Below are 144,179 nucleotides of genomic sequence, written 5' to 3' on the forward strand. Positions count from 1 at the left end.
GGTATGCCAGAAGGTTTTGAATTAATGTGATGACCACAGGGAGCCACTGAAGATTCTTAAGCAGAGGAGGGGGCAGGCCTAGATCTATGTGTGAGAAATATTATTCTGGAAATATTTCAAACAATAAATTGGAGTTGGAGTAGGAGTAGGAGAAAAGAGGAAAGAAGAGGCTGAAAAAGTAGAAATAATTCAGGGGAAAGATAATGAGAGTCTGTATATAGTATAGCATGGGAACAGCAGGGCATCAGGAAAGGGATGGATTAGAAATGCTTGCCTTTCCTGAGGGCTCAATGGTTGGCAAAATACTTTCTCCCACTGCCCCTTAAGATAAGTCATACATAAGTTTTTATACCCTTTTTTATGGACAAAGTAACAGAGAAGCAGAAAGGGGAGAGAGGAATTGAAATTCTCCCCCACAATTAAGGTTGTTGCTAATAAGTACTAAAGCTAAGAGCCTAACTCAGGTTGTGAGATTTATATCTGGGGTCCTCTTTACCACTTTGTGCCTCTCAACAATGTCAAATGTAGTTCTACCATTTTATTTTATTTTTTAATTAAAACTTTTTAATTTTCAAAAGATATGCATTTTTCAACATCCACCCTTGCAAAACCTTGTATTCCAATTCCCCCCCTTTCTCCCACCCTTTCCCCTAGATAGCAAGCAATCCGATGTATGTTAAACATGGCAAAAATGTATGTCAAATCCAATATGTACATACATATTTACACAATTATCTTGATGCACAAGAAAAATCAAATCAAAAAGGAAATAAATGAGAAAGAAAATAAAATGCAAGCAAACAACAACAAAAAGAGTGAGAATGCTATGTTGTGATCCACACTCAGTTCCCACAGTCCTCTCTCTCTGGGTGTGAATGGCTCTCTTCATCTGAATTGTCTCATTACTGAGAAGTGCCACAAGCCATCAGAATTGATCATCGTATAATCTTGCTGTTGTGGTGTACAATGAAATCCTGGTTCTTCTCACTTCACTCAGCATCAGTTCCTGTAAGTCTCTCCAAGATTCTCTGAAATCATCCTGCTGATCATTTCTTAAAGAACAATAATATCCCATAACATTCATATCCGATAACTTACTCAGCCATTCTCCAACTGATGGGCATCCACTCAGTTTCCAGTTTCTGGCCATTACAAAGAGGGCTGCCCAAACATTTTTGCACATGTGGGTCCCTTTCCCTCCTTTAAGCTCTCTTTGGGATATAAGCCCAGTAGTAACACTGCTGGGTCAAAGGGACACACAGTTTGATAGACCTTTGGGAATAGTTCCAGATTGCTTTCCACAATAGTCGGATCCTTTCATCACCAACAATGCATCAGTGTCCCAGTTTTCCCACATCCCCTCCAACATTCATCATTATCTTTTCTTGTCATCTTAGCCAATCTCACAGGTGTGTAGTGGTACCTCAGAGTTTTCTTAATTTGTGCATTTCTCTGATCAGTAGTGATTTAGACCTTTCCATATGACTAGAAATGGTTTTAATGTCTTCATTGGAAAATTATCTATTTATATCCATTAACCATTTATCAATTGGAGAATGGCTTGAATTCTTATCAATTTGAGTCAATTCTCTATATATTTTAGAAATAAGAACCTTTGAAATCTTGTCTGCATTAGTTTTGTTTGTACAAACTTAATACAATCAAAATTATCTGTTTTTTGTTTAGTAATGATTTCCAACTCTTCTTTGACCACAAATTCCTACCTTCTTCATAGATCTGAGATAAATTATACTTTGTTCTTTTACTTTGCTTATAATATCAATCTTTATGTCTAAATCATGAACCCATATTGACCTTAGCTTAGTATATGGTATAAGATGTGGGTCAATGCCTAGTTTGTCATATTAGTTTCCAATTTTCCCAGAAGTTTTTGTCAAATAGTGAGTTTTTATCTCAAAGGCTGGGGTCTTTGGGTTTGTCAAACACTAAATTACAATAGTCGTTGATAATTTTGTCCTGTGAACCTAACCTATTCCACTGATCGACTTACTCTATTTCTTAGGCAGTATCAAATGGCTAAGATGACTGCTGCTTTGTAATATAGTTTTCAGTCTGGCACAACTAGGCCAATTTCATTTGCATTTTTTTCATTAATTCCCTTGAAACTTTTGACCTTTTGTTCTTCCAGATGAACTTTGTTGTTGTTTTCTTCTAGATCTATAAAATAATTTCTTGATAATTTGATTGACATTTGATTTAGATATTGTCATTTTTATTATGTTAACTCAGCCTACCCATGAGCACTTGATATTTTCCAACTTATTAGAGCTGACTTTATTTGTGTGGAAAGTGTTTTATAATTGTGTTCATATAGTTCCTGACTTTGCCTTGGCAGGTAGACTCCCAAATATTTTATATCATGTTAATTATTTTAAATGGAATTTCTCTTTGTATCTCTTGTTGTTGGACTTTATTGGTAATATATAAAAAATGTTGATGATTTACATGGATTTATTTTGTATCCTGAAACTTTACTTTTGAAGTTTTGAATTGTTTCTAATAGTTTTTTTTAGTTGATTCTCTAGAGTTCTCTAAGTATACCATCATATTATCTGCAAAGAGTAATAATTTGGTTTCCTCATTACCTACTTTAATTCCTTTAATCTCTTTTTTCTTCCCTAATTACCAAAGCTAACATTTCTAATACAATATTGAATAGTAATGGTGATAGTGAGTAACCTTGTTTCACCTTTGATCTTATTGGGAATGGTTCTAGTTTGTTCCTATTACATATGATGCTTGCTGATGATTTTAAATAGATGCTACTGACTCCATTTATTCCTATACTCTAGTGTTTTTAATAGGAATGGATGTTGGATTTTATCAAATGCTTTTTCTGCATCTATTGAGATGATCATATGATTTTTGTTAGTTTGATTATTGATATAGTCAGTTATGCTAAGAGTTTTTCTAATATTGAACAAGCCCTGAATTCTTGGTATAAATCCTACTCAGTCATAGTGTATTATCCTGGAGATGACTTTCTGTAATCTCTTTGCTAATATTTTATTTAAGATTTTAACATTAATATTCATTAGGGAAATTGGTCTATAATTTTCTTTCTCTGTTTTCATCCTACCTGATTTAGATACCAGCACCATATCTGTGTCATAAAAGGAATTTGGTAGGACTTCTTTCCCTATTTTTTTTTCAAATAGTCTGTATAGTCTTGGAATTAATTGTTCTTTAAATGTTTGGTAGAATTCACATGTAAATGCATCTGGCCCCAGAGATTTTTTCTTAGGAAACTGATTAATAGCTTGTTCTATTTCTTTTTCTTAAATGGGACTAAGTAATTTATTTCCTCCTCTGTTCATCTGGGAAATTCATATTTTTGTGGGTATTCTTCTATTTCACTTAGATTATCATATTTATTGACATATAGTTGGGCAAAATAACTCCTAATTATTGTTCTCATTTCCTCTTCATTGGTGGAAAGTTCTCTTTCATTTTTGTGACTAACAATTTGATTTTCTTCTTTCCTTTTTCTAATCATATTAACTAAAGCTTTATCTGTTTTGTTGGTTTTTTCATAAAACCAACTCTTAGTTTTATTTATTAATTCAATAGTTTTCTTATTTTCAATAGTTCTACCATTTTAAATTTCTCTTGTCAATATGAGTAATCAATGTGATCCCAAGAACACAAAGTTGGAAGAGATTTTCTAGATCCAGAGTTCTTAATGGGGAGAGGGGAAGTTATTTCAATATAATTGGTTTCCTTTGTAATCTCGTGGGTTTTATTCTATGCATTAAAAATATTCTGAGGAGTCCATAGACTTTTCCAGATTGCACAAAGGATCCATTACACATAAAAGTTAAGAACCTCTGCTATAGGAAAGATGAAGGAAATCGAATAAGCATTTATAGAACACCTTCTATGTGCTAGGCACTATTCTAAGCACTTTAGGAACATTATCTCATTTAAGCCTCACAGCAACCCTGAGAGGAAGATGTTGTTATTATCCTCATTTTAAATGAAGAAAACTAAGGTGAAGTGACTTGACTTAATCAATTTAGTTAGTTGACTTAAATCATCTGCTCTAATTCTCTCAGTTTTATAGGAAGGGCCCACAGAGGCCCACAATCAAATAGGTAATATCTCTGGTAGATAATCCAAACACCATTTTCAGGAGCAACCAGAAGGAAACATGGTTATCATCCTAAGAATATTTCCAAATGTTTTCTTGATATCCAAATTCAACATATTTGGGCAATTCTGAGGTTAAGAAGACTTACTCTTGAAGTTCTGCTGTCTGAGTTTTGTTCATATGTAAATCCAAATATACATAACTTCCATTTCTGCACAGCCCCCATCCTTTTAGTCTGGATTGAGATCTTGAAAGGTAATATATCCCATAGATTAAAACTCTAATTTGCTTGTCAAATGGGAATAAGGGAATTTTAGTTAAATTAATTTTAAGAAATTAATTTTAAATCTCTTAAAATTTAAGAATTAAATGTAAGACAAATAAAAGGTGTTACTTCAAATAGCAAATAGATTGAATCATGACTCAGTAGATAGAGTGTGAGACCTGAAGCCAGGAAGTCAAATCCAAGTTTCCAACCCTTAAGTATTATTTGCCTCAGTTTCCTCATCTAAAAAAATGGGGATAATAATAATAACAGCCTCTCCCTTCTATAGTTGTTGTGAGAATAAAATGAGATACTTGTAAAAATGATTTGCAAATCTGAAAAATGCTATATAAATGCTGGCTTTTATTATGATGATTATTGTCATTCTCCTATTCAATTAATTCCTGCAGTCTCTAGGATAAAATATAAACTCTTCTATTTAGCATTTAAAGGCTATCTCAATCTGGCTCCATTCAATCTTTCCATTCTCTTTGAATCTTATTCCCCTTTCCCAAACTCCAAAATCCAAACAGACTGACTTCCCTCGGTTCCTCACACACTACATTGCATTTACATCTGCATCTGCAACTCTTCATACCTAAAATGTCCTTCTTTCCTTCCTTCAGGATGGAGCCTCAGCACCATCAGCTGCATGAAGCCTTTCCTGATTCCCAGCTGCTTATTTTCTATCCCCATCCCCAGCTTGCAATGAAACTGGTTTGCATTTATCACACACACACACACACACACACACACACACACACACACACACACACACACACACATCCCTCCATTAGAAAGTAAGCTAATTAAGAGTAGGAATCATTCATTCATTGTATATGGATCCCTAGCATCTAGGTAGCACAGATCTTGGTACATAGTATACAATATATGCTTATCAATTGATAAATATGAAATATGAATAAGTTTAGAAATGATTCAGAGAAAATAATCAACAGAATCACAGCTTACTTAGAGAATTAAGATATTTTGAAGCACTCATCTAAGATTTTAGGGAAAATGATAAACAGATGGTTCTTTCATAATCTACCAAGATAGAAAAACTTCATTCTTGGACCCACAGGTCTTAGTGTTTTGATTTGTTAATTGGACAGAATTTGGAAAATTGTATGATCTCATTCTGGCCCTTGCATAAAAACCCATCTTTAAAAAAAATTTTTTTGAAAATTAAACAAATATTTCCCTGGCAATGTTCTATTACATAATGTGTGTGTGTGTGTGTGTGTCTCTGTGTGTGTGTGTATTTGTGTATATGTATATATAAATGTGGTTGGAAGGAGCAAAATTGTGAGTGACCCTAAAGGTGATGTGAAAATTCATGGAAGGCACGAGTAGGTCATAAAATATTCTCAATGATGATTAATACATAAGAAGATCCTAAGGGATAATTTCACAGAAGTGTTTGATTAAGAAGGGAAATGAACTAATTATATAGCAATGATGAGGAATCATAAATAATAATATAAATAATATAATATTGTATATCATAAAAACATTCTTACCTATTACATATAATAATAGATAGCCCAGATGTTGAGATATAAAAAATATAAAAAGATCTTAAAGAATCCCTCAAGCACATGGACAGATGCTCTCTGAAAGACCTGATGAAATCATAGATCCACTAAAGCAAAGATGTACTATTTATTTATTCAAGTATTTGTCTTAAAAAAGTCTTTGACTTTGGTTGCCCCTAACAGTAATTTGATTGATTTCACTTGTGGTTTTATGTTCAGAAATATACATTTATTTAAAATATGATTTTTAAAACTTGATAACTACAATGAATAAAAATAATCTCTCTATTACAGGGGTTCTTAACTTTTTGTATGTTTGTATCATGCACCCTTCCAGCATTCCAGTGAAGCCTGTGAACCCTTTTTCAAAATCATGTTTTAAATAACTGGGGAAAAATGCTAGAAGTTAGGAAAAAAAAGATGTGATTATTTTCCCATTCACATTTACAAGTCCCAATTTAAGAACTCCCATTCTAGAGAACGATGATTTGTTGTTGTTTTTAAAAATGACAAACAGGATCTTTTGTGCTTCAAGGAAAAAAATAAGTTTGGCACTCAGTCTCTCCAGTTTTCTGGCCAGGGAGGGATTTTTGTCCCAACTACATGGGTGATTGTTTCAATGCTATCTCTTCTTGGTGTGTGATGACCTTGTCTTTCATCACCTTATCAATCTGTATTTCTACCGGTTAAGGCCGTGATTGACACCTGCCACACTTTCGGGTGAGGAAGATGATCCTTGAAAGGGATGGTTCAGGGACACAGGATAAATTTCCAAACCTTTAATGGCAGGCATGATTCATGTCCCCTTGTCAGGAATTTCGTTAGGTTCTTCTGGCAGAATGCACAGAGATCATTCATCAGTGTTAATATTAACATGTCCTAAAGACAGCAAGCTCCTGCATTAGTAGGAGTTTCGTAGATCTAGAAATGAAAGGGACCCTAAAAGCTGAACCTAATCCCATCATTTTATAGAAGGGAAAACAGGTAAAGAGCAATTTAAGTGACTTACTCAGGGTCACAAACTAGAGAAAGAGAATTATAGGAGATGGCTCTAGGTGCATTTAAAGACAGTAATGATAAGAAGAATGACTTAAAAGGTGGTTTGAGGGAGAGGAGACATGCACTTGATCTGGGCTAAAAAAAAAAGGAATTTTGATTAAATACTTTGAAGAAAAACTACATTAAATAAAATGATTTGTGTTTCCATTTAGTTGTAGAAGACCCTGAATGTGAGGTTACATTTGATGCAAAAGGAACCCAGGGAAGTAGCCAAGAAAGTAAGAGAGAAAATGCCCGGAATGGAGGCAGGATTTTTCCTAGAACACTTTTTATGAGGATCTGGATGTCCTTATTGAATTTAATTCAACCAGAGCCGTCCATGTGCAGAGTGACGGATGCCGTGGATGGATTTTAGAGAAAAGAAAGAAAAAGCAGGAAAGGAAATGCTAAATCATCATCACCACCATCATCACCATCATCATCACCACCACCATCAGCATCCTTATCCACATCTATCTATTGCCCCAACATCTGCAGAGTGCTTTGCGGCTTTAGCTCCATTTTACAGAGAAGGAAACTGAGGCTGAGTGATAATGGCGAGTCAGAAGCAGGATTCAAACTCGGTTTCCTCCTCTGTAAAAGGAGGATAATCGCAGGCACTAACTCCAAATCCAAGGCTCACAGATACCGAGGGGCAAGGGAGCGTGGCCTGTTGGGACACCTCGTGAGATAACCATGGCCAGAGCCAGCCCACAGGCCGCGTCATCCAGAGACAAAGAAGCCCAGGAGACCCACCTGGGCAGCAAAGCTGAGGGGCCCCCACAATGGGGGGGGGGGCGGCCCCATGAGGCTACGGCATCGCCTGTCAGGCTCAGTGATCGTCCTACCTCCCTGATCTTTGTCAGGAAGCGCACAGGCTTCCCAGGGCAGAACCGAACTCCCGGCCATGGTTGAGCAGCTCCAGGGACCCAAAAATAGTAGCTGCCTGAAGTCCTATGATATTAGAAGGGAATTCAACACGACTCTGCCCAGCGCATCACAGCAAAGCTTAAGGCGATTTTTAGCCTATTATTTTACACCAACACTCAGCTGGACTGCTGTGAGTCAGAACGACTCAATAATTTATTAACTTCAAATAAACCCCTGTTGTAGGAAATTTACTTCGAGTTTTCCTTCTCATAAAGTCCGCAGAGCCAGAAAAATTCAAACTTCCTTTAAAAGCTGCAAAGCTCATTGCTCATATGAAAATATTCTTAACAGATTTCTGCTATACTTCCTTCCCTCACGGAGAATATGCACTTCTTCATAGCCTTCTGGGGTTTGATCCTTCATGGTGGGGGAGGGGGCAGAGCAGACCATGGTTGCTGATTGCTCTATGACAGGCCTGCTCCCTCTCCCCAGCCTCCATTCCAGGTGTGAAGCCCTTATGACACTCCTTTGTGCAAAGGCAGATCACTGCTGGAAAGGGCTTCAGTTTACTGACATCCACTTTGTATTTTATCTCATCTTTGCCAGTGGAATCCCTCATGATTCTGCATCCTTGGGAGACAAACCTGTGGCGTCCCCAGTAGAAAGGAGCCTTATTGCTGGAACCCCCCATTTCCTTCTATCTTGGCGTAGCCAGCCTGACCGATACAGTTCCAGCACATAGTAGGCATCACATAGTTATTAGTTGGATGAACTGTCCGTTGTAGGAAATGTCTTAGTTTGCCTATTTTCTTCTCATGTTCAAATGCCTTTGCTCTCTGTGAAGACCCTTTAAGAAACAAGAACTTGGTGGCGTGCATTGCTAGTGGTGTGAAGTTTTTCTTAGGTGTCTTTTTTTCATTCTCCTAATTATCTTTGTCCCTTGAGAGATCCAGAAAACGGATTCCTCAGAAGGTTTTAAATTGTGTCACCAAGGGGTTTTTTCTATTTGTTTTGGGTCTGGTCTCGTCACCTTTTCCAGTTTTATTCTCCTGGGGGCCATTTCTGCTTCTTCAGAGCACAAATGTGGCGATTCTAATATTACAAATAGGGAGAATAGATCAAGAGAGAAATGTCACCAAATCAATTCCATTTTAAATTTCAAATGCTCCTGGGACAAGCCGACTTGGATGGTCAGCTTTTGTCAGGCTTGTTTTTGCTTCCACTGCTTAAAGCTAATAATTGTCAATAATCTTCCTTCTCAGTATCTTATAGATAAGCCGCAACTATAAACCACTATTGTTCTTGACTTTAAGACTGTTTGGTGAGACTGAGGATTTGTTGACAAAGATAGTTCGGGGCTTGTTTTGGACTCCTTATTGTGGTGATTGTTTTAACACTGCATTAAATTATCTCAGAATTTGTAATAATTTTCAGCGCTAGTAACTTACATAGGTTGCTTTTAGAGCTGTTTTAAAATTAAAGTACTATTTTCTAATTATTATCTGTTCCTTAATTCAATATTTTGACCTTTGTCCTAATTAGCCAATTATCTGACAGTAAAAATCAGCTTATTCTGAAGTGACACTCATGCTGATAACTAGCTGTTTCCCTCTGAGACAGCCAATTTCATTGATATGTGTCTGTCTGTGTGTGTGAGAGAGAAATAGAGACAGAGATAGAGAGACATACACAGAGACAGAGATGGAGAGACAGAGAGAGGGGGAGGGAGAAAGAGAGGAAGGGAGAGACAGAGAGACAGACAGATAGACAGAGACTGAGAAAGAAAGTTTGAGATTCTGTGTCCACCAGGTCCAGAAGCTTTTGATTCTCTTCTTTCATAAAGTATTCATGACAAATAGATGATAAAGTTTCTGAGTAATATATAATTTTAGTTTGGGCCTCCCTTATTTTTTAATCTTGAACCATTCTTTTTCAATTTGTTCTTTGCCATCCTCCCATGTGCCTACTTTCTTACTCGAATCAATAGATCCATTTGTACTACAGCTGAGGATTCTGCCCAGTCTTTGGAGGATTTTTCTGTACGGCACCGATTACAACAGGTGTTGATATATATCCTGAAGATGTCTTCATGTTGGTCTTTTTAAGATCAGCCTGAACCATACCACAAAGCGATAGTGCTGCTTTAGGGTGTATGAAGCAAACAGCTCATTCCCTCTTGGAGAACCTATGAACTATCCTTCCATTTCGCTTTAGCTTCTTTATGCCCTTTCATTTAATTTAGACAGACCATAAAGCTAGTGCTGAAGGGAACCTGGTGCTGATGGAGTCCAGCCTCATGGTGTTACAGATGAGGAAGCAGAGGCCCCTGGGTGCTAATTAACCTGCCCAAGGCCACTTAGAAAGTATCAGAGAAAAGATTTGGAGCCACGGCATCCAGAGCCAACACTATTTCTGTTCTACCACAGTGCCTTCCAATGTTATTACTGATAGTCTTCATTCTCCCATAGGACTAGTAATAGTTAAATTCATGCTTAGTGATGATCTAGATTCTTAGTCCCCCTTTTCCACAGCTCTACTACTGACTCTAAAGAAACAAAAGGGCGCTTCATCTGAGGTGTCATTTTGTATTTTTCTTGTCCAGTAGTCAAAGAATTCATCATCTAGGAAGTGGTTTGTTGGGGATAGTTTCTGAGTATTTAGCTTGGCTAGTCCTTGGGAAATAGGACTGCCACATAGGTCTGTCTGTCCAGATACACATTTCTCTCTTTAGCTTGGTAGAAGTTACTAGAATTTGCACTACCAGAAAAACCTCCTGGAATTTATGATCATTTCTGGGTCATGATGATTAGGCAAGAGAGTTAAGACCTCTAATGCAGTTTAAAAATATAATTTCTGTTTTTATAGCTCCTACCACATTTCTAAAGTAGAACTACTTAATGGAAGATAAATAATTTTTATTCTGAGTGAAATCTAGTCGAGCTAGTTAGAAAGGGAAGGAAAAGACACAGCTCCCTTCCCTACCTCTTTCCATTGCTTTTGTTGGAAAAATGATATGTGGTTTGCATATATTGATATTTAAAGGTTGATATGTTTGGATGTTGAGGACAGATTAATTAATCAGGTGATTTCCTCTAGTTAAAGCTCTTACAAGAAATATTTCAGCTGACTAGTATGACCCTTACTAAATAAGTTATACTTGGGAGTTATTTCCAGAATGAATACATTAGTTATAAAAACGCTTCTAATTCTTTGGATAAAAGGTAATTTTTAAAAATACAGTTTTGCCATATTATTAACAAAGTACTGTTATGGTACCTAGTTAGAAGTTTCCAGTTGTTTCCAGATATACCCATTCTTTTCTACATAAGAATAATACCGTTAGTAGCATACAAGACCCAGGTCCAAAGATGACATTCTAAAAGAATTTCAATTCCCAATAAACTACAAAATACTGGCTCACACGTCTGCTTGCAACCACCCAAAAAGAATGCATGGAGTCCCTGTAATTTGTAAAACACCGTGTGTGCCAAGTAAAAAATGAGAATATAAATCATAAATTATGGTCCCTGCCCTCTAAGAATTTACAGTACTCTTAGGGGAAAAAGATCCTTGCATCAGAATTAAGACAAGACAGAAAGCACAGTTACTCTACATATGTTTTTCTAATACAACTTGTCAAGCTTTTAATATTGTCAAGTACTAACAAATGTCCCAGGGGTCATTCAGTTCACTTCCTTTTTCTGAATCAAGGCCCTGACTGACATATTAAGTATGACTCCTTACAGTACATGTCTCCTAGGGTGGAATATCAGTTCAGCCATCTGTCTTATCCCAAAGACCATCCAAAGAATGGCTTATCCTGGGAACTAATTCTCCACATTAACTCAACTCATCTAGATTCCCTTCCTTTCTTTCCCCTTTCCTTAAATTCTACTACGTTTCAATGATGGAGATTTTCATAATGAATACATGATCTGGAAGCAAGATTTTAGTTCAACTTTTATTTCATTAAAACCTATTTATTTGCAGCAACATTCTGGTATAGAAAGGACTATGGATGGAAAACATACAATATACAAAACTTCAAAAAACTAAACTCCAGTTTCTTTTCATTGCCATAAAAAGGTAAGTAGCACATAAAAAGTATTTAAATTTGTGATTGATTCTTCAGGAATGTAAACTCTAGATATACAATTGAAAACAAAATCTTTACTAAGAAAAGGTTAGTATCACTACACAATCAGAAGAAGAGGTAACAAGGGAAGTGGTGCACAACAAAAACTATATATGAGTAAGCAGTTTTAAGAAATAAGATCTTAGATCTGACATTAAAAAACAACTTCACATCAATGTATATATATATACTCTTGCACTAACTGGTCCTCTACTATTTAAAAAAGTAACAATACATTTTCCACTTTGTCCAATATGTATTCTCTGTAGATATGGAGTCGGTATAAAATACAAGAGAGGTACATAGTACAAAAAGACAAAATATACTTTATATCTCTAATGGGGAATTCCGATGTACTTATAACACTGATATGAATAATGACAGTACTGAGAGTAATTTTACTAAGCAAACCTGGAAAAAAAAATCCATCCCAATCAAAAGTCACCTTCCTTTTTCCCATGACTGGGAAGGTTCCATCATACAGTCTTTATAATCTACGATCTTTAGTAAGAGTATCTAAAGGGCAACAAATTATTTTTTCTTCAGAATCAAAGGACCACAGAATAAAACACCTATCTATACATAGAGATTTTTAAGTCACAAAAAAAAAGGTTGAACAATTTAAAAGATACAGATTTTTTGCGGACTCTCAGTGGTAACATATCTCTCAAAGTCTTGCCCTGCCACAAAGTGGAACTTAGGGTCAGCTTCTAAGTTTGAGTGTCAGATGCCATCACTTTCTCAAGCCTTCACAACTGCACCACACCATGCCTTCTGCTCCAGATTACTAATAAAACTGACCACAGTGCTACTGCTCTCATTTTGATTTTCCAGAGAGTCTGTAATCCCTTAAAATTGGATGGATTCCAACTGTTTGGGTTCAAATACATATTTCCTTTTACTTAAAACATTTCAAATAATATTTAAGAAATGAGTACTATCTGATGAAAGTTTCAAATTAAAAGGATAAAGAAAACATTCCTTCTCCAAAAGGTCCTTCAGCCAGGCTTCCAAGGTGAGGGGTCCCTAGGAATCAGCTCTCTTCCTTAAGCCTTGGCTTAAACTCTGATTGATAGCAAGCTCCTATTTCCTTCTGCCCTGAGAGTTCCTGTTTCTCTGGGATGGTGAATAGATCCTGTTCTTCCTAGCACCTCAGCAAACCTGCATGATGCTCTTGAATCTCCCACAAGAGAGAACTGCTTTATTCTCATAGTCCAAGATGAAGTGGAAGGAGGGATATTCCTGGAGCCCCTATACACAGGAACCAGAAATGTCCTTAAGTCCCTCTGGGTGACGGGGTGCAAGATCAGAATCTTGACCAGTATCTTTGCTAGTTGTTAGAGACCACTCCTATAGGATGGAGATCACCATAGCCCAGCTGTCATGTTTTATGTCAACTTGCCAAGAATGAGATCTGGGCTACTATTATCCGTTATTTTACTGCTGTAGTTGTATCATTATATGCTACAAGTTAATGTCAAACAAATGTAACGTATATAAAACTACTCTAAAATTTTCCTATGTTTTACTCTCAATTTTTCCATGATAGAGCATGAGAATAATGGGATGAAAATACTGAGAATTCTAAGGTGAAAGAGCTCTACTCATTAGCCTACTGACTGATCTGCATTATTATTCCCCAATACCAAAATAAGGCTTCCTGAGAAGGATGTCAGGCCTACAATTTGCACCTCCTCAATATCAATGCTTTCTGAGAGTTTGCAGCCTGGGGCACCAACCACCAAAATGTCCTTAATCTGAATTTCCCTTATGAGACTCCAGCAAAGTAATAAACTGCTTGAGATTAAGACTAAAGCTATGAGATCATTAAGGAGAGGAACACCCGGTGACAATTATGGAAAAACCCCTGCAACTCTTTGTTTTCCTTACAGAGGAGGAATAGGGAGGGAATCCCCAGTGATCTTGGCCTCCAGCCCTCTTTGCTGAGGGATACAAATGCCTCCTTGGCCCCAAGAGCTTTCCCTCCCTGGACCTCTTCTGTTCATTAGCTGCTTTATAGGCCTAAGAGCTCACCCCAAGTTTAACACCTGAACCTAAAGGATTCCCTTAATATTCCCAACTCCATGGTGTTCAGGGCTGAAAGTCACAGGTTTGTGCTTTGGTTTTTACAAATTTACTTCTGACCTAGACTTTATTAAATCAATACTCCCCCATTCCACAACATGTTGTTCTCATGCTTTTGACCCATGCCTAAAGAAAGACTGATACAGGAAATATCTGAAGTCATCATTATTTTTCTTTGTAAGTGACATTTTACTTTTTAGTAGAAGAGGCTCCAGAGAGGAGCAGGTAAAAAGCTAGAGGGGGAAGCTCATCATTTTGGTCATTTTTTCCAATAAATATAAGGACTATTTAAACTATAAACAATCCATAAAACAGGAACAAACAAAAAGCCACCACTTGTCCCTATGTGGTGATTTTAAATTTATGGGCCCAAAGCAGGAAAATGATAAAAGCTCAGTTACAGTCACCTGTAAATACCTCATGTTCTTTTATAGTTTTTTTTTTGTTCTTTATTCTTTTCATGACACTGTGCAATTGTAAAATTTTTTAACATCTAAATTCCCTTATTTGCATAGAAACTTCACACCGTACAAGAGTAAAAATGGACAGTTATCTTTGCCATTTAAAAATCTTTTTTTTTTTTCTTTTCTTTTCTTTCTTTCTTTTTTTAATGTTTTTTTGTTTTTGTTTTTGTTTTTGCTTTTCTTGCTGGAATGATATTCAGAGATTTACAGTGATTTTCCAGCCATCTGCAGAAGGGCATTTTCCTAACTAGAGGATCAAACTAACAGGAATTTCCAAAGTAGAAGAGCTGGACAAATGTGCTCAGCTCCAGGGCCTACTACAACATGAAGGAAACCAGGAAAAGAAGGTTGACCTGCTCAGGTGCAGCAGCAAACACAACAAAGCAATGGGCCCTCAGGCCCTCATGCTCTCAGGCTCCAGCTGGTGCCCACTAAAGCTACAGCCTTCCTTCACCTTCTGGGGCCCCGACATCCAACAGTACAGCCAGTCCCTAGGCTTCTGATCAAACTCTGGTCCCAACTGAGAGAGAAAGACTTTCCTTGGAGGCCCGACGCCCCTTGCGCAGCAGGCTTGCTCCTAGGCCTGATGGCTCTGCCCAACAGACGCACTAAGAGGGAGGTAGGATTCCTGGCGTTTCACTACTGCCTCCCCCTTTCATCACCAGTAAAAAGCATGGGGAGAAGCTGACCCTCCTCACTGAAGGTCACAATCCAACTAACAAACAGTCAGTCTCAGCCAGGCTGTGGCCAAAGTCATCAGACAACCCGCCAGAACTGCTCCCCGACTTCCTTCCTCAAGCTGGGGGGCCAGGGAGAAAGGGGCGCAGTCCAGGAAAGACTAAATAAACTAGGCTGTAACACACACAGTGGAGACACCGCTTGCCATTCCAGCTGACTTCCAGAATTTTCGACAGCTGTGACTTCTTGTCAGAAATAGGGATGAAGGACATAGGCGGGAAGGAAACCTCCCAATTCGCTGCTTGGCGGGCACGTGTCCCAGACACTAATCACTTGACAGGGTGATGCTGATGCTGGGAGGTCTCGGCTGACTGGGCGGGTGTTTGAGTGGAGCTTGAGGCTCGGCTCTTTCCGAGATGTAAATCAGCTTTTCCTCTTGCAGACTGCAAGCAGAAAACCTATTGGCATCTGTCCCCGACCCTCCACTGCCCACGGCACCCGGGTGGGGGGCAGTGCCCCCACTGACTTGTTCAAAGGACTTGCTGAAGACGGTGGCGGCGGTCCTGGCCAGGCTGTGGCTGCCAGGCTTGGGCAGAGACTGGCTGGTGGTCAGAGTGAGCCTCTTCAGAGACAGCAGCTCGAGGTTCTCACTCAGGGCTCTTGGGTTTTGTTTCCGAGCTGAGTGCTCTCTGCCCGATTCCCCGGAGACCTCCTTTTCTTTTCCTCCAGTTCTGCTTCCTCCGGACCTCCGTGGATTCTTTCCTAAACTGGTCTTGCTGGTGGTGGTGGTGTTTGATAAGGCAGCCTGGCTGGTGCTAGATGCAGCCCTGGAATAAAATCCTTCATCTACTTCAGATATTTCCATTAGCTCCTCTTGGCCTGTTAAATCTGTATTACCTAAACAAAGAAACAACATTAAAAAAAAAAAAACCATTAGCATTCAGTAATTCACATAAGATGATTGGTTTTTTGAAATCATTGTAGATTTGAGGATTTTTAGTGAAAATCCCTAAAGCAACAGACTACAACAGAGCAAATTTCAGAGAATGAATCAAAACAAGCACTATTCTACTACAGTGTGGAAATGCTCCTAGGTGATTCAAATGGTAGTGATTAAAGCTGTATTTAACACAGAAGCAAAAAAGGCATGCTATTATCACACTCCATGGTATTTTGAGAACAATTTCTCCTACGATTCATGCAAAAGATTAGAAAAGATTAGAAAAATATCATGAGTAAAACTAGGGGCAAAAACCCTACTAATACATATACTCTGATAAGCAAATCTTCAAAATACCCAATCTCCCTTCTTAAACTCTTAGGAAATACTTTAATGAAAGACTAAAAAAAAAATGGAAAAGTCTCTTTCTCGGTTAGGCTTGGCTGTGTCAATAGATTGGTATTTCAAATATAGTCTGGCCTATGAAAATCAGAATCTTATTTATTTGTTTTTGGTTTTGGTTTTGGTTTTTTTATTTCCCTCCATTAGTGAAGGTAGACCCTACCTTAAAAAGTACTTTGAAGTTTTATCTGTCATAATTTGAAATAGACAGCCTTCATAGCAATGGTGATCAGTAATATTCTCAAAATCTGAAAGCAGAAAATACCCGCTTCCCTGTCACTTTCTGCCCGTGATTTTCCAGATCGGACCCTTCCAAGCACTGTGCAGAATCAGGGGAAGGTGCTGCCTCTAACCCATGCAATTCGTGTTTAGTGGACGACATGCAAGGTGTCTGTGCCTGTGCCAACGCTCTCCAGCATGCAGCAGTGCCCTCGCCACCGGGCGGGTACCTGGGAGGGCAGCTACACAGAGTTCTGCTAAAGCGGCCCTCTGCCGGGTGGGGTCAGTCCATCCTCCATCACTCTCCTCACAGACTTTTGCCTCCTGAGCTCTGGCAAGCCTTTGCTCTCGGCTCTAGGGTCTGGGGCTGGGTCCTGCACCCCCTGCACATGTTGGGCATCATTCTCTCCCAGGGTTTTGCTTTTTTCCCCATTCCCTGGTCTCTCTCCGGCCACCTTTGTGACACTAAGCTCAGGTATGACCAGGATGGCTGGGTCAGCAGAGTCCTGACTGTTGTCATCTTGCTCTAGAATTGAAGATGATAAGACAAAATGATGGCTGCAAACAAACAAAACAAAAATGTAGAACGAGGAAAACAAAAGGGACCAAACAGAAGCCGGATGCCTGCAGACGGACAAACTGAGCCCCCATGATTTATGGACTTTGTCACCATCCAACCCAATGGGGGAGTTCGGACACAGGGTCACACTCGCGCAGCTGTCAGACACACTCAAGGAAGAAACCCACATTGCACATGTAGGAGAGTTCTTAAGTGAAAGCCCCTGGATGGTCCTGGTCTACTCTAGGAAACATGCCTTCGTGCACCAGCCTTGAAAAACAGAACCACGGGGATGTGAGAAACAGATCTTGGAGGTCATCCTATTCAGGGCACTCCCTCTGACACAGGAGGAACCTGGGGCCCTGGCCCAAGCCTCTCCCAGGCTTCCCAGGCAGCCTCCCTTGGAAGGTTTCCTGTCATCAGTGATGATTACAGCTCACAGTACGGCCCAGCTCTTGCTGCCTCACTTCTCAGATTTTCTGCTAGCCCACAGAAACATTCTATTTACCCCATATGTAGATTAAGCGCTTTTGAAAAAAAGACAAAGCAGGTTAGAGAGTCTGTTCCCTATTTTAATCTATTTTAATAATCACTGTAAATAGTTAAGAAGAATGCCAAGTAGGTTCAGAGTTCTAAGAGATTCACTGATCACTGGAGCGAAAGTCCACAAAATTAAGTTTCATAATGGAACAGCTTCACTGCTACATGTTTCAGTTCAACTCAATGTACAAACTCTTTTGCCTTAAAATCATCCCTCCAAGATGCTGGCAAACCTCCCCATCAGCTTGTTTAGCATAAGCCCAAAGCTTCTTTCTTCCATCCCCCATGTTTGCCAGCACCTTGGGTCTGTTACAGTTTTTCTTTAACATATGGATTCTAAAACCATCTCAACATAAATTCATTTTGTTTGTTTTCCAACATAAATCCTTTGCTCAGGAACTATGTTAAAAGCCCCACTAACTGCCTCTGCCATGCTCCCTGTTAAGGGGTTCATTGCATTGTCTTTAAAAGAATATAAACATGTCTGCTGAGAGCCACACAGCTGCCCCCTAAGAGTGTGTATAGGAATGAGGAAGGCCCTATAGTCCACGATCTGATGAGTAATGATGAGAAAGTCTACTCCCACTGGACCAGCACTGTCAAGTCCATAGTACTTTCCACTGACCTTTATGCTGACCCCCAGAGCCACATCAGGTCACAGTCAGAGCTGTCTATTGGCACATGCCCTCCCACCTAAGTTACCATAGCAAATTAACTAAACATAATGAACTTAAAGTGGAAATGAGGTGAGTTAAGATCAAGACTACATTGTAGAAATACTAATAACATCAAATCATATCATTAAAAACAGTTAAACATTTACATTCTCTTTCCACTGTATATAAATCAGATTGTTTAGATAGTTTTCAATAGTATTGTTCAGCTATTTATTTATTTGAAACAGATAATTTAGGTATTATATTTATTCTTGTAGATTATAATAGAAGAAATTTTATTTTATTTCTAGCAAGGCAATTGGGGTTAAATGACTTGCCCAGGATCACATACTTAGTACATGTCAACAGTCTAAGGCTGGATTTAAACTCAGGTTCTGGTGACTCTAGGGGTAGGGCTCTATCCACTGTTCTATCTAGCTTCCCTCTTAGAGATTTCTTAAAAAAACAACTAAGGCAGTTGATTAACTAGGTTGTGAGATCAAATAAAGTTTCTTTAAGGCACAGAGATGAGTATTATTTAAAAATTGATCCAAAAACTATTTCTGCAAAATATAGGTTATGGATGATATTTTGAAAATGAGCTTAGAGGTGACAATGTTCAATTTTTAACAAATTCTAATGAGAGATGGACAAGAGTATTACAAAATGATTTAATTTTAACTACAGTTATCTATATAGCGATAAAAAAGATCAGGAAAAATAAGAGAGAAGCATTATTATTAAAAATGAAGTTAATTTGTAAGTAGAAACATAAGAATCCCTATGTTTTTCTATAAATGTATACACTAAATTAAATGAAAAAAATATATGGGAATTAGTGAAGTAGGGGGACACAAAATAGGCACTTAATGTTTTTTGGAAATGGTAGTGCCTTTTTAAAAATATTTTTCAATTTATTTTTAATATGCTTTTCTTTTTTAGATTTTGAATTCCAAATTCTCTTCCTTCCTCTCATCCTCTGCGCTATCCACTGAAAAGGCAAACAATATGATCTCTATTATACCTGTGAAATCATGCAAAAAAAATGCCTATTAACCATTTTTTTTAAAAGCAAGAAAAACAAAGATAATTATACTTTAATTTATATTTAGACTTCATCAGTTTTTTTTTTTTTCCCTCTGAAGGTAAATAACATTTTTTCATCATGGGTTCTTTGGAATTGTCTTGGATCATTGAACTGATCAGAGTGGCCAAGTCTTTCACAGTTGAACATCATTACAACATGGCTGTTACTGTGCAGAATGATCTCCTGGTTCTTATTTTGCTTCAATTCATATAGGTCTTGCCATTATTTTTTTGAAACCACCTTCCCCACAGCAAAAGAATACTCTATTGCAATCATACACCACAACTTGTTCAGCTATTCCTCAACTGATGAACTTTCTCTCAATTTCCAATTCTTTGTCACCACAAAAAAAAAAAAAAAAAAAAAAAAAAAAAAAAAAAAAAAAAAAAAACTTCCATAAATGTTTTTGTACAATTAGGTCTTTTTCTTTTTCTTTATTTCTTTTTTTTTCCTTTGTTCTCTTTGGGATATAGACCTAATAGTGGTCTATACTACACCAAAATAATATGAATTGTTTTATAGCCCTTTGGACACAGTTCCAAATTGTTTTCCAGAATGGTGGGACCAGTTTACTATTCCACTAACAATTTATTAGTGTACCTATTTTTTCCTCATCTCCATCTATCATTTGTCATTTCTGATAGTTATAAAGTGGTACCTGAGAATTGTTTTAATTTGCCTTTCTATAATTAATACTTAGAACATTTTTTCACATGATTATAGATATCTAGCTTTAATTTCTTCATTTTATATCATTTGACCACAGTTGAGGAATGGTTATTTTTATAAATTTGACTTAGTTCTATACTCTGTATATATTTGAAAAATACGATCTTTAGTCAGAAAGACTAACTTTTTTTTTATAACATTGTCTATAGTATCTTTTAGCAAAGTGTAATTTCCCTGATTATCCCTTTTAATTAGTTCTATTTTTACTTTTGCTTTATCTAAGATCATAATTTCTAACCCTGCCCTTTTTTAAAAAACTTTAACTGAAACATAAGAGACTCTGCTCAGGCCCTTCATTTTAACTCTATGTGTGCCTTTTTTTTTTTTGTTTCCAGTATGTCTCTTATAAACAGCATGCTTTTCTAATCCATATACTATCCACTTCCATTTTATGGGTAAGTTAAACTCATTCTCATGCATAGTTGTGATTACTAGCTGTATATTTCCCTATGTCCAATTTACTTTTGTTACTTCTCTTTTTATGCTTTCTTCAAAAGTCTATTTTTCTTCTAACTACTGTCTCCCTTAATCTGTTATTTTTATTGTTACCACCAATCCTCTTTCTCTTACCTTCTTCTCCGCCCCTCCCCATTTCCCTATTAGGTAAATTACATTTTTATACAAAACTGAGTGTGTGTATATATATATATATATATATACATATATATATATATATATATATATTCTATCGTCTTTAAACTAATTCATATATGAGTTTCAAGCATACCTCATCCCCCATTTTTCCCTTCACTGTAAAAGGTCTTCCTTGTGCACCTCCATTATGTGAAAAAAATTTTTCCTCCTTAGACTTCTCTTTCCCTTTTTCCTAGTACTATTTCTTTCTCATCCCTTCATTTTTGGAGAGGGGAGAGGGAAGAAATCATTCCAGTATAATCAACTTAAACCCATGTCCCCTGTCTATGTAAATTCCTTTTAACTGCTCTAAAGATGATGATATTCTTGGAGGAGTTACATGTATCATCTTCCCATCTTCCCTAGTACTCCTTTCTGCCCTGGAAATGAGACTCAGAACTGCATATAGCTACAGAGTTACCAGTCAGTGTCAGCTGTACCTAGTTCCAGTGCAATCTCTTTCTGACCAGTTGTCCAACCTCCTTGCTGTTGCCATGTAGGAATGTCAATAGTTTAATTTGATCGAGATCCTTAAAATTATTCTTTTGTTTATCTTTTCTATTTTTTCTATATTTATCTTTTTATGTTTCTCCTGAGTCATGTGTTTATATGTCAAAATTTCTATTTAGCTCAGGTCTTTTCATCAGAAATGCTTGAAAGTCCTCTATTTGATTAAATATTCATTTTTGCCCTGAAAGATTACACTCAATTCTGTGGGATAGGGTATTCTTTGTTGTAATTCTAGCTTCTCTGCCTTCTGGAATATTACATTTCAAGCTCTCTGCTCCTTTAATGTAGAAGCTGTTAAATCCTGTGTGATCCTGGCTACAATATTTCCACAATATTTGAACTGCATTTTTCAGGCTCCTTGAAATATTTTTCTCTATGTCCTGGAAGTTCTAGAATTGGGTTTAATACTCCCAGGAGTTTGCATTTAGGGATCTTTTTCAGAAGATAATAAGTAGATTCTTTCAAGTTTACCCTCTAGAACTAAGGTATCAATGATAATTTGTGAAAATATGTCTTGGATCTTTCTTTGATGATAATTACTGAATTATTAGCTTCTATTTGTCCATTCTAATTTTTAAGGAATTATTTTCTTCAGTAAATGTTTCTTTTTATTATTAGGCTAATTCTGCTTTTTAAGGTCCTCTTTTCTATACCAAGATGGGTTTTTTTTTATTTTTATTTTTTTGTATTATTCTCATCCCCCCCCCCCCAATTTTTTCCAGTCTTATCTTTTTCTATAATTCTATAGGAATTCTTGTTGGGCTTGAGTTCAATTAGCATATTTCTTTGAGGCTTTGTTTATAACTGCTTTCACAGTTGTCTTTCTGAGTTTATGTCTTGGTCTTCCCTGTTACTGTAGCAATGTTTTTATGCTCAAATTATTTGGTCATTTGCTCATTTTTTCAACCTAATTTTTTTTTTTTTAATTTGAACTGCATGTGAAAGTTGAGCTCTGTCCCTTTGGGATATCTCAAGCTTTAGGCTTTTTCATGCTGCTGTTTTCAGAAGCACTTCAAAGGGCTACAAGTTTTTGGTGCTTCCTTACTTGCACTCTGGCCTTTACTCAGGAAGGGTCCCTGGTCTTCTGCAGTCACAAGCATTAATGCTCTCCTTGCCTTGGAACTGTGAACAGTACTCCTGCTTCCTTGTGATCAAACCCAGCCAGTACTCCTTTCTGTACTGAAAAATGAGACTCAGAACTGCATATGGCTACAGAGTTACCGATCAGTGTCCACTGTACTTAGTTCCAGTGTAATCTCTTTCTGACCAGTTGTCCAACCCCCTTGCTATCTCTGGGTTGAGATCTCCCAAAGGTGTTGCGGCTGCTTTTACTGATGTTATGTGTGTAGGTTCTGTACAGGCTTTTACCCTGATCTCACAAACTTCTCCTGCCCCTCTTAGGTTTTCTTTGGACTGGAAAAATATCTCACTCTAACCCTCTGTTGGTTCTGCTGCTCTTAAATCTGGTGTGAAGTCTTATGTTAAAATTGTTTGGAGGGGAATGATGAGAGAGGTCAGCTAGATTGCCTCTATTCTGCCATCTTTGCTCCACACTCCCTCCCAAATAGGTATTTAATAAATGCTTAGTGAGTTGAATCAGAAAAAAAAATATATCTTTCTTCAAGGAAAAGAGGCACTGATCTTAGCTATGAAAAGGGAACAGAAATAGATCCAAGAACTTTCATAATAGCACTTTTTATTATAGCAAAGAATTGGAACCAAAGTAAGTTCCCATTAGTTGAAGAACAGCTAAAGTGTCAGTTGACAAGCATTTATTAAGTACCTACTGTATACCAGGCTATGTTCAAAGTGCTAGGGATACAAACAGAAGCAAAAGAGAGTTTTCAGGGAATTCAGAGACTAATGAGAGAGACAACAAGCAAACTGAAGTATAAACCAGCTACAGAGAGAATAAACAGGAAATAATCAACAAAGACAGGCACGAGAATTAAAAAGGATTGGGGAAGATTTCCTGTAGATTAAATTGTGGCATATGAATGGCATATAGAAATCACTTAACAAATACTCATTGACTTATCTTTCTGCAGCATAAGAAATAATAAAATTGATAGACTTAGAAATAATGGAAAGACCCGGTTTGACATGTGTGAACTAATAGAGAGTGGACTAAGCTGAACCAAACAACAAATTAAGCAATGATCACAATATAATGTGAAGAAAAATAACTGCGAAGGATTTTAGAACTCAGATCACAATGGTGACCCATCTTAATTTCCAAAGAGCAAGTCAATACAGAGGTAGATAAGGGAAGATCTGAAGGAATGCCATAAGACATATTTTTTCAGACATGGCCAATGTGTTGATTTGCTTTGCTTGCTCTACATGTCTGTTATAATAGAAAGCTTTTATTTGGTGGAGGGAAAGAGAAGATGTTATGTTAGTGGGTAGTGATAGGAGAAAAGAACATCAATAATTTTTAAAACCACTAAAGAATGTAAAAAGTATAGAAGAGGACACAGAGTAATTCTGTTACTATCTTGTTAACTTACTACATATTATATATATATATACATATATATACACATATATGTATATATATATAAACTATATATGTATATATAAAGTTTTTTTAAATTTTATTAGTATTTTATTTTTCCCAAATACAGATCAAGATGATTTTTAGCTTCACTTTTATAAGATTTTTCATTCTAAATTTTTCTCCCTCCCCTCCCTTCTCCCTAAAATGGTAGGCAATTTGATATAGGTTATACATGTGCTATTATTATGTAAAACATAATTCTGTATTAGTAAAATTGTAAAAGAAGAAACAGATCAAAAAGGGGGGGGGGAAGCACAAAAAAAAAAGAATAAAGGAAAAAATATATGCTTCAATTTGCATTCAGAGTCCATCATTCTTTATTTGGACATGGATAACATTTTCCTTCATGAACTCTTTGTATTTTTCTTGGATCATTTTGTTGCTGAGAAAATCCAAGTCATTCTTACTGATTATTACACAATATTGCTGATACTGTCTACAATGTTTTCCTGGCTCTGTCATTTCACTTTGCATCAGTTCATACAAGTCTTTCTGGTTTTTCTAAAATTTCCCAATTCATCATTTCTTATTACACAATAGTATTCCATTACTTACATATATACTACAGTTTGTTCAGCCATTCATTAATTAATGAGCATCCCCTCAATGTTCAATATTTTCCCACCATGAAAAAGTTTGCTACAAATATTTTTGCAAACATATGTTTTTCCCCCTTTTTATAATCTCTTTGGGATCCAGACATAGCATGTGCAGTTTGGTTGCCCTTTGGGCATAGTTTCATACATAGTTTCATAATGGTTGGTTTAGTTCACAACTCTACTAATAGTCCATTAGTGTCCCAATTTTTCCACATCCTCTCCAACATTTATCATTTTCTATTTTTGTCATATCGGGCAATTTGATAGGTATGAAGTGGTTCCTAAGAGTTTTTTTTTTTTTTTTCATTTTTCACTTCTCTAATCAAAAGTGACTTAGCCTACTTCTTCATATGGCTATAGATAGCTTTGATTTCTTCATCTGAAAATTGTCTTTTCATATCCTTTGGACATTTTTCAACTGGGGAATGGTTTGTATTCTTATAAATTTGACTGTTTTCTATATATGTGAGAAATGAGGTCTTTGTCAGAGATCCTTACTGTAAAGGCCATTTCCCAGATTTCTGTGTTCCACCTAATCTTGGTTGCATTTGTTTATGCAAAAACCTTTCAATTTAATCAGAATTATCTATTTTACATTTTGTAATACTCTCTATCTCTTGTTTAGACATGAACCTGTAATTCTATACCACTTAGTGCATGTATGTTTATTTAGTACTGGTATTTCATTCTCTTTGGTACCCTTTAGCAAGATGTAATTTTCCTTCCTCACCTGGTTTAATTAGGCCTATTTTTGCTTTTGCTTTGTCTGAGATAAGGATTGCTACCCTTGCACTTTTTTTTAACTTCAGCTGAAGCACAATAGATTCTGCTTCAGCCCCTTACCTTTATTCTATTTGGTGGGTATGTGTGTGGAGGGGAGGGGATGCTTCAAGTATATTGCTTGTAAACAGCATATTGTAGGATTCTGATTTTTGACCCATTTTGCTATCTGCTTCCATTTTATGGGAGAGTTCATCCTATTCCCATTCACAGTTATGATTACTGTATATTTCCCATCATCCTCTTTTTCCACCTGTTTGTCCTCTCTCTCCTTTCACCCTTTCTCTCCTTTTATCCTTTCCTTCCTCAACAGTGTTTTGCTTCTGTCTACCACCTTCTTGGTCTCTCCCACTCTCCACCCCTTATGCAATCTCCTCTCTTCCTACTTTCCTGTTGAATAAGATAGATTTCTATATTCAACTGATTATATATATTATTCCCTCTTTGGGCCAATTCTGATGTTTAAGTGATGCCCATCCAACCACCTTTCCTTCTACTGTAACAGGTTTTTGTACTTCTTCATAAGAAACAATTTACCCCATTCTCCCTTTCCCTTCCTTCTACACACAGTGTACTCCTCTTTCTCATCCCTTAATTATTTTTATGTCATTCCCTCAAATTTACCACATACCCATATCCTCTATGTATTATAATCCGTCTAGCTATACTATAAGTGGTAAAATTTTTAAGAATTACAAGTATCATTTTCCCATGTAGGGATGTAAGCAGTTTAGCTCCTCTGAATCACTTGTTTTCTTTTCCCTTTTTCCCTTCTTAGGTTTCTCATAGGTCTTGATACTGGAGATCAATTATTTTTTTCCACAGTGTATCAAGCTCTTTATTATAATGTACAGCCAGTGAATATGTTCATTTGGAGACAGAGGATAGAAATGGTTATGTCCAGTAGTTCTCCTGCCCACCCACATCCTTTCTCCACAGTCCCTTTCAACTCTAGTCCTCAGAGCCCAATAGACCCAATAGAATTCCCAAGATGTATACCTAGAAGTTGGAGGAAGCCAAAGATCAATGAGATTTCCAAGACTGTTAGCAAGAAATCCATTCATACTCTACATAATATTCTGGTTAAGACCTATGTTCTTTCTTTTCTTTAGGTTTATATAAGTACAGTTATGTAGTCATGCAAAACATTTCTATTTCCATCATACTTATAATCTATCTATCTATCTACACATATATATGTATATAATAAGGACCAAAAATAGAAGAAGAAAAAAAACAAGAAAAAAAGAAAAATTTAAAAAAGATATGCTTCAATCTGTATTAAGATTCCACCAGTTCTTTTTTCTGGGGATGGATAGCATTCCTAATCATAAATCTTTCAAGTAATCCTGGATCACTGATTACTAAGAATAGACAAGTTGTTCATAGCTGGTCATCTTACAATATTGCTGTTATTTTGCATATCACCTCATGGAAGTCTTCCCAGATTTTTCTGAGAGCATCCTGCTCATCATTTCTCATAACCCAATAATAGCATTCTGTCATAATCACATACCTCAATTTGTTCAGCTATTCCCCAATTGATAGGCAAGATTTGCTATGAATATTTTTGTACATAGAAGTTCTTTACCTTTTTTTAATCTATAATCTTTAATCATTACTTAGCAGTGGTATTGCTAGGTCAAAGGATATTCATGGTTTTATAGCCCTTTGGGCATAGTTCTAAATTGCTCTACAGAATGGTTAAACTAATTCACAACTCCACAACCAATATAATAAATATCTCATTTTCCTCTTGTAAAGGGCTAGAACTGAGCAATGCACTTGGATAATGAAGCACGTGAGACTAATTGCCAATTGGACAGTTCCCTATTAACTTGTTTGAAGGTTGACCCTCCCCAGCTGTTCTGTGATGACTTGATTGGTGGGACAAAGAGGGGAAAGTGACGTGTGTAGGAGGAGTAGGCGGAGGAAGAGGAATTGAGACGCAGAAGCTGACTCAGTCTCTTCGGGGGGTTGAGGGAGGAAGGTGTGTGTGAGGTTGCTAGCCCTAACCCCCTGACCTTGACTGTAAAAGATCAAGAATAAAGACGTTTAGTGATCCTGACTCCAGCTGATTTCTGGGAAGACAGAGTTCCAGCATCCTCTCACACACCCTGTCCATCATTTATCATTTCCCTTTTCTGGCTTATTTACTAATCTAATAGGTATAAGATAGTATCTCAGAATTGTTTTAATTTGCATTTCCCCAATCAATAATGAGTTAGGGCATTTTTTTTCATGACAATAGATAGCTTTGATTACTTCATCTGAAAACTTCATATCTTTTGATCATTTATCAAATTGGCCATGGCTCTTATTTTTATAAATTTGACTCTCTACATGTTTGAGAAAGGAGGTATTTATCAGAGAAACTTCAATTTTTTTCACTATTACTTTGCTAATTATATTTTTCCTCCTATTTATTCAATTCTCTTCCCCTTTCCCAATCCTCCTTCCTTTCGGAGAACTAGAGACCATTATTGATCACAAAATAGAAAATTTTGATTACACCAAATTAAAAAGTTTCTGCACAAACAAAACTAATGCAAACAAGATTAGAAGGGAAGTAACAAATTGGGAAAACATTTTTACAGTTAAAGGTTCTGATAAAGGCCTCATCTCCAAAATATACAGAGAATTGACTTTAATTTATAAGAAATCAAGCCATTTTCCAATTGATAAATGGTCAAAGGATATGAACAGACAATTCTCAGAGGAAGAAATTGAAACTATATCCACTCACATGAAAGAGTGTTCCAAATCACTACTGATCAGAGAAATGCAAATTAAGACCACTCTGAGATACCACTACACACCTGTCAGATTGGCTAAGATGAGAGGAACAAATAACGATGAATGTTGGAGGGGCTGTGGGAAAACTGGGACACTGATGCATTGTTGGTGGAGTTGTGAAAGAATCCAGCCATTCTGGAGAGCAATCTGGAATTATGCCCAAAAAGTTATCAAAATGTGCATACCCTTTGACCCAGCATTGCTGTTATTGGGATTATATCCCAAAGAAATACTAAAGAGCAGAAAGGGACCTGTATGTGCCAAAATGTTTGTGGCAGCCCTTTTCGTAGTGGCTAGAAGCTGGAAGATGAACGGATGTCCATCAATTGGAGAATGGTTGGGTAAATTATGGTATCCAATCCTTCCTTTGCAACAACAACAACAACAAAATTCGGTTCTGCAATATATATTGTACTTAAGATATACTATAAGATATTTAATATGTATGGGAATGCCTGCCATCCAGGGGAGGGGGTGGAAGGAAGGAGGGGAAAAACTCGGAACAGAAGGGAGTACAAGGGATAATGTTGTAAAAAAAAATTACCTATGCATATGTACTGCCAAAGAGAATGTTATAATTATAAAAATTAATTAAAAAATGCTTAATAAAAAAAAACTGAAAAAAAATCTGCCTTCCTTTCTATGACACCCCCATACCCGACTCTTATCCCTTCGCCCTATATATTTCTATAGGGTAAGATAGATTTCTATATACAATTGAATGTGTACGTTATTTTCTCTTTTGAGTCAATTCTGATGAGAATAAGGTTTACTCACTTCCCCTTAAATTTTCCCTCTGCCCCTCCACTGTAAAATCTTTCCTGCCTCTTTTATGTGAAATAATTTATCCATTCTACCTCTCCCATTATATTCATCTCACCCCTTAATTTTATGTTTTTTAGATATTATACTTTTCTATTCAACTCACATCTGTGCCCTCTGTCTATATATACACATCGTCTAATTCTCCTAATAATGAGACAGTTCTTATGAGTGGCATCTTTCCAAGTAACCTTATTAAGCTCCTTATGATTTCCCTTTCTTATTTAACTTTTTATGCTTCTCTTGAGTCTTATTTGAAAGTCAAATTTTCTATTTAGCTCTGATCTTTTCATCAAGAATTTTTCATTGAATATCTATTTGTCTCCTGAAAGACTATATTGAGTTGTTGGGTAGGTCATTCTTGGTTGTAATTCCAGCCCTTTTGCCTTCCAGAATATCACATTGTAAGCACTCCAGTCCTTAATGTAGAAGCTGCTAAATTTTGTATTATCCTAACTATGGTGCCAATAAACTTGAATTATTTTCTTCTGGATGTTTGCAATATTTTCTCCTTGATCTGAGATCTCTGGAATTTGGCTATGATATTCCTGGGATTTTCATTTTAAACTCTTTCAAGAAATGATTAGTCTAGTCTTTCAATTTCTATTTTATCATCTGGTTCTAGAATATCAGGACAGTTTTCCTCAACAATTTCTTGAAAGATGATATCTAGGCTCTTTCTTTTTTTCCCTTTTTTAAAAAAAAAAGTCATGATTTTCACAGGAAGTCCAAAAAATTTTAAATTATCTCTCCAGATCTGTTTTCGAGGTCAGTTGTTTTTCCAATGAGACATTGTCTTCTATTTTTCCCCATTCTTTTCATTTGTTTTACTGTTTCTTGAGTTCTCATAAAGTCATTAACTTCCATTTACTCAACTCTAACTTTTGAGGAATTATTTTCTTCATTGACCTTTTCTACTTTCAGTGAATTTTTGTGCTTCTCTTTCCATTTGGCCAATTCTGTTTTTTAAAGCATTTTTCTTCTTATTGGATTTTTGTACTTCCTTTACCATTTGGTCCCCATTCCCCAGAACTTGACTACAAGTTCTGGCATGCTAGTACTCTTCTTCACCCCAGGACTGTCACCCAGGACTGCGATCTGGATCTGAACACAAGAAAGGCAACAGAATCCTAACTCATTGCTAATAAGAGGCCCCTGTAATCTCCTTCTGACTAGCTGTTCAATCTCCTTGCCAACTGTGGGTTGAGAGCTCCAGAACAGTCACTGCTACAGTTAATTCAGTGGCTGCCAAGATCTGCTCCTAGTATACTAGGGCAGGAGCTGTGGTAACATAGTCTGTGCTGGACTATGCTCCACTCTTACCTAGGCGTGACAGACCTTTCCTACTGAACTTCTAAGTTGTCCTTGGAGACTGTGCCTGAAAGGTCTGCCACTGTTTAGGTCACCCCAAGGCCTGCTCCCAGTCTGCAAGATTCTGGTCTGTATAGATGCAGTCTGTGCTAGATTATGCTCCTTTCTCCCCTGATACAAAAGAGCTTTCCTGCTGCCCTTCTAAGTTGTCTCAGCCTAGAAAATTCACTGCATCTTTTTCTGGAGTTCTGCCAGTGAAGAATTTATCCAGAGTCTTTACTTAATGGTATTTGGAGGGGTTTGGATGGATCATCCATCAGAAATGGATTTTATTTTTATTTTTTTGTTTAATTCTGTTCTCTTTATGAAAGCTTGAGATCTTTCTATTTCATCAAGTGACCATTTTTTCCCTCGGAGTATGATGCTTAATTTTGCTAGGTAGGTGATTCTTGGTTCTAGTCCTAGCTCCTTTGCCTTCTGGAATATCATGTTCCATGGTCTCTGATTGTTTAAAGTTGCAGCTACTGAGTCTTGTTTAGTGCCCTGATATTTGAATTGTGTCTTTGGCTGCTTTCAGTATTTTTTCTTTGGTTTATATAGTTCTGTAACTTGGTTATAGAGATCTGACCTACTAGGAGCAAAAGTTGTGAGTCCAGTAGAATAATGAAGATGAGAAAATGAATGAAGGGGCTGAACAAGGGCAATGGGTGGAAGATGTTTGCAAGCAAAAACTTAAGATAATTTTTAGTTTTTAGAGCAGTTCTAAATTCATTTCAGCTGCCTGGAAAATCTGAGGTACCAGAGCATAGGTGTCTGTAACATAGAAAATATTCTCTAAAGTTATCAACTAACTAGAAAAAAATGGGTACAAAACTTGAAACAAAAAAAAAAATTGTGTTGCACCAATTTAACTTCAAATTCCCATCCATACTTAAAAAGACTGCCTATATTAGGACTATGGTCACTATCTGCCTAAACAAAGCCAAGTCTAGTAGTGGCTTTGCAGCACGTAGGGCAATTCTGGGACTAAGGGACCAATGGATTCAGGGACTAGGGCTGACAGAGAGTCTAACAGAAATGGATCCAATGTGCTCCTCTTGCTGCTTTATTCTTTAGTTCCATCATCCAATTAACATTTAAGTACAGGTAGGGTGTTTGTGTTATGTATGCATATATACATGTGTATACTTATTTGTGTGTATATATATATGTAATATGCATGTACATGTATGTGAATGGAAATTAAAGTATTTTATGTTAATTCTATTCTTGTTCCTAACTAAAACTAAAAATAATTTTCTGATAATAACTTATTGCCTAGGTAAAGTGGTCAAATAGCAAGTCATCACTAATTATAGTTTGTAAATGGGGAAACTGAAGTACTGAAAGCAAAATTTTTTTTTTTTAAATCACATAAATACCAGTCAAAATAAATTACGCCTGATATGTCTTTATTCACTAGAATAAACTTGTATTTGTTAATTAATATTTTAAATAATGTTTCTAAGCCTGTTTTAGAATATATTTATAATTCTATTTGATTTTATAAATAAATCGCAGCAGTCATTATAGCTTCATATAACAAAAACAAAACAAATACAAAAGAGATTCAAATTTTCCCAGAATAATAACTTTATATAAGTGCCCAGTTTGACTAGAGCTTATTAATTAGCATGAGAATTTTAATTTTGTGCACATTCATTTTTTTCTATAAAATGTTAAGGAAATTTAAAAAAAAATTAAGAGTAATAGTGGTCCACATCAACTCCCTGAACAGTACTGTCCTATAAAAAGAGCTGTCAGATGTGGAAAGCATCTCCACCAAGATCCGGAGGTTGTCGAAGCCTAAACATCACCAAGTAGGAGTCTCTTAGGGAGCTTCAGGGTCTTAGCCTTTGTTCCTAGGAGGCAGAGGTGGAAATGGACTAAGCAGCCTTTTTCATTTGCTGTTTGAAGTTCTAATTCAAATGTTTTCCTCCAATAACATTTCTTCCTACCACCAAGGCCTACTTTTAAAACCCAAGATCCTGTCTTTTTCAGGATTTTTTCTCATTTCTTCACTCTTCCAAGTCTGTGCATTTTCACATTTAGAAGTGTTCACTTCTTTAATAAAGATGCTTTCTGTTCATTATTAGTTCTTTTTTATTTTTTAGTTTTGTTTTTTTGTTTTTGCAGGCAATTGGGGTTAAGTGACTCGTGCAGGGTTATACAGCTAGTGAGTGTGAAGTATCTGAGGTCACATTTGAACTCAGGTCCTCCTGACATCTGCCATCGATGCCCCCTTATTAGTTCTTGTGACTGTAAACAGCTGGCTATCTACTGATCATTATGCAGGAGGCAGAGACTTGGAACTGTCTTTAGATCCTGCAGCTCTTTTGACCTGATTGGAATGGTTTTGGTTGTTTCTCTGAACTTCCAACATTTCCTGGGATGTTAAGCATCAAACTCTCAGAGAGCTTAGACTGAACTGTCAAATTGGAACACACCAAAAGAGTAGATTTCTTACCTTTGGATTGCTCTTCCCTACCTGCAGCAATGACAATGGATTCCACAGCTGTGATTCGGGCTCCTGAGGTTGTCTAAGCCTAAACATCCTCCTCCTCTCTCTTCAAAACAACTCAGTTGCATTGAGTTCAACCATAGAAGAACAGGATAAGATTCCATATCCAATCATTGAAAAAAAAAGGGCCTCTTTTCCATCTAACTCTGCTGCTACAGTGACTCCTGCTCCCAGATCCACACTTCATTTCCTATACATAAGTCCTGTGTAGGCTTATGTTCTTATGCAAACATGTCACTCACTTCCAAAAAAATGAATAGATAGGAAAGGATTCTGCAAAGTCATGTGCAGAATGCTTCGCATTATAATAAATATTAGATAATCAAAATAATAGAACAATCTCCTCTACAGCTGCAAACATACTTCCTACCTAAAAGATCACTACTATTAAATGACAATCCTAGTCTCATGCATGGTACTGGGGAGATGATCCTTTAAGCAAATTCAACATATACACATCCAAAATTACAGAGTGGGTGCATTAATTTTTTTGGTCTTAAAAAAGAATTTACGATAAAATCACTTTGAAAAGTAAATTCCCCCAATGATTTCAAAACCTAATTCATAGACCATCTCACAAAAACAACTATACTGTGAAAAACAAAAACAAAAACAAGGCAAACCTAAGCAAAACCATGAAACACAGTCTATACCCTAATGCAAGGGTGAGGAACCTTTTTTCTTGCCATTGGCCATTTGGATATTTATAACATCATTTGCAGACCATACAAAATTATCAACTTATAGAACTCAAGCAGTGAGAGGTTTTTGTACTGAGTTTTCAGTTCATCATTTCCTGCAGTTGCCTTAGCAAATGATTTCATGGGCCTTATACTGCTCACAGGCCAGATGGTCCCACCCCTGCCCTAGAGGGACTGATACACCACAACCACAATACAGATATTAGCATCCACATTACAAAAAAGACTGAATAATAATCAAAACTTGGGGTCCCATTTATTTCCTATGTGAATCTTTTGGCTGGAGAATAAGCTGGTAAACAAACGTATACCAATCATTTCTAAATATACCTTAATTAAGGCAAACCATAATTTTGACACTCAAATATTTCTTGAAAATACTTTAAAAACCACAAAGGAAGATATTTAGAACATTAGAGGCATAGAGAGCAGGATTAGGAAAGAAAAATGATTGAACAGGAAAGTTAGACAAAGAGCACAAAAATGAGCAATACAGGTTTAGGAGTATGAGGGAGCAGAAGATGAATGAGGATGACTTTATCTAGATAGTGCTCAAATTGTGAGGTATTTAGGATTAATGCTTCTTTTCTTCTATTTTTAGCCTTCTCTCAACCCTTTTGTACCTTCATAATTTGTCTTTCCTGCTACTAGCCTCCCTTCCATCTAGAGCTGCCTTGAAAAGCTAGTCTGGGTATTTCTCTCTCTCAGAAAAGTTTTTTTTTTTCCTCCCCCAATCCCTCTTCCCCACCCTTGAAGAAATAAAATAAACAGAAAAGTGTTAATAATAAAGATAATTCTTAAACTGTCATTTAGAGGTAAAAAAAAAAAATTGACCATTCCATGTTCTAATGCTATTCTGCAAACATCTGCACTGAAAGAGAATTGTTTCATTTTAAATAACTTCTCAAATTTTCAAATTAAGTAAAGCTTTAAAAATCAAGATTGAATAGTTATATCTAAACAACATTGTTTGAAAAGTGAAAAACTCTGATGATGAGTTCAATTTTCTGACACATAGCCCCCACAACCCCCAAAAAACTGCTAGTCTGGGTATTTTCCTCTTTCAGAAAAGTTTTTTTCCCTCCCCCAATCCCTCTTCCCCACCCTTGAAGAAATAAAATAAACAGAAAAGTGTTAATAATAAAGATAATTCTTAAACTGTCATTTAGAGGTAAAAAAAAAAAATGACCATTCCATATTCTAATGCTATTCTGCAAACATCTGCACTGAAAGAGAATTATTTCAGTTTAAATAACTTCTCAAATCTTCAAATTAAGAAAAGCTTTAAAAATCAAGATTGAATAGTTATATCTAAACGACATTGTTTGAAAAGTGAAAAACTCTGATGATGAGTTCAATTTCCTGACACATGGCCTCCAACCCCGCAAAAACTATCTCGCTGAAATAAATACATGAATACACCCTCATACATATGCACATATACCCGCACACGTGCACACACACACAATGCAGCAGCAAGCTTCAGTTAATGCTGAGAAGACCTATGAGAACATCGGACACACAAATATATGTCAGGCCAGATGGTGCCCATTGCATCTAATGCCACTTGCCAGGCAGTCAGGACTAGAAAGGGAGAGGTAAGACATACATGGTCAGAAAATGGAGTAAGACAAAATGTAATATGAAGGGAGTGAAAAGCAGAGACGTGACAATGATAAAAACTACGCCAAGAAGTAGGAACTATAAAACAGCATGAGCACTCCAACACTTCTTGAAATCTGCTATAAAAAAGGCTATTTGGGAGTGATAGAAGTGCTTTCCTCTCAGAGACACAATTTAAATGGTTAAATTCCTAAAGATGCTTGGGTCTTCACTGAGTTCCAGAATACATTTTTAAACAGTCATGAATTAAAATAATTCATAAGAATATAGTTTAGAAGGTTAAGACTAAATTTAATTTTCAGAAGCCACAATAATAAATGGCTTTTCAGTCCCTGAAAGTCACATGTCCTCTAATTCATGGACCCAAGTATATGACAATCTTTTGTGGTCCTGCAATCTCGGACAGCAGGGCCAAGGCCTCTTTTCAGAGGAAAATCACCTTTTCTCCCTCCTTTCTTTCCCCTTGCTTTCTTCTGGCTAGAATTTTTGTCCTGGCCATCTCCCTATCTCTTTCATCTAATTCTCACTTTATATCAGCAAAAGTACAGCAATGGGTAGAGTCTGTGAAAGGAGGGAGGATGGTGGAGAGGGGAAGGGGAAGAAGGAGAAGAAATGAAAAGTGGAAAAAGTAGCAGAAGGGTTTGAAGAAGAAGGGAAAGATGGAAGGAAGTGAGGAGAGGAAATCCTTTAACTTCTTGAATAGTCATCACAGTTCCCCAGCCTGGAGCTTAGTGGCCCTATCCTTCAGACCACAGAGATAAAGACCATAGTAGGGTCAGCAAAACTTGAGGACCAAAAGGGACAAAGGAAGCTCAAAAAAGGGAAATAAAGTTAAAATTCTACCTAAAAAAGGAATAGCACAAGTTGCCTAGGGAATCAGGGGAAAGGATCCTGAATACAAAGCAGCAGAGGCTCCAAGAGAAGGAACTGGACCTCAAGGCCAAGCAGGTCCTCACTGCTGAAGGGCTTCCTGTGCCCCAAAGGCTAAGCTAGCCTGGACACTGGACATATTCTGTGGGACCGAAGTCCCCTTAACTGTATACAAGATGAACCCTCATAGGTCTTTACCAGTAGGACTGTTACGCTTTAGAAGACCAGCCTCTGTGCTTCGGCTGGAGGGAGTGACCAATTAAAAGCAAGAGAGATATGGGAGAAAACTTAGGCCACACAACAAGAAAAGAGCCCCACAAGAACTGGCAATGATGACAAGGCACTTAATGCCCTAAAACGGGATCTGTAAAAATCTGATGATAGACAAAAACAAACAAACAAACAAAAATACATGGAAAAAGTGATTGACAGAGCAATCTTTTCTCTTTTGAAAAATTTTAGGACTGTGCTTGCAAATAATACATTTGGTGAACTATAATTCTCATTTACATTGAATAAATGTTTTCACATATTTGGCTGGGTTTAAATTCTCCATTTTGGGGGGGGGTGTTTTTTTTTTTTTTTAAATGAAGGAGATGTTTAGCCTAGAGAAGATTCCCCTTAGCAGGGAAATAGAATGATAACTCAGAAATGCCTGAAGGGATGACATGTGGGAAAAAAGAACCAGTCTTATTTTACTTGATCCCAGAAAAGAAGAGCAGAACCAAAAGGAGCAAGCTTCAGTGAGGTCAGCTGCTCCCACAATGGCACCGGGCTGTCTCGAAAGGTAGGGAGGGAGCTCCCTGTCACCAGGGGAACCCAGACATGGGCTTGCTGAGCACAGGTCAGGAAAGTTAAACCTTCTGGGTACCTTCTGGGTCTCTTTTAATACTGAGGTTCCAGGCACTGGTTTCTAGCACCTGGGAAAATTTCACTTGCAATATGATTTCTCTCTGTTCATCTTGGCAAGATGATAAAGCAGAAAGGAAAGGCAACGCTCCTCTTGCGGGTTTCTTTGGTAGAATTTCCAGTTAATCTCCTGGAAAATGAGGCACTTGTGGATCCTGGGGTGGGCAGCTCACCATGGCTGATTCAGACTAGATGGAATCCACAGCTATACTTGCCAATGATTACATCAACATGCAAGCCAATCTGCAATTTGTTAACCTGAATAATCAAATGGGTTTCCATCTTTTATTCTGCTTCCTGGGTTTAAGACAATAGCATAGTTTTCTAAAATGACAAATGCTTGCAAGAAAGTATCAAAGTTATCTCTAAGAGTATCTGCTCTGTTTTAGAACCAAGAGTCTCATTTGGCTTGGGTGGTTTAAATTGCCAAATGATGTCTTACTAATGGGATATATTACCATTTTTATACCTTTCTTGAAGTGCTTTCAAAAATCTGGGGCACTATTTTAAATTGTGGAAGAATTCATTTAAAAGAGAAAACTTCTTTACTTCAATAGTCATTTAATCAAGCTACACAGTTTTATCCATTGATCACTGTCCACCTCCTCACTCACACTCCCCCCCTCCCAGGAGCAGCCCTTATTTTCCATTTACCAGCACACTCTCATTTGTCTTCTTTGCTTATTTTCCTTCAGCCCCAAAGAGCAAGACAGCAGATTCACCACCAAGAAGAGGAGTAGCTACTATTACCATCTTGGTCAATTAGGAAGAGGATTGGAAATAGATTATTTCATTTTTTTTCTGTCTCCAAATAAGCCCTTTCATATTGCAATCTGGTCCCTAGGAAGGTCTTGCTCTTTCCTCTAATCTGGGATCATTCTTTGAAGAAGGGGGAGGGGTATAATGATGAAGAGGACGAGGAGGAAGAGGATGATGGGATGAGAAAGAGAAAGAGGAAGCAGAGAAGGAGGAGACCCACTAAGGAAAAAGAAGAAAGGTAGAGAAGAGAGCCCTAAGAAAGACTGCGGCAAACACCAAAATATAAAATAAAACTTATGAACTATTGAAACAATGATAGATTTTACAAAGAAAAATCTCATTCCAAAGAAATAGAAAGGCTCAAAGGTGCTGTTATACTGTGATATTCTTTAACTGCAAAAAGGGAAAAAAAATCTCAAAACCGCTGCTATTTGTTCTGTAACAACCTCTATGTCTACCTGCAGGTGTGGCTATTTAGCAATCAAAATCATTATTAAGCAACATTGAGTGCATCGTCATTCACAGAAGCACAAAAGCCAAAATATAAAATGAGAGCAATTACATTTTTCCATTTGAATTACATCTCGTCCATTTGAAGTAAAAATATTTGTAAAATAAATCGAAGCTAATTTTCCTTCCCTAACATGTTATGTGGAACACACTTATGCACGAGGCGTGTGAATTCTCCCTGGTGCCTCAGGCATGTTTTGGTCAGAAAGTAAGTAGATACTCAGAGCATCATTAACACTTTCCAGGTCCCTAAGGTGCCATTTATTTACATAGTAACAATATAAGGAAAAGCTAACCAGGCTTATGAATATTTTGCAATTAATAATACTCCTGTTAGAGCACATGTTTCTCACCATGTCTTTTCCATCTATGCCCTCTTATTGACATGCTGGTTACGGCATTTCTGGATATTCTCGATGAAGTTTGTGTAATTTCAACCTGAATGCTTCTTTTACCCTCCTTACTAGACTTCATGGCAACTGCAGGCAACGAAGTCTTGATTGCATTAGCAACCTGAGGAGGAAAAAGATGACTTCAAATTATCAATATCAAATCAATAAACAAACATGTATACAATTTTAAGCCCATTACACTATTAAGGAAATGCACATGTGGATAAATAGGTACTCTCCAGAAAACATGAGCATTCAAAGATGATGCTAAAATTTCTGTATGTTAAATTAGCTGTCAGTACTTGTCAGTACTTGTGGACATCACACACATACACACAGATGAGCACGTAGAAAATGTAATAACTTATTAGTCAGGAGGGCCCTCAGTGACAGGCTCGGGACACTTTTAATAGTGATAGAGTTTCTTTTCATGAATAACAATGCATTGCCCTCTAAGCCAAGGTGCTAAATATCTGAGAATTAACAGTGTATTTCATATTTTGTGAACACTGGCCCCACTGCTTATAATAATTCAAAGTGAAAAAGAGCCTGTGTCCAGTTAGACTCGACCGAGTCATGAAGCACATACCAGCAGTGGTTCAGGATACAACTCCAACTGGGCTCTGTACAGGACATCTTCCAGGGCCGTCTGAGCCATATCCCATTCTCCATTATAACTACAAAAATTAAATCCAAAGAATATAACTTTCTCTATATACCAACAAAATCACAATTAGCCATTATAGTGTTAATCTTCCGTGAGAGTGATGGATAGCCTCTCCCTGAAAGTTTTAAATCTCCGAATTCCTTTCTAATGCAGTAAGAGGCCTGATGTTCTCTTTTTTCTCCAAACAATGTTTTTCTATTTATAGAAGGAAAGTTAAATAAACAAGGTACAACTTCCAATGGTCCAAAATGTGTGGATTACATATCTTTTGAATGAACATTCAGAATACTGTGTGGTTAACTGCCATCATTTCCCACAGCCTTTAGGAGGATATGGCCTGTAAAATTTTGACTTTTTGTCCCTATTTTGATAAAATCCTTAGGAAGTGTACAAGTATACCTTTTCACTGATATGCTAATTATTCCAACTAAATATAAACTGCAAGTTTTACAAAGATATAAGGAAAAGTCCACTGACAATAGACATGAGAGGACCATCTTGTGTACCTGAATCCAGGGCAATGCAGGAGCAGGCTGGCCTGGCAGCTGGCCTGGGAGCAGCATCCATTTTCTATGGCCATGTACTGTTCAGAGGCAGCACTGGTAAAGGGAACTATTAGTCACCCACTTAGATGCAAGCATTCACTAGGCAGTCCCTGGGTGCCATGCACTGGGTGAGCTCATAGGGACAGAAAGACAAAGGTAAAAGAATCCTCCCCTCATGAATCTTCCATTCTGTTGGAGATAAAAATGGTCTATACACAGAAAAGTAAAACCTAATTTTGGAGGGCAGGAGGAGCCAGCAGAGATATCCTGGAAGGCATCAATGCAGAAAGGCCTCCTGGAGGAGAGGGTGCTTAGGGAGGGGGGAAGGCAAACCTTGGACCAGGATGGGAGGCTAGAAAGAAGGCTACACATGGAGCAGGGCAAGGGGACCAGCTGAACCAGAAAGCAGATCTTGTGAAGGGCAGGAATGGGCCCTAAGCCTGGAAGCAGAGACTGGAAGCAGGATGGAGAGGGCTTTAAACACCCAACTTAAGAAATGAGATTGGATCCCAGAGGGAGCCAATTAAGCCTCTGAGTGGGAAGATGAGATGGCTGGCCTGGGCTTTAGGGCTGGCAAATTAGCAACCATGTAAAGGATAAAGTTTTAACAAAAAAAAAAAAAAATTTCTCCAATCCTCAGGAGGGGATTGGAAGTGCTCTAGGTGGCAAGTGGAGGGAGAGGGGGGAGGACCAGGAGAAAACCTGGAGGATGATACGGCTCCAGGTGAAGAAACGTTTCAGAATTTGTCTGTGAGTCTGGCCCAGGAGCATCAACCATTTCTACAGCAGGGTTTTCCCAAACTTTTCTGAGAATCGAGTTAAGGTGAGGGTCTGTGAGAGAATGTTGACCCTTAGTGTGCTTTTCCTGCTAAACAGTGAAGCACACCTCTGCCTTCCCTGGCTTCCTGTCAGGCTCAGGCCAAATCCCACGTGCTCTGGGAAGCCTTTCCCCAACCGCCTTTATGCTAGTGCCTTCCTCCATGGGACTCATTCTCCATTTATGCCATGTATGGCTTCTTTCGTGTTGTCTCCCCCATTGTCGGTGCCTGTCTAATTAGGCTCCCTGAAATCAGGGCCTGGTTTTTTATTTTCCTTGAGACCCCGGGTGCCTAGCACAGTGCCTGGCACTTAATAAACCCTTTACAAATACTTAGTGACTGACAAATTATGTACCAAAAGTACTACAAACACCCAACAATCTGGGGATACAAAACAGGTTTAATTTCCTCTGTTTGACTTTAAAATTTCTGACTTTCCTTTATGCTCAGGTTATTATGTAGCAAGATCCCCTGGGTAGGCATTTTTGGATGTGAAATACACTGGACTGGCAGAACTCCACGTGCTTGGTGGTCAGGTTTGTTTGTAGCTGGAAGGGAAACTAGGGACAGTAAGAAGGGGGGCAGGGCCCAAGAAGGTTACTTCAGTTGTGACAATGGTAAAAATAGTCTAGGGTATTCAGGCTTTGGGTCCCTCATGGCTTTATGAGAAGAGGAGTAGACAACCCTTTCATACTTTTCATCAGCATCTCTCAATCAGAAAGCCCAAGGTTTGTGCCCATTATTGCAGTGAGTCAGGGCAGACAAGATTTAGGAAGGATGGGAGAGGTCCTTCTGAGGGTCTGAAACCCCATCAGGTAGCTCGGGATGAGACTTACTCTACCTAAGGTAGGGAGGGAGGGAGTACTTAAGGAAGCGGGTCCTCTTTTCCCAGAGGTCTTTGAGCTGAAATTGTTGGGGAGGCTGCCAGAATGCATCCTTATTCAGATGCGGGCTTGACCATCTCTGGTCCTGAGAGGCCAGACAAGACCCTGTGTCTTGGAGGCCTTCACTTCTAAGAACCCAAGAGACAGAACTGATGGAAATCTAAGAAGGACCCTGTGGGTAGGAGTGCTGGAAGCAGGAATAGACAAGACAGGGGACCACCTAGGTTGTATACTCCTATAGCAGGAGGGTCACTTTGGAAGACAATTCTTAAAATAATTGCATGTCCTATAATACCAGAAAATTCTCCTCTATGTTATGTATAGACCTCATAGATAATTAATAAATACTGGATTGAGGGACAACTAGGTAGCGCAGTGGATAGAGCACCAGCCCTGAAGTCAGGAGGACCTGAGTTCAAATTTGACCTCAGGCACTTAATACTGCCTAGCTGTGTGACCCTGGGCAAGTCATTTAATCCCAATTGCCTCAGGAAAAAAAAATACTGGATTGACTGCTATTGGTTATGTTTATATATATGTTACAATAAAAGCTCAAAACTCCAAGTGGACAGTAACACAAATGAGGTATAAGTTTTTAAAATCTCATCTAGGCCAAACAAAGGCCTCATCTTGGTTCCGATGGCTAAGTGTTCTAAATACACAGCTCTCAGGGAAGGTAAGAATTATTATAAATGACATCTGTCATATCTTGGGGAAGATCAGAAGATGCTTCTACAAATCACATGAAATATGTAAATTGTAATATTCCCCAATTGCAGAAATATGAAGCAAGTGCTCATTAACCCAAGTAAATATGATTGCTCTCAGTAAATCAATGAAGACTTTTTTGCAGACCTAACAGCAATACTTTTTTTTTTTCTAAAGCTCTGTCCAGACTTAATTGTGATTCTAATGACAGATCTTCCTAGATATAGCAGGATGAAAGGCATAAAGAGACAAAAGAATAAGATTTTTCACTTTCACTGCCATACTAATGGTACATATCTCATTTCCTCCTGCTGACCAAAAATCCCTTTGTTCAACAAACATTTATGAAGCATTTCTAAGTGGGATAAATTCCAACCAACTAGAAATTTACTTATGTTATATAATCATGACAAACAATGGTCTATAAGCATACTGAACTATTTATGTTCTTAATTTGTTACATAATCAAGACAGGCTTTGGAAAGCTATAGAAAAGACCATGAAGAGATCTTTGTAAAAAGCAATGCACTTTTGTGAAAAACTTGTAAAATAAATGAGAGATAAAAAAGAAGAAGAGTTGGATGGGTATTTAACTGATCCTTAATAAGACTTAAGTTATCTCTGAATGATGTAAGATTTACACAACTTCACTTAAAATTCACATCACAAAATATATTAATATTGCTATAATCTATTTCTTGGTGACATATAATCTTTCAAACATTCTAAAAAACTTCACTGAAGCAAGCTTTGTCAAGAGCTCAATTCTATATCCTTCTATACAAAAATACTTAAAATATAAATTAAAGAAGACTAATTGAGTCCTTCAATCTTACTAGTGTAATCTAATTTAATAAAGATTATATTACCTGAGAACATTTTTTTCTAAAAGATCAAAAGTTGTATAATTCGTACATGGGATAAACTTACAAGGCAAAATAAACTCCCGTTAACAGTTGCACCATGAATTCTGAAGAAACTGGAATCCTGCTGTTTATACCTTTGTATTTTCTTACATGTTGTCGAGGGTATCCACAAATGCAGATTCTAGAAAAAATAAAATATCATGTTCACAAAATTGACCAATTAGTTCATGCATACTTTAACATGTATAAGGTAATACACTTAGTATCTATCAGAAATTTAAAATTTATAACCTTTTCCAAAAAAGTTTATTTCTTAAATGAATTCAATTGTATACATACCCACATATGTGCGTATCTACATATGTGTGTATGTGTGTGTAACCATATACTTTTATAGATGTACCAACCATCTTTACATGTTGGAGGGGACCCAGCCTTTGGCATGACTGATCATTTTGATGGACTTAAATAATCAATACTCCTGACTGCAAATAAATCAACTGAATGGGGATCAATAATTAATAGATCAATTGAGCCATGACTCACTTCCCATGACTAAGCAGAAAAGTGACTTCTGATGGGAAACTCAACATCTTCTGTTCCCCACTAGGTCCTGCTCTCAGAAGAAAACTAGACAAAGGAGGTTATCATGATGTCTAACATGCAGGCCTTCTCCAAAATAAGATTCTTTCCTAACAAGCTCCTGCCGAAGGAGGAGGAGGAAGAGGAGAAGAAGAAAGGTAATGGATGTATTCTCCATTCTCAGGATCACTTTGTGTTCCTAGGACACATTAAGGGAATCATTAAGTCTTCATTTATTTCCATTTTCTTAGCTTTTGGCACTCATTAAATATGAATAAAAATGTGCAGACTATCTAAAATCTTTCTTCAGAAATGCAGTCATGAATTTTGTTTAGATGACCTATAACATTATATATGCTAAGCAAACTACAAGAGATAACACTTGGAAGTTTTTGTTTCTCCAAAAAAAACCTCAAAAAAACCTTTAAAATCAATGTTAATTTATTTCTTTAAATGATCCTATCTTGCTTCCTAGAGGCACTATTAAACAAATCCTAAGCTTCCTCTTTCTGTACTTCTCCTTTCTAGTTCTTAAGAATTCTAGAATCTCTTCCTTGTATCCCATTTGCATCTTTCTTGGGGATTTTCCTAGGAATCCGTCCAGCCCCTCTGGCTCTGGAGTCTCCATTTCTTCAATGTTTTCACAAAGTATCACAGCCACTTGATTTCTGTGTTAAATTCTAATATGAAGTTCCCAAAATAAAGCCTGAAATCATGGAGTGAAATAAGGCTTTTGGAAAAAGATTTCAGTGGCCCTGCCAGCAAACTCCAAAAAGGAACTTTGGGGGGAATTTGTGCCTCCACAGAAGAAGGGATTCTTCTGGTAATCACTGTCAGCAACTTACCAGCTCTTGGAGCAAGCTAGCAAAGACTGGCTAACTGAGTTTTCTATTTGTATATTTGATAAACTCATTTAGAATTAAGATACATTTCATTCATTTGTGACACAGATAAGAGAAATAGAGCTCATTGAGATAGCAAGATGATGCATTTTCAAAGCAAAAACTGCCTATCTCTTTCTTTTTTTGCTTCCCTGGTCTTTATTCTCTCCCCCTCTCCAAAAGAGCTCCTATCCAAACTACCCCATGGGAGTTAGTAAGACTTCCTCTTTCTATTTCTCGACTTCCTCTTTTTATTTCTCCACTTTCTTCATTAAGTGAGCAGTTTTCAATCAATTCCACTCTACAAGACATTTCTCAAAGAGACAGATACAGCCATAGGCCTTAGGCACATAAAGATGCTGCCAAGCCAAGCCTGAAACCCAATGTCATCTCCCTGGGATTTGCCAGATATAAACGATTGGGCTGCTGTGTGCAAAAAAAACAGCAATACCCACCAAAAAGGTCTCCTTTATTGTGGGTTCATGTGAAAGTGGCCTGATTCTGAAGCAGAGACCAAAAAGCCATTCCAAAGGAGTCAGTCCTGCCTGCACCTCTTTGGAGATCTCAGATGCCCAAAGCAGAATCCAGGCTCTTTTCTCTGAACAAACCAGAAGATCAGCACATCCAGGCCCAAGCCAGACCTCATACAGGAATGGGCTGAGCTTGCCAGATTCACGGAGAGCAAAGAGGCCTCAAGCTATGACTTCAGGGAAGCCTTTCAGGCAGGAGGCTGGCAAAGGTACTGGGGCAACAGTCAGGACACACTTTGGGAGCAGAGAGGGAAACTGCTGAGGGTTTGGGCCAAGACTGGACCACCTACATCCTTAACAGTGGAAGAAGCAGACGATGACAGACTCATTCTTTGTGGCCTACTTTATCTTATAAGCATAGCATCTACCCGGGGGACACAGTAAAGCATCTGGAGGCAAGGGAGCTGAATTCAAATCCTGTCCTGTGACCACAGACAAGGACTCTATTTAGCTATTGGGTTAAAGGTGATGATGAGAGAGAAAGTTCAAGCTGATGGAACCATGGGTCCTGGAAAAACTGGCATCCACATATTTGGTAAAGGAAGACAAAGTATGTAACTTCATATCATTTGAAGAAAAGGAAATATTATTATATTCTATTAAGGAATTATAAAAGTTAAGACATGAATCTAAAAACATGGTGGAGTTTTCCCAAGAGTTTTCAGTTGTTCTTGGCCTGCTCTGCCTTCTCCTCTGATCCTCCCATTCTTGTCCGCTTTCTCTGGATTTTAGTGCTGGCCAACACTTTCTCCCTCTGGCTAGCGCCCAATGCTCTACAGCCTCCACAAGAATTCCCAAGATCCAAATTATCCACTAACTCCTTAAACTGACTTTCACCACTGCCAGGTTAAGACAAATCAACAAGCTTTTGTGAAGGGCCTATTAGGACACTGTGCTAAGCAGAGCTGCCAGTGTCCTCCCCACTCTCACCCCTACAGCTCTCTAATTGGCAGGAGAGTTTAAAAAACAAAACAAATACCAGTCATCACCCATCTTCTCACTTCTATCAAGGTTCCTAACAAGCACAAATTGGATCCAAAAACATTACTAAGGGAATACAGCAATTACTCAACTGAATCAACATTTGTTAAGAGCCTACTCTGTGCTAGGCACAATGCTAAGCACTACCAACTGTATATATTTGGTATGTTTTCTTTATTTAGCTAAATTTATGATTTTTTTTTGGAATTTTTAATTTTTAAAATGTTGGGGAAAGTTTAGCAAGGAACTTATCATTGCAAAATCATAAGCATAACATGTAAAAACTGATATTTAGTTTTTAGTTTACCTTGAACAAATTTGACACAGCGATTGAAGAGAAACACTGGGCATATAGGTTAAGGCAGCATTGTAACACAATAAAAGGAATGTCAACACTTCAAATCTAAAGAGAAAATAAAAAAGATTTCACAAAATGTCAATAATTCCACTGTAATAATAAGAATAGTTAGCATTTATACAGTGTTTTACATCTGTGTTCAAAACTAAAAGGAAAGAGCAGAATAGTATACAAATACTACATTGAAACTCTTCAAAATTCATGCTAACTTTCTGAAGAGAATGAACAATATGACCATTTTTTAAATTAATTTTTTCCAGTTGAATTCTGAAACAAAAGCCACAATGATTTAAGATGAATTTTCCCTTACAATTAATGTTCACATTTAAATTCATCAAATTAATAGCATGACAAATTGTAAGTGCGACATAAAATAATTTTTTGATTTTTATACAACAAATTCTATTGCTTAATCTTACTTATTCTGAGCTGTTAACATCTCTCTTTGAGGATGAGGTCCACTGTAAACAACTTTTGATAAACCATGCTGGCATAAAGCACTCTCTGTCAGAGCCATGGAACCAATGCTGGAAGGCTAAAGAAAAAAATAAATCTGAATAAAGCAATCATAACAAGTGTCATTAAAGAAAAAGAATGTAATAGGCATATCGGTATTGAAAATAAGCACATAGTTTAATAATCAGTCTTTTACTTTTAAATCTTCTTTGATATTGACTAATAAAAAAACAAACTATAAGATAAAAATTCCAGGTTGATAAAATTTGATTGCTTCAAAATATAAAACTATCAACTTGACAAAAGGTGAGAGAAGATCAAAAAAGGCATATAGAGTGTGAGCTATTCTTAAGCTTTGGCTCATCTGTGGGACGGTATGACACCTTTGTGACAAACATGCCATCCATGCCTGAGGCATTCTCCTAAAGGCCAGAAGACTCATTGGTGCTATACTAAGGACTCTCCTTAGCTTCCAGCCATTCAAAACTCTTCCAATCTGTCTCAATGCACTATCATCTCACCCATATTCACTCATGTTTTCTGAAAGGTGAGTATCATAAAGACAGATTTTATAAAATATTCCACTAAAAATATGGGGCAGCTCTCCCAGTCTCCTGACTCACCCCCAACATAGGTTATTCTGCTGTGACCTGTTCAGAAAATCTTGCTAGCCCTTTATTGCAACTCCTTTGCTTTGATGTTCCCTATCTCTGAATAGTTTGTTATAGAATTTGGCAAGGAATTAAAGTCAGTCTCCCTGTGCTTATCTGTGACTCATGGGAAAGAAGAGGATGTTCCCAAATTGGAAGGCCAATGTTCCAACCAAAGGGACAATGTCTGCCTTTTTCTCAGTCTGCAGTCTCTCTCCAGTTGCCTATGATCTTTCCTATATCCCATTTATATCACATTTAAATATATAAATTAAATATATCACATTTGCCAGTACTGGGTAAGCTAAGGTGGGCTAGCTGATTTGAACTCAATAAGGGAAAACTCTTGGCTGTCGGCTCCCTCCCAGTCACTTTGCCCATCTTTTCCAGTGACAGAGTCTCCTCTCTGGCATTGGTCAGCACTGTTTCATTCACACTCTCTCTTTCCAATGAGGGATGGCGGCTATGGTTGCTGCTGCTGCTGCTGTTTTGGATGTTTAGCTTTCCTCCCCTCCCTCAGATCATCCTGATCTTTGTACTCCTCATGATGTTCATGATTATTATGTACAGCTTTTTAAAATCTAAATTGGTTGTGTTCAATTCATATTAATCTCTTTAGATAAGTAACAATCTTTTTTTTCTGAGTGGAACTGTTTCCTTTTTTTTAAGGTCTTCAGAATTTAATTCTTAAGAACTTCCCATTCACTCTACACTGACTTTCCCCATAGAATTTTGACCCTAGCATTCTATGTATCCTAATCACTTTGAGATCTACTTTACTAAAATTCAGGGGGTACGTCACCCTGTTTTCAAATTTCTTTTCCTACTCTATTAAAAGTTCTAAGAAGGAGTAGTCACTTTCCTCCAGGATTTCCATCATTTCTACCTCCAACAGGTAATCCCTCCTGACTGATAAGAATCAGATCCAAAATAGAATTTCACTTGGCTGGTTCCTCAAATTTCTGAAAGAGATGACTTCCAGTTGGAGGCTTTCTGAAGACAACATTTCTCTCAATAGGTAGACTTTTAATAGTAACGATGACAATTCTAAGCATAAAACATAAAGAATTGCTAGAGCAAAGGCACAGAGGCCAAATAAACACATGGCCCATTCATAAACTGATAAGTAATTTGGTTTCTTTGAGGTGGAGAATATGTTTGAGGGAGATGTAGAATAGAGTTGGAAGGACAATTGGAACGATATCACATAGAGCCTTCAGTACCAGGCTAAATCAAGAACTCTGGGCAGAAGCCATCATACATCTGTGAGCAAGAGATGACAGAAGCATGTCTGGGTACAGAAAGAGGTGATCAGTGAGCAGACACACAGAAGAGATTGGGAGAAGGAGACACCTACACTTGGAAAGCATTTAACTCTGGGCAAAGCCCAAACATCAGGGCCCTTCCTAGCGTGCCAACCCTGGTGAGTCCCTCTTTTCTGCCCTATCCTGGTCATAACAATGGAATGGAAAACTTCAAAGGCCAGAAGCACTATATTAACTTGAATCAAAGTCACTTACTTCATGATAAATTGATGGCTTAGATAAAGATGGGATTGTAAAACTCAACACTTTGTTATGTCCCTGTTTGTCAACTATTTCCTATAGAAAAGAAGAGAAAAAAAAGATATGTAAATTAAAGTCTATAAGACAAATATACAGATACAGATACATATAATTTCTACTTTCTTAGTCTAAATAATTAAAATTATCTAAAAACGTAAAATGCCTTTCCACTCATTGAACCAGAAAAATAAAGCTGTTAAGAACTTGCATGTATATACATGCTTTCTTTAAGCATCAGAAATAATCACTTGATTTGTTTAAATTTTCCTGATTTAATACATGTAACATGTTTAGTTGTTTTCCCCCCTTAAATTGGTTAAAATAAAGTAGCTAATAAACAAATTAGAGAAACCTGACAAGCTAATCACCTGCCTTGAAAAGTAACCTACATTCCTTTAAAGGAAGGCAATAGATTGGAAGCCTTCTTAATTTCCTTACAAATAACATAACTGTAGAAAACCAAAACCGCAAAATTTAATCTGCTCAAATAATTCATGCAAAATTCAGAAGTAATCCAGAGTTTAAGGAATCTGGGAAAGTGTGCTACAATATGTAAAGAATTCGTAAATATTCACTTCCCTAGAAAGAATCTCAAATACCCACAACTCATGGATATTTTATTTGTGAACAAAAAAGGGGAAAGACAAAAATCACAATAGAAAGTCAAAGGCTTCACAGATGGAAATATCCAGTTACCCTCTAACCCTTTAACACCTGATGTGCTTTTTTCTTCTAATGATGCACACTTGTATAGCTTCCCATCATAGGCAGTTTTCATCCATTTTGTTTAATACATCTTCACAAAGGATGTCTCCAATGTGCAGGAATCACAGATTGTGAGGGGTAGAAGGGACTTCCAAGAGCTTTCAAGGCTCCCAACATGTTGCTTGAAGAGTCCAGTGAGGACACATAGCCCAAACATCGAGAGGAGGTGTCCAGGAGTCTCAGTTCTTAGCAGGCCTCTGCAGCCAGATTGCTTAGCGTGCTACTGCCAGAGGACAAGCAGAACAAGTTGAAGGCTTCTTCTAAGTGATAAACCAGACTTTCCTGGGTCAAGCATCCCCAGCTCCTTCAAAAGATCTTCATTTGGCAAAAAAAAAATCAAGGTTCATTTCCATCTTCTGGTCTCTTTCTAGTTTATCAATGATATTTCTCAAATGCGACGTGCAGCTAGGGCAGGGCAGGGCAGGGCACAGCAGCTGCTCTCTGGCCAGTGCTCTCCTTAGTCCAGTCTCTGAAGGGAAGCTTCTCAAGGCAACCTGGAATCACCTTTGCTTTTTTGGCTTCCCAACACACAACTGATTCATACTGAGTTTAAGTCCACCAAAGTCCAGGCTCATTGTCTTCCTTTAGGGCCCAGCTCCTGCTAAGATATTGATGCTGATATTAAACATCCTGAAGCCCACAACCTCCTCTTCTATTCTACTAGAGTCACAAACAGGGACAGTCACCCCTTACACCTGCCTATTACCTACAAGTGTTTTACTTCCATAGCCAAAAGTTCTGACATTTCTCAAACTGATCACAACCTCTGATCATCCGTTTCTCCCTACATCTTACCTCTCTGCAGCCTCATCATGACCCCACTCATTTGACCCCACTCATTTCACAACCTCAGAGTTTTTCTGGAGGTTATCCCCCCTGCCAATCTTGACCCTAGAGTTATTCCTATGTCTTATATTTTCAAATACCTTGTCCCCTTATTCTATCATCACTCATACTTTGCCAAAACCCAAACTTGGGTTTCTTCCACCAGTTGTCTCCTTTATGCTACTTCCATGCTACTGAACTAAAGATGCTATAAAGGAGATGACTGGATCTAATCCTAACTTTGCTAGACATTCTTAACTAGATCCTCCTCAAAAAGCAAAGCTATCCTTTTACTCCTAACTGATTCTCCATCCCATCGCTCCAACAGGCCATTCCAAACCTTTTATTCCTTCTCAAACCTCTCATACATCCAATTTTTTGACCCTATAATCTGACAACCTTGATTATACTGAGAAAATAAAGATCATTCATAGTGAGCTACTTTCTTCTGCCTTTTTTATCTTACAATCTCCTGACATCATCCCTCATTCTCTGTACTTCACTATAATACCCTTCTTGACAAAGCCAATATCTATAAGTGCCCTCAATGCCCTCTCCTTCATTTTTCCAATAGTTTGTCTTTTCCCTCTCTCACCATATGCTAGATTATTTCCTGCTGCGTACAAATAAATATATCTAAATTTTCATCTTTAAAAAAAGATCTTGATTGAATTCTCCCATTCCCCTCAAGCTATCATTCTGTATTTCTCAACCAAGATCCTAGAGGAAAAAACAAAACTGCCTCCACTCTTGCCACCACTTCCATTCTTCTCACTACCTCCTGGTACTTTTCAATCTGATTTCTGTATTACTTATATATTATATACTTATATATTACTTGGTAGCCAGAATGGCCTTTTCTCAGTTCATCCTTCTTGATTGCTTTGCTGGTCACTCCTCTTGCATCATCTCTCCTCTACACCTTTCCTGTCTATTCCTCTTGCTAGAAGATTCTCCCTATTTACCTCTACCTTCTGGCTCCAATCCTGCATCTTATAAGAAGCTCTTCCTGGTCTCCACCAAGGCGAGTACTTTCTTCTAATGTTACTTCCAAATGATTCCATACATCATATATACCCCACATTAGAGTGTGAATTCTTTTGGATGCTCATCAGTTGGAGAATGGCTGACTACGTTATGGGATATTATTGTCCTGTAAGAAACGACCAGGAAGATGATTTCAAAGAGACCTGGAAAGATTTACATGAACTGATGCTAAGTGAAATGAGCAGAACCAGGAGATCATTGTACATGGCAACAACAAGATTACACAATGATCAATTCTGATCTCTTCTCAAAAATGAGATGACTCAGGTCAGTTCCAATGATCTTATGATGAAGAGAGACAAGAGAGAGGACTATGGGAACTGAGTGTGGATCACACAGAATTCTTTTTATTGTTGTTTGCTTGCATTTTGTTTTCTTTCTCATTTTTTTTCCTTTTTGATCTGATTTTTCATGTGCAGCATGAAACTGTGGAAATATATATAGAAGAATTGCACATGTTTAACATATATTGAATTACTTGCCATTTAGGGGAGTGGGCAGGGAGAAGGGAGGGGAAAATTTTGGAACACAATGTTTTGCAAAGGTGAATGTTAAAACTTATCCATGCATATGGTTTGAAAATAAAAGCTTTAATAAATTTTTTTTTTTTAAAAGAATGAGAACTTTTTGAGGTTATGGATAATTTTTGTTTTTCTTTTCACACATTTAGTCTTCCATTTCATGCAGGGCCATAATCTTATCTCTATCTAGCCATTGGACTCTAAAGGAGAAAGGGGACAGGAGACCTAACACAGCCTCCCTGACTTCAGTCCAATTTACTTGCATATCATGGCATCACTTCCCTGATGTCCTGGTCCACTTTAAGAATGAAAGACAAACAACAGTCTTACACTTAGTAGAGAGCTCCTAGGATATAGTAAACACTAAATAAACACTTGTTGATTTTGCAACTCTATTTCCTGCTCAGCTATAACTTTAGTGTCTTTTGTACCAGCTCTTGCTCATAGCAAACATGCTAAGGGTGGGTGCTGTCCAAGGCTCTATTCTGGGCCTTTTGTTGCTCATTTCCTTAGTACCAGGAGTTGCATGATCAGCTCAAGGGCAATGACTCCCAGCTATGTCGAACTGCTGCCAGTCTCCCTCCAAAGCTTGAGTCCCACATTACCATCTGCCTTTAGCACCTTTCGAACATCTCCAACTCGGCACGTCCAAAACAAAGTTATTCTTTCTCCCTAGAACTTAGTCTTTTGGAAATGTCTTCAGTTCCATCAAGGGCTCTGATCTCCTAGGCTCAGGGTTATCCCATCACCTCAGCTATCTAATCAGTTGTTAACATCTCCTCATCTCTCTTTGGCAGCTAGCCTTTCTCTCTCTTCTCGGCCGAAACCCTGGAAAAGGTTCTCTACAGCTGCGACACCCACTCTCTTTCACTCACTTTGCTTCTGCCTTCTGACTGAGTCACCCCAGCTAGAGATGCTCTTGTCAAAGGTAATTCTGACTTCTTAGTGACCAGGCTTGGGGTTCTTTCTTGAGCCTCATCCTTCTTGACCGTCTGAAGCATGTGATGCTGAGCTTCTCATCCCCTCCTTCCTCCTCACTGTCCCACCACCACAGTGGTGCCCTCTCAGTTTCCTCCGATGTGGGGCTCTGTCTAAGGCACACTTTCCTTCTTGACTCTGCTCCTTCTTTTGGTTGAACCACCAGAAGACTCCTAGATCTTGATCTCCATTTCTCTCTTCCCTGATGCCTGCTGAGTCCCAAAAGAAGCTAAGGAGAAGAAGCAGAAACCAGCTGGGCCCAGAGCCCCATGACTGAGGAAGAGCAAGGGCAGACGGGTGGCACAGACTCCCATTCAGTATAACTGCAATTAGGTTCATGTTTTGAGACTATCAGCCAATGGAAATTCATGGAAGTCTATGGACAATTTACCACCACTGCACTTCTCCCTGCGGAAGCAAAGGGGACTGAGGGCCTTCCAAATACCAATAGCTTACAATTTGCATTAGAACATTAAGTTTCAATGTGCACAGAAAGGAAAAAGCAAAAGATGAGTGGAAACTAATTCTTGCATGTAATAGAAAGTGAAACAAAAGAAAGTCTTTGATATGTTCATGTAAATAAAGCTGCTCTCAAAACAAGAAGGAAAAGATGGACACCAAACTCAGAGAAAAAGGGAGCCGTAGGGAGCAGGAATGGCCACAGACTTTGCAGGTGGGCTGTCCCCATCATACAAACCAAGTTGTAAACGCCTAAAAGGAGAGCTTCGACACAGCCCGTGCTCTGCCGCTTCCAGGCAGTGGACATGGTCAGGTAGCACCACATCAGCTCCGGGAGAAACTGCAGAGTGAAGAGGAGGAGCTTCTTCTCTCCGCTTCTGTAGAACTCAAAGAGCTGGTGACACACAGGTTCGAGTAACTGAGGAGAAAGAGGAGCGTGGTCAGGGACAGTCAAAGCTAACAGATTGAGTGACAGAACAAAGAACTTTCCCCACTGGAGTAAGATCCCACAAGAAAAAGGGGGACACCTAGAAGCAGACCCTGGAGAATTTTCATGACAAAAGCAAAGACCAGACCGCCAGGACTTTTCCCTTTTTTCTGTAGAAAAGTATCCAGCACTCCCCTTCGAAAATAAAACAAAACAAAATGAGACCACAAAGTCCATAATTACTCTCTTAAGCCACTGAAACACCCAAGTCCTCAGTGAATGCAGGCTGAAGGGGAGCACCCCCACCTATGGGCTGGGCCCCCCAGGTCTTGGATACTCTGTGGGTTGGTGACCCTAAACTTCGCCAGCCCTTAACACAGTACTTACCTGTCAGATAGACCAGCACAGAATAAAGACACTGCTAATGGTGGGTCAACAAACCCAGTTAGTCCATTCCAAGTCAGTCAGATACAACATAAGTGTATTAAGCACTTATTGTATGCTCAGCACAGTGCTAACCATGGAGGATATAAAAAGGATCAAAAATGATCTGCCCTCAAAAAGCTTCACATTCAGATAAGGAACTATCATGTAAATAGGCACATTCAAGATACCTAGAGAGTAGTTGAAAGGAAATCTGAGAAGAGAAGGTCCCAGCAACTAGGGGAAGGCCTACAACCAAAGGGCAGATTTGAACTGAGTATCAAAAGAAGCCAGAGTAACTATGATACAGCATAGAAACCAAGAACAGATAGGGAGTGACAGCAAGAACAAGGAAGAACATCTATAAACGTTAATTTAACTATTTGTACTTGATATATGCAATCATTGCCTAACGACTTCATATCCTACTCTAAACTAGACATGTTGATGTTCATCTTAGAAAATAAATCCAAATTGACTAAGAAGACAAGAAAAGGTAATGATACATGTTGGAGAGAAAACTGGTTCTTTAATACACTGCTGGTGGAGTTGTGAATTCATCCAGCTCTTCTGGAAAGCAACTTGGAATTATGTCCAAAGGGCTATCAAAATGTACATACTTTTTGATCCAGCAGTCTCTCTTCTGGGCCTGTATCCCAAAGAGATCATAAAAGAAGGAAAAGGTACCTGTGCAAAAATGTTTGTAAGCAACCCTTTTTATACTGTAAAAAAACTGGAAATTGAGTGTTTGACCATCAGCTGGAGAATAGCTGAATAAGTTATGGCATATCAAAGTTATGAAATATTATTGTTTTATAAGAAATGATCAGCAGGACAATTTCAGATAGGCCTGGAAAAACTTACACGAACTAATGCTAAATGAAGTGAGTAGAACCAGGAGAACATTGTACACAGTGACAACAAGATTATGTGATGATCAGTTCTGTACATGTCATAGACTTGTCATGAACAGTCACGAGCTGTTTATATAACAGTTTATACTGTTTATCATTACTTGAATGGAAAATAGGTAAGATGATCAAGGACTCTATTAAGTGTTTTTTATTGCCTTTGGTCATATGTGCCTCTGTGACCTTTTTGTTTCCAGTCAAAAGCTGTTTCAATTCCAGTCATTTAGTTTGGACTTTACTTCTCACCTAAGTGATTATTTATAAACCTGAAAATTATTTGCATATGTGCTAGACTCTTTACAATTATCTCATTTGATCATCATAGTAACCCTGGGAAGTAGTACTGTTTTTATCTCCATTTTACAGATTTTCCTAAACTGAGGCTTACAGGGGTTAAGTGATTTGCCCAGAGTCCCACATCTGGGAAACATCTGAGGCTACACTGGAACTCAGGATTTCCTTGTTAGGTTCTTACTCATTATCTCATTAGCACTTAGTAAGAACCTAACATTTCCTGACCCCAGGCTCAGCTCTATCCACTGAACCACCCAGATGATCTCTAGACAGTTTCATTAAAAGTACATTTTTCCTCATTTTAACATCATTGATCAAAAGCTGAATGAAAATTAGGAGGCCATTTCCTTCTCCCTTTTCATTTTATAGATGAGGAAGTAGAGACCCACTGTTTTCAACAGTGAGATTGTTCAGGCCAATTACAATGGACTTGAGATGGAGAGAAACATTTGCTTTCAGAGACAGAAAACTATGGGAATTGAATGTGGATCAAAGCACAGTATTTTTACCTTTGTTGTTGTTGTTTATTTGCTTATTTTTTTTCTTTCTCATTTTTTTCTCTTTGATCTGATTTTTCTTGCATGTTTAACCTATATTGGATTACTTGCTATCTAGAGGAGGGGAGAACTGGGGAAGATGGGAGAAAAATTTGGAGCACAAAGTTTTACAAGGGTGGATGTTGAAAACTATCTTTGCATATATTTAGAAAAATAAAAAGCTATTATTATTTTAGAAAAGAAAAGAAATCCCAAAATATAAGGAAATTATGGATAAAGAAAAGGATGACTACCAGAAGAACTAAGAACAGTATGAGTCTCTTAGGGAGAGAAAAGGATTCTCAGGTTAGATATTTAGAGCTTTCAGGGTCAAGGCTAGCCCAGAGCTCCTCTTGTCCAATCCCTTCAGTTTTAAATGAAGCAAGGCCCTGGGAGGCCAAGTGATTTGCCCAAGTCCTTTCCACTGTTGTAATCTCCCAAAGCTTTTGACTAGAGACAAAAAGGTCACAGAGGCACATATGACCAAAGGCAATAAAAAACACTTAATAGAGTTCTTGATCATCTTACCTATTTTCCATTCAAGTAACGATAAACAGAATAAACTGTTATATAAACCGTTCATGACTGTTCATGACAAGTCTATGACATGTACTAACAATGGTTGCAGGGAATGAAATTCTACAAAGAATTTAACAAGATTCTAAGTCCCCATACATATACCCTGATACTCAGGGAGACTTTAATTCTAAGTACAAGTGATGATGTCTAAAAAGATGCTGAAAAATAATCAGGGGCATCTAATCGCAAAAAGCTCAGAGTCTGTCCTTCCAGATAGCTCCTGTTGAATGTTTTCAGGAGAGTCTGGGCAGCACAACAGATGAGAAAAGTGGGAAAGCAGCAAAAGCCTAAACAACCCCCACAAAAGAATCTCAGAGAGGGGGAGGGGTTCTGAGTACCAAATAAGAAAACACCAGTCATGGTCAATGCATCAGTCTGGTTTGATTCATTGTATTGTCACAAAGGAATGTTACAGTGCCCTGTCAGCATGGAGTATGACAATGACATTTTTAAAAATGAGGCAGCATGGTAAAGTGGAGGTTCTTGGCTCTCTGCTCTAGAGCCTGGGTTCCAATCTCTCTCTAGGAACTTTGGGTAAGCCACTCCCTATGAGTGAGTCTCTACTTCCTCATCTATAAAATGAAAAGGGAGAAGGAAATGGCCTCCAAATTTTCATCCACCTTTTGATCAATGATGTTAAAATGAGGAAAAAAATGTACTTTTAATGAAACTGTCTAGATACCAACTGGGTGGTTCAATGGATAGAGCTGAGCCTGGGGTCAGGAAATTCTGAGTTCCAATGTAGCCTCAGATGTTTCCCAGATGTGGGACTCTGGGCAAATGACTTAACCCCTATAAGCCTCACTTTAGGAAAATCTGTAAAATGGAGATAAAAACAGTACCTACTTCCCAGGGTTACTATGATGATCAAATGAGATAATAATTGTAAAGGGTCTAGCATATATGCAAATAATTTTCAGGTTTATAAATAATCACTTAGGCGAGAAGTAAAGTCCAAATTAAATGACTGGAATTGAAACAGAAAGAAGAGAATGGAGGGGCTTTGTCCCTGCCTCTGATGTGGCCAAATGCAGCTGGGGCTGGCTGCAGCCTCGGAAAAGAACACACAGTCAGAGCCACACTCAGTCACAGGATTGTCAAGCATTCCTTAAGCACCTACTATGGAACAGGAACATGCTAGGGGCTAAGAAGGCAGACAAAGATGAGCCAATCCTTGCCTGAAAGGAGTCTTTGGATGAGAGAAAAAGCCAGCAAAGGGAATCAAGTAAGATTCTCTTCAAAAGTTAAATTTTATCAGCTTCTAAACAAAGTCAGTTTAAAAACTGACCCCAATGCACAACATTATGGACACAACTTGCTAAAGAAATCCAATTACCTACCTCACTTTGTGGTTCTTGGATAACTTTATATAAAGATGAAACCAAAGCACTCTTATCTTTCAAATTTCTGGCATAGTCTGATATAGATGTTTCTGGTAGTGTCTAGAAACAAAACAAAAGCACATTTGAATCGATGATATCACCCTGTTATTTCCATGGTCAGTATTGATGTAAATCAACTGAGTGATAAAAATAATCTAAATGCCACCAGCAGTCAACTTTTATGTTCACTTAGGCAACTAAAGTGAGAAGAGAAGATTAATAATAGTATACAACATGGAAAGCTGCAAGTTCTATTATTTTTATTTTTATTGAAGTTTATTTTCAAAACATATTCAAGGAGAATTTTTCAACATTGGTCCTTGAAAAACCTTATGTTCCAATTTCCCCTCCTTCCTCCCACCTTTTTCCCTGGATGGTATATAATCCAATATATGTTAAACATGGTAAAATATATATGTTAAATCCAATATAGGCATACATATTTATATAATATTCTTGCTGCACAAGAAAAATCAGATCAAAAGGTTAAAAAAAAAAGAGAGAGAAAAAGAAAATAAAATTCAAGCAAACCACAACAAAAAGAGTGAAAATGTTATGTTGTGATCCACCCTCATTTCCCACAGTCTTCTCTCCGGGTGTAGATGGCTCTCATCATTATGAGATCATTGGGACTGGCTTGAATTATCTCATTAGTTCTATTATTTTAAACTAAAGAGATTCAACTGCTATAATTCGTGGTATTCAATTTCGGATAATTTTATAAACATAAAAGTTAAAACTTCAGTTTATCGATACAACTAATATACTTAGATTGTCATATATAAGAAAACTTAAGCTTAAATTCAACGAAAATATCAGATTCTATTTTAGAGAGAATAAACATTACAATACTTATGTCAATTACTCTTCTACTATCAAATATACAGACTGCTTAATAAATCAGATTGTTCATTTCAGTTGTGCACAGATCTTTGTGATCTCATTTGAGCTTTTCTTGGCAAAAATACTGGAATGGTTTCTTACTTCCTCCTGCAGATCATTTTACAAATGCAGAAATTGAGTCAAGCAGGGTTAAGTGACTTGCTCAGGGTCACACAGCTAGGAAGTATCAGAATCCCTCTGAATCTAGTCCTGGCATTCTATCCACTTTGCCATCTAGTCTCAAGGCAACTTCAAAGCAGGAAAACGTCCTTCTGTCACTAGCACATCTTTGATAGAGCTATGAAATGGCATAACCAAGTGGCTAAAATTTCACTCAAAGAGGCTATCAATAAGAAAAAAGTCCTCATATAATCTAAAATATTTATAGCAGCATTTTTTGTGATAGTGAAGAACCGGAAACAAAGTTTGATTATCCCTAGAATGGAGAATGACTAGCTAAATTGTGTTAGATGAATGAAATGGAAGATGATTGTACTATAAAAATGTATGTGATGAATACAAAGAATCCCGGAAAGAACTCTATGAACTGATGCAGAGGTGATCAGAACAAACAAACAAACAAACAAACAAAAACCAATCTACAACAATGTAAATGGAAAGAAAAAAAATCACAAGTAAATGGAATACAATTATGTTCCTTCAGGGAAGACTAAACTAGAATATTCTTTATTTTTCTAAATTTTAATAATATTTTATTTTTTCAATTATATGTTTAAGATAGTTTTCAACATTCATTTCTGTAAGATATTGAGTTCTAAATTCTTTTTTCTCCTTCCTTTCCTCACCTCCTCCTTCTCCAGACAGCAAGCAGTATGATATATATACAATCATTTTAAACATATTTACATATGAATCATGTTGGGGGGGAAAATCAAGACTAAAAGGAAAAACCACAAGAATAAAACATCCCCCCCCAAAAAAAAGTGAAAATAGTATCTGCATTAATTCTCCTAAGTTCTTTTTTTTTTACAGGTAGATGGTATTTTCTGTAAAGGACCATGCCTAAGTGAAAGGACAAGTCAATTCTCTGAGAGCCTCCACAGCTGTGAATTATTAAAACTTGAAGGAGTTAGAAAGCAGCCTTTGCAGATGTTCCTTGTGGATTGGGAATGAAATAAATTGTAGGTAAGAGGAGAGAGGTCAGAGAACGCAAGTGCCTCTCAGTCTCTTTGTATCATCATCATCATCCTCTCACATGAAGAGGTTCATTAAACAGGTCTGAATTAGACCTTCAGCAGCCACTGGCAGGTGGCTTCTGTAACACAACAATTTTCCATTCAAGGACTATTGGAATTATCTTGTATCACTGTATTACTGAGAAGAGCTCATTCTATCATAGTTGATCACCACACAATCTTGATGTTACCGTTTATAATGTTCTCTTGATTCTGCTCACTTCAAGCAGCATCAGTTCATGTAAGTTCATGATGTTCAGTCTCTTCATTATCTCTTACAGAACAACAGTATTCCATTAACATTATTTGATGGAAAACCACTCAATTTCTAATTCCTTGTCACAACAACAACAACAAAAAAGCTGTTACAAACATTTATGGGTCCTTTCCCCTTTTTTATGATTTCTTTGGTATACAGTCCCAGGAACAACACTGCTGCATCAAAGGCTATGCACAATTTGATAGCCTTTTGGGCACTGTTCCATATTGCTCTGCAGAATGGCTGGATCAGTTCACAACTCTACTAACAATGATTAGTGTCCCAGTTTTCCCACATCCCCTCCAAATTATTATCATCTTAGCCAATCTGTGAGATGTGTGATAGTAACTCAGAGTTGGTTTATTTGCATTTCTGTAATTAATAGTGATTTAGAACATTTTTTCATGACTAGAGATGGCTTTAATTTCTTCATCTGAAAATTGTTCATATCCTTTGACCATTATTATTTGAGGAATGACTTTTCTTATAAATTTGACTCAGCTCTTTATATATTTTAGAAATGAGGCCTTTATCAGAAACACCCAAGTTAGAAATATTTTTAATAGTTATTCTGAAACACTACCTGTAGCATATCCCCTTTCTTGATACTGCATTGACGGGTTTAATCTAATTGAGAAATTAAATGTCCACACAGAGATAGATGAAATGACACAGCTGGGAATTTTGTTATAAAGATATCCAATTCATTTCTCATTAAAGGTAAATAGAACAAGAACTTGGTCAAGGAAACTATAAGTATCTACTTTCAAAAGATGATTTAGAAATCCTTTTTTTCACATAACAAAATCAATTCCTGTCTCCCATTCCTAAGACAGGCATTTCTTTACCTGAATGCTAAGTAAATGTGAATTAGTTAAGGACCTTCTGCCTTTCTCCAAAGAAAAGAAAATTGTTTGTTCTGATACCATTTACATAAAGACAAATTAGGACATTCGTCAATATTTCAAAAGCATGTAACAAAAGATCTCTAGGCAACATTCCATTTAAGTCATTTGATCAACGGTAACCTAATAAAGGAGGAATTTATATAAAAGGAAATGGTTATCAAAAAACAAAACCAGAATGGTTGGATCAGTTCAACCAAAGTTGGAAGCCTCAGTTTTTGATCCTTGAGCCTAAAAATGTATCTAATTTAAAACTACCGAGAAAAAAAAAAAAAACCTGTTACCAATCATAATCAGATTTAAAAAAAAAACTATAAAACTAATTAAGAGTAAACCAAACAAGGGTTACACAAAAATTCAAAAAATTCTGTTTGTAAAAAACAGAAAAGATCTTGAAATTAAATTACTTTCTGAAAAAAGTCAAAGTTATAATTTCTGGGAAATATTTTTAGCCCAGAATTTATTATCATTAATAACAGGAAAAGTACTCTAAAACAGATAAATGAATACAGTCAATACTTCCAGATTTCTTTCCTAATTCTGTTATTAATTGACTTTATGAATATGGAAAAAAGATGCTATGAAAAATGAGAAAAGATGCCTGCCCTGATTATATGGTTTTCAGAATAATGAAAATCTTAAAATGTCATTACATTTAAACATTATAATAATGATATTATAAAACTTTAAAGCAATAAAGCATACCAAAATTTGTTTCACCAAGTAATCATTATCAACTATCTAATAGGAGCAAAGCTCTACCCAGAGATAGTGGCCTTTCATACGAAAGAGGTACTTATCAAGATTCAGAAAGCCCAATCAGAAACCTAAAAGTAATGATGGAAAACCATGCTGTAGAAATTATTGCTTGGCAAGATCTGAAAAAGAAGCCAGATGCTCCACAGAAGCATCATTTGGCAGATGGTTAAGAAGCAGACTTAGAATTAATTGCAAGGATGGGGGGGGAGGTGGTAGGGGGCATGGTGCAAAGGGTATAGAAAAGAGGCATATGGTAAAGACTGAACAACAACCAAAAAAAAAAAAAAATCCTTGTCAATCAATCACATATATGATAGGGCAAGATTGTTGAGTCTTGCCATATCATCAGCCACCAAGAAACAAGGACAAATTAGAGGGACGAAAACAAGTTAGATGAAATTATACAGTGCATTCAAAAAAGCACAAGCTAATCTGAAAGACAATAATTTAAAAATAGATTTTCAAAAAGCAATCACTTTACAAGCTGGAAATGAAATACAAAAACAAATTATGAAGCCCTATTTATATAAAAATTTCACTCGCTCATGCTGTGAATGCTTAATGGTTTTCCCATTAAGATAATCTATACTTTTTGAGCTGTTTTCATGAAATGGAAATGTTTCGGTAGTGATCCATCTACTCTAGCCCTTCAGAGATCCTCCTTGAAACTAAAGGCATGCCTTACCAAAACAGCGACTGACACAAGTCTCGTGGTACTGAACAGGAAAATGGAATCCTTTACACTTATTAGCACCAGAACTCCATGGCTCATTAGCACTACACTTGTCCCAACTAAGCTACCCAGTTCAAGATGTCCCTATCATAGGACCCTGGAGGGTAAATGCTCCAATCAAAGGCTATGTTTTTTTTTTTTGTTTTGTTTTGTTTTTGTTTTTTGTTCTAAGGCTAACAAACGGTCTTTCTTGACAGCCATGGGCAAAATCCTTTTTTTTTGCCCCACCCTCTTTCCCATATCCTTCCCTCTGGCACCTGATTCTGTTCTACATATTCTTTTTCATCTTAGACTTCTTCCTATTAAAGTTTTGCCATTTTCTTACAAACATGGCCTATCTGGAAACTAACTGTATCCTTTGCTACCATCTCCTGAACTGGGAACATCTGCTCTTGTGCTCCCCAAGATACTTGACCAGGAGGAATAAACTTATTCCTTGCTCCCCATCGCTATTAACAGACTTCTCCCCGTACTATGATCATTAGCAACTTCTCTTGTAAGACTCGCTCCATCTCACTCAGAGTCAATCAATATGAAGTGCCTACTAAGTGCCAGGCACCATATTAAATGCTAAGAATATAAAAAGAGACAAAGATTGTCCCTCATTTGGAGAAGAGGATCCATCCATCTGTCCATATCACCCCATCCAATCAACAAGGGTCCCCATCACTCTCCCTCCTTTGTCCAGAAGCTCAGTCTTCTCCCTTGACTTCTGCCCACTTTAAACAAGAAGTAAGTCCTCGTTATGTGTCAAGTACTGGACCTGTCCTAGAGGAATTCATAGTTTATCACGGGAAAATCAAGGACACCGTCTATACACAAGATACCCAAAGTACAGACAAGGTAACTGGGCGAGGAGAGGTTCTAGAGCTATGCTTTTGAGGAGGGGAGAAGGGGGGAGGCCAGGAAAAGGCACAGGCTGGGAGGGGAACAGAGAAGATTCGAGCAGTGTTGAAGAAAGCCTGGGACCCGGCTGTTAGGGTGAGAGGCAGCCAGAGTAAAGCCTGAGGTGGGGGAAAGGAGGAGGAGAAGGAGGAGGAGGGAGGAGGGAGGAGAGGAAGAAGAGAGGAAGGGGGTGGAGGGAAGAACAAAGGAGGGGGAAGGTCAGAGGCTAGGTTTTGCCTCAAATTTGTATCCCCAGTGTTCACAGCTAAGTGCCCCAAAATGATGACCAATTGATTGATGTCGATTAATAACTGAAGAACTACTCAATATATTTGATCGAATTTTTCTCTTAGAACTTTGGGATTCTCACAAACATCCTTAATAAGATAAAATCTATTAAAAAAATACTAGAGCAAAGCAGTAGTTCATGACCCCATGTGGGGTCACATACCAATGTGGGGGCTGCAAAATTATGATTTATTATCAGTAAATGTTTGATTTGTTTACCTTGTACATGTACTATATACCCAAGGTGGCGTAAAATTTCTCTGACAAAAAAAGATTGAAAGAGGAACAAATTTAAGAAGCCCTATACTGATTATTACCAGTGGCCAGCAACTAATGGCATCACTGCCAAGGCCCACAAGATTCTGGGGGCCATTTACTATGCAAGTCCAATTTCTCTTGTCCTGACAAAATGGAATTAAAGTATAATTTATATGTGTAATCCTTTCTGACAAACCATGATGAAATTAAAGTCTGATTTTAACATTTTGCAGCACTGATAATGAAGTGAATTTAATTTTCATGACTCTCTTCTTAAAATTATCAAAAAATGAATGGCTTTTTACTTTCCTTAAAGCATCAGTAAGAATTTCTTCCTCTCCCCCTTTCTTTTACCTCAGTTTCTTCTGAGGAAAAAATAAACTGCTAGGTCTAAGGAGAGAAAGAAGAGCTGAAAAAGTAATTCACATCCCCCAGAAGTGTTCACCACAAAATGACCTCAACCTAGAGATAATTGTAGGAACAGCCCTACTGGGCTCCTGGGGCAGAAGAATATTGACATCCATGACCATTTAACTGTCCAAGATTAGGACAGGGCCAGCTCCCTGGAGAAATGAGGTCATGTTGTACAACTGTAGTCAGAGCATATCACAGCCCAAAGTATCCATGAGTATCCATCAAACATAAGTAAGCTCAATAAGAAAAAAGAAAGGATAAAGACTAAAGTAAACCATACTTCAATTTTATATGAGACTTCCATTTTTAACAGCTTATTAATATGCAACAAAAGTCTGGTGTCTATAAAGAGAGAACTTCTAAACTAAAAATGACTGCAAATGCAAAACTTCAAATTCAAATTTATAAAAAAGATGATATATGACTTCTGAAAGGGTATAAATCATCATCATCCATTTGAGTGTGGTTTTAGGTACTCATTATTCACTAGAAAATACCCTGATTCTTTTCCTTGAAACCTTCAAGCCTCCTTATGCCATTCCAGGAAAAGGACATAGCCTGAAGGATGTGAAAGCAGTCCAACTGTGTGCCCTGCAGAATGGAGGGAATTCTGCTTCCTGAGATAAATGAGTACATAATCTTGCTCATTCTGATGATTACAGGCAGATGGGTAGAATCGAAGAAATGAATTATTCCTAGTTTTCAATTATTTGCATTAATGGTTGCTTCTGTTATTATGAAAATAGATGACCGTATTTAAGTTTCTAAGTTTCACCATTGCAATAAACAGGAAAATAGTCTAACTAGGAAGATTCCATTGAGCAGACATAACACTTGCAGGCAATCTGCATCACTTCAGTTACTGCCAAGAACTCATGATTCTGTTACAAATGAAGCATTCCCGAAGTAGAAAATAAATACTAATCATACCTCTAACGCAGAATGCAAATATGTAGACACACATACACATAATATAAAAATAAAGGGAAGGCACATATATGATTTTGCTGAGCAATTAAAAATAGACAAACTTCACTCCAGGATAGTGTATGATGTACTAGACTACCCAACCTAAGCAGGAGCACAGCTCGGGAACTGGAATGAGTCTGTGGTCTTAGCCAAAGACTCAGAGGGTCACCTGCCCAGCCCTGGGGCATGTCTTCCCAGAAATCCTCCAAAGGAGCACCATCCAATGTTGCAGATCCTTGCTCTAGATCTGCAGAACCAAACTCAAATAGAAACAGGGGGATACTAACTCATTAAGATAGATCCCTTCAGATACATTGACTTAGGAAGCCACATATTAGCATATATATGTTTTATTGTATTTTTTATATTGGGGGTCATTGATAGATTACATGTGGGTACCAACAGAAACATGGGCTGCCCATCAATCATCTGTCTGGTAATGACATGTTCGGCCCATTTTCTCCTCTCTCAAATGAGATCCTTCTCCTGTTTTCCATGTGCAGAGTGCTCATGCCTACCATGTACCTCTCCACTGCTCCTTGAGAAACCCTCAATTTTAATTCTTGGGAGACTATAACTTCATGCTTCAAAGACATGTGTCCCTGGAAGATGGAAGCCCAAGATGACCAAACAACTCAGTTTTCTGAAGACAATCCAGCCCAGTCTCTTCCTGCCTCTCAATTCTGGTCCCAGCTCTTTTTCCGACTGCACTATTCATGCAAGATACACAAAGCACTGGATAAATGTTCTAAAGAATATTTATCATGGACTAGACAACAAGACCTCTGCATGCACTGGTGCTTTTCTCTGTGGCTAGAAGTGAGCCAGCCTAATCCCCATAATATGACTTTGCAAACTTTTAGAGCTTCATGCAAACAACACAATGAGTCTGCAAACAGGAGGAAATGGAAAACCTCCCACTTTAGAGGAAATCTCACTTCTGAATACTGTTTGGTTATCCATCATGAAAATGGAAAACATTTCCAAACTGTGTCTCACTTAATATTACTAATTGGAAGATGAACAGTTACTTTTGTTGATATATCTTCCAAGGATTCTTATTTTGGCCCATGCACAAGCTAGAAAAGAACTTAAAAGCTAGAAAAGAGCCTGTTTTGATTTGAATTAGATGGACTTTTTTTTAAAAAATAAGCATAATACTTTAAATTATGTGACTATAAAATTGAAGTTTGCTGTACAAATGAATGAAAAAAGCATTGAATAAATGCTTATTAAATAGTAAGCAATAGAGATATAAATATGAAAGATAGTCCCTGTTCAGAAGGACAGTCCCCAGATATAGCAGAGTGACAGTCCAGAACAGTTTTTGGATCTCAGAAGTTACAAAGGTGGTGATCAAAACAGAGCAACCTAGGCAACGATCATATTGGTTTGATTATAGTTCTCAGAGCAAGAGTATACAGGGGAGGTACAGTAACAGTAAAGAAATGGCAGGCTCTAGATGAGGATGTCTGGTCCCATAGAGGGCACCACAGGGTAGCTTGTGTTTGAAGTCCAATTGATCTCTGAAGGTCCAATTTAGAGCAGATGAAGCAGTGAGGTGGGAGAAAAAACATTTAGAACATTTGCAAAAGCCTACCTGTTCTCTTTTTATGTCTTCATCAACTTTTTTTTTTTTTAAGATGGTAAAAGTGGGCATATGAATTTGTAGTAATTGACATTTTCTTCATTGTCTTTTTGTATAATATTGCATAATATTTGTATAATATTAATATTATATAATTTTGTATGATGTTACGACCTAATATTTTGGGGAATCTTTCACCTCTTTCAAATACCTTAAGAATCAAATTTTTCATAATCTTAACATTATCTTTTCCTGCAGTGAGCTCCTCTGTAAATTTTGAATCTGGCCAGCTGTTCTTCCTAAATTTATTTTCTTCAGGGACATTTTTTGTCCCCTTATATAAGACAGCCAGGATTATGATATAGCATGCACAGTTTTTAATACTAGAGTCACTTATAAATTTATAGGAATCATTCATTTTTCACCTGTTAATCTTCTTTTAGTTTTATCCATAAATGTTCTTGGAACAGCAGCTTAGTTGGAAGTCTATCCCCTGACTTTTCTCCACTGTTTCATCTTATTCTTCTAGTTTTTATTGAGATTTTGTTACTTATATCACTATAGTTATCCTAAATATCCACCCCCCTCCATGAGAGCCATCCTATATGACAAATTGTATTTTTAAGAGAGAAAAATCAGCACAATTGATCAATTCATTTAAAAAGTCTGAAAACATGGGTTCATGTGAAATTCCCTACACAAAAGTGTAGGCTTTTCTCTTCATCGGAGTCCTTGTGATTTTTTAGTAGGTCAGTATTCTCTTCATTTACATTATTGTGGTCACTGTGCAGATTGCTTTTGTAGCTTGGATCACCTCTACATCAGTTCACAGAGATTTTTTTAGGCTTCTTTGTATTCATCACACATTTTTTAAATTAATTTTATAATTATAATTTTTTGACAGTACATATGCATGAGTAATTTTTTTTTTACAACATTATCTCTTGTAGTCATTTTTCCAAATTTTCCCCTCCCTCCCTCTACTTAGCCCTTCCCTAGATGACAGGCAATCCCATACATATTAAATGTGTTACAGGATAACCTAGATACAATATATGTCATCACACATATTTGTTCTTATAGCATAATCATCTTCCTTTCTATCACATGTTATCACAATTTTTCCAGTCATTGTCCCAATCAAGAGTATCAAACTTTGTTTCCAATTCTTCACTATCACAAAAAGTGCTGCTATATATCTTTTGGATGATATAGGGACTTTTTTCTTATTTCCCATCTCTTTGAGATATAAGCCCAGTCAAAGGACATGGATATTTTAGTTACTTTATTTGCATAATTCTAAACTGCTTTCCAAAATGGTTGCACCATTTCACAGCTCCACCAAAGATGCATTAGTGTGCCTATCCTTTGAAAACCTTCGTAATTTGATAGTTTTTTTAAAGTATAAATCAAGTCCAGCATTATTGTCATTTTTATTAAATTGCCACAGCCTACCCATAAATAGTGAATATTCCTCCACCTATTTAGGATGTTCTTTATTTAAGAAGTACTTTGTAACTGAATCTACACCAGTCTTCTAGGTGCTATGGGAGGTGGATCCCCATATAGTTTATGCATTTTGTAGATATTTGTATTACATAGATATTTGGAGCTTCTTGTATGTTCTTATAATTACATAGAAATACTATTGATTTTTGAGGATTTAATTTTTAGCCTGAAACTTTGTTGAATATGGGAGTGGATTATGTGTGTGTTGTGTCCTTTGGTCTGCTAGTACAGCCACAATGCCAGTAGCCTGGAAGGTGATGAGTAAGCATCAGTTCATAAGTTTGATGGGGTATTTTAAAATATGAGTTCTGCATATCCTAGACCACAAAGATAGCTGAAGTTGCTTCAACTTTGGTGCATAATTTCTTTTTTTTGCAAGGCAATTATGGTTAAGTGAGTTGCTCAGGGTCACACAGCTAGTATGTGTTAAGTGTCTGAGCCTAGATTTGAATTCAGGTCCTTCTGACTTCAGGGCCAGTGCTCTATCCACTGTGCCTTCTAGCTGCCCCAGTGCATCATTTCTTTACTGGAGAAGTTTGATATGTTGGAAGTCAGGGAAAAGATCTAGCCCCGTATCTTGTTTCTCACATGACTCAGAAATTGCAATAACCTTCTAATTGGTCTCTCTTCTATAACATTCATTTTTGTAAGATTTTAAGTTCCAAAGTTTTCTCCCTTCCTCCTTTCCCTCCACCCTCCCCAAGACAGCAAACAACTTGACAAAGACTGTATATGTGCAATCATGTTAAACATGGTCTTTCTTCTTCTTGTTTTATGATACTAATCATAACTACCCACCATTCTCTTCCATCTGATTTTAAAACAAATGTATATTCTGAACTGGTATTATCCTCAGCTGACAGATGTTTCCATTTGGCAAAGAGATTAAGCATTTCTTTATTGAGAGTTTCTAGATAATTTTGGTCTACTCTTTATGTCAAGTGGTTCACCCTGGTTAAAGTTCTTTAGGAAATCATGATAATATGTATCGGGCTCATTTTTTTTGGCATCAATAGCTCATTTAAAGCTCAAGACACAGTTTTCAATTAAATGCCTTATCTTCTTAGTCTTAATCTTTCTTCTAACTTGCTTAATGAGTTTGATTTTTTTGCTACCAAAAGTCACAGTTTTTTCTTCATTTTCTACTGACTGTGCTCTTGGACTTCATCGTTCTCTCAAGAAACTCATCATTCTGCAAAACTTTGAAACATCTACCTCTTCCATGATACTTATACCTCCTCCCCTCACTCCCTGACCCATTCTCCATTTAGAAAGGTCACAGGAGTAAATCATCTCCTCATTTTTTCTGCCTCATTAAATTTCTTTGGACTTCATCATGCCTAGTTTCCCTCCCCTGTTACCCACCTTGTTTTTTTTGTGTTGTTTTCTCCCATTAGTTTGTTTCCTCTCTGAAGGAGTAGGACTTCCTTTATATCTCCAGCACCTGGTATAGTACCTGGCACATAGTTAGTGCTTAATAAATGCTTATTGACTACTAGTGACTGTTGACTGACTTCTGAAGATCTGTGTTGCAATCACAGTAATACCTGTCCACAGTTGCTTCCACTCATACACCATTGTGTTTATTACATAGACACAGCAATTACACTTAGTGAACATAGCTTGATGAGAAGGGGATGAAGAGAGTAGTTGCCATATTAAAAGAGGTGAAGTTTAAGTATCAGAGAGAAAGCAGGCAATAGGAAGAAACAGCTACTTCTTTCTATTGGTATAGGGTTAATAACATCACCAGAATATAACTACAGAATTAACCAAACTATAGATGAATACTTTCTTGTCTTTGTTGATTACTTCTAGCATCAGCATAATTCTGTCATGAGTGGGAGAAAAGTGAAGCAAATCAACTTATCTTCAACCAGAAGGGAGGGAAAAACAATTGTTCACAGCAATTTTCTAGGCACTCACTCTCATGATTAGACAGATTCGATTTGCTGACATCACAAGCAAAATGATTAGCATTTTATTTGGAAATGAGCTTTATCTAGTATGTTTATATTATCGAAGAGTGAACATTACCTTGAATTCTGACAACCATTCCTCCACAACCCCTTTTTCTGTCGTCAACATTTTTTCACATCTGTTCAAAGCCTTTCACCTAAAATGAATGGACAAAATTGTTAAAATTGAGTGTTTTTCTTATAGCCAGCTGACAGTAGAAACTGTACAATTTAAGTTATCTAATTCCAATAATTATATCATGTTATGAAACATAAATTATTTAATCTTTATTGACTTCTCAGTAAAAAAAATTTGCCCTGGAGGTTTAATGCCCTTTAATTTCCTGAACTTTTGGCTTTCCTCTACTATTCCCATCTCAGCTGGTGACTATGTCACCTGGCAGGTTTTTTCAAGCAGGTTCCAGGCATGTGTTATTTTCTTATCTGCTTATCTTTTCCACAGTGTCATCAACTATCTTGTCATCTCACTTATACCCCTTTCTAGTCTCTCCATTCCCTCCAGTTTGAGAACCATGACCACATCAACTCTGCCACTAATCCTAGAGAGATAGTATGTCAAACAATTCCCCACATACCCAGGATCTCTTGAACTTTCGATCAATCCTCCAAAACAGGCACTATTTCCTTATGCATGTGGTTTCCCACATTATTAAAATACAAATTAATTTAGAGTAGGTACTATCTTTACTGTAATAATTGTGTTTCCAGAGCTTAGTATAATACTTGGCACACAATAATACTCAAGACAAGTTTTTTCATGCATTCGCTATAGATAGAAGATAATCTTTTTGTAGAGTATTTGTAAAATGTATTTCACTGCCACAAAAGACCAAAATAGTTTCTAAAATAGGTTAAGTTTCATTAGTACTTGGTTCAAAATCAACTTTGGATGAATGTTTTTCTATTTATACATTTGTATTTTCAGTGTTTTCCCTGAACCAATTCCACTAAATTTCCAATTAATTCTGGAATTTTAAATTGTTATCAAGGGAAACACACACACACACACACACACACACACACACACACACACACACAAATGGAAAATGTTAGGATCTTGACAAAAGCATCACAGTCACAATGCATAAACTGATCCCCAAATTTTTCAGTAAGCTTCAGTAATAACAGCTGCATGGCATATTAGACATTTGTTTTCCCTTGATAACAATTTTTGAATTCCAGAATTAATTGGAAATTTAATGAAATTGGTTGGGGAAAACAATGAAAGTACAAATGTATAAAAAGAAAAACATTCATCCAAAGTTGATTTTGAACCAAGTACTAATGAAATTTAACCTATTTTAAAAACAATATTTTAATCTTTTCTGGCAGTGAAATACATTTTACAAATACCCTACAAAAAGACAAAGGACTTCTAGTGCCAGAAGTTATGAGTTATCTTTTGCTCTATATTGGAATCCATCTTCCTATAGACATTGTATATGAGGGACAATGTGGTCCATGATTTGGGGGAGAAGGTCTTGTACTAACTGGGGCACAACCACTGCTAAAGACAGAAGCTCACCCTATGACTGTGTAAGAACGCTAAACACAAGACAGAATTAATGGTAATAACCTCTGATAGCTAGGCGGGCACTTATCAGCAACTACTGCAATAGTTCAGGCATAAAAGTGATGAGGGTCTGTACCAAGATAGGTCTATATCAGAGGAGAGAGAGGGAATACACCAGATATGCTACAAAAGTAACAACAATATTTAGGAGCAAAAAAGAATAAGCAATTGAGGATGATACCTAGGCTGGGAGCCTAGTGACTCAAAAGATGGCCGTGTCCTTGATAGGAACAGGAAAATCAGAAGGAAGAGAAGGTTTGAGGGGAAAGATAATGTACATTTTTGGCAATACTGTGTTTAAGATATATGGGCAACTAGGTGGTACAGTGATAGATCAGAGTTCCTGAAGTCAGGAAGATCTGAATTGAAATCCAGCCTCAGAAACTTACTATGTGATCCTAGGTAAGTCTTTTAAATCCTGATTGTCTCAACTTCCTCATCTATAAAATGGGGACACATTGGAGAAAGAAATAACAAAATAACAGTAATTTTGCCAAAAAAAATTCCACAAATATGAGTCATATAGAGTCAGACACAACTGAACAATAAATGGGATGTTCCATCTGAGATTGCCAATAAGCAGTTGGAGATGTAAAATAGAAGCCTAAAAGAGGTAAGAGTGGATAAATGGATATGGGACTAAGGATAAAGATGATCATTGAATTCACAAGAACTGATGAAATCATGAAACACAGAGAGAGAAGAAGCTGGGGACAGAGCCTTGTGCAACCCCCATGGTCAGTGGGCATGAAAATGAAGCAGAGGAAAATGAAAAAATTAGGACTGAGAATGGGAAGCTTAGAGCTTAGGAGAGAGACGTGTCATGAAAAGCTAGAGGAGAATATATATACTGAAGATATAATGATGGGGTCAAAGGCAAAAGAAAGGTTGAGGAGGAGGAGGAAGACTGAAAAGAGGCCAGACACCTGGACCATGAAGAGCCTGGAAAGCGCAGGTTTCCAAGGCAGAGGTGGTCAGAAGCCAGACCACTGAGAATAAAGACATAGGGAAGGACAGGGCCTGAAGGCCACAGCTGTGAAGGATCCACCCAAGGGGGCCTGGCTCAGCCCAAGGAGGGAGGAGGGAGTCAGGGAGAGGCTGGTCAGCAGCCAAAAGGAGGCCTTGTACTCCAGCTTCTTCAACATGAGCAGCCATGGTTTTCTCTAACCCAAAATTAAGCAAACAAAGGAGCCCCCATTTTGTGACTCCCTTTTCTAGTACATCCTATAATTTGGCTAGGTACAGAATTTCACTGCATCAAAGAATTTGAAACTTGGAAAGGATGTCAATGGTCATTCCATTTTACCCATATTTAAAGATCCAGCGGCTGTCTTAAAGAGCATAGGTGAAGACCCGTTGAAAAATGTCTGATTTCTAACCAACCATATGGTTCTACAAGACTTTGAGGAAGCTGATTTCTCTCTTCCCCTATCCCCCATTGTTAGGCTTTTTTGAGATTTCTATGCTGGGAAGATTCTTTAAAGATAATGACTGTAAGACATAATGACAGTAAGAGCTGCAAGTTTCTATACTTAAGTGATTTGTCATTAAAAAACAAAGCTAAGCTCTTGCAGGGCGGGGGCGCAGGGAAGCAGAGGGGAGAGAGGAGTGAGGAGCCTGTTACATCCCCAAAACTTTCTTCATACAGGATTTTAATTCTTACATGATTAGTTAACTATATTACTATAAGTCATCTTTCATTTTCAAATACTGTGCTGTGGACATCAACTACTGTATCTCTAACACAAAGATGTGCCTGAGAAGGCAAGACTAACTAGAGTTAGTAAAGTACATTCTGGTTAAGTCAATGTAGGAGAATGGAGAGAAGACTGTTGAAGGAGACAGGAATGGGGCTAAAGTTTTTCTTTTTTTTTTTTTTTAATTAATATGCATTGAGAAAGTTTAATTTTTGCTGACATAGTCAATGTGTTTCTACTCTTCCCCAGTCACAGCCACTATAAAAATGACAGAATGATTAAAGAGGAAGTGGTATCTTACCTAGCCATTTAAAAGAAAGGAAGCAAAAAGAAAGGACGGAAGCCAAAGATACAGGGTAGGGTATATAAGGAACAAAATATGCAAAGAGGTAATGATGATAACCTCATAATTAACTAGTATGAAATATGACAAATTCTAATTCCATATACATGATTATATTAATTCAACATTCCCTAATCATTTAAATAATTTCAAAATGAGAATGGTTTCTCCAAAATCACAGCAAATAACTATTCCTAAAGGGCTATAAAACTGTGCATAAACTTTGACTCTGCAATACATGCAACAAAGCAGATGGTCAGGCTTTGGATCTTGGATAGCTGTACCATAGGAAGTATCTATGGAAATAGTCACTAAGCCACATCTTCGCCTCCGAAGTTCTCTATTACCAAATTCCATGGCCCTACCAAGTAGTTCAATGTCACAAATTGTTATGATTTATCAATGAAAGTGATATTAAAGAAAAAGCCTGACCATCTGCTTTGTTGCTATGCTCTAAGACCATGGGACCTTTCCATTTGACTTAGCATTATCACCTCTGTTTGAAGGTGAGCTTTTAAAAGGACTGTCTTCCTTTTCATTTATTCTCAGCATTTAGCATAGTGCTTTCTGAATTTTTTGTTCAGCTATGACTGATTTTGCATGATCCTGTGCTTCACAGCACACCAATAATGGCCCCAGTGTTTTCCTGGCAAAAAATCTGGAGTGGTTTTCCATTTCCTTCTCCAGGAGATTAAAACATCTGCTTTATAAAAAGTAAGAACTTAATTAACTGCTTTTTTATTTACTCATCTCATGTGAACCTCAAACAATCCTCTGACAGAGGTGCTGTTACTTTCCCTTTTCACAAGGAGGAAATAGTTTTTAAGAGGTTAAGTGCCCAGAGTCACAAAGTGTCAGAGGCATAGTTCTAACTTGAGTCTTCCTAAATCCAGTGCCTTAATTACTAGGGCACCTCAGTTAAACTATATCTTAGAGCATTGTGCTCATTTATTATCTATTATAATGGGAGTCATAGCCCATTCAGATTTGGTCTAACAGACCAAAGGTAGAGGAGTCGGAATTAATAACTACCTAATTAGGAATCTCTCTTTAAAAAACAAACACCCAAACCAACCTTCATTTGACCTGCCCCATCATCCTATATCTCTTGTCTCAGCTCAAGTTCTACAAAGGTGACTATGTGCAAGGTGCACTGGTTGCACCTCTCAATGATGCAGTCAGGCTTCTAATCCCACCATGAGACTATATGTGCTAGCAGTTAGCAAGGGGCTCCTTCACCTTTTTTTGGCTTTATTTCTCTTACAGCTTCTGATATACCACCAACCACTCTTCTGCACATTTTCTTTCTTGGCTTCCATGAGACTGTCACCTCCACTTTCCATCAGAATGGAAGCTCCTTGAAGGTAAACACTCTCATTTTGGTCATTGTGTCTGTCTGTCTGTCACCAGAATACACAGATAGTGCTTAATAAATACTGATTCTGTTTACATGTCTGATAATTACTTCTTAGTCTCTTTTTACTGGATTGTTGGGATTTTTGAAACACCTAGAATGAACCCTGAGTCACCTTTCTCTTCCCTCCATGTTCTCTCTCCTGATTACTTCAGCAGGAATGAGGGTCACTTATTCTTATACAGATGATTCCCAGTTCTCTCTGTTTATGGTAGAAAAGGTATTAGTCAGCAAAAAAATCTGATTTGGGTGTGGTCAAGAAACTGGAAGAGACCCAGGGCTCCAAGCTGAGGCAAATGCTAGAATTTTGCTGCTACTTAATGTCCTTAAATATGAAATTAGGACAATATAATATCTACCTTAATCCAGTAATATAATAAATCTGAAAGCATTCTAAAAGAGCCAGTTACAGGGAGTCGTGGATACAGAGCTGGGCCTCTGAAGAGATGAATTTATATACAGCCTCAGATGCTGGATACAAGTCTTCTCTCCCCAACTTTCTCATCTATATAATGGGAATAATAATATCACTATCTCATTTAAGGATCAAATGGGATTATATTTTTAAAGTACTTTGCAAACCTTAAAGCACTATATCCTATTATACTGTGAGTTCCTTGAAATCAGGGACCAATTTTTGCCTTTGTCTCCTAGACACAAATGTGTAGCATATTTTATATATTTAAGAAATGATTACTGGCTGACATCAATAAAATATAAAGTCTTATACAAATGTTATCTAAAAAATGATGGTCAGCTGTTCTAAAAAAATATATCAAAACTTCTTTAAATGAGTGACTAAGTTTCTTCTCATCTCTTTTCCCCATTATCTACACAATTTTACCTCAGATTCCCATAACAATAATATCCCAAACTGACATCTATATAGTATCTTAAGGTTTGTAAAAAAAAAAAAAAAAAAAAAAAAAAAACTTTTCATACTTTATCTCATATTTCAAAACATTCCTGTCAAAAGCATTACAGTTATTTTTGACCTCTCTTTACTGATGAGGGCACTGACACTCAGAGAGGTGCAGGTATCCCTCCAACCACCCACCTACCATTTAGTGAGCCCCACTAAGTAGACAGATAATAGGGGCATGTGTAGGGGCCTTGCCCTTGAAGTGAAGAGCCATGCTTTCATTCTAGCCCTTCCATTAGCAGGCTACATTCCTCAATGGGGCTCTTCATTCTAATTTCTTCATCCTATCCTGACAGGGCTGTTAGTAGAAAGCAGTTCTAAAATTCTTAACACTGCATGTTTACGTAGTAGCCCTTTATTTGTTTTAATATATTTACATTATTAGCTAATAGCACCTTTATATAACACTATCAAAAAGAAATAAAATATTTCATTCTCTAGCAGTTCAAGTATTCTAAATACTGACTACAAAGGTTAGGCCAAAACAAGAAAAAGGTTAGAATTTTCATCTCTGATATATTTTGGTTTTGAAAACTAAATCAGTGAACAACATAAAATATTAACAAAGCACATTATTTCCAAATAGCTATAAGTATCTTATTAATGTTTCAAACAATAAAAATTGCTACAGTTAACATTACTTTTGAAAAACTGTTACAAAACAGTTAAATTAATTGTAATAGCTTCACAACTGAATCAAAGGGAAAATTGTAAATCTCTCAAATTCTTTGACTCAAATGATTGTTCTTGGTCAGCGATATGAAAATCAATTCCAAAATGATGTCAATTTAAATTTTTATATAATCCTTTGGGAAGACAGAAAAATGATATACTTTTAAAAAATCATTTTAAGAGAGTATCATGGGTTCCAAATGAAAATCAGTGATGTAAAAATTGGTTAAACCTGCTATGCAAATTATAGTTATATTAAATTCTCTTTTAATTACTTATTCTTGTCCCCAATGTAGGATAGGCCACCAAAACTCCCCAATTTCTACACCTACCTTTCCACCTACCTACCAAGATTCAATTCAATCAGCAAACATTTGTCAAATGGTTCCTTTGTGCCATGTACTGAATAGCTTGCTATAGTAACTTTATGATTCCCCCAAACTTCCTTCAACAAATGAAACCACCACAAGATAATCCACTAAATCTATCCATGGATATCTTCAGTGCTTCCAAGAATCCAAATTAGAAGAGACTGAGTTGAAGCAGAAGTATCTACTACAACTTTCCTCACAATAAGTCCTACAAACCCCACTTAAAACCCTCCAGCCCCAACAGAGAAACACCCAACTTCCACTGAAGCTGCCCATTTTATTTTTGGACAGCTTTAATTACGAGAAACTTTATCCTTATATTCAATTAAAACATGTTGCAGAATTTCCTTTCAAGGCAAAAAATATTTAAAGTCACTAGTTTAGTACTTTAGAATAAGATTTAAATAGTCTAAAAGACAACATTTAGAATCATATTAAAAATATAAAAGTTATTGTCCAAAACACATATAGAGGCATAGTGGGAAAGGAACTAACTAGGTTTGGTGCAAAAGGACTTGAGCTCAAAATCCCTATTCTACTATTTACTAACTCTATAACTCAAGGTTAAGTCCTGTTGCCTGTAGGACAGTTGGAGCAGATGATTTCTAAGGTTCCTTCTAGCTCTAAAATATAAACCTTTGAAATAACTCAGCTAGAGCTGCCTGAGACAAGAACTGTATATAACAAGATGCTTACAACTCTTGAACAATCACTTTTTTAAATCTTAAAAGTGTTGAGAAAATACAGATGTAAAAATGGAATCTAAAATATGAATGCATCATCGGGAAAAATGGAAACTTCATGTGAGACTTTTCAAGGCCTCTGTAAGGATGGCAAGGCAGAAAATGGTAGGTGATGTGGCACTTTCTCATATGTGTCTACTACATTACATTTTTTGCACCTGGAACTTTCCTTCAGGTGAACCTGTCCTGTCCCATTCCAGATGAGTAATAGTGACTAAACTGATCACTGGGAGGGACAAAAACAACATGAATTGCCAGAATAAACCATATGCTCGATACAAAATAGAAATAAGGATTAATACTCTTTGTAATATCTATCAATACTTGTCAGAGGCTTCTATGACTGCCAAGTACAAGCCTACAGATTCATCTACATATGTTTTCTTAATCCATTAATATACACGAAAAACCAAAGTATAAATTGGTTCTGTAATTGTGGAGCATTTATAAATGTCAGTTAAGCAAACTAAGCAACTTAAACTACTCCTTCATGTGAAAAAAAAATTGGGAAATATAGTTTGCTGTGAATGTTTTCTTTCTGGGAACAAAGAAGACATGAAGAAGGATGCCTGTTTCTCACTGTGTGATCCATTTTCTATTTCCTTTTTCTGTTCTTTTAGGGTACAGTTTTTCCAGCTATTAAAAAGCTTCTTGGGTTTCTAAGGAGGTATTACTATGAAGTTAATGATTTTTTCCTGTATTTTTAAATCCACATGAAAGTATTTCTATATTCATCTTTAAATCACAATCATCTTTATTTAATGGTACATCTATTCAATCAATCAACAAGCATTTATTAAGCACTTATGAGGTACCCAAGTATTCTAATAAAACAGTCCCTGTTCTCCCAGCCTTATCAAGAAACAAACAATTCCTGCTGACAAGAAATTTACATTCTAATCCAGAAGAGAAGAGAAGTATGTATAAAAACATGTGAAGCATAAAAATAAAGTGAATAAAAACAAATTATGTCACCTACAGTCGCCTAAGGGTCACAAAAGGGGATGTGCAGAAGATGGTGCTTGAGCTAAAAAATGTGCCTCAATTTCCTTCTCTATAGAATGTGAGTGTAGACTTCTGAGACCCTCCTCAAGTTCTAGCTCTGAGAGTGCAATAAGGATTCCTGGAGACCCCAAGAAAAGAAACACTGCAAAGCTTGTAAGACTGATTTCAGTCTTGTTAATGTAAATTGAAAAGAACTATTTTAGACTTGTGATAAGAGAGAATCATCTGCATCCAGAGAGAGGACTATGGGAACTGAATGTGGATCGCAACATAGTTATTTTCACCTTTTTTATTGTTTGCTTTTTGTTTTCTTTCTCATTTTTTTTCTGATTTGATTTTTCTTGCACAGCACAATAAATGTGGAAATATGTTTAGAAGAATTGCATATGTTTAACCTATATTAGATTACTTGCTATTTAGGGGAGGGGATGAGGGAAGGGAGGGAGAAAATTTTGGATCACAAGGTTTTGCGATGGTGAATGTTGAAAACTATTTTTGCATATATTTTGAAAATAAAAGGATATTACTTAAAAAAGAAAAGAAAGTTCTACTTTATAATTTAAAAATTATAGTTTTAAAAATGTAACCTTTTTGAGTAAATAAAAGAAACAGGTAATGACACTGATTACCCAGAATCTGAAAAGCTACCAAGAAGCCAGTTTATTTCCTTTCAAACCAGAAATAATTAAAGTACTGATTTTTAAATTAGTACTGTTAAACTATATACAACACTCATTTGAATTTCAATTATCAATCACAAGTAAGGTTTGTTTATTTGGTGAAAATGTAATGACTTAAAACTATCACTCCTCATCTCAAATTCAGTTTTCATGCTGTAAAAAGTATTCCTATGTCTGTAATATAAAAATCCAAATGTACTGAAAATTCCATCATTTACCTTAAGGAAGTTTAAAATTATTGATCAGTCATATAATTTCATCACCTTTTTTTTTTTTTTTAACAAAAGGTATAGTTGTTTTGACATAGCCTTATAGGAAATGGCTTTTTCAGATAAAGATTTCATTTTAGAAGACAAATCTATATTTCAGAACAGTGTGTTTTAATTTTTTTAAATTTGTTATGTGATAAAATCAGAAAATAAGTAAAATGTAGGTTCATTTCTAAAGCAAATTGGAGCAGATACTTGAAATCCTTGGGAAAGAAAGGATCCTAGATTTAGAGATTACAATGACCTTAGCAGTCACTTGTGAAGCGACTTGCTGATCATTAGAGTGATCTTTAGAGGGATTCAATCCCTTCGTTTTATAAGATGATCAAAGGGCAGGTGAAAGAGGTAAAGTATCTTTCACTAGCTGCTCCCCTCTCCTTCACCCCCAGCCAGCTCTTCTGCCTCCAAATCCAGCCTTTTTTCTACTCTAACAGTGACTCTCAATTGAACATGTTTGATTAAAATTATGGAACATTTTCCCTACTCTGCACAGGGCTGATATCACTAATAAAAATATTCATATTGTTTATAGGTTAAATAAAACTAAAATTTAAAAGTTCAGTTCTAAATGTTAGATATTTTTCTTCAGCACAAAAAATATTTTAACAAAATAACCCTGTCTTAAAATATTATTAAAATAAAATGTTTTACATTAAAAATGAGAACATTTTAATCAAGGAGAGTTTAAAATGCCTGTCAAATTCCAAAGTAGATAATGTCTAGCAGATAGTCAGTAAGACTAAGAAGAGACATTAGGACTAGAGATAAAGATTGAGCTGTCATATGCAGAGAGATGTGCATTGAATTTATGGAAGCTAATGAGATGACCAAGAATGTATAGAGAATGAGGAGAACCCTGACCAGAATTCAGGTGTGTACTTACTCCTATAGGCTGGAATATGGATGATGAACCAGAATTGAATAATAGTCAGATCAGCTAGAGAAACAGCAGAAGACAGCAGGGAACATTGCTTTTAACAACTAAAAAATGTCTAGTAACTATAATTGAAAGCAGTCTCAGTCCAGGAGGAGAGTCAGAAGCCAGATCCCAAAGGAAAATGAGAGATGAGGAAAAAATTTTCTTATTTTGGACTATATCCTGTTTACCACAACAGCTGTTCAATCTAAGACTTTTTCCCCCCAGGAAAAGGACCTATTTGTACAAAAATATTTTTGTACTGTTTTTGGGGTGACTTAGAACTAGAAATTGAGAGAAAATCTATCAAATGGGAAATGGCTGAACAAGTTGGGGTATGTAATTATGATGGAATATCATTGTGCTATAAGAAATAAGCAAAATGGTTTCAGAAAAAACTAGAAAAAATAACATGAACGATGCAAAGTGAAATAAGTAGAACCAGGAAAACATTGTACATAGTAACAGTAACACTGTACAATGCAGAACTGTAAATTACTTAGTTATTTTCAGCAATACAATGACCCAAAACATTCCCAAAGGACTTATGATGAAGCATGCAATGTGCTTCCAGAGAAAGAATTGAAACTGTTTGAATGTAGACTTAAAACATGCTGTTTTTTCCACTTTCATTCTTTTTTTTTAATTTTCAGTGTCCTTGTACAAAATGACTAACATAAGGAAATGTTTTACAGGACTATACATGTATAAATTATATTAGATTGCTTACTATCTTAGGGGGGAAGAGAGAAGGCTAGAATTTGAAACGCAAAACTTTTTTAATGTTAGAAAACTGTTTTTAAATAAAAGTGAGAAAAATAAAACATTATTCAAAAAAAATATTAAGAACCATGCCTAGGTGAAGGGGCAGGTCAAGGGGCAGGTCAATTCTCTGAGAACCTCCACACTTGAAGGAGTTGCAAAGCAGCCTTTACTAATGCAGATGTTCCTTGTGGATTGGAAATGAAATAAACTGGAGGCAGAAGGAAGAGGAGAGAGGTCAGACCTCTGAAACAATTGCTTCTCAGTCTCCTTGTAAAAAGTCAATCATCCTCTCACATGAAGAGATCCATTCTACAGATCTGAGTTAGACCTCCAGCAGCCACTAGCAGGTGGCTCCAGTATCACAACAAAAAAGAACAACTTTTTTCCACCAATCCCTTTCTCCTATACATATCCCTACATTCACTTCTGTGGTAATTCTTTTCTTTATTGTTTTTCAGTAATTTTAGTCATGTCCAATTCTTCATGACCACATTTTGGGATTTTCTTAGCATAGATGCTGCAGTGGTTTGCCATTTCCTTCTCCAGCTCATTTTACAGATGAGGAGACTAAGGCAAATAGGGTGAAGTGACTTGCCCCAGGTCAGACAGCTAGTCAGCGTCTGGGGTCACATTTGAATTCAGTGTCTACCCGATTCTAGACCCAGTGCTCTATTCACTTCACTGCCCCAATTCTGGGCTTACTTCTTCCCTTTTATCTCTACTCTCCTTTACCCACTTCTTTTGTTGAGCTCTCTGCAGCTCCCACACTATTGTTAATAAAAGTCCTTCCTCTTCATCTCATCTTCTGGCTTTAACTTTAGAATGGTATTCCTTTAAAGACTATACATCCTTCATCGTCACCTTCAGCACTGGCCACTTCTCTCATGACCCTCAAATCACAGCGAGAGCCTACATACTCTTTCCTTCTCATTACCATTGTCCAACAATACCTCTTCTCTGCAGTCTGTGGTCTGACTTTCAACCAGAAGACAAGTCCAGTATTTTTTCAAGCTCCAAGTCTATGAATCTATTTCACTGGGTAACTTAGTTCTCTTGAAAAACAAATCTGAACAACAACTAAGAAAGAACATCAAATTTACTCTACTTCAAGAACTATAAGATATTATTTCCAAAATGGAATAAAGGACTTAGTTCAGATGAACATTTTTTTCTTTGAAGCAAACTGGTTCTCAGATACTAATTTAAAGAGTTCTAACAGACAGAGTGGCCCTCTCCACTACCAGGCCAACATTTAATGATACTATTTGTATAAAACAGAACATTCATTTTCACCTGTTCCCCTATCTTCTCTTTAAAGTCCATCATTTTCTCAAAAGACATGAAACACAGCTGGATGGCACTCTTACCTATTGAAATACAGAATTGTAGAACTAGAAGGCACTTCACACTTCATCAAGGTCAGACCTTGCATTGCACAAGTTCATAAATGAAGTCCATTTAGATAAAGGCACGGATAAGTCACAGAGCTCATTAGCAGCAGAACCTGAACCAGGCAGGTTTTCTGACTCCCAGGCCACTGCTGTTTCCTCTAAGACATACTGCCTCCAACACTACATTTTTATAAAATTCTCTTTTTGCCTTCACCTAGAATTTAATTGAATCCAGATTCGACTGATTTAAAAGGATGAAAATAAAATATCTGAATTTATTAAAGCATGTACAACTTGACAACCGGAAGCTAATAGTTCTATTTTCTAATCAGATTTGAATTTCTCTATAAAATGAATATACTTTTAAGCAATTAAAAAAAAACATTTAGCTCTAACATATTCATACATTTCTGTATCAATTTTTTAAGCACTCAAGTTTCTTAGTTAAACTTCTGAAACTGCAGGGCAAGTAACACTGCATAATGTTATTTCAAGAATAAGATATTGTTTATCACTGACTACAATACTAAGAGGGAAAAATACCCCACAAAGCAAAAGGCTTTTTTCCCCCCTAACCACCATTTTAACTGACATGTGAGTTTTACAGAAAGAAAGTGACAGAAGCAACCTTTCATTTTTCTGCCACTCAGATGGGAAGGACAATTCTTAATATTTCAGTCACTTTCTGCCTATAAAAATGCTCTATAACTACAGTAGTTTACGTTGTAATTGTTTACTAGATCATAGGAATTAGAGCTAGAAATTTTAAGATCATCTAGTCCAACTCCATCCATTTTCAGGAGTGAGAGAGAGAGAGAGAGAGAGACAGACAGACAGACAGACAGACAGACAGAGACAGAGAGACAGAGAGAGATCGAGCTAGTGACTTGCCTGAGGTCATTCAATGAATAAGTGGTAGAGTAGGCATTTAAACCAAGGTCCTCTGCCACAAAATTCACTCTTCTTTCAAAGTCTTTTATTTTACCCATTTGAAAGTTTCTTCTCTTTTACCCATTTGAAAGTCTCAGATATTTACTCTGATTTCCCTTTTCCTTAAGTTTTTCCTGGCTGTCCCCTCCTTTTCCAGCACAGAGGTTCCCAGCAAGTCAGAAATCTTTCTTACAATTCCCCAGAAAATATCAACAATCAGAGTAATTAAATCAGGGCAGGAGAGTCAGTCCCATCCTTTCCTGCTCATTGGAACAAGAACTGGTTTATGTTTCCTTTGCCATATTACTCCATATAGTATAACAGAAAAGCTCTACCAGGCTATAAAAATTGTGTGGCAAAGAGAGAAAGAATAATACATGGGAAATCAGAATAATAATATATGGAAAATCAGAATGCCTCAGTTAAAGCCTTCCAGTTAGGAGACTAGGGAAAAGGAAAAAGAAAAACAGACAAATCTCCTAGACAATATCAGCCTTACTAATCATTCATATAAGCTTTTTCTTTCCTTCAGAGTAGTAAGTTCTTCCCTAAAATTTCTTCACTGTTTTTTCAATATTTTCCTAGGGTTCAATACCAATTTCTATTTTTAAAGAAAAATTTTTAATAGAAGACCTTACCCTCTGACCCATTCTGATGTGTCTATATGAATATGCAATTTTTACTATCTGTGTACTACTTAGTCATCTCATAGAGTTCTACAACTCCAAAACATTTTATGGTGTTTAATATTCAAACAACAACAATAGTGATAATAAATGCTCATTTATATTTTAAAACCATATTAACATAACTAAATTATGAGACTTATATAAGACTATAATAAAGCACTCTTTAAGACTTCTTAATGATCCAAAATTCCATACGAATATTTTATGAAGTATATCATTCATTTATGATGCTGGCCAATTCAATAACAGGTCAAAGTTGTTGACATCTTATCAAGGAACATAAATATCTATCCCTGTATTCTTACAGCAGGAATCTCTTTTTTTTTCCTTTTTTATATTCATATTGATTTTTATTAAAGCTTTTAATTTTTAAAACATATACATGGATAATTTTTCAACATTAACTCTTGCAAAATCTTATACTTCAAAACTCCCTTTTCTCCACTCCTCTCCTAGATAACAAGAAGTCCTGTATATGTTAGACATGGTAGAAATGTATGTTAATTATAATATATGCATACAAATTTGTACAATTATCTTGCTGTACAAGAAAAACCAAATCAAACCTAAAGAAAAATGAGAAATAAAAGGAAATGCAAGCAAACAACAACAAAAAGAGTGAAAATGCTGTGTAGTGAAGCACACTCAGTTCCCACAGTCCTCTCTCTTGGTATAGATGTCTCTCTTCATCACTGAACAATTGGCACTTATCATTGTTGAAGAGAGCCAGTCCATCTGAATTGATCATTGTATCATCTTCTTGCTATGAGTACCTGTTTTTCCATACCTACCTCAATTGTTATTTTCCTCTTTTGTTTTCTTTGTCAATCTGGTAGGCATGGCATAGAAGATTAAAATAGCTTTAATTTTTATTTTTCTAGTAATCATTATTTATAACATTTTCCCCACATGATTGTTGATAGCTGGATTTTTTTCCTTCCTTTAAAAACTACCTGTATATAATTCAGACATTTATATAGTAGAGAATGGATCTTTATCATATATTTGGTCAATGTCCTTACAGCAGGAATCTCAAAGAGACAGCATGGTCTTCAACAATAAAATTGGATAAATTGTAGTGTACCCAGCTTTAAACTAGACTATCATTTTAATTTAAAGGGTACCTTTACTCTAGCAATAAAAGTTCCCAGGATTAGGCATATACACCATCCTCTCTGCAACCAAAGTCCTTTGGAAGCAGGAACCTGGATTCCTAAATCTCCCAAAGCTTCTATGTATTAAAACTGGTTGTTTGGAACTCAGGCTCAAGCTTTCTAGAAGAAAAATGCTGTGGTACTGGGGTTCCCAAACCAGCCCACCAAAGCCTATCTAACACATAGCACATACAGGCACAGCTGCACAGTTGGATACATTTCACTAAATGGGAAAACAGGAGGAAAAAAGTAGAAAGTAGAATTAGAAGAAAGATAGGGATTAATCCTAAGGAAAACAATTTCTAAACATGTACAAAAATATTTGTAGCTCTTTTTACTTTAGGTGGTAAAGAATAAAAATCTAAAAGGTTGCCCATAAATTAGGGAAGAGCTAAAAAAACAAGATATATAAATGTGACAGACTATTATTGGGCTATAACAAATAATGGAGATGACTTCAGAAAAATATGGGAAGATTCGGATGAACTGATTCAAAGTGAAGTAAGAAGAACCAAAATAAATTATATAATGATAAAAATATTAAGTACTCTGAAAGAATTAGAAATTCTGATAAGCACAATGTCCAACCATGATTCCAGAGGACTAATCATTGAACATACTGCCCACATCCTGATAGAGAGGTGAAGGACTCAGTACAAAATGAAGCATTTGTGGGGGATGAGTGTAGGAGGCCAATGTGGACATTTGTTTTGATTATAAAAGAGGTTTAGTTTTTCTTTCATTTTCAATTTTAAAAGGATTGGGGGAGGGAGAAAAGATAGATTTTTGCTACTTGAGAATATATATATATATATGCACATATATACATATAATTTCTTAAAAAAGAAAAATAATGGCTTCAGTTTGGGACATACTGCATTTAAGATGTCTACAGGATTTAACATTCAAGATGTCTAATGGATAATTGGAAATATAAGTCTGGAGATCAGGAGAGAGATGCCCTAGAGTTAGACAAAAAGACCTGAGGATCATATGCAAAGAGATGATAATTAAACAAATAGGAGCCAATGAAATCACCAAATAAAATAATATAGAGGGAGAAGAGGGCTCAGGACAGAGTCTTGGAAGACACTCATATTTAGCATCTACAAACTAGATGAAGATTCAGCAAAGGGCATTGAGAAATGATCAGATAGGTGAAGATTTATTATCTGAAGGTGAAGTGTGGGGATGCATAGGGAAATAGACACAGGGAACGTTTGCTGCTGACGTCAGAGCAAAGTTTAAAGTCTGAGTGAAATGGGTACAAGTAGTAGATATCAGGGACTCAGAGACTCACTCAACTGGTCCTGAAAGTTTTCTTATAACTATCAAACAAATTGGATTAAAATTACTGACATCTAGTTGATGAAATAGAGAATTCTGGTGAGAGCAAAGGCTTTGATATGGTGGCAGATTCGGATGATATTCCACAGTAAATGATGAATGAAATTTGGTTTTAAGAACAAGAACAGACAATGCAAGACAACTTGAAAAACAACATTATTAGAAGACAAATTTTCTTGGCTGTTATCCATTATACCAACAGGTATAATAATGTTCCTCAGCTCATACACTAGCTGTTATATATTTCCCACATCCTGTACCACACACAAACACACATACACATACCCCTCCATGTATATAAGCGTATACACCCCATACAAATTTTCACTTTATCTACTTTAAAATATAAATACGCTGTTGTTAACAGAGACTCCTCCGGGGCTTCAAGAGCATAAGCAGAAAATGCTTTCTCATGCCAGGCTGAGCTGGGGGAACAGCCTGCTTCCACTAGGAGCTAACACAGAGAGAGTAAAGATACTTCAAAACCCTCCTGACTCTCTACCTGCATGCCAGGTACTGGCCTGGCCATTCAGGGTACAGAGAAGGCTAAAATAACATTCCCTGTGACAGCAAGGATCTCTCGGACTCGTTTCTATTTCTCCTATGCCATAATGACACAATTCTCAGCACTAAGCTTGATCAGCAGAGCATAGTGGTCCCCCAGACTAAGGAGATATCACTTCCAAGCCGGAAGGAGCTGCCAGCTTTTCCTGAGCTACATATACTTCAGTCCCACACCAAAAACTATAAAAGAAAGCCTGACTATAAACTCTACCTGTCAATCATTTGGTACATCTTTTACTCATCCTTCACAAACATGCTGCCATATACACATATTCTCTATTCAAATACAAAAGGCTTTCAACAAGGATACAAGTGGCCATTTCAGTGCCAGTTTGGGACAAAGGAAGAAAGAAATATTAGGAGATGTAGATTCCAATTAAAGTTTCCATTAGGGTGAGTCATTCTTCCAAAAAAGTAGAATCTCAAAGGGCTCAGATGCTCAAATAACACTTTCACATCCACTTTTGCAAAATAAAAATGACAAATTTAGTGTATGGTGGGTGGGGATGGGGGAGAGGCAGGGCATTAAACAGGGAAATCTAGTAAATGGCTTAATACTAACTACTATAAGCTCCCAATCTATGGTTATTTGAAAAATACAAGAATGGGAGGAAGAAAGGAGGCTTAAGAAAGGTTTCATACAGGAGGTAACACCTGATCTAAAGCCTGAAAGAAACTAGGGATTGTCAGTAAAGGAAGGAAGGAGGATATTCTAAGCAAGGAACAAAGATAACCTGGATAGTTAACTACAATCAGGGGGAAACCGACCACAGACTGCTGAGACATTTCATGCCCACATGAAAACCGCTGCTGATCTTGGGGACACAGTAGCAGTCCAATTTGACTAGAATACAGTTTGTGAAGGCTGAAAAGAGGAACACAGGATCATAGAGAAAGACTCAGAAGGGTGTCTGCCATAGATGCCATCTAGAATAGACTTCTTTTTATTTTTTACAGTATAGATCTTGTTTATTTTTTTCTTAATAGTATTTTATCTTTCCAATTACATGTAAAAATAGTTTAACATTCATTTTTATAAGATTTCAAGTTACAGATTTTTTTCTCCCTACTCCCTTACACCTTACACTAGACAGCAAGCAATCTAATATATTATACATGTACAATAATTTTAAACATATTTCCATATTTGCCATTGTAAAAGAGAGGGAAAAAACTATAAGAAAGACAAAGCAAATTTAAAAAAAGGTGAAAATATGATGCATAGTTCTCTCTCTGGATGCTGATGATATTTCCCATCCAAGTCTTGGAATTGTCTCGAATCATCACATTGCTGAGAAGAGCTAAGTCTATCATAGCTGATCATTATACAATATTGCTGTTACTGTTACAATATTCCCTTGGTTCTACTCACTTCACTCAGCAGCACTTCATGTTAAGTCTCTCCAGGTCTCTCTGAAATCATCCTGCTGATCATTTCTTATAGAACAATAATATTCCATTAACTTCATATGCCATAACTTATTCAGCCATTCCCCAGTTGATGGGCAGCCACTTAGTTTCCATGTTCCTTGCCACTACAAAAAGGGCTGCTACAAACATTTTCACATATGTATCCTTTACCCTCTTTCATGATTTCTTTGGGATGCAGACCCAGTAATGACACTGCTGGATAAACAGGTATGAACAGTTTTATACAGTGGAAGAGGACTTCTTAAACTTTTTCTACTCATAAACCCTTTTCATCTGAGAAATTTTTATACAACCCTGGGTATAAAGGTATATAAAATATGTATACAAAAACACTTATTGATAATAAATCATAATTTTACAACCCCTACATTTAGTTACATGACTCCATATGGAAGACCCATAGTTTAAGATATTTTGATCTAGAACAATGTTTACTTTACACTTTATACTTAAGGGAATTGAGGGTAAGAGAGTCATTTAAATGACTAACCCACAGGTCAGGATTTAACTTCAAATCTTCTGACTTTAAACCCAGTACTCCTTCCTTTATAATATGCTGGCAGATGAAATCTATCTGTAAACTGTAAGCAGGAATGTACCATGATTGAAGATTTTGGCAGCTATGTATGTGCAAGATAAATTGGAAAAGAGAGTGACTAGAAGCAGGGAGACCAATTAGGAGGCTATTAAAGTGATCTAGCCAAAAAGTGAGATGAGCCCGAACTAAGATGGAGGCTTTTTGAAAGAAGGGAATTTATGCAACAAATATTTTGGAGATACAACCTGCATAACTCAGAACCTGATTGAATATGAGGGAATAGGAAAAATCAAGAGTCATTCTGAGATTATACAAACCTAGGTGGCTGGAAAGATAGTGGTATCTTCAGAAGAAGCAGATTTAGAAGTGAAGATTATCATGGACTGCATTTTGAAAGAGTGAGTTTGAGATGCAGCCAGTGTACTTGCAGAACTGAAATTCAGGAAGTAAAACTAGGATTGAATATAGAACTGGGAATAGCATACATAGAGATGGAAAAAGATGAGGTAATTGAGAGGAAAGAATGAAATGGCATGGGAAAGCAGAACAAATCCTAGGGGAACACCAAGAGATAGATAATTCTCTAACAAAGGAGACTGAGAAAGAATAGTCATATGGGTATGAGAAGAAATAGGAGAATACGGGGTTATGAAAACCAAGAGAAATATTCTGGAAGAATGGCAATCAACAAGAGTACAAGTAGGATGAGGACTCTGCAAACAATCCTAGAAGCTTCAGAAGAAACAAGTGATCAGAAGGCAGGGAAAAGAAATCAGAAGAGACTTTATCAAAAGGAAGACACTGAAAAAAGCAATTAAGGATAAGCAGAAATGGGTTGGGAGAGGTGGACATAGGTACCAAAGAAAGATGATGAGGGATGAAGGCTGTCTAGGTGAAAAGCATAAATAGAAATAAGGAAATGGAAACATTCCTAACATTTTCAGGTTATCTAAAGCACAGAGAAGGGGTAAGGGAATAGGGAAAGCAAGCTGAGGCGATCACAAATGCCAGACAGGAGAATCTCGATTTTGTTTTTTGTAAATGGAAGCCACAGAAGTTTTTTAAGCTAATTGATCTAAAACAAAGGTCTGATCATATCAGTCTGAGAGTGATGTAAAGCATAAATTGGCAAATAAGATTGGTAATCATAGGGAAACTAGTTAGGAGGTTCTCATTGACACAAAGCCTAATGATGATCTGAAGGAGATACATGGCTGGGGGAAACTGATTCACAAATACCAATGCAGGAAAGAAAAATGTTCAATAAAATCTCACTGAATTGTTGATTAAGATATGTGGCACAGGAGGTGTATTCAAATATAGAAAGTGATCTGTTAAAGAGAACATTATTTCCAACTAACTTGGGGAAAGTTAATCTTAATAAAAAGTCCAAATTAGAGAACAATGATGAAAGGAATGCATTTTTTAAAATATTTTCAAGCATTTAAAGCAATTTTTAAAAGAGCATGTAAAATAATTTATAATTAACAACAAAAAAAAGACATATAATGAAAGAAAGAACACTAGAGAGCCACAGAAAAAGCATAAAATTGCTGGACAGAAAAGTTGGGTTCCAATCTTGTTTCTGACACTTAGACACTGTAGGGCCTTAAGCAAGTCACTCAGCTACTCGGTCTGTTTGCTCACCTGAAAAATGTAGGTAACAATACCTATAGTATCTGCCTCCAAGTGTTGTATTCTTTTCATATCATTATCTTTTGCTTCTCTTCTGGCAAAACTTTCTTCATTTCAGTATTTTTGTGTTTCGGATTCATTATTTCTCTCAAAGTTACTACTTCTCTGGACAGATTTTTCCATCATGTATTCAATTCTTCCAACTCTGCTGCTTATGTTTTTTTAATTTTTGTTTTGAAAACTGTTTCCTTTCCTAATTCCCATATTTCTCCAAGGAGACTATGATCTATTTTTTCCTCCCTCTTTCTTTCTTCCCTTCTTATCTCTCTTCTCCTCCCTCCCTTTTTTCTTCCCTCCCTTACTTCCTTCTCAATGAGAACTTAAAAAAAAAAATCCCCAAAGCACATTGAACAACTACTATAAGATATAGGAAAAAGAACTATTCTGTGAAAGAGAATCCTGTGAACAATCCATAAATCATGGAACAATAAGAAGAAACATCAGAAAGATTCAAAAGAGAAATAAAAATCTTTTAAAATGAGCCTTAGAATGAAGAAGCAAAAGGCAATAATGTAAAGAACATGAGTATTCTAAAGGGGAGTTTGACTAGAACCACTGTGGCAGGCCATCTCCACAGATGGGACCCGGAGTCACAAGCCTAAAGACTTGCCTGTGTTCATTGCAATATCCTGGGGGACTCAGTTGGGGCTTCGAACATTAATTATGACAGTTTTTTTTTATATTAATTCATAAAGTTCTTTGCCTGGCGCTGGTGGGAGTAGTGCTACTAAACAGAGTTCTATCTTCCTACTTTGTGGATTTAGCTGTCATTGTTCTAAATGTGACACATAATTCCTTGATTTTGAGATTGGAGAAAGCTTTTGTAGAAAGCTAGAATTCAATCACCAAGCTGGCCATATGTTCTGCATTGTTTTTAATGTTTGATTGGTACATCACACATGCCAATCACAAAGCATCTAGATCAGGTACTTTGTAAATTCCACAGAGATAGTCACAGTATGGTGACAATTTCTCTAATCTTCAATCTCCTCAACAGTAAAATGGGGTGATATTGTGAGGAAAATGCTTTGTAAAATTCAGAGTGCATACAGAGCCATTACCCCAAGTTCCTGTTTTGTTCAATCATTTTCACTCATGTCCAACTCTTTGTAACCCCATTTGGTGTTTTCTTGACAAAGATACTAGAGGAGTTTGTCATTGTCTTCCCTCACTTAGTTTACAGTTAAGGAAACTGAGGCAAAGTTAAGTGACTTGCCCAGGGTCACACAAACCAGTAAGCGTCTGAGACCAGATTTGAATTCAGGAAGATACATCTTCTTGACTCCAGGACTACACTTTATACTTTATACATTGTGTCATCTAGTTGCCTATTTCCTATTTATCAGAGTACAAATTAACTGGGACAATGCAATATTGCACAAATCTATTCTTAGCTTTCAATCTTTTGTCTTCCTGCTTCTTAGCTTGGAGATGGGCAGGAAGAACTTCTCGTTCATAACGAGTCTGCTGACAGACCTCTTAAAATTCTTTTCAAAAAACCCTAGCATGTATCTTCTAAGAGAAAGCCAGGGAACTATATGAACACAATTACAAAACACTTTCCACACAAACAGAGTCAGATCTAAACAATTAGAAGAATATCAAGTGCTCATGAGTAGGCTAAGCTAATAGAATAAAAATGACAATTCTACCTAAATTAATCTTATTCAGTGCCATACCAATCAAAGTACCAAGAAATTGTTTTGCAGAGCTAGAAAGAATAACAAAATCATCTGCAAGAACAAAAGGTCAAGAATTTCCAGGAAATTAACGGAGAAAAAAATAACAAAAGGAAGTTGCCTACCTGTACCAGTCCTAAAACTATATTATAAAGCAGCAGTCATCAAAACCTTTTGGTACAAGCTAATAAGAGTGGTAGATCAGTGTAATAAGCTAGGTTCACAAGACACAATAGTCAGTGACTATAGTGAACTAGTGTTTGATAAACCCAAAGATCCTAGTTTGTGGGATAAGAACTCCCTATTTGACAAAAAATTTCTGGGAAAATTGGAAAATATAACAAAAACTAGTCATTGACTAATATGATGATCAATTGTGATGAATGTGGCTCTTTTCAACAATAAGGTAATTCAGGCCAATTCCAATAAACTTCTGCTGGAGAGAGCCATCTGAACCCAGAGAGAAGACTATAAGGAATGAAAGCATAGTATTTTCACCTTTTTTGTTGTTTGCTTTCTTGTTTTTTTTTCTTTTTTTTCATTTGATCTAATTTTTCTTTTGCAGCATGATAAATGTGTAAATGTGTTTAGAAGAATTGCATATGTTTAATCTATACTGTGTTACATGCTGTCTAGGATAGATGGAAGGTGGGAGGGAGGGAGAAAAATTTGGAACACAAGGTTTTGCAAGGGTGAATATTGAAAACTTAACTTTGCATGTATTTTGAACAATAGAAACTTATTATTTTTAAAAATTTTAAATTCCTAAGATCATCAAAAGATCACGTCTGCTAAACAAAATTCTCAGCTAATTTTTGAGAGTCTAAACCAGTACCTGAGTTAAGTTTTACTCTTCTTTCTCTGCCCTTCTATTCCTGTGTAGTATGATTCAGAAAATATACAATAAAAACAACAACAATTAACTTTTGAAAATGGAACAGTCTTAAAGAGAAAAAGGAAGGTGCTGGTTTCATTCCTTTGAATCAAGGAGATACTGAGCTTGAAATAGCACTTCTGAAGTTTACTGACTAGATGAGCCTGGGCAAGTCACTTCCCTTCTTTCAGGCTGTATCCTCATCTAGAAAATGGGGATAAGCGATGGTCATTTCCTACCTCCCAGAGTTGTTGTGAGGAAAAGTGGTCTGTAAGCACAAAAGGTTTCATCTGGGAGATGGCTAGGAACGAAATGATCTAGAAGTGAGGCCCTAAGCCCGGGCTGCCATCTCTACTTGACTTGGGATAGCTGGCACTTCTTCCTCACAGAAGCTACTCGTGGCTGGCATTTCCAAGCAAATTCATCTTCCTAAAGTAAAGGTCTGCTGATGTACGTTGCAGTGGTGATAGTGTGGGGAAGGCATGAGATAAGTGTGTTTCCCTCCAGGTGAGGAGCCCTCATGCAGCTGGCACTCCTGTGGGCAAAGCCAGCACTGAGGCTGAGGAAGCCAGCCCCAGTTCTGAGGGGGAAAGGAGGAATCCGGAGGGTTTTCTCTCCTTTTCTTTCCATCTCTACACCTCCCCTGACAATACAAACACTGGATTTTGTTGCCTTTTGGGTAAAGTCAGAGGGGAGATCTGGTTAGGAGCCAGACAACTAATAGAGAGAAGGAATAAGAGGGAAATCTGAAGCAACAGCAGGTAGGAAATGAAAACTCTCATTCATTGGCCATTTAAACTGGGAAATCCTTTGTAACTTAACAAGACTACAAAAGAAGCCTGATGGTGGAAGATCCTGTTCTCCAGATTTTTGGTCCTACAGTCTCTCCACTGGAACCCTTAGCTTCAATGACACTCCTGAGATTCCAGTGCTCAGATAAATTGAATCTAGCCTGACCCAACAACAAACCCCAAAGACTGGCTTTTCATAAATCCCTGTTATGTGTTTCATTTGTTCCTCATTTCACTAAAATAAACAAATTAAAAACTCCAGTTACTTGAGAACAAAACAGCCTGATTCCCACACATATTCCAGAAAAGATAAAATGAAAAATTGATTAAGACACAACAGAAGTACCTCCACCTAAGCCAGGTGAGCAAAGGGGGCTGCCCAGAAGCTTCTGACACTAACAAGAGGCCCAGCTGCATGAAAAAGGCAAGCACAGTCCTTGGAGGCCTTCTGTTCCAACCAGAAAGCTCCAGGGAAATGAAGTACTCACAGAGGTCTGGGCCTGGGGGAAAAGAAGAGATGTAAGCCCCCAAACCCACCAAGCTCCTCAGCTCCTGTCTAGAGAGCAGTAATCAATCCTCCAATGTCAGGGTCTCTGAAAGTTGCCCATCAAGCTAAAAGGAGCCACCTCAAATGGTCCAGAAGACCAGTATCCTTTGATCTGTACAAAGTCTAAGACCTATCAGCATTCATCTGCAAAAGGAGAGCCAAGGGCAGGACACCAGACAATAAATACACCTGGGGAACAAAAAAAAAAATGTTCCTCTCATCCCATCCAATGTGAACACTTAAAACCTGGTCCTGGACAAAAAAGAAAGAAAAAGAAGTGCAAATTCAGGTGTGAAAGCCAGAAATATGAATAAACAAAAGACACTAAATTTCACTGATTCAGAAACATTCAAGAGGAAAAGAAGAATACTGTGATTATGGGCAAAGCCTCAGATAAAAGTATAATTTGGCTATCAAGTCTATTAGAATTTCTTGAAGAGGTAAAAGGAGAAATAAAGATATTATAAAATAAATAAGAACACTATAGGAAAGAATTAGAAGAAAAATGTAAACAACTCGGTATAGGAGACAAACAGGAAAAAAGCTAAACTAATCATTAAGATAGAAATTTTGAGTATCAAAGAAGAGATAAATATAACTGAAAGCAAGAAACATCACTTAACTGATACATGAAAACTAGGAGCTGATTTTTTCTGAGGAAATACAACTATTAAGAGACAATCTGATTTTTTTTTTTTAAAGTGAGAGGAAAACTAAATTTCCACTAAGAAAAAAAATGAAAGGAATTAACAACAAAGATAAAGAAAACTATCAAGAATTATTTTACTCAATTATATGGTAACAAAATGGATAACTCATGAAACAGATGAATACTCACATCAAATAACAGGACTTTCAGATCAAAAAATAAAAAAATTTAACAATTCAATTTCCTAAAAAGAAATTGAGCAAACCATATATGAATTCTATAAGAAAAAACCCTCCAAAACCAAGTTTTACAAGTGAATTTCACCAAATGTTAGAGTACAATTAACTCCAAAATTATATAAACTTTGTAAAAATAGAAAAAGACGGGATGCTTTTAAACTCTATCACATAAATATGGTCTTGATACTGAAATCCAGGAAGAGACAAAGCAGAGAAAGAAAACTAGAGACCAATAGCTTTAAAGCATATAGGAGCAGAAATAGCAGGTAAATTACTAGCTCAGAGCTTACAACATATTAAAAAGATAATATGCTATGACCACATTGCATTTATACCAAGAATGAAAAACTGTTTCAAATAAGGAAAACTATAAGCATAATGAACATATGACTAACAATAACAATAAAATGATTTTATCATCATAATCAATATTTGCTGGAAAAGATTTTGTCAAAATAAAACATGTCTTTTTTTTTTAATTACAAAGCATAAGAATAAATGGAATTCTCCTTAAAACATAGTTATCTATCTAAAATCCAGGCTCAATATTATATGTAATGGAGAAAAGCTAGAGGTCCTTCTAATACTGGGATAAAGCAAATATGTCCATTATCACTCCCACAATTTGACATAATGCTAGTCATGCTAGTTGTTGCACTGAGACAAGAAAAAGAAGTTGCAGAAATAAGCACAGTCAAAGAGGAAACAAAACTATCACTTTTTGCTGATGCCTTTTTTAGAGAATCCCACAAAGACTAACCTCACCACTCCAAGACTCCAATCAATATTGCTGATCAATATATCACAATTTAGTTTGGAGACCCTTCTGTTATTACTGTCAGTGAGGTAATAATATTGCAGGTTACCCCGTAGCCATTGGCCTTGGCAAGTAGGCACTTAAAACTTAAACATACCAAGTTTATGATATTGGTGATCTAGAAGTTGGGTAGGTTTCTTCCCTACAAGATGACAAAGAAAAGCAGGCTCTAAAGTTCATTAAAAAAAAAAAAAACAAAAAAAAAAACTAAAATCAAAAGCATGAGGAATGCTATTGCCAAAAAAAGGATTAACCTTCCCTACCACCACCTTAATAAAGAACTGACAACTGGGGATTGGGGAGTAGCTGTCCAGTTGACAGTGGATAACCATTTGATAACCATTGAGCTGAGCATTAATCCTGACCCATTCTTACTCATCAATTTCAAAGATCTCTGGTTGTTTATAGGTCTGTGTACTAGAGATCACTCTACCAAAGGTGAAATTTTTTTTGAAAGTAAGCCAAATATATATGGAGGACAAACCTGCTAGTAGAGGCAACCAATACTTCTGAAATGCCCTCCTTAATACCCTCCACAAGAAAGTTGCCAAAAGACAAATCAGGAAGCTTGGAGAATGATATTATTCAAAATACTTAAGACCTGCCTTACAAAGAGTCAATCCTGACTAATCAATTCCTGAAAGGCTTCTTGAGTCTTCCACCTGCTTGAGTCAAGGCCTCAATCACTTGCATGGGCTGAGCCCACGTCTGTGAACCAAAGATCATTTCTCTTCATGGCCAGGCTTATTCAATTCCCTCATCCCCATGGCTACCTTCCTATTTTCATTAATCCATTATGCTTTACTATAGAAACTAACTCTAATTGACTCTCCTTGTATCCTCAAGAATCATTTCAACAATCATGTAATACAAAAAATGTGGCACTAGCTTGCTGATTGACTCTCAAGGGGATACAAAGCATAGCAAGGGAAAAACTTCACAAGGATAGAATATTCAACTCTAATGACCTGGGGTTTGATAAAGTTGTTTTAAAAATCCATTTTAATAGTATTAAACAATTCTACCTGCCCAAGGATGATGTGGGTGGTTGAAAATTCATTTATTATGATGGTGATGAACTCAACCTTGAACTTCTTTACATTAAAATGCATACCCTAATCAGAAGTGATGGTACAGAGGTGTCCATGAAGAAGAAAGAGACATTGTCTAAAACATCTTTGACAGAAGCTGCCGCAGTCCTACTGCTGCAGTAACCTGTCAGAGTAATCCCATACCCTGAATAAACATTCGTCAAAGCTCTCAGTAATAAGTATTTCTATGGTACTTTAAGGTTTACAGAGCACTTTACATCTCCCACTTGATCCTCCAAATGATCCTATAAGGTGGATGCTATTATGATCCCCATTTTACAGATGAGGAAACAAGAGAAATTGAGGGGTGTGCCAGGGGTACACAGCTAAATCTAAAGAAGGGTTATCCTGAATCTTTCTGACTCCATCCTGATGTTCTATCCATCGTGCCAGGGAGCAGTTACCTTGAGATGGTGAAAGGCGGCCATTCAGAAGCAGATCTAAAACCATGGAGGACTCACCCTAATGACCCTCTAAAAGCAGATGTTCCACTGGACATGAGGAAAATGGAGAAGCACTCTCCTTGCTCGAGGGGTCAAAACCACTTTGTAATGTTTCCTGGTTGTTGGGGTCAGTAGGTGGTGTGTGATGGCCCTTAAACAGCTCCTGATCCCAAAGCGGAGAATTGCCTTGTAATGTTCTAAGTTCATCCAGGTTCACAAGCTCATAAGCCAGCCTTAACTCCTCCTCTCTCTCACCCCACAAATGTCATCAGTTGCCAAGTCCTGCTTATTTGATCTTCGCAACATCTTTCATCTCCACCTCTTCTCTCCCTTCCTACACTCTACCACCTATCTTGCAATGGCTGCTGGAGGTCTGCCCACCTCAGTTCATCCTCTCCTCAGCTGTCAAAGAGATTTCATAAAGCCCAGATATGACCATGTCACTTTCCCAAGCAATAAACTCCATTGGCTCCTTTTCACCTCCAGCATCAAATAGAAAACCTGGCATTTAAAGCCCTTCCTAATCTGGCCTCTTCCTAGTTTTCCCATCTTTTAACACCTGATCCTTAACCCCACTCAATGTACTCTTTGATCCAACGGCCATATCTACCACTCCCTTATGTATCTGATGCTGTCCCTCTTGTGCAAGCCACAGGGACTTGGGTGTTCCTCCAATTAGAATGTTCTAATTTTGTAAAGGGGATCACACCAATAGCACCTCCATTTTGGATGCAAAGGCTTAGTTCTGAAAGAGATGATGGGATGAAAGAAGTCCAAGAGTCCAAAGCTTTTAGTAGATATTCAGAATCTGAGTGGGTCAGACTGATCTTCACTGCTCTAGTCAAAAATGTCATGATAGTATTTTACTCACACCCCAAAAGGCTGACCTTCATCTTGTTTACTTTGTGTTTCAAAAACCTTACCCAGAACTCCTTATAGGGAAAAATATCATCTTCTACCCATTTAACATGACAACACCCTGAGAGTGTCCATGTGTGTGAATAGCCTTGATTGCTGGAGCAGCTGCTGGGGCCACCCCAAAGTCCTGTTCAAACTGTATGGGCTCAAACCTGCCCATACAGTGGTGTGGTGGGAAAGCCTAACAGCACTCAGGTGGGACTTTGCCCAGAAACAGGATAGACATGAAAAACAGAGAAAGGACAGAAATCCAATCCACCAAATCCATTTCTTTAAAAAAAAAATAAATAAACCCTTCCTTGCCATCCCCCATGGTAAACTAGCTGCAAATAGAATTCATCTCTGTAAGGTCAAGTATGCCAACTTCCCATTTTAGCTATCTAAAAAGGGACAAAGGCTACCACATTTGAGGCCTCTACCTGATGCAACTGTCCTTGAAGCAAGAGCAAATTCTCAGAAAACTCTCCAGGACTCCTTCTTCTCCTGACAAAAATTCTGAGTTGCCTCCATTAGACCAGAGATATCAATCATGCAGCTGCGGCACATTACTTTCATGATCAAGTTTAGAAGCAGCTAAATTAAGGAGCTGCTCCCAAATATGGCACAAACCAGATTTAAAAATTGGAAATATTTAACAAAGTTAGTAAACATGCAGTGAAACCTTTTAAAATTAAGCCACAGGTGGTCCCCAGGAAGGCTTTGCACATGGCTTGGTGGTTTGGACCTCTCCTTCACGAGCAATTCATTAGCTTTCGCTGGGCCACCCATGCTCTGACTTCCCTAGGGAACCAGTCCCCACCAGCCCAGATTCTGATTCCTCCTCTTCATCTCTGTTCTTAGCTTCCTCTCCTTCATCCCTGTGGGGTTTAATCTAATACTGGCCAGCTACAACCCCTGGTCAGAGATCCCACTTTCGACCTGCAGCATCAGTCCCTCCTCCAATTGCCTTTTTACTGCCACTCCTCAGCTTTCCCGGGAATGGTCCTCAGAGATCACTCCCTCTACCTCTCATTATCTAATGTTCAAAGACAACTTTTCTTCATTCTCCTGATGCTGGCAATCCAGTTTTTCTAAAGAACAAGAATCCAGATCACAGCATTGTATTTTTCCTTTTGTTGTTGTTAGTTGTCTGTTTGCTTGGCTTTTTCCTCTGTTGTTTTTTTTGGGTTTTTTTTTTTTTTTTGGTCTTTTTTTTTGTGTGAAGCATGATAAGAGATATGAAGATACATCTGGAAGAACTGCACCTTTTTAACCTATAGTGGATTGCTTGCTATCTGATGGAGGAGGAGGGTTTTGGGCGTTGGCTGGGGGGGGGGGGTGAATGCTGAAGATTATTGCATGTGTTTGAAAGCTAAGGAGCTATTATTTAAAAAAACAAACAAAAAAAACTATCTTTGCATGGAATTGGAAAAAATGAAATGCTATTAAGAAAACTTATATGCTGGATACCATTGACATACCCATACCATCCCAGTTACACCGTGCAATGGCCCAAAATAAAGCAACCTTCGCCTTTTGAAATCTCAGTCTTTCTCTAGCCTCAGGCCCTGCCCATTCAATAAGGATTTATATGTTTGTTTCAATACAGGGTTTGAAAAATAAAAACTTTTGCAAAGAAAAAAAAAAAGAAGCAAGGAAAAATTGGTTTTTAGAAATATTACAGCCCCACTGGATGCCATCTCTTCTACACAATCCTTCACCCATTACGACAATGAAATGAACCAGAAAATCTCCGCCAACCATACCAAATACTCTGGGCCAGGCCTAATTCAGGTGGGCCACAAAAGGTAATAAGAAATAACAGCACTAATAATAAAAGATAACAATGCCTAATATTATATGATAGTCATTTAGGTAAAATGGCTTTTTCCCTTCACCTCTGCATTTACCACAGCAACTGACTGGGTAGTTAGTAAGACAATAAGGGTATTCCTACAGGTAAATGAGAATTCTGCAAAAACTTCTGATACTAATTCCCCATTAATTTGGCTTTTTAATGGCTTAAACAGCAAGAAAGTCAATCTAATGATCCTGAGAGCAGCCTTCCCTCTCAAAGGGAAATCTGTCTATGCAACCTACACATGAGGTGCTGGGTCTTTCACCCCATTTTTGTGGTGGTAAAAACTATCTGTTCTCCTCTTCCAGTTAAAAGCTACAAACCAAGAGGGGCCATCTTTATCAGTATGTCTAAACCAGCAGCTCTTAAGATCTACTCTAAAAAGCAGGTCCTCGCTGCAGTCCTCCCTTACTGCTCCCTAACTGGTCTGTCCAGTGTTTGTCCAGAAGAATTACATAGTCTAGGAAAATGAATTCCTTTTCCATCAGAGAAAGACCTGACAGCATTATCTAACTGTATTTAAAAATTGACCCCAATAAGATCAAGTCCTCTGGACTCTCCAGAAGCTAGAGCAATGGTTCTGAGTCCAGTTTTCTAGTCAGCTAATTTCTTGATCAAGTTTAGAACCAGCTAAATTAAGGCCTTCTTCAAAAAGCTAAATTATATGGAATCCAGTGGTTTAGGAAGGATAAGTAATTGTGTTTTAGATAATGTTGAGCTGGCAATGATAATATAAATCTAGCAGACACTTAAAGACACTTGACATTCAAACAGTGCAACAAGAAGTGAAAGGTCAATGTACAACTCTTGCTAAAACCTGAAATACCTCTTCCCCTATCCTCCTCCTTCCTCCTCCACATAGTCTTCAGTAACTTTCATGCTTTCATTCTTTTCTCTGATTCTACAGTGAGTTTCTCAAAGGCAGAGAGGTCAGATCAGTATTACAAGCTTCTCTAAGATGCAGTGATTGGAATATTAATAGTTTGGAGTCAGGAAGACCAGAGTTCAAATCCTATTTCAGATACTCACTAATATACTACCCTGAGCCATTAGTCTGTTTCCTCATCTGCAAAATGTAGATATTAATAACACTTGCCTCAGGGGGGTAATGTAAAAATGTCACAGTCCCTAGTTAGTGGTAGTAGTAAATTTCCTCTAAAGCACCTAGTATGTAGATGCTAAATAAAATACATGGATTGTTGATTTAGTACCTCAGTACTTAGACTCTAAGTGCCTTAAAATTTAGGCTTAATAAAATACTCATTGAGTTTTGGGTCTCTCCAAATAGTACCACTCATCTAAATGGAAAAGTTAGACTAGTAAAACAAAAACACAATAGAGAAAGTCCAAACTGCTCACCCAATTTCAGTATTTCTAATGTATATCTATTTTTGTCAGGTGTCCACTTATAAAAAGCTATGTAAAAGCTAAGTTCTGCAGTAATATTTCAGAGTTCAGAATGTGAACACACAGGTATATATGCATCTATACACACACATAAATACATACATATCGTATTTCCATTAAACTTTGTGACAATTACAAAATTAAATCCCAATCTATTTACATGGGCAGGAAGCAGACCCTCAAATAATTTGGCCTGAGTCCAAAAATCCCTTTCTAGATCTCAAATTTTTGCAGTTTCTAGGCAATAGCAAAAAATTTAATGTGAAATCATCAAGACAATGTTCAAGAAGGTCTTTTGAGCAAAAGAATCTAAGCTCATTTGTCTTGTTATGGTCGGCATTAATAAATTCTTAATATATTAATACTTTTTTCCAATAAAACACAAACTTCAACAAATAAGCCACTTTTAACATCTGCCATAAAGAGACTGAAAAGCAGCATGGCCTGGGAGATGGGTTGATTGCTAGACTTGGCACCTTTCCCACTTCTGACACATTAGCTGTGTGACCAGGCCTCCAGGTTCTCCACCCTGGATACATTGTCCACTTTCTTCACACCATAGGTTTCAATGTACCTAGAAGCTGCCATACCAGGTAAATCATAGGAACTTGCCTTTCTAGGCTCAACAAAGAGAAATCTTTTAGCCTGTGTCCCTCAAATTCCTCACTCTTCAATAAAGGGAACAATTATAAAAACACATATTTAGCACAAAGTCTTTGGAACTGGAAATAATCTCAGATATCAACTAGTTCACCAACTAACTTCACTTTACAGAACCTGAAGCCCAGAGCAGGGAAATAAGGTGCTCAAGATCACACAAGAGGTAAGTGTCAGGGCCAGAAGTTGAACCCAAATCCTTCCTAATTCTTTTCATCCCATACACCATGAGGCCTCTCTGTACCAGACCCACATGACTGAGTGCCTCTCTAACATCCAATAATCTAAGGTTCTGTAAGTATATTGTGTAAACATCCCCGAGATTGTTTCTCCTGGCTCTCCTTACCATAAATATTCTGCGTAGACTGCTAGTTCTTAGAGCATGACTTCAATGATGTGTTAAATGCCTGTGAGATCCCAGAGAAGACACAAGGGAAGCCTGGCCCCTCCTCTGCCACACACCACTCAAGCTGGGCAGAGAGATGACAGCCGCCCAGTCACCTTCCCCAAAGCCAGCTCCAAAAAGAGACCTCTGAGGGCTCAGCGCCAAGGCCTGCCAAGGAATGGGTCCTTCAGTCACCCTCATGGGGAAGGAAACCCCGTCTGCAAGCTGCTGCTTTTCTGAGGGCCTAAAACAGTGACGGCTACAACTGCTGCCTGGGGAGGCATTCAGAGCTCCTGTCTGATCATGTCACCCTCCTCCATCAGCTGCTGGGGCTCCCATGATCCAGATCAGCCTCCACCTGGGGCCCTTTGTGCAGAAGACCTCTCACAGGGCCTCCAGGAGCCAGGCGCCCTTCCAGTGACACCCGAGGGCTGATAATACAGTCATTTACATGGTGTTTCCTCCCTTATCTCCAGAAGATAAGGACCAGATTTTTGCTTTCCTTTGTCACCCCCTGTTTATCTTATTGGCAGCACACAGGGGATCTCCGGTGGTAAAGCAGGTAAGCTGCGCCTATCTCGGGGGTCTCCTGTGTGTATCTATAAGGACACTTTACGTCTCAGAATTTTAAAATAGCGCACGCCATCTTCCCTCTGGGAGATGTAAATGAGTAGGTATGGCTTGCTTACTAGATGAACTCTCCTCTTCTTTGAGGGCAACACAGGGCATAATGGATAGAGTGCCAGGCCTGGAGTCAGGGAGGCTCCTGTTCCCAACTTCAAACCCAGCCTCAGAGACTTCCAGCTGTGTGGCCAAATGCCTTCACCCTGTGCGCCTCAGGTCTCATCTGTGAAATGAGCTGGAGAAGGAAACGGCCAACCATCCAGTATCTCTGATGAGAAAACCCCAAATGAGGTCACAAAGATTCAGACATGACTGAATAATGTCTTACAAGATCTTAGTAGGTTGGAAGTTGATTCTCCAAAGTTTACTGGCCTAAAGGAAAGATACAGCCTCAGATGAGTGGATAAAGAGCTGGGCCAGCTGTGTCCGAGTCTGGCCGATGACGCGTGCTGGCCTGGCTGTGGGAGGGACCCTGAACAACTCCCAGCCTCCGACTTAATAAGACTTTTAATTGCAGAGGAAGGAATGCAGGCCTCCACATCTGGTAAAGGAACTTCTAAGTCCAACCGCCAGCCCCACAGGACATCACAAAGGGGAAACGCCAAGGCCCCTTCCTGAAGTCTTTGATCGGCTCAGCAAACAGGAGCTGGCTTCCCTGTACCCCCACCTAGCACCCCTCCTACGCTGGCTTCCATCTTTGTCCCCAGAGCCCAAAAGGCTTCCCTGGCCTTCAAGGTAAACTGCATCCTAGCCCTTGCCATCATATCCGGGCCTTGTGGAGCAACCCCCCACACGCCATCTCCCCAGTCTGGTCGCAGACTGAAGCCCCTCCAGCCCCTCTAGCCATCACCTCTGAGGACCGTCCTTCCATAAACCTCTTCTGACCATAGTCACTGGCTTGCTGTGATCACACGGATGGAAGAGGAATGAATGGGACTAGAAGACACTCCTCCATCCCATGGCTGCCGTGAGAGGCCCTCCTTCACAAGTGTCCCTTCCAACTAGGAATCAATGATCTTGCCCTTCGTTTAAGGAACTGATTAAGGTCTTATAGTTCGTAAGTGGAACTGTGCCGGCGCTTACCTCTCCCGACCTCCAGTCTCACGTGGCCAGAGGTTCTCAGACATCCAAAAGAGGGGCACCTACCGTGGACCTCCGAACTCAAAGCAGAACCTGGCATTCTCCTGCCAAGATTCTCTCCCCTTCAGAGCTCCCTTATTGTCAAAAAGGCTTCGGCGCACTAGAATGTAAGCCCTTGAGGGCAGGTACTGCGTTTGCCTTTCTTTGTAGCCCTGGCTCTTCACACAGTGCCTGGAACACAGCAAGTGTGATATCCGCTGGTTGAGATTTGAAATAATGACAACAATTAAGTATACTTTAATGCTGTATACTAAAGGTAGTTTAAGCTAAGTTTAAATTGTTTTTAAATTAATAATAGCTCGCTCACATTTACATAATAGTTTGTGAAATATTTTCCACAAACTCTCAGGGGCCTAAATAAAACCTAAGTCTAAAGTAGAGATACAAATCTCAGTAAAATTGAGTGGTCATGAACTATGCTAAAACTCAGATTTCTAAAATTAAACTTTTCCAAAAATAGCGATTTCCAACAAAATGCCCCAGACTGAATAACAAAACAAATAAAAAACACCCATTCAGTACATCATGAATAAATGATAATCATAAAATCATAGATAAATCACAATCAGAAGTCATTAATAGGTCTCATGACCCTGTCAGCTCTTTGAGGGCAAGTCTCCTTGGGCCTCTGGAGGTAAGTTACTTTATTATGAGTGAAGAAGCACCTATTTCATACCCAGTGGTTAGCACGTCCTTGGTAGGCTCTCCACATAAATGTCCTGATATTAATAAGGAGGAATTTTTTAAATCCCTTTCCTATAAAAATGACAAATATGAGATGAAGAAAAAATCCAGTTGTGATAGGATTTTTTCCATAAATAGGCCAGTGCCTCCTGCCCCAGTGGGTTTTTTCTTAAGAGCTTGTTAATTAGGAGTTTAACAAACTGACTTCCGAAAATCTCTTAATCTACCAAAACTCCAACACCAGTTTTCTCCTCTGCTTCCTCCTTTCCCTTAAACTTAAGAGCTCCTGGATTTTGGCTACTTGTCATAAACTATAAGGCTAGTGAGCAGTTTCTTTGGGAGAAGGGGGTGCTGTTAAACTCTGGCAAAACTCGCGCCGAGCTTCTGGTTCTAAGGACGGGGGCATCTCCCAGGAATACGGAGACATAGTGAAGCCCATGAACGGGGGGACAAGTCTCCTCCCTCGGAGTCAGCTCCACCTTCGTCTCTTTACTCAGACCAAGATTCCAAACCTCTTCATTCATAACCAATGACTGCATCACCAAACTTTTCCTGGAACTTTCCGCACTACAATTTAGCACTAAGTCAACCAAGTTTGGCCCAGAGTTTCTTGAGGCCCCGGGGCCCTCCCTCCCCTGGGGGAGGGGTCCCAAAGGCCCAGGGCCCAGGCCACATCGCTCTCCTTTCTCCGAGTAGAAGACACCAGGCATAGCCGTCAACGGACTCAGATGCGATTCTAAAACACTGGCAGCCCCTTAAGCTCTCCCACAAAAATAGTACTGAAGAGAACTGAAAATAGTCCCAGTCTGAGGATTCCTATGAAAACGCAGGCTGGGAACAAAGTCTGCAGCCAGAGGGATCCAAGGGCTCCTTGGGGCCACTTACTGCCTTCTTGTCCCTCCACGTGTCTCTTCAGTAAAACGAGGGCCCGAAGGCCCCCGGGAGCACAGCCTGTGATTCTGGGGGAGGACAGTCGCCCGGTCCTTGGGAAAACCCAGGCCCAGCGGCCCTGGCACAGCATGGCCCTCTGTGGGCCTCTCTAGGGCCTAGCCGGCAGAAGGACCAGCAGCTGCAGCCCCTGGAGGTCACAGCCTCCCCTGGCCCGCTGCGTCACATTGGGGGAGCCCCTGACCCCAAGTCATCGGCTCAGGAGAAAAAGGCCACTCAACGAAGGGCAAGGGTCGCATGAAGGCTTTTTTCTGACCAGGGGGTCTCAATGTGGAGGCTGAGGAGGAAGCATGGGGGATGATAGGGAGGTCATGGGGAAGAGGTCAAGGAAAACAAGGGCGGGGCCAAAGGAGGTCAAGAGAAGCATAGGGTCAAGAAAGGTCAAGGGAAGGGGTCAAGCTAGGCAAGGGTGGGTGAAGAGGTCAACGGAGGTCAAAGGAAAGAGGTCCAACAAAGCTGGAGTTTAGGCAGGAGTCTGGGGAAGACAAGTGGAGTCAAAGGAGGTCAAGGGAGCATGGGGTCAAGGAAAGTCAAGGGAAGGGTCAAGTGAAGGTCAAGGGAAAAGGTCAAGTTGGGGGTCAAAGGGGTCAAGATAGGTCAAAGGAAAGGGATCCAACAAGGCTGAAGTTTAGGCAGGGGTCTGGGGAAGACAAGTGAGGTCAAGGGAATTATGGAGTCAAGGCAGGGATCAGATGTGGGCCAAAGGAGGTCAAGGGAGCACGGGGTCAAGAAAGGTCAAGAGAAGGCGTCAAGCTAGGTGGGGAGGTCAAAGAAGTCAAAGAAGGTCAAGGGAAAGGAGTCCAACAAGGCTGGGGTTTAGGCAGGGATCTGGGGAAGACAAGTGGAGCCAAAGGAGGCCAAGGGGGTTATGGGATCAAGGAAGGGGTCAACGAAGGCAGGGGTCAGGGGTGGGGCCAAAGAAGGTCAAAGGGGCCAAGCAAGGTCAAAGGTAAAGCTAAGGGAGGGCCGGGAGGCTAAGTCGGGCAGGGTCAGGAGGAGGAGGAGAGATGGGGTTGGGGTCCAGGGAGGATTGGGCAGGCTGACCCAGCCTCGGTCCGGACAGAGGGGGCGCTCACTCCCTGGCTCGGCCTCGTACCCAGTCCAGACACGCGCCGGGCCTGGCCCCGCCCCCGAGCCCTGGCCCCGCCCCTCCGAGCTCCGCCCCCTAGCCCCGGCCCCGCCCGTCCCGGCAGCCGTTAGTCACGGCTGGGCCCTGGGGCCTCGGCCCCGCGCGCCCCCCTCACCAGAGCAGTGCCCCGAGCCCGGGGGTTCTCCCTCGCAGCGGCTCCGGCCCGTCCTCCTCCCCGACTCTTCCTCCTCCTTCTCCTCTTCCTCCTCTTCCTCCTCCTCCTCCTCCTCCTCCGGCGGCTCCCCCAGCCCGCCCGCTACCAGGGCTCCCCGCAAGCCATCGTCCCCGCTCCGCTGACTGACAGACAAGCCGGCCGAGGAGCCGCCACGGCCGCCAGCCGCTCTGACAGGCACGACCGGGAACCCGTCGCCGGGCAGCCAACCACCGCCGCTTCACGGAGCCGGGACCTATCGCCTTCTAGGGGGCGGGACCAGAACAACTTCTAGGCCTATAGGAACGCCCCATTGTTTGGCTTGAGGGCGGAGTCTAGAGGAGAGGCGGGAGGCGCTGGAATAGAGCGCGAGCTGGGGGCGGGGCGGGGCCTCCCTTGGGGGCGGGGCCATACCAGAGAGCGAGGAAGTGATTGACACCTGGATCTGATGGGGCGGGGTGGAGTGGAAGAAGTTCTCTTAGTCCTGAGCTGGGCCCCCTGCGTGGAGGAGAGCGGCTTTGCGAGCTCAAATTCACCTTAATCCCCTAGGAAACAAATGAGTCTTCTAATCCCTTGATCGGGAGACTTAATCCCTGGCACTGCCCTTTTTAAGGACCCAATTCAGGCTCTCCATCTCACCAGTATAAAATTCCCAAAGGAAATAAAGTCTGGAAATTGACAGGAACCCCAGTTCCCACGGCTGGGGGTGGGGTCAAAGGGGCGGGGCTTGAGGATCGGGAGAAAGAGCGGGTGGAAGTCCCCCCCCAGGCCAGCTCCGGGAAAACTTCTTCGTGCCTCAGTGATCCCATCTGTGAAAGGGGCTGTTGTGGAGGAGCCTTGAGGGCCACCTAAGTGTCAAGTTATTACGGACTCGGGCTCTCCACAGTACTTCTAGAAAGAAATTCATGTTACAGCTCCTGAGAGCTTTTGGCAGCGGCGCGTGGCGCCGGGAAAGGAGCGGACAGAGGGGCAGTGGCCGGACCGAGGGGAGGAGGCCGGACCTCGGCGCTGGCAACGTCAGGGGGGGGAGGGGAAACAGAGCAGGGTCTGCCACAGGTTGTGCGGTACAGAGGGAGAGGTCAAGGATGACACCAGGTGGGCCCTGGGTGATGGAGGATGTTAAAAGGAAAGTTCTGAAGAAAAGAGGGCGGGGTCGAGGTGAGATCATGAGTCTTAACGCCTTCCAGGCCTCCATTGGTGACCTCCGAGAGCCGAGTTGTGAGGTGAGACTCCCAGAGGTGAGGCTGTACTTTTCCTGAAGAAGAATTCCAGAAGGTTCCTCAGTAAATCAGGGCAGCTCCCGGCATCGGCTCCCGGCATCAGCTCCCGGCATGGCGAGGACAAGGCTAACAAATCTAACAAATGAGGCGTGGGAAGTCCCCCCACTCACAAGGAGGAGAGAGTGAGGGCGGAAGGACAGAGCCGAGGTCATCACGTGGTCAGTGAACTGTGGGAGCTGAGGAGACCCCCCCAGGCAGGGTGACAGAGGGTCCAAGCCTGGGGGATGCTCGGATGGGCAGCTCGGCCTGGAAGAAGATCCAGAAGTTCCAGGAGGGCGGCAGTCGTCATGCAGTAGGGAGGCTCCCGGCCCTCTGACTGCCTTTCACTCTCTCTCCAGACTTGTCCAAGGCCGCCCCTTCACGAGGCCCCGTGATGCGTCTGAGGTCGCACCAACCCCCCCTTGGACAAGATGTCCGCACGGAGGGGAGGACTCGGGCCCACAGCTGATAGGCGCCCTTCGCACGCCACGTGTGATAAATCAGCCTGGAAATGGAGGCGCTCAGCAACCTCTCTGGAGACAGTCTCACTTCCGGGATCAAAGATCGGCTAGGAAGAGAACACCTGAGGGAACCGCAGCCCGGGATGAGAAGTGACTCTCTAGAGCTTAGGAAACTTTGGAATTTCTACAAGTTTGGGCCACTCCTGAAGCTCTTACTATTGGATAAGTGGGAGCTGGGAGGGATAAGCAGGAAGCGGGGGGTGGAGCCAGAGTTGGCGGGAACCGGCACGCGGGAGCACGGATGTTTTCGGAGAGCCAGTCCGTTTGAATACAGGCTCTAAATACTGGCAAGCGTGTGTGCTGTTCGCCCCGTTAGAAAATGGCTTCCGGAAGAGCCAGCGGTTTCACTTCTGTATTTGCATCCCCGCCTAGTTTGAAGGCCGGCATGCCGTCCCACGGTCTCTGTCAGACTTGTACCGTCATATAGTAAGGATTTAAGAAATGTTTCTTCAACGATTCAGTGTTTTCTTTCTTCAAATATTTTCTCTGTGTGATGAACAGAGCCACAGAGGCCTGAGCCCGAGGCTGACATTTTGGATAACCCTAATCTCCAAAGAAGGGGATCTCTCCCAGGAGAACCTCTTGAATCCAATTAGAATGGCCATGACTGGAGGAAGGGCAAGCATTTGCAGGCCGGCGGGCGAGCCTCACAGGGGCCGGGAAGGGCATCTCTTCAGCATCATCAGCGCACTCTCTAGTGGCCCTGGAAGCCGTGATAACCGGGCTCCCCCGCACACGGCACAACACAAGCGGACTGGGGTGTTGGGCCAGATGGACACGTGGTTTTAGTAAGAGGAGCAGAAGATACAGAGCTACGAGATGCCTCAAAGGTGCCCCTGTCTCACAGGATTTAAGTGATCTGGGGGAGTGTGAGTCCCGACAACTGCACTCACCCTCGTGGGTTCAATGATGGATTAGACTCAATACCTCCAAAGTCACTTCTGGCCCAATCTGTCTTCTATGATTGTGGGTCAGGGGAGCAGTAGGCTCCGGGAGCAGGACCAAAAATCACCCCCTCTGACTCTAAAATCCCTAAACAAAAATGTGGCCCATGCGTGCAGGAAAATTCCCCATCGTGAAGCCCGAGGTAAGCCAATGAAGGTTTTAGTCTGCGCCCCTGAAGCCAGGGAGGCAGGATCTGCGAGTCTCACGACTGGTTTTCCTGTGGGAAAGATGTAAACTGAGGCCTCTCTGATGGAGGGGGTTTGGTCTCAGAGTCACATTCCAGGGCAGAAATCTCATCACAGAAAGAGCAGGAGGCCAGGGGCAAAGGTACAGGGGAGGGGCAGCTAGGGGGCGCAGTGGAGGCGCAGTGGAGAGAGCACCAGCCCTGAAGTCAGGAGGACCTGAGTTCAAATTTGATCTCAGACACTTAACACTTCCTGGCTGTGTGACCCTGGGCATGTCACTTAACCCCAGCCTCAAAAAAAAAAAAAAAAAAAAAAGGTACAGGTGAAATGCGGCTCAGGGACCCTCGGCAGTCCTGGTACACGCTCCAGGCTGGGAGCCAGCTGTCCTTCTCCACCAGAAATCTTGGTCCCAACAGCTCTTATAAGACAGAGGAAGCTGAGAATGGTCTCATGTCCAAAGGCAACAAGACCAGGGAAAGGGAGCAGTTTCAAGAGAAGGAGGAAGAGGAGAAGGACAGAACAAGGACTTGGGAGGATGTTGGTAAGAAGCAGCAAGACGACACTCTGAATAGAGGGCTAGACATGGAGTCAGGAGGCCGTGAGCGCGGATCCTGCTTTAGGTTCCGGGACCCTGGGGAAAGAACTTAATCTCCCCGGGATTCAGTTTCCATAAGTACAAAATGGTAATAAAAGCACCTACCTCACAGGTTTGTTATGAGAACCAAATGATATAATAAAATAAAGTGTTTTGTAAAGTGCTACATAAAGACTAGTTATTATGGTTGTGATGGTTACTGTTCTGAATCTTAACAGAAACCAGGCATTTTCAAAGCCAGAGGCTGGGTGGGAGAGCTTCCTGAGCATGAGAACAGCCAGGGCAAACCCATGGGATGTCTTCTGGAAGGAAGCACAAGAAAACTGGTAAAGGAGGATGTTAGCGTGAATCCAGAAGAGAAGAATGGGGAAGGATGGAAATGCAGAAGAGGGGCAGATTGTGTCCCAAAGAGGAAGTTATGTTTAATCTTGGAGGCAAGAGAGTGGCCGCTGGGGTTTGTGGGGGAGGGGAGTGATATGATCTAACATACTTTAGGAACTGAGTGAAGAATGAATTGTGGTGTGAAGGAGGTGAGGCAGGAAGACCCATTAGAAGGCTATTGTCATGGTTCAGGTGAGAAGTGATGAAGATCTCAACTAGATTAAGATCTCCATCATATTACACAAACATTTCAAGCTCCCAAGTACTTTAGAGATTGTGAAGTTCAACCTCCTCATTGTACAGATAAGGAAACAGAACAGAGAGAAAAGTGACATTTGTATACTAAAAAGAAGAAAGGAAATAAGCACTTATTAATTTTTCATTAATTAATTTATTTTTAGCATTTCTTTTTTCAAAATTTTGAATTCTAAATTCTTTCCTTCCAGTCTCTTCCCAACCCACTGAGAAGGTAAACGATATGAAATCAGTTATATGTGTGAGATCATATAAAACATATTTGCATATTCGTCATGGCACAAGAAAAAAGACATGGAAAATAAAGTGAAAATAATCAAACTTCAGTCTGCATTCAGATGCCATCAGTTCTCACTCTGAAGGTGGAGAATATTTTTCATCATGAGTCCTGTAAAATTATCTTGGATCATTATCTCAATCCGAGTAGCCAACTCTTTCACAATTGATCATTGTTACAATATTGTACTTATTGTCTAGAGTGTTCTCCTGGTTCTGCCCACTTTACATAAGTTTATATAAGCTTTCACACATTTTTCTGAAACCATCCTGCTCATGATTTGTTATAGTACAATAGTATTTCACCACTTTCATATACCTTAACTTCTTCAGCCATTCCCCAGGTGATAGACAATCCATCGGTTTCCAATTCTTTTTCCCCACAAACAAAAAAGTTATAAATATTTTTATACATATAAGTCCTTTTCCTTTTTCCTTGATCTCATTGAGATATAGACCTAATAATGGAATTACTGGGTCAAAGTATGCACAGTTTTATGGCTTTAATTTTATCTTCATTTGTGGTACATTTCCCTTTTCATTTTTGACACTGGCAATCTGATTTTCCTTTTAAATCAAATTAACCAATGCTTTATAGCTACTTTATTGTCTCTCCTTCAGAAAACTAGCTCCTAGTTTTAATGATTATTTTAATGGATTTTTTTACTCTCAATTTTATTGGTCTCTCCTTTAATAATCAGAATTTCTACTTTGGTATTTAATTGATGATTTTTAATTTGTTCTTTTTCTAGTTTTCTTAGTTGTACACCCAATTCATTGATCTATTCTTTCTTTTATTGATGTATACACATATGTACTTTCCTCGACTGCTTTGACTGCTCCCAAAAATTTCATAATGTTGTTTCATTATTACCTTTAATGAAATATTGTTTCTTTGATGTGTTCATTGACTCATTCTTAAGTATTAGATCATATAGTTTACAATTGATTTTTAATCAATGCTTCTATATCCCTTTATTAAATGTAATTTTATTAAATTATGGTCAAAAATTAATATTTAATTTTTCTGCATTTGTTCATGAGGTTTTTATGCCCTGATAAATGCTAGATTTTTTTTTATGATACCATGTACAGCTGAGAAAAAAATATACTCTTCTCTATTCCCATTAAATTTTTTTCCACAGATCTATTAAATCTAACTTTTCTAAAATCTTATTCCTCTCTTTAACTTCTTATTTGTTTTATGATTAGATGCATCTAATTCTGAAAGTGGAAAATTGAGGTCCTCTACTAGTATAGTTTTACTTCTATTTTTCCTATAACATTTAAAATTTCCTGTAAGAATTTGGATGTGATGCCATTTGGTGTTTACATGTTTAGTATTGATGTTACTTTATTGTCTGTGGTACCTTTTAGCAAAATGTACTTTTCTTTAAGTAGATCTATTTTTGCTTTTGCTTGATCTGAAATTATGATTACTGTTCCTGCCTTTCTTACTTCAGTTGAAGCATAGTAAAGTCTGCTCCAGCCTCTTGTTTTAACCCTATGTACATGTCTTTTCCATTTCAAGTATGCCTCTTATAAACAACATACTGTTGGATTCTGGTTTCTAATCCATTCTACTATCTGCTTCCATTTTATAGATGAGTTCATCCCATTCACATCACAGTTAATGATTACTAATTGTATAATCCATTCCTTTTTTTTTTTTTTTTTTTTTAATGAGACAATTGGGGTTAAGTGTCTGAGGCGATATTTGTACTCAGGTCCTCCTGACTTCAGGACTGGTGCTCTATCCACTGTGCCACCTACCTGCCCCAATCCATTCCATTTTCTTCTATTTATTCTCTCACTTTTTGACTCTGTCCCTCCCAAAAAGTATTTTATTTTTTACTGCTGCTTCCTTTAATCTGCCCTCCTTCTTATCACCTCTCTTTTCTCTTATTCCCTTCCCCTCCTGCTTCCCTATTGGGAAGATAGATTTCTATTACCTATTAATTATATGTACATATCTTCTCTCTTTGAACCAATTCAGATGAAACAGAAGTTCAAGCATTAGTCCACATTTTCCATTCCATTATAAAAGCCCCTTTGTTTCTCTTTTACGTGAGATAATTTTCCTCATTCTTTCTCTCCCTTCCTCCTCCTCCCAGGACATCCCTTTCTTTCACCCTTTCTTTCTCAGTGGTTTTTTAGGTGGTTTTTTGGAAGATCATCCCAACATGATTGATATACATGTGTGCCCTCTTTCTTTGTGGACTTGTTTCTTTGTGGAACTGTCCTAATAATGAGAAAATTCTTAAGAGTTACATGTATCATTTTCCCATATAGGAATGTAAACAGTTCCTGTACTTTATTGAATCCCTAGTGATTTCTCTTTCATATTTACTTTTTTGTGCTTGTCTTTCATTTTATATTTAAAAGACAAGTTTTCCACTCATTTCTATTCTTTTCACTAAGTATGCTTGAAAGCCCTCTATTTTTTAAAAAAATATCCATTTCCCCCCAAAGGATTATACCCAGTTTTGTTGGGCAGGTCATTCTTAACTATAACCCTGGTCTCTTTGCCTTCTGGAACATCATATTCCAAGCTCTCCATTCATCTAATGTGGTAATTGCTAAATTTTGAATGAGCCTGACTATGGCTCCATGGTATTTGAATGGTTTAGTTCTGGTTACATTTTTTCTTTGAATTGGGAGCTCTGGAATTTGGGTATAATATTCTTGGAAGTTTCCATATAGAGATTTCTTTCAATGTATGTTTTACCCTTTGAATTCACATATCAGAGAAAGTTTTCCTTTATAATTTATTGAAATATGATGACTAAGCTTCTTTTTATCATGGCTTTCAGGCAGCCTAATAATGCTTTAATTATCTCTCCACAAGATAAGTATTTATCACATTTTCTTTTATTTTTCATTCTTTTGACTTTGTTTTATTAGTTTCTTGATGTCTTGAGGTCACTAGCTTCCATTTGCCCGATTACAATTTTTAAAGAGTTTTTTTTTCATTAAGTTTTCATATCTCTTTTTCCATTTTGCTAACTCTGCTTTTTGAGTTATTTTCATCAATGAAGTTTTGTAACTCTTCAACCATTTGGCCAATTCTGGGTTTTAAAATATTATTTTCTTTGGTATATTAAGGTGCCACTTTTATCAAGCTGTTAATTTTCTTTTTATAATTTTCTTACATTGTTCTCATTTCATTCCCCAATTTTCCTCTATCACTTTTATTGGATCTTTAATTTTTTTTCCCTCTTTCTTTAGTTCTTACAAAAATTCTTATTGGGTTTGTATCCAATTTGCATTTTTCTTTGATACTTTGTAGTTGTTTTTCACATAATTGTTTTCTTATATCTTGATCTTTCCTCTCACTTCAGTAGTTTTTAATGTTTTGGTTCTTTTTTTTTGGTTGTTTGCTTATTTTCCAGCCTATTTTTTTAATTTTGAAATTTATGTTAAAGTCAGATTCTGCTCACTCTGAGGTGGGTGAAGCTCTGTCCCAAGCTTCAGGCTTTTCCATACCATTGTTTTCAGAGTTAGCTTTAGGAATTTGGAAGACTTTGGTGTTTCAAGGTGATTTGACACAGGGACAGTTGTGGTTACACAACTGGTGTAGTGGTCTGTGCCCTGATCCTTACCTAGGAAGGGCTCTGATCCCTTGCAACTGCAGATATTATTGCTCATCAGGAACTCTGTTCCCTTGTGACCACTAGCACTCCTCTCCACCCTAGCACTACAAAATAGAAATGCATATAAATAATAATATTGTGAAATATATTTTATCCTCTACCCAAGACTGGCACAGGGGTCCTCTGTAATCTATTTGTGACTAGTTGTCCTATTAATTTACCATCTCTTGATCAAGAGCTCCCAAAGCTGCTTCTATCTTCAAAGTCCATACTGGTGTTGCTACCACATGTACTCCAGGCCACTGTCACAGACCTCTCCTGCTAATCTCCTAAATTATCTTGGGATGAAAAAATGTCTCACCATGGCATTGCAAAATTTAATCTGAGGCATTATTTTAAAATTGTTTGGAAGAAGATGTTGGGAGAGCTTGGCTGCAAAGCTTCCTCCTCTCTGCCATCTTGACTGTGCCTAAAGAGCATTTATTAAGCACCTACTAAGTGCTAGGTATTTTATAAAGAAAATGTGATCTCATTTGATCCTCACAACAACTTTGTGAGGTAGGTGCTCTTCTTATGTCTATTTTGCATATGGGAAGACTAAGGCAGACAGAGATTAAGAGATTTGCCAGAATCATTCAGCTACTAAAAGGCTGGATTTGAACTCAAGTCTTCAGCCCTAGAACTGTATTCTCTCAACCACCTAGCCTATCCAATAATAATAGTACCAAGTAAGTTAGCCTTACAATAATAAAAATTGCATCATGTACACTTTACAAACCTGAAAGTGATATATAAAATTGCTTCTTATTGATTTTGGCTCTCAATCTCACTATTATAAAATTTCTAGAGGAAGATAATGCATATTATAATTGTTAGGAATAGCTACTTTTACTTTCCATAGTCCTCAAACCTCATCTTTTGCTATCTCTCCCAAAAGCCTCAACAGATCCAGATTTAGAGTTGGAAGGGGAGGGTCTCATCAGCTTTTTAAAGTTGAGGAAACTGAGGTCCAGAAAAATGAAATGAGTTGTATCCAAAGTTACAAGTGTGAGCCAGCCAGAAGTGGAACCTGGAGCCTCTGCTTCTAAATGTGGATGGCCATGCTACGAAGGGAAACCCTCTATAAAGATTTAGGCAAGGTAAAGAAAGATATCGTGAATTGGATTGTAATCTGTTGGAGGGCATCCCCAAAGTAAGAATATCATGGGTCTATTGAATTATTGCTAAAGAAGAAACCATGGTGAATAAATAGAATTTGTTTCTATTTATGGGAGTTTATAATCTTGTGGGGGAAGTTGATACAAAATAGAATGTAGAATTTCAGCATTGGAAAGGACTCAGTGGCCATCAAATTCAACTTCTGCTGGAGTAAGAATGCTCTCTACAACACACCCAACAAGTAGTCATCAAAATTGTCTGGAGGACATTTAATGACCCATTCCACTTCTAGATAGTTCTAAATATTAGAAAATTTGGCTTTCCCTCAAGCCTAAATAAGCTTTTTTGAAATTTCCACTCTAATTCTGCCTTCTGGGTTCAAAGAAAGCAAGTCAAATCTGTTTTCCATATGAAAGCCCTTTGAATCCTTCAAGAAAGCTTTGATGTCCTCTGAAATCCTCTCTTTTCCAAGTTGAGTAGCTCTGGTTCCTTTGATTCCCACAATAGATAAATTCAAGGCCCTTCATGGTAATCAATCCATCAATCAACAAACATTCATCAAGCAACTAATATGTCCCAGGCATGATGCTAAATTCTGGAAATATAAAAACAATAGCTACCCTCAAGGAGTTCACTTTCTACATTCTCTCAGAAGAAATGGCATGTTTCTACGTGACATATATATTCAGAACACAAGAAAAATAAATACAAAGTAATTTAAGAAGGGAGAGGGATCAGAAAAGACTTCGCATCGGAGGTGGTCTTGGAGGACACTAGGTTTTCCACTAGCATGAAGATAAGGAAAGAGCCATTTGAGACAAGGTGAAAGCAAGCACCAAGGCAGAGACACAAGAGATGGAGGGCTGTAGGACCAGTGAGATGAACAGTCTGACTGGATAACAGAGTCCAGAAAGAAGGAGCAATGTATATGAGTGCTTGAAAGGAAGATTGGAGCCAGGTTGGGAAGGTTTTAAAAGCCTAACAGAGAGCATTTACATCTTCTTTTTTAATGATTGGACAGAGGAGTGAGCTATTATCCAGTACAAGAAGATGCAATGGGCGCAAGTATATCAAAGAAGCACCTACTATGTGCAAGTCACTGTAAAGGCCCAGAGAGTGGAGTAGGTCAGAATACACAAGGTTTAAAAAGAACCCTCTTGATAGAGGTAAATACCAGAAAAGCAATAATTACTAACTGACACAACCACAAGGTAGATGCAGCAGAGATGTCCTTCGGCCAGACAAGAATGATTCCCAAATATAGCATCCTGGGTCCTCTCTTCCATCATGCTGGCCACTTGGACTCCTAGAAGAGCTACTGCTGCCTTGGAGTCTAAGAGTAATCTTATGGGTGACACCAAATATTATTATTAATAATAATAGCTAAATCTATATAGTGCCAGGCCCTTTAAGCACATGACAATTATTATTTTAATTGATCCTCACAACAGCTCTGCAGGATGATGCCAGTGTCAATCCCCAAGGAAACTAAGGCAAACAGGAATTAAACGAATTATTTGAGTATCTGAGGCTGAATTTGATCTCCAGGCAATGTGCTTCCCATTAACAATCAGCCAATTGAGTCAATTATTGCTTAGAAAAGACATCATTTACTCAGATAACATAACAAAAACCGTAGCATTTTCCCAAAATACAAAGTATTTTCCCCAAAACCTGGAGCATACTCTCCCACAAAAACACATACACAGAGTCTGGGATTTGGGAGTAGAGAAAACAGGATAATATTGTGTAGCGATCTCACAGGTGATCAATGCAAGCCATGACTCTAGCACAACCGGATCTTTTTTTTTTTTTTCCCCTTTCTCTGGAAAATCAGTGCATTGCGTCTCCTAGAAGCTGGATCCAAAGAACAGTTTCTCTGCTCACAGGTGACTCAGCTGAGTTTGTCCCTGATGAGGTATGGCTTCTCTGCTGACTTTGTCATATGTACCTGAGCTATTTAACAACTCAGACCCTGGGTTTTGGGTCCCCTTAGGGGATCCCCTTGGGTTTTGCCCCTTAGGCCTTCAATTAGGCCGTGTAGTTATACAAATCTTGCACAAACCCAGGGATAACACTAAATGCAATAGATGTTGGAAGGAGGAAAAGATCGCTTCATGCTGGAATAATTAAGGAAGACCTCAGAGACAGAGGGCGAGGAGCTCTATCTTGAAGAAGGGGTTGGAATTATGTGAACAAAAAGAATATAAAAGAACATTCCAGCAGAAAAATTTGCTGGAGTAAAAACCCGTAGATATGAAAGTGAAAAACTTCTTTAGGAGGCTTCCAAAGTGTGCTTACTGTTTGATCGAGCAGTGTCTCTACTGGGCCTGTATCCCAAAGAGATCCTAAAGGAGGGTCAGGGACCCACATGTGCAAAAATGATTGTGGCAGCCCTTTTTGTAGTGGCCAGAAACTGGAAACTGAGTGGATGCCCATCAATGGGAGAATAGTTGGGTAAGTTATGGGATATTATGGAATATTATTGTTCTGTAAGAAATGACCAGCAGGATGATTTCAGAGAGGCCTGGAGAGACTTACAGGAACTGATGCTGAGTGAGCAGGACCAGGAGATCATTGTACACGGCAACAACAAGATAACACTTTTCAAATGAGGTGATTCAGACTAGTTCAAATGATCTTGTGATGGAAAGAGACTGAACGTGGTATTTTCATCTTTTTTTGGTGGTAGAGTTGTTTGATTGTTTTTTTTCTCTTTCTCATGGTTTTTTCTTTTAATTAAATTTTTTCTATATAATGAATATGGAAATATGTTTAGAAGAAATGCACATGTTTAACCTATAGTGGTTTGCATGCTGTCTAGGGAGGGAGAAAAAAATTGGAATACAAAATTTTGCAAAGGTGAATGTTGAAAACTACCTTTGCATGTATTTGGAAAAATAAAACTCTTATTAAAAAATAAAAGCAATGGACCTATAAAAAACAAAAACAAACAAACAATCAAAGAACCTCTTTAGGGTCATAGTGAGTAGATCCTTCTACCTGGAGTGAAGGGTTTGGATAATATAACACTTAGGGAATGGTGTTTAGCAGTAGTTTGTAAAGGCTTTGAATGCATGTCTAAGAAGTTTGACATTCATTGTATAAACATTGGAAAGACTGAAGGTTTTGATGCAGGGATATTGGTCAATAAAACAGTGTTTGGGGAACATTAATTTAACATAAGCAGGCAGAATGGATTGGATCAGGGAAGAAACAAGCACCTTCTCTTTGTCAATCTCTCATTGTCTCTGGGTTTTTTCCCATTATGTCTGGAACTGTCTTTCTTTGTTCCTGTCTCTCTCTGTTTCTGTCTGTCTGTCTTTCTGTCCATTTATCTCTTTCTTTAATATATTCTCTTCTGCATAATATATCCTTCTACAAAGGAAAGGAAAAAGTTTTTTCTATATTTCTGACTTCATTTCCCATTTCCCATTGACATAGATTTGGGGGGAGAGTAACTAAAGCTATGGTCCCCCCCCCCCACTTCAGGCAGAAGTGGACCTAAAGATGAGCTGCAGGTGTCCATTATCATCAGCCTTCAAGCTCTTGAGTAGCTCATCTTGTTAACACCCAGTTAAAATCCTTTAGCTTCACACTGTCATTAACTAAGAAATTGAAGCATTTATACTTTCATACAGCCCCTAAAAGATGCTTTTTTCTAAAGGTCAATGCTTTTAGTCTAGTTTCTGGAAACCAGAACATTCCAAACCTTTTTCTTCCCCCTAATAGACCTTAGCCTCTGTAGAAGGAGGTCGCCTGTAAATTGCCCAGATTAACAGAAAAGGAAATAGAATACTTAAATAACTTCATCTTAGAAAAATAAATTGAACAAGCCATAAATGAGTTCCCTAAGAAAAAAATCTTCAGGGCTAGATGGATTCATAAATGAATTCTACCAAGTATTTAAAGAACAACTAATTCCAATCAAAAAAAAAAAAAAAAGACTATTGGAAAAAAATAGGCAAAGAAGGAATTCTACCAAATTTCATTTATGACACAAATATGATTTTTGATACCCAAACCAAGAAAAGCAAAACAGAGAAAGAAAATTATAAGCTAAGATTCATAAGGAAGATTGATGCAAAAAAATTTAAATAAAATGCTAGCAAAGAGATTAATACAATGTATTATAAAGATCATCTATTATGACCAGCTGGGATTTATATCAGGAATCCATCACTGGTTCAATATTGAGAAAACTATCAGCATGATTGATCATATAAATTTTAAAAATCATATAATTATCTCAATAGATGCAGAAAAAGCTTTTGATAAAATACAACACTCATTCCTATTAAAAAAAAGTAGAAAGAAAGAAATGAAACTTTCCTCAAAACAATTAGTATCTACTTAAATTTATCAGGAAACATTATCTGTAATAGAGATAAGGAAGAACTGCCTTCCTAATAAAATCAGGAATGACGCAAGGATGCCAACTATCAGCACTATTATTCAATATTGTACTAGAAATGTAGATACGGTACTCACTCCAGAGAAAGCAATTGAAGTGACTAGAATAGAAAATGAGGAAATAAAACTATTACTCTTTGCAAATGATATGATGTATCCTTGGAGAATATTAGAGAATCAACTAAAAACTAGTTGAAATTATTAACAATTTTATCAAAGTTACAGACTACAAAATAAACCCTCATAAATCATCAGCACATCCATATAGTATCAATAAAACTCAGCAGGAAGAGATAGAAAGAGAAATTTAAATAACTACATACAATATAAACTACTTGGGAGGCTACCTGAACATAATTACAAAATATTTTTCACACAAATGAAGTCAGATACAAATGATTAGAAAGATAATAATTTCTCATGAATAAACTAAATCAATACAATAAATTTACTTATTAAATTACTAAATTAATTTACTTATTCAGTGTCATGCCAATCAAACTACCAAAGAATTATTTTATTGAGCTAGAAAAAGAATAACAAAATTCAATTGGAAGAACAAAAGATTAAGAATATTAAGGGAATCAATGAAAAAAAAAATGTGAAGGAAGGTTGTCTAACCATACCAGATTTCAAACTATATTACAAAGCAGTAATTATTAAAACAATCTGGTACTAGCTACAAAAAAAAAAAAAATAGTAGATAAGGGAAATAGATTAGGCACCGATACATTATAGTAAATTAGCATAATTACCTAGTATTCGATAAAATCAAACATCCAAGATTTTGACTCATGAAAGCACTACTTGACAAAAATTGCTGGGGAAATTGGAAAGCACTTTGGCAGAAACTAGATATAGGCCAACATTCACACTATGTACCAGGATAAGGTCAAAATGGGTATATGATTCAGACATAAATGATGATATAAACAAATCAGGGGAGCATGGAATAGTTTATCAGATTATAGACAAGAGAATAATTTATGACCCAATAAGATACAAAGAACATTATGAGAAGTAAAATAGATAATTCTGATTATATTATATTTTAAAAAGTTTTGCACAAATAAAACCAATGAAGCTAAGATAATAACAAAAGCAGAAAAGGGGTGGGGGAGGGAGTTTATAACAAGTTTCTCTAATAATGGACTCATTTCTCAAATATGTATGGAACTGAGTAAAATTTATGAGTTATTTTCCAATTGATAAATGGTCAAAGTATATAAACAGGAAGTTTTCAGAAGAAATCAAAGTTATCTATAATCATATTAAAAATGTTCTAAATCACTATTGCTTAGAGAAATCCAAATCACTCTGAGGAATCACCTGATATCTATTAGATCAATTAATATGACAAAAAAGGAAAATGACATATGTTGAAAGAGATATGGAAAAATGGGGAGGGAGGTGTGAATTTATCCAACCATTCTGGAGAGCAATTTGGAATTATGTCCCAAAGACTACAAAACTATATTTACCTTTTAACTTGGCAATACCACCAGCAGGTCTGTATTTCAAAGAGAACAAAAAATAAATAAATAATAATAAATAAAAGGATCTATTTGTATAAAAATATGTAAAAAACACTCCCCTTTTCTGTCTCCTTTAATCACTGGGTCCAGCTTCCTGGGGTTTTTTCACTAGAAAAGTGTACTTATGAACAGGCGCTTGACAGAGAGTGGTGAGACCCAGAGATTCCGAAAGAGAAATCTACACATATATGTCCCTGAGAAGCCCTGATCCGTGAGTTCCCTCTCCTTCCTTCACTGATTGACTTCAATGTGGGATTATCCTTCTGAAAACCAGATGAAAAGAAATGATGTGATGAATTACTCACTGTTTTTCTTACCCAAATGACGCTCCAGAGCTGGAGTTCTAACCAAGGTGGGGCAACTAGTCCTTTCCCCCAGAGCACTGAATTTTAGCTTACAGCATTAATTGTGCTTCATCAGCTAGAAATAACAAAACTTAACATCTAGTTAGCAAAAAATATTTGCTAAAATAGGAAGCAACCAGATGGCGGGGTGATGAGCTCCTCCCCTCTCCAATGGCAGTTTCACATCACTCCAGCCATATCTCGAAATCCAAATCATGAGGCAGTATCCTGCCCCACCCAGCTGAAAAACTCTTTCCTGTAGCTCAGGAGAGGTGTGGTTTGTGGTACTTGTCCCAGACAGGAAAATTCGTAGTTCTGGTTCTGCCCACAACCACAGAAACCAAAGCCCCCAAACTCTGGAGCCGCTGCAGTGAGAGCAGTTAAACAGTTAGACACTTCCTTGTAGGAAACAGGGCCTTTCATCCTCCTCAAGCATGCTGACCCAGCCTTCAGAGCTAGCTCAGCCACCAGCAGCACAATCTTCCGGCCAGGGTTGGGAGGGTTTTGTTGTTGTTCATTTGTTTTTCAGTCTCATCCAACTCTCCGTGACCTCCTTTTGGTTTTCCTGACTGAGATACTGGAGCGCTTGGCCATTTTCTCCTCCAGCTCATTTTACAGATGAGGAAACTGAGACAGGGTGAAGTGATTTGTCCAATCACACGGCTAGTCAATGTCGGAGGATGGATTTGAACTTGTGAGGATGAGTCCTCCGCACTCCAGCTCCAGCCCTATGGTGTCCCTTAGCTGCCCCAGAGCAGAAGAGGGAGAAGTCATCCTCATCAGAATCTGAGGACTCAATTGAACAACTATTCATTAAGAAGCAAGTAAGCAAGGATGCTAGACTGTGGGGACAAAAGAACAAAACCACACTTATTCCGGTCCCCAGTGAACTCAATCCTCCCCCTCCTTGCATCCCTGGACATTGTTGGTCACTCCCTCCTCCTGAACACTCCCTTCTTTCCAGGTTTTCAGGACATTTCTCTCCTGGTCCTCCTCCTACCTCTCCGACCTCTCCCTCTCCGTCTCCTTTGGAAGCTTCCTCCCTCTAATTTAGGTGTCCCCCAGGGTTTGGTCCTAGATCTTCCCCTCTTCTTCCTGTCTTCTGTTTCACATGTTGAGCTCATCAACTCCCATGGACTTAATTATCATCCCTATACAGATGATTTCCAGAGATATTTATCTCTTTATCTATAAACATGTATCTATATCCACATCTATCAATATCTACCTAGTCTCTCTCTGAGCCCCAGATCCACATCACCAATTAGCTTTTGGATGTTTCCAGCCAGGTGTCTCTGATGTGACCCAAATTCAGCCCATCCCAAATAGCTTCCCTTTTCCTAGCTTCCCTCTTATTGTTGAGGGCACCACAAGCATTCACTAACCTCCTAGTACCCATCAAGAACTATACTAAGTGCTAGAAATACAAAGAAAAGCCAAACTGAAAAAAACAAACAAACAAACAAACAAACAAAAAAAACCGATTCCTACTCCAGGAGAGTTCACAGTCTGTCCTGGGGACAAGATACAGACAACTGGGAACATCCAAGACACATGTGTGATAAAAGGATCTCAAGTTAAGGATGATGGGAAAAGGAATTTCATGGAAATTTGAAGGAAGATGGGAAGCCAGATGTGAAAATGAAGAGGGAGAGAGGTCCGTATAAAGAAGGCAGCTGGTGAAAAGAACCAAGTTTGGAGTGTCAGGGGTATTTTGTGTGAGGGACAACAGGGAGCTCATTGATCCAAAGACGATGAAGATGAGCAAGACATAAAAAGACTATAATAGAAGGAAGGGGCCAAGTTCCAAAAAGCTTGGGTACCAGAGGATTTTATATGAGATCTTAGGGGTCAAAAAGCCAAGAGAGGTGCCAGGAGGAGACTGTGGGCAGACCAGTTTGGCAGCTGGGCCACGGCAGGAAAGGTACCTGCTCCTCTCAAGTTCCCCCTCCTGTGAGTCTTCTCCGATCTCCCAGATACCACCTTCTCTCCAAGACTGGCTTTCTAGCATCTCTATCTTGCATGCATGGAATAATGCTTGTGTTGTTTTTTCCAGTAGAACAAGAGATCCTTGAGGAAAGGAATCAGGGTTGGGGGGTTTTGCCTTTCTTTTTATTCCTGGCATTTAGCACAGAGTTCAGCACACAGCAAACACTTAGCAAGTACTTGATGACTGACTGAACTACATTTTTCTGATAACCAGAGAAAAGAAGAATGAGATATACAAGTAAAAAGTACATACTACCCATACTCCTGCCTGAATGGATAGAAATCCATCAATTCAGGAGCAAGGCTCAAAAAGTGTATGTGTGGGGGATCCCTCTTCAAGGATCCCAATTCTCTCTTCCTCTACCAGAAAGTCATTTGGGCATTTGATTATATTTCATTTAACCCCTTCCTTGAGTAATGGCACATTCTTTTTCACTTTAGTATCTATTTCTTAACTAATATATCTCATTTTAGCCTCCTAACAGATAATTTCACTTCCTTTAGAGTCTACTTCAAGTGCTCCTGAATATAATTTCATACAGCTATTGTCACAGACTGCAAGCATCTCAAGGGCAGAGATCCCGTCAGATAACTTTTTTTTTCACATCTCTACACAGTATCTTCTTAAGCATACAGCTGGCACTTAATAAAGTCAGATGAATAGAATGTGGGTTTTAGCTATGAGAGAGATGAAAGAATATAGGTGAAGAGTTTAACTTCAGTTCATAATAATCTCAATTCACCAAAGCTCTGTTCAGTTACAATGGCCACTGTAGCACACCAATGTCAAAATGAAAGACCATTTTCCTCTGCTCAGTTGATTAACTTTAAAGAAAATTCATTTTGTGAGAGGGTTTCTCTCAGAGCGTATTGGAAAGTGTTTTGTCATGGCAAAATATGTCAAGACATTTTAAAAACTAAAATTAAGAAGTCTCAGTTGTCTGGAAGAGTCCTGCCCATCTGCTTAGAATCTCTGGTGAGACTTTGGGTAAGAGATCTGCTCCCCTCGAGTTCTGTTTTTTTCATTTTGTCATCACTGACTTAGTCACCATCACCACGCCTCAATTTTAATGCCAGAAAAATCCAATGATGCAGCAAAAATAAAAAAATTAAGGGACCATAACTTGCAAACTGTTCTGAATTGAAAGGAAATCTCTTCAAATGGTCATCAGAGATGATTGACAAATATCTGAAAATCAGCCTGGCTGCATCAGGAATAGGGCAGAGCAGACTCACCTCCTTTCCCTTTGTGAAAAGATAACCAAACTAATCAGGGAAATGCTATGAATAGAGATGATATTTGTGAGAACAATTAGCACAGGGCTTGCTTATAAGTGTTTATTTCCTTCCTTTACTTAGATTTCACCAAAGTACTTGATCAAACACCTACTACTATAGTTGTAGAGAAGGTGGAGAATTATTGGGTTAAACAAGAAAACAAGAGATTTGGAATGGATTCCATGGCCAGACTCAGGGAGTAGAAGAAGCTGGTGATTCACAGTGTCAGAATGGTGGGAAGTCTCTAGTGGAGTGAACCAGGGCTTGGCTCAGGACAGTCAGCTCAGTGACGTGGGTTAAGGCAGACAGGACACGCTCAGAAAACTTGCAGGAGACAGAAAGTTCAGAGGACTAAGTAACATGGCGGGGGATACTTTGTCAGGCTAGAGCGCTAGGCTCCATGTAACGCAATGAAATCCAATGTAAAGTCCTTTCATAGGGAATAAAAATCACTTTTACGGATGCGAAATGAGGGAGACCCAATTATTCAGCAGATGTTCTGAGATGTGGGCTGTTTCTAACCGCACAGAAGCTCCCTCTGGGTTATGGTGGAAGCTGTGAAAGCAAAGGCAGTCTTGGGCTACATTAAGGAGGGATTGGAGCTTCTAGAAATAGGTAAGTGATCATCCCAGTATCCACCATCCCTTGTCAGCCCTTATCCAGATCATTGGGTTCAGTTCTGACATTGAGAGACACTGATTAGCCAGAGAGTGTCCAGACAACCAGTTATATCATATGAGGATGGTTCAAGGAAATGGGTGTATTTATCCTAGAAGAAAAGGCTGGGGGAGGGAAGACATAGAGCTGGTTTGGAGTGTGGAAGACAGATTAAAGTTTTTCTGCCTGACTCTAGAAGGACAGAAATAGGAACAAGGGAGGAAGAAAATGTCAGCTTGATAATTGAAAAGGCCTCCCTGACCACAAGCTGTCCTTGAGAGGAATGGGTGCCTCAGAGGGGAGGGCTTTCCCTCTGGCTTAAGGGAATGGAGGGGGATGGAGGGGCGCAGACCATTTATATAAAGGAGACTCCTTCCCCTGAGATCCCTCCTGAGGCTCAAATTCTGTGAAAACTTGGGAGAAGGTAAGAACATAAAGGACTTCTCCTGATATTTTTGTCTTGGCAAGTAGAGGATCATTTCTTCTGCCCTCTGTCATGGAGAAATAAGGAAAGGTGGTCCAGAATTAAAGTAGCACCATGGATCTCTGGGACAGACTTTGGATCAGAGTAGATTTGAGTTCAGTTCTCACCTCTGACACTTACTATGGGACTGTGAGCAAGTCAGAGTTTTCTGGGCTCCGGGACAGCTTCTAAGGTGCTGTCTAGCTCTAAATCTATGATTTTATAAAATAACTGAATGAAAAAAACTCTTGGCATGGAAAGCCCAAAGGGCCATCTACCTTCTTGCTCACAGGCACAGCTTCCCCCCCCTGCCCATTAAGGTGAAATCCCCCACATGGGAGCCCCCTGGAAACACAGAAACTCTGAGGACCAGAGGGACCCTTGGAGATAATCAAACCCAACCGTCTTCTGTTACAGACAGGAATCTAAGGGCCTGAGGGGGTGGTGACTTTTATTATAATTCAAGTACTAATTAAACATCTATCATGTATTATGTATGAAAAATCACACAGTCCCTGCCCTTGGGATGGGAGGAAGGAGGGGGAGGGAAAGAGGAGAGGGAGGGGATATATCCTGTAAACAGGGCAGCAAAATAAAAAGTTGTCTGGGAAAGAGCCAACAGAAAGAAGCACTGAAGGATAAAGAAATGGGAAATGGGGAAAACTCCCCTCCACAAAGGTGGGGCACGGGAAGCCTTCTGAGGAAGATGAGTCTTGAAATAAGGGAAATACTTTAAAAGATAAAGGAGAGTCTGCTAAGCATGAGGAGGACAGGCTAAGTCAGAGAATGGGCAGTTCCCTCTCATGTCACCTAAAGGTGACAAGAGTCAGAGAAATAGCCTGGATAAAGACTATGGAGGCTGAAAATTTCATAACACATCCTTGAGGCAATAGGGAGCCACAGAGGTTTGTGAGCTGGGGAGAGACCTGTGTGTTAGGAAGGTTATTTTATGAGCCCTGTGAAGGATAAACTGGAGACAGTGAGTGTGACAAGATGCTAGAGACCAGACAGGAAGCTATTACAATAGTGTAGGCTGATAGTCCACACATCTGGGGTAGTCTAACATGACCCCAAAGGGTCGCATCTACAATCACCTGCCAATTCTTGGTACCTTTGATCCAATCAGTCTATATAAATGTTGTTATCATTGGTGTCGTTTATTGCTTTTATTTTTGTACCCGCTATTCTTAGCAACTCCTTTGTTTTCAGTTCTCCTACAAATATTATGGTCTCTTGGAGACTTTTCTATCTTAGACATTTCGGTAAATGCCTCGCACTCTGGGTCAAGGGTTATGGGCATCTTATTCATCTTGGGGTGAATTCCAAACTGCTTTTGAGAATGATTGCACCAATTCCTAGCTCCACCAACGATGTATCAGTTACCTATTTTTTCCCAGAATTAACAGTTCCCCCTTTTTGTCACTTTTGCCAATTTGCTGCATTGGAATCTCAAGACTGGTTGAATTTGCATTTCTCTATTATTGGTTTGGAGCCATGCCCCCTATTGTTCCTGATAGTTGCCATTTTTCTTTTGAGAATTGATCATCTGCTTTGGGGAATGGCTCTTGGTTTTCAGTGGAGGGCACTTTTAAGATGGGCATCCTTGAGCCCTTTTACAAGGACCTCAGGTTCAACCAGAACCATGAAGGGAAGGGAACAGCCCAGATTTACCTGGGAGGCAGGCTTACAGGGAGAGCCAAAGCTTTTGGGCTTGGTGGGCAGGTTGCCACCAAGGAGCTATTCAGAGCCTTTTGTTCTATCCCCTAACAAGTACTGGGTGTGGTGATGGTGAAGGAGCCTTTCTTTCCCAATTTTAGAGTGTAGAAATAGCTCTATGACTCAGTAATTCTATCTATTAGCTTCCAGCACTGTGTAGAATAGAGAATCACAAGGGTACAAACTGGGGGCGATTAGAGAGCCCTGAAGAGTGCCCTGGTATTCTCCAGTTTGGCCTGTGAAGTATACTGAGCTCTTGAGAATGGACGTGGACCTCAGGTCTAATCCTAAGTGTTGGTGAAGTAGGGGGACACTCTGATCCATAGGATGCCATGTGGTAAGAAAGCTGATGGATTGAAAAGGAAAGCGCAAAGGAAGGAGGACCCGTTAGCTTCTGGAACAGCCTTCACCAGGGGGAGAATGGTGGGAACGGAGAGAAGGAGACAGATTCCAGAGCCGTTGTGCAAATGGAATTGGCAGCGTCTGTGACTGCATGGGAGGGATGAGAGAGCGTGGAAAGCCAAGATAACCCCAGGGTTACAGGTGTGGGAGACAGGGTGATGGTGAAACCCTCCACGGCAGAAAAAGTGAGGTCAGAGGAGGAGCAAGTTGAGGGTAGAAATGATGAAGTCAGCTGGGGAGCTGGGGAGTTGGAGGTGGCAGTGTGACATCCAGATGGACATGTCCTGGCAGGTGCGCAGGCGGGTCTGGAAGTCATCATGGAAGGTGCAGGTCAGGAAGCGTGTCCGCAGAGGGAGGAGTAATGGAAGCCACCATGTGTCTGGGATTAGACAGTTGACTTCAGTGTTTATTGACTTAAGCCAAGAACTAACAACCTTTCCAAAGAGTCGTTCCAAGTCTCCATTTAGTCACTTCAAATTAAGGTTCGGGGTCCTGGTAATGACCGTTTCCACTCCATGCCAGCTCTCCTTCCGCCTCCAAACAAACATACACAAATCACTGGACATTGAGATTCTCCATGTCATCCCCAGGCCAAGGGAACCGAAGCCTAATTTTGCTGTGGATTATCTGCTAATGCTTGTCTGGAGAAGGCAAGGGGGCCTCCAAACCAGATGGCCTGGCAGTGGTGAATGGCGTGACTCACTGACACATGCTTAATGTTCTCACTCTTCCCTAAACCAACAGCCTGTTCTAGCCATGTTCCTCTACCCCCAGTTGTGGGAATTTCTGGGGGCTCCAACCCCTGCCAGTGGAGGGATGATGGGCACTTGCCACTGTCCTTGGTGCTAGATCGATGGTTCTACGGGCACTGGCAGGAGCAGCCAGCAGAAACTGTAGTTTGCTGGGTGGATGATGTACAGGTTAAGACCACTTGTGCATCTCCATGTACTCCCTTAACCATCACTCTTCACTAGCACAAACTGGACTCCGGAGTTGGGGGACCATGGTTCACTGGTGCATTGGACCAGGTGTCCTTAAGCAAGTGGCCCCTTGCTGGCTTCTAAAGCATCTTCCTGTCCTAAATCTTGACCTTAAATTTCATAACTTGAGCTTCACCATATGGGCCAAACTGAGCCCTCTGGGGATCTGTACTTAGAACCTCCTACAGATTACCAGGGAGCTTTGCCCCACTAACTGACAAGAGAACGGACCACAAAGACCACTCCCACTCACCCCACTCACCTCCCACTTGGCCTTTCTCACCTTCCACTGTCATGGCCCTATCCAGTTGATCTTTCTAGTGCACTCACATCATCATCTCCTCCTGTTTTCGGTACATACTCCATGTACTTTATCACTAACTTCCAACAACTAATAGCTTCTTAACTGTATCCATTTCATGGACTCCTTACACAGGAAAATGCCCCATAGTTCCCTTGTTCTTGTGCATCTTGTCTGGCCCTTGTGGCCCTAACTGGATTCTTGGCAAAGCTACTGAAATGGGTTGCTATTTCCTTCTCTGGTTTATTTTACAGATGAGGAAACCAAGAGTTAAGTGACTTTTCCAGCCTCACACAGCTAGTAAGTATCTGAGGCTGGATTTGAACTCAGGTCCTCCTAACTCCAGACTCTGTGCTCTACCCACTGATCCAGCCATCTGTCTGGCAGCCCCTTTGGAGTCCATGGGATATTGCCCTAGTTCTCAACCTGATTTTATGTGAGGGATCATGGAGACACTTTTGTGGATTGTGCAACTCCTCGGCACACCTGGTAAGAGCCATGGGCCACCGCATGTCCTGGGAGAGCCCCCGGGGCTCTCCATCGATGAGATCCATGGGTGGCTACGGGCAGCTTGGCGCTGCCTCCTCCAGCTGCGCCTGCCAGCTGCTCCCTCTTCTGCCTCTGTTAGCGCCGAGAGGCTTGTCTGGAACAGGATCAAACTGGCTCTTTGGATTCCAGCAGGAGGGCAGCTCAGAACTACCTCCAAGTACCAGGCCGGTCCTCTCTGGCTAAGTGAGCCAGGTTGCCAGCTCTGTTGTTCTCATTCTGCAAAGTTTACTTCTGATGGTTGAACTAATTGCCTGGATTTCCAACCCTAAGTAATTTGGTAAAAATACAGACCTTAAAATCCCAAACAAAACATTCTAACAAGGGCTTGTGTGTTTATGTGCAGGTGTGATCATTATGTTACCCGCAGACCAAAGGGCTAAACCAGGGGAAAAAGAGAAAGACCCACAGAGCTGATGGGAAATAGCTGCGCTTTCAGGACAGTGTTAGCCAGCCAAAGGAGCAGCTTCAAATCTCCCTGGGACTACTTCTTAGCTGTGTCCCCTTAGACAAAACACTTGATTTCTTTAGACCTCTTTTTCCTCATTGTAAAATGAGCAGATTTGAATTAAGTGGCCTTGGAGACCTTTTCAATTCTAAATCTACAAGGTAATAATCCCAAACCAAATAGTTCAGAAATTGAGAAAATGCTGCCTTCTTCCTTGAACATTTTTCCTTGATATGTGAGATAAGTCAGCCTTGTCTGGACCTGTTCTCAGCAGCAGCCATGGACTCTCCCAATTCAATGTCCCTCCTTAGTACCTAAAGACAGACCCCAAAGGTCACAGTGGAGCTAGAAGGGTCTATACTTGGGCCTTGGACCCTGAGTTTCCTGGGAGAGCAGCTCCTCTTCCTGGCACCTGTCCAGGAACCTTTCATTTTTTATTACTCTCCAGATATTAATTACCCAACCCTTTTCTTCTGTTGTCACCATATTTTTTTTTATTTTAAATAGTATTTTATTTTGCCAAATACATGTAAAGATAGTTTTCAACGTTCATTTTTTGTAAGACTTCAGGTTACAAATTTTTCTCTCTCCCTCCCTCCCTCCCTTACCTTCCCCTTCCCCAAGACAGCAAACAATCTGATATAGGTTAAATATGATCCGATAAAGGTTAAACGTGAGCCACCATGTTTTGCTACCCAATTCTAATAACCAGCTTTGGCAGTCTCTTCAATATCTTTTGTCCCTGCATTTCAAACATAAGCCAAGTCAACAGGCATTTATTAAGAATCTCAATGTGCTGGACCCTGGACTAAGAACTGGGAATTTAAAGAAAGGTGAAAAACAGAGTTCCTGCCCTCAAAGATCCCAAGAGTAGATTTTCTGTGGTTTATTCACAAAGAACTTTGCTGGAGTCCAAAGGTTCTTACGGAGAGGAGACCCTAAAAAAGAGCCCTGGTTCTCCCAGAAATGCAAGGATAAATCCCTAGTGGAGTGACCCAGAGATAAAGACACAGACTCACACCAGGGACTAATTTAGAGGTTACCCCACAGTGGTTGAGAGGAGAGTTCCCTAGAGCACATAGCCCTGAGAATTCTAGCTGTGAACCCACTTTGTTCTGACTCCAAAGTACCCGGCTGACAAACCAGGCAATAGCAAACCAAACTGTGGGCCAGGAACTGTGCTGATCACTTTACCAATGCCTTCTCACTTATTTCTCACAGCATCTCTGGGAGGTAAGGGTTGTTATTAATCCTATTTTGCAGTTGGGGAAGTTGAGGCAAACAAAGTGTAGTATCTTACCCAGGCTAACAGAACTGGTGAGTACGTGAGGCTGAATTAATTCTACCCATTGTGTGTTCATGATCTCTAATAGCCATAGTATGGCCCCAGGGGGCAGCTAGGGGGCGCAGTGGATAGAGCACCAGCCTTGAATTCAGGAGGACCCGAGTTCAAATGTGATCTCAAACATTTAACACTTCCTGGCTGTGTGACCCTGGGCAAGTCATTTAACCCCAGCCTCAGAAAAAAAAAAAAAAAAGAGTATGGCTTGGTCACCCACACAACTGGCCCTGACACACACTGTCTTTTTCCTTGCTATTTCCACCTTTCTGGAGGGATAGCTGCCTTAACCACCCACAACCTGTTAGACATAAATGCATCTGAAGTTGTTTACCTCTTGCCCCTTTGTCCACAGTCACGACCAGGACAGGGCGACTAGGGCTTTTCCCAAGAGGGGAGGACACTGATAGTACCACCCTGGCTGTGCAGCCTTCTTACGGATCTCCAGCTGGGAAATCCCTGTCTTGCCCCAGGCACGAATTCCTAGCTATAACTCTGCCTTTGTCCTGTAACCACAGACCTTCCCTGCCATCAGCTGCCACAAATTTGTTGCAATTATCCCGAGTCTGTTTTTACATGTAGAAGAACTGAAGACTATGTAAACTTAGGTTGAATTTTAATAGGGAAAATTTTTTTGGCTCCTGCTCCCTGCTTCCCAGCCAAGGACATACTTCCTCGTCCCTCTTCTTTAGAATTACAAAACTGAACAGCATCCAAGATCCCGGGAGATCTTGCAAAATTTAAGCCCTGAACTCTCTCTACTGATAGCCTAGTTACCTTAGAAATGAAATAAATAGAAAATTGTTCCCTTTTGTGTTGCAGCGATAATCGCCTTGTTGCCTAGGAAGATAAGCTCCCACCTTTGACCACTCAGCTCAGCTCAGAGGAAAATGTGTATTCTCTTCAGTCTCAGGCCTTAGCTCACTTTCCATTCTGCTTTTAGCTTTTTTTCGCAATTAAGAAATTACTCTCAGGGAATCTATAAACCACTGTGCTGCTGCAGATGCCTTCGGAGCCAGAGCATTCTCTTCATCACCCAGAAGCATAATGTAGGGCAAAGTTTGCATTGACTCAAGGCTCATTTTGTTGTGTTGTGGGTTTTTTCCCTTCAAGTGAGCCAAACAGGAAGTTGTTTCCGGCCATTATTTGTCACTTTCACAGGCCCAGGAGCCAAGAGGAAACTGGGACTGAGGAGTTCAGCCTGTGGGATGTGGGAGCCCCCATTCGCCCCCCAATTGAGTTAGAAGTGACTGAAAGACCCCTCCTTTTCCCCTCTTGTCTAACCTTTCTCTGAGAAGGTCCCTTCAAGTGCTTAAAAGCATCAGTTATGGCCCCCAAGTCTCCTCTTCATCAAACTAAACATACCAAGTTGTTCCATCCAATCTTAGGTGAGACGTTGAGACGACCATCCTGCTTTGCGCTGCTCTGTATCCACCCGCAATCCCTGCGCCGATGTCCTCTCAGCTTTCTAAACCTAGAATCCTAGAAGAAGTTGCCTGGATCTTAGTCATCTGGCCATGGTTATACCAAGAGTAACAGATATACACACAGGACTGATGCGGAGGCCGTCGGGACTCCGGGGCGCAGGGAGAAAAATGAGACCCGCCACAGAGGAAGGAGAACCGGGTGAATTTTGTGGCCGGCTGGGTAGGATTTGTGTATTTTTGATTATCTGTTTATGTCTGTCCTATTTTTACCTTGTGCATTTTCTGTGGGATGAAATAAAGGCTGTTCTCTCCCTGGATTCCATTTCACCGGGAGTGCTGATATTGGAAGCTGGGGAGCCCATTGCCCACATTTGTGGAAAATTCGACCCAAGCTGTACGTGGACCTCCATCATGGGGGACGACACACAGCTCCCATGTGCTTCTGCCCCAAGGCTACTGTTAAAGGTTTCTGGGGATGGATGGGCAGAAATACATCAAACTCTGGAAGAAAAGCAGAAGGGAAACATTTTTTTAAAAAGCACTAAAGAGGTTCAACACAACTTATCGGCTCCTTTTTATAAGCTAAAACAAGAGACCATCCATCCTCCCGTGTATCTGAAAAGAAAAAAAAAAAAGTTGTAGTATGAAGGGCAGTTCGTTAAGAATGGAACAGATGTCCCAAGGGATGTCATGGAAGGCAGAGGGAGAGTGTGAATAAGGAGCTGGAGAAGAGTAGGGCTGAGATGAAAGGGAAGAAGGGAGACTGGAGTAGGAAGAGAGGCAAGGAATTTTCCCTTAAGTAGGCTTCAATTCTGGACAACAGGGAATATATAATGAAGAAAACCGATATTCTGATCATTCGACAGTCAGCTGCCATACATTTCCCAGTAAGGAAACCGAATGCTGGGTCTGAACATGCTGGACACTGGTTTGCAAAAGCTCTAGTCTTGGGCTGGATCATGGCAGGATCAGGAGCCTAGGATCTGGGTCTCTTCCCCAGTTCAGATGTTGATTTGATTTCCTCCCACAGGGAGAAGGCAAAATATAGGTGCAGTTTTGCTCTTTAACCAAAAGACCAGGCTGGGTGGTTAGACAGGGTGCCAGGGAGAGGCGGCAAGAGCCTCCTACAGGGTTCAAGAGGATCCTCTTCTACTAGAAACAGATTGATTATATGGCCATACGCCTTCCTCCCAGCACCATGTTGGATAGAGACAGGATGCAGAGGAAATATTTTCTATGTCGTAAAACATGAAATTGCCAGTCTTGACCCAAAGACGAATGGGCTACACTCATCCTCTTGATCTTCTATTCCCTACTGGTCATGACAAAAGACATTTTAGGAGCCCATTCCTTGAACAAATCACCACAGACTTCAAGATCTAACTACAGGCTTTGGAATACATGAGGTTTTAAAGGTCTTCTCTGATGGAATCAGTGTCACGGGGAAGTAGAAGCGTTTAATAATTCCAAAAGCCATTTACTGAAAGTTTACTCCAAAGTCTTCATTAAGCCTCCAAAGTGATAAGATTAAATAAACCTACAACTGATGGAAACGCTGACATTAAAAGTGAAATGGAATACCCTTTGTGTTATTGGCAATGCAGTGCAGTGGGAAGAGAGTGAGCTAGAAGATCAAGGCATAAATCCTGGCTCAACTATTCAGGTGAAATAAAAATATAGGATTGTGATGAGCTTATAAATAGGATATCAATATGACATGTAATATATATTCATGTGAAATAAAAACAAGACTATCACCTTATATGTGTTATAAATACTATATATAATTAATGCAAAATAAAAATATAGGACTAGCATTATTACAGGTATTATGTAGGTAGTATCAATTCATATTATAGATGAGCAAACTGAGATTTTAAAAGGCTACATACACAATTTGTTCATAATCATGCAGCAATTGTCAGGGGTAAGACTTGAAAACTGAGATTTCTGATTCCAATTTCAGTGTTCTTCTGCCAATTGTGGGATATGTTGGAGTAAGCAACATTGATCCAGGGGATATCCTAATCACAGAATCATATTAAGGTCACTACAAGGGATCTTAGCTACTAGTTTCATGTTCTCATTTTACAGATGAGAAAACTGAGGCCCAGAGATGGTCACTCATGACAAATGGTCTTGGAGAAGGATTTGAATTCAGTGCTCATTCCTCTACATCACACTGTCTCTGGCTAGAGTTGAATGGTAGGAATGAGAGGAAGTCTAGCTTGTCTGCAGTCACACACACTCCTGTGGCATGCATTAGGAGAAATGAAAGAAAGAAAAGAAAGAAAGAAAGAAAGAAAGAAAGAAAGAAAGAAAGAAAGAAAGAAAGAAAGAAAGAAAGAAAGAAAGAAAGAAAGAAAGAAAGAAAGAAAGAAAGAAAGAAAGAAAGAAAGAAAGAAAGGAAGGAAGGAAGGAAGGAAGGAAGGAAGGGAAAAAGAAAGAAAGAAAGAGAGAAAGAAAGAGGAAGGAAGGAAGAGACATATAGAGACAAAGACAGAGAAAAAGAGAGAAAGAGACCAAAAGAGACAGAGAAAGAGGAAGAGAGAGACAAAGAAAGAGACAGAGAGAGAGAGACACAGAGACAGAGAGAGAGAGAGACAGAGAGAGAGACAGAGAGAGAGAGAAGGGAAGAAGAGAGGAAGGAAAAGAGAGAAAGAAATGGGAAGAGAGAGAGAGACAGAGAGACAGAGAGAGAAAGAGAGAGACAGAGAGACAGAGAGACAGAGAGAGAAAGAGAGAGAGAAGGGAAGAAGAGAGAGAGGAAGGAAAAGAGAGAAAGAAATGGGGAGAGAGAGACAGAGATGAGAGACAGAGAGTTTGTATCAGTCTCAGTTCTTAGCCCAGGGCGTCTGTCCTTTGTTATTTACCCAGTGGAAGTGACCAGGAAGGATTCTATCCACAGAATTCTCAAATCAGTGTCAAAAATTCCATCTCCAAAAAGATTCTAACACTCCCAAAGAATGAAAAAGAAAATTCTGAACATAAATGACAGGATCTTTATTTAACATCAGCTGAAGCCTTCAGCAAATAAATTAGAAAAACTTCCATTTCTTTCTTATTGAAATAGAGAACATTTTGTGTTTTAAAGCTGCAGAAGACAAAGAGTACGAATCTTTTGTGTTTTTAGGTCTGTGTTGTGGTCAGAAAAGAGGCAAAGCCTGTGTCTCATGTTGTCATCCTTCTTTCCTCTTTCCCTCTGTTTGTCTGTCTCAGTGTTTCTGTGTGTCTGTCTCTTTCTCTTCCCTCCCTGTCTCTCTGTCTCCCCCTCCCATCTCTCTGTCTCTGTCTCTCTTTCTGTCTCTGTATAGAGATTTTCTCTCTCTCTTCCTCACTGTCTCTGTTTCTGTATCTCTCACTCTCCCCCTCCCCCTTCTTCCTCTTTCTCTCCCCCCACCCCCCACCTCTTTGTACAAGGCTGCATTGTGATCAGATGGTCGCCATGGTTGCAAGGCAGCGACAGGCTTGAGCTTCTTGACTAAATTAGGAAAGATCTGAGTGATTCTTCCATGACCCGGAAGCCCTTCGCAGGGAGTTGGTCCAGTGCATCCTCACAGCTCTATTTCACCTTTCTTGCCGTGTCTTCCTTGAGCCAGCCAGGCCAAGGGGTAAAGCCTTCCTCACTAGTCATTGTAAGCCAATGTTGGTAAGAGCCTGTAAGAGAGTGTGCCCAGGCTCTTGCAGCCCTCCTCGCCTCCCACCTGCTCCATGAAATCGCCTGCTGGTTGAGCTCCCTGCCTTAGGAACCCTCCACAAAGCAGCCAAAGGGATCGTCCTGAAGCACAGCTGACCCCGCCCTCCCCTTTCAAGGATCTGCAAGGGTTCCTGCGTATTTCTAAAGCTACCACCTCTCCCTCCAGATGCCCTCATCTTTCTTCCCTTGCACTCTAATCCAATCTAACTGGCCCATTAGCCTGTCCACATTTTATGTCCCTTTACTTCAACTTTGCATATCTCTCCCTTGACCCAGAATGCATCTCTGTGCCCTAAAATCCCCGACTGCCCCAAACTGGGGCTTCCTCTCCTATGCCAGGAGGCATTTCCTGAGCCCTCTCTGAGCACTCTCCTACTTGAAATGATTTTGCATTCATTTCATTTATATTTACTTATGGAGCATTTGCTTTAGACTCATTCTCTGAACTCCTGGTTGGAGCTTGCAAACAGCGATGGAGTTGGGGACCAGGGCACCTCTGGGTTTTAGAAGCAACACTGGGGTTCTGGAAGGCAGAGGCACACTTTTCCTATTGTTTTAGTTCAGAAGCCCCCACCGGTGCACTGTCCCTCCATGGTTATCAGTTGGTATTAGTTGATCAAACAATGCACTTTTTTAGAAAGGGGGATTTATTTATGTAGTATGGTAAGAACAGTGGGTACAACACATCTCCCCCCAAAAGTCTGTGACATATTCTCCTACCAATGCAGAGTCCTTGGGGGGTACTGGGTTTGAGCTTAGGGAACATATGTACCAGAGGAGCAGCTAAGTCCTGGCTCCTGGAAGTTCTTTTTCTGGGGTCTTTAATATGTCCTCCTTAAGAATACTAGGAAGTATTTTCCAATCCATTGGGGAAAACTTGATCATACCCTGAAAAGCATCTATAAAATAGCAAACCATTCACTGGATTCCTTGGGTTCTAAACTGGTTTGCGATTTTATAGCTACTTCCTATGTGATATTCATCCATTAGCTTTCTAGGACATCTAACCTGATCAAAGACCTTTTGGTTTTTGATCTAAAGTCTCTGATTGATTGATTCCATCAGGAAGTGGGTTTTCCCCTGGTTAAGGGAGTAAGAAGCAGCACTTTAAGTGGGCAAGGTCCCTGATGGTTGGATTCAATCAAGCACCCCTAGGCTTATTGGGAGAAGTCTCCCCAATAAAATGAAAGCTCCACAAAGACAGGGACAGCTCCTTTTGTCTTCATATCCCCAGCGTAGCCCCAGCGTAGGCCCTTTTTAAAATGTCAGCTTTACTGACTGACTCTTCAAAAGAAAAACTAGTTTTATGGACGTCTCCCTCATCCCAAGCTCTTCAGTACTAGCCTAGGTCGGCGGGAGCCTTCCCCCGGAGCCAGGCCATTTCTTGAAGGGACCTTATTTCTTTCATGCAGGAACATGCCTCCACTGATTCATGCCAGTGAACAAACAGCATTTTTCATTTGTGACCACGAGAGCCTCGCTTTCAAGTCATTTTTCAATTTGAAAGGCCCAGGTGGTACCGGCCCACCAGAGCTCCTGTACTCTCCTCCTTCAGGAAATTTACATTATCTGAGGACAAAGCTCCTAAGTCATTGTAACGGGCTGGAGGAGGCAATAGAAATCAGTGGGGACTGGCCATTCTGCTCTTCTTTCATCCTTTTCTATTCCCCCAAGCCCCCATCCGGAATGAAGCGGGGCCGGTCCCCATCCAATTAATCACCGGCATTAAATGGTCAAAGGCTGCCTTGTTATCTGGAGGCTGATGACAAAAAATCATCAAGGACGCTGATAATGCTTCAGAAATGAAAGGAGGCTATTGAGTTCGAGGCTGGCTGCTTTCTTTCTTACTTCTGCTAATTTCTCAATAGTCCTGTGGGGAGCAACGTGAATGTGATCCAGCCTGAAAAGGCCACGGTTTCCAGGAGCCCCATCAGCACCTTCTCTGTCAATAGACGGGCACCCATTAGGTTTGGAGACATCGGGTTTTTCACCTTCAATGCTTCAATTGAATTAACACTGGAGTGTTAAAGGTGAGAAAAGGAGACTTTAAAAAAAAAAGAAAAGAAAGAAAAATGCAGAGGGTGGTTTTCTATCGGGAGGGTTTAAAGCCCCTGTCAGAGTGCCTTAAAATCTCCCCCCACCAACTGTGTTCTTTCAGGCAGCAGCCCCATTGGGTAGGAGCTTCCTTTGGCAAATTCTGTTTTTCAGTGCATCGGAATCTGAAATCTATTCTTCCCTTCTAGGTGTCCATAAGCTGATATTAATAGAAATTACGCGAGCACGTCAAGGGAAAAGCTGCACTTATCCGAGGAATAAAAAGCCCCACACAATGGAAGGCAAAGGGCAGATCTGTCACTTCTCCATGATGGCGGCTGGGCCCACCCCAGGACTACCTGGAGGCGGGCCTGCTTTTTATTACTCTCATGACATCTACTGGCAAAGCCAGGAATAAACCACCTGCAGACACCTCTCCAGCCTGGCACTGTCCCAGACGGCTTGGGGTCCGGCCCCCCCACCCCCACCCTGCTGGGACACATGCCCACCAGCTCGGCCATCTAAGAGGATGGAGAGGAAGAAAGACAGTCCAAATTCTCTGGGGAGAGGAAGCCTCCTCGGTAAACACCAGACAAAGGAATAAACAAGAGCCTTTGTGCACGCCCAGGCAAAGGCCAACATGGCACGGGGATGCTAAGCAGGAGGGAATGGCCATTTGGACCAACCGTGTCTGGAGCTCCTCGGCTCTGAGGCAGCCCGGGCCGTGAGTGGTCAGACCTGGGCCTTCCACCTGCATGGAGAAGGGAGAGAGGCTCCCCATCTTGCCCCATAGCCCATCTTTCCTTCCCTTCCCAGGAGACTGGATCTGCTTTTGTGTCTGGGACAGACTCAGAATGTAGTGAGGAGTCCTGCCTTCCCTGAGCTGAGCCAGACCCAGGCAGAGCAGAGACTTAAATGGGCCCCTCTGCCGAATCAATGGCCAAGTCCACTGAAATCGCAGGGGGAGGGGCGCCGTGGGGAACAGCAGACACCACGGACTCTTGAGATGGAGGGCCTCTGCCACTGTGTAAACCTCAGGAAGGAATCTCTGTGGGTCCCAGTTTCCTCCACTGTAAAGATGGTCTCTCAGCCCTGGAGGTCCAGGATTATGAGCACAAAACTAATCTCAGTCCTTTGGGTAAGCCCCTCTGCTCCCTTTCCATCATGTCCCTGGAGCAGAGGATTCCCTTCCTTGGCTAGTGTTGGAAACCTTATTTCCCCCAGTTTTTAGAGGGCAGAGGTGAGATGTTGAGTCTCCAGCCAGGAAATGGGAAGGGATCCCAAAAGTCCTGAAACCAACAGATATGAGGTTCAACCTTGGTGCTGGGGAGAAGCTCAGCCTTAAAAAGCCATTTTCCTGGTCACTCATTTGGGATCCCAGCTGTCTGGGGGTCCTGCAAATCCTGACCTTCCTGCAATTATCTGGGTCCTTGGTTTGTCCAAAGTCTGAAAGAATTCTGGGTCAAGCTGGAGGATCTGGGCTTGGAGGCAGAGGCTCCGCTCAGCTCCTGTGTGACTTGGGGAAAATCACTGAGGTGAGGGGTGGGGTATTGTTGGATGCTCTCTAGAGCCAAGCAAGCTGGAAATCTGCAATCTAGGAACTCCCCCTCCCTCCATCCCAGCTTCCCTTTGTATCTACTCTTGCTTCATATAATAGTAAGCCCCTCCACATCAGGGATTGTCTTTCTTTTTCTTCTTATCCCCAAGGTTTAGCACCATGCTTAGCCCATTGTAAGTGCTTAATAAATGTTTACTGAATTGAATCTTAGGCTAGGGCTATATATCTCAAAAGTATAGTAAGCAATTGCCTGAATAATTCAAAAAGATTCTCAATTTCTGTTATGAATTCTCCAGATGGAGGGCCTATCAGGCCCCGAATTCATTAAGTAATTGTCAACTCTCCACTTCACTTTTCTGCTGCATAAACTGAGAAGGTTCCAGCTCTACCATTGTCAAGGAAGGTCATGTCTATGAAGTCATCGTTTTCTGAGTAATTTAGGCCACAAATATTCTTGCCTCTGCCTGAAGTGGGCCCCGCTGGGGAGACTGATCAAAATGAAGACAAATATGATTGTTATTTCCTGCTCCAAACACTTCCAAACGTGCCATCCTGCACCTTCCTCGGAGCAAGGCTTAGAGACAGACCAGCACACGGGCTTCTTTGGCAGGACCCCAGAAAATCACCCCACTCCAGAATTTCTCCATATAGGACTCTGTTGCTGCCTGAAATTCTACCACTACCTAGCTTACCTTTTATTGTTTGTTTGTTTGTTTTTTTAATTAAAGCTTTTTATTTCAAAACATATGCATGGATAATTTTTCAACATCCGCCCCTGTAAAACTTTGTGTTCCAAATTTCCCCTCTTCCCCCCCCACAGCCATCAGCCTTACTTTTTAAACTAGAAATGAC

The 144,179-nt window shown here is 39.0% G+C and overlaps 1 protein-coding gene and 1 long non-coding RNA gene across 7 annotated transcripts; one reads left to right on the plus strand and one right to left on the minus strand.

Moving 5' to 3' along the window:
* Nucleotides 1–14,468: 14,468 nt before the first annotated feature.
* On the minus strand, nt 14,469–109,249 carry HYCC1 (hyccin PI4KA lipid kinase complex subunit 1). Of its 5 annotated transcripts, none has more exons than XM_074269780.1 (12): nt 108,997–109,249; nt 70,972–71,050; nt 58,248–58,349; nt 53,976–54,155; nt 49,098–49,178; nt 46,891–47,006; nt 46,421–46,516; nt 43,204–43,320; nt 39,241–39,328; nt 38,613–38,772; nt 16,976–17,271; nt 14,469–16,081 (listed from the first exon to the last, which is right to left on the minus strand). In XM_074269780.1, the coding sequence occupies exons 2-11, from the start codon at nt 71,020–71,022 to the stop codon at nt 17,003–17,005; spliced, it is 1,260 nt and encodes a 419-aa protein (XP_074125881.1). In that variant the 5' UTR covers nt 71,023–71,050; nt 108,997–109,249; the 3' UTR covers nt 14,469–16,081; nt 16,976–17,002. The 5 variants fall into 5 exon arrangements, with proteins under 5 accessions (XP_074125881.1, XP_074125882.1, XP_074125877.1 ...); XM_074269781.1 differs by having other exon boundaries at nt 49,098–49,171; nt 53,972–54,155; XM_074269776.1 differs by lacking the exon at nt 16,976–17,271 and having other exon boundaries at nt 14,613–16,081.
* A 19,397-nt stretch (nt 109,250–128,646) lies between these two features.
* On the plus strand, nt 128,647–144,043 carry LOC141543409 (uncharacterized). Of its 2 annotated transcripts, none has more exons than XR_012482438.1 (3): nt 128,647–128,840; nt 136,000–136,258; nt 141,979–144,043. It is a non-coding gene; the product is annotated as an uncharacterized LOC141543409 (long non-coding RNA). The 2 variants fall into 2 exon arrangements; XR_012482439.1 differs by lacking the exon at nt 128,647–128,840 and adding an exon at nt 132,605–132,767.
* The last annotated feature ends 136 nt before the right edge of the window (nt 144,044–144,179 follow it).

This window comes from Sminthopsis crassicaudata, chromosome 5, assembly GCF_048593235.1.
Source record: "Sminthopsis crassicaudata isolate SCR6 chromosome 5, ASM4859323v1, whole genome shotgun sequence".
In the NCBI taxonomy this organism is placed as follows: Eukaryota; Metazoa; Chordata; class Mammalia; order Dasyuromorphia; family Dasyuridae; genus Sminthopsis; species Sminthopsis crassicaudata.

Coding starts and splice junctions, on each gene's coding strand:
- HYCC1 (XM_074269776.1), bottom strand. CDS start 71,022: ATGTTGACGACAGAAAAAGGGGTTGTGGAGGAATGGTTGTCAGAATTC. Junction 47,007..49,097: donor AGCCATCAATTTATCATGAA/GTAAGTGACTTT, acceptor TTTTTTCTTTAG/CCTTCCAGCATTGGTTCCAT. Junction 38,773..39,240: donor TGTATCCTGAACCACTGCTG/GTATGTGCTTCA, acceptor TTTCCTCCTCAG/GTTGCTAATGCAATCAAGAC.